The sequence below is a fragment of the Panthera tigris genome, chromosome D2 (genome assembly GCF_018350195.1).
Source record: "Panthera tigris isolate Pti1 chromosome D2, P.tigris_Pti1_mat1.1, whole genome shotgun sequence".
Lineage (NCBI taxonomy): Eukaryota > Metazoa > Chordata > Mammalia > Carnivora > Felidae > Panthera > Panthera tigris.
In genome coordinates, this window is record NC_056670.1 from 17,315,740 (window position 1) to 17,451,948 (window position 136,209).

At 48.8% G+C, this 136,209-nt stretch overlaps 3 protein-coding genes and 1 pseudogene across 6 annotated transcripts; 3 read left to right on the forward strand and 1 right to left on the reverse strand.

Moving 5' to 3' along the window:
* Positions 1-28,163: 28,163 nt before the first annotated feature.
* AGT (angiotensinogen) lies at positions 28,164-35,671 on the forward strand. The gene is made up of 4 exons (XM_042960141.1): positions 28,164-28,995; positions 32,542-32,809; positions 34,411-34,555; positions 35,310-35,671. The coding sequence occupies exons 1-4, from the start codon at positions 28,164-28,166 to the stop codon at positions 35,499-35,501; spliced, it is 1,437 nt and encodes a 478-aa protein (XP_042816075.1). The 3' UTR covers positions 35,502-35,671.
* Positions 35,672-35,794: 123 nt separating this feature from the next.
* On the reverse strand, positions 35,795-90,522 carry COG2 (component of oligomeric golgi complex 2). 4 transcript variants are annotated; one of them, XM_042960137.1, is made up of 18 exons: positions 90,330-90,522; positions 77,577-77,738; positions 76,390-76,455; positions 74,058-74,138; positions 72,030-72,133; positions 69,390-69,498; positions 68,663-68,842; positions 66,873-66,997; positions 62,245-62,371; positions 60,211-60,350; positions 55,694-55,755; positions 54,100-54,251; positions 51,290-51,487; positions 50,399-50,471; positions 49,957-50,096; positions 48,033-48,172; positions 46,559-46,739; positions 35,795-36,100 (listed from the first exon to the last, which is right to left on the reverse strand). In XM_042960137.1, the coding sequence occupies exons 1-18, from the start codon at positions 90,399-90,401 to the stop codon at positions 35,936-35,938; spliced, it is 2,277 nt and encodes a 758-aa protein (XP_042816071.1). In that variant the 5' UTR covers positions 90,402-90,522; the 3' UTR covers positions 35,795-35,935. The 4 variants fall into 4 exon arrangements, with proteins under 4 accessions (XP_042816071.1, XP_042816070.1, XP_042816074.1 ...); XM_042960136.1 differs by having other exon boundaries at positions 49,957-50,099; XM_042960140.1 differs by lacking the exon at positions 35,795-36,100 and adding an exon at positions 44,396-45,108.
* On the forward strand, positions 81,682-86,222 carry LOC102967700 (annotated as a pseudogene).
* A 22,462-nt stretch (positions 90,523-112,984) lies between the features above and the next one.
* On the forward strand, positions 112,985-113,470 carry LOC102967413 (60S ribosomal protein L21-like). Its single transcript, XM_042961041.1, has one exon. The coding sequence runs from the start codon at positions 112,988-112,990 to the stop codon at positions 113,468-113,470; it is 483 nt and encodes a 160-aa protein (XP_042816975.1). The 5' UTR covers positions 112,985-112,987.
* Positions 113,471-136,209: the final 22,739 nt, after the last annotated feature.

A 136,209-nucleotide genomic window follows, 5' to 3' on the forward strand; every position in this document is an offset into this window, starting at 1 on the left:
GTTTCTTGTAATAAGTTCTGCCTGCTGGTCTCCAGCCCAGAGACACGGGTGGCTCTGAGCCCCGTAGGCCTCACAGGGCCCGTTCGTCATTTTAGCTGTATTTCCTTCCCCTTGGCAGAACAATCTGCTGAAGTGAATTCTAAATTAATTGATCCTTAGCGGGGCCTCGGGGGGCCTTCCAGTCCTTCCCTCCGCACACGTGGCCTGCAACGAATACGTTTTGCTCTCCTTTCTCCAGAGCAAGCCCGGGTGTTCGTGCATGGGACAGAGGGATGCAAGGATCATATCGGGGGGGGGGGGGGTGTCTGTGACGCCTCTGGGCAAAACTCAAGAACCAATGGTCTGAACCCTCACCCGGGTGCAGCCACTTGGTCCTCGGACTCCAGTGGGCTCGGACATTACCGCAGGGCAAACTCGTCACAAGTGCACAAAACAGATTTGATCCTGTACCGGGGGTTGTCCTGTTTTCCGCGCCTGGCTCAGCAGGCGATGGGTGCCGGTCAGGGCCGGCCACCTGCTGTGTGGGGAAGGGTGGAGGAAGACACCAGACGGCAGGTGAGCCGGGGTGCATGCCCAGTGTGCAGGTGGGAGGGGCGTGGCTTGCGCCAGCCAGGGGCGGTGGGAGGGACTGGTGGGAAGGGACAGGTTCTTTTCGGAGGGTTAGTAGTGTCAGGCCTTCCTCGTGGGGTGCTGGGACCCCGACCCGAATACAAGAACGGATGAGGGGTAGACCTAGACGTTCAAAACTTTGGATGCGATGGGAGGAAAATGCCCTCCTTGTTGCTGGTGGGAGTGCAGGGCGTAAACTGTTATAAGCACTTTGACTGTGGCTTATTAAACTCCATCAAAGGGGGCGCCTGGGTGGCTCAGTCGGTTGAGCGGCCGACTTCCGATCACGTCATGATCTCCCGGTTCCCGAGTTCGAGCCCCGCGTCGGGCTCTGTGCTGACAGCTCTGAGCCTGGAGCCCCGTTCAGGTCGTGTGTGTGTGTCTCTCTCTCTCTGCCCCCCACCCCCTGCTCGTGCTCTGTCTCTCTCTCTCTCTCTCTCTCTCGAAAATAAATAAAGATTTAAAAAATTAAAAAAAAAATTACAAACGCCCAGACCCCCTGAGCCAGCCATTTCCTCCTAGCAACTTCTCCAGCAGATAGACCCACACCCATGCAAAGGGAAAGACGGTGCCCGCTTATTCATTTCACCGCCACGCTGTTGACTTTAGAGACCGGCAGGTTCCACGATGTCAGCACGGAACCGTCTGCGGGGCTCGAACCCTGGCCGGTCTCTCGGCTCTGCCGCCTCCACCCCTGGTCAGGGCAACGCCTCGGTGGCAAAGGTGACCCTTCCTTCTCAGCCGTGGAAACGGTCATGGCCGGGCTGTCCAGCGTCATTGGAACCCCCTTCTGGCAACTAGGGAGTTTCCCCTCTTAGAAACCCTATTTCCTGGACCTGATTCCCAGGTCTTCCTCGCTGCCCAAGGCTACGTAACTCAAGCTCAGATGCACCTCAGATGCGCCCCCGCCCCCCACCCCGGGAGAGACTGGTTCCGAGCGACAGGTGGAGAAGCAGGAGAGAAGGAATTTGTTTTATGGGTGTTGTCGGTGCGAGGCGCTGGTGGAGGCATTCTGGGCCTGATGGCCTGTGTGCGGCAAGCTTTCGGTATCCTGTGTCAGCCTCCAGCGTGTCGGCCTGCGACACCAGGTCTCTGCCGGCCAGTGACATTTCTATAAAGAAGCCTCATGATGGCGCTGGCCATCGCATCCGGCTTTGTTCTGGGCCTCTGGCTTCCCTGTACCCTTTCACCAACGTTCTTTTGCTTTTTGTTTCCTTTAAAAACTTTTAAAAAATGTTTATTTTTGAGAGAAAGAGACAGAGTGTCCGCAAGAGAGGGGCAGAGAGAGAGGGAGGCACAGAGTCCCACGCAGGCTCCAGGCGCCGGGCCGTCGGCACAGCGCCCGACGCGGGGCTCGAACTCCCGGACCGCGAGATCATGACCTGAGCCGAAGTCGGATGCTTAACCGTCCGAGCCCACCAGGAGCCCCACTTTTGCCGCTGTGGCTTGCAACTAGGAATCCTGGGGCCGGTGGAAACCCTTGGCTTATCTGCACGTGGTATCCGGGTCCCGGAACCTGGGTGGGCTCGCAGGCTCCCCTCTGCCTGAACAGCCTCGGTGCCCCTTCTTGTCTGGTACCCACACAGGCCCCCTGTGAAGCTGTCTGCTCCCACAGAAGCAAACGGCACCCGGCGCAGAGAGCACTGTTGGCAGAGTCCCCTACAAACGTTTGGGGTTTTCTACTGCTCTCCGTCTGCAGGTTGAACCGAGAGGAGGGTTGGGTGGGTGGAGGCAATGACTTCAGAGGTGGAACTCATTCTCACCTTTGACTTCTCCCCACCGCCCCCCCCCACCCCCCACCCCACCCCATTGCCAGGAACATTTCCCACTTCCTCTCCGTGCCCTGTGGGAACTTTTCTTATGCCCTTACACTCCTTCTCTTGGACTTTTTGACTTAGAGAGGGGGCTCGATGACCTTAATATGCCAGGTTTGGTTCTGGGTAAGTAAGGTAGCTCGGGAAGTTTAGAGAAAATGCTTTCTCAACTGACTAAATGTGCTTAGCTTCAGACTGTTTCCTCACTGTGGACTTAATCTCTGTCTGGGAGCTCAGGGCTGGGCCCTTGGCTGGCTTCTGTCCTTGTCAGGTGATTGTCAGTGTGGCCACGGAGGTTTTGCAGCCGCTCTGGTAAGAGGAGGGTCTGTGTTCCCAGCCTGAGTCCGGGCCCGGCCTGCGAGCTAGTCTGCACCGGGACACGGTTGCAGATGCACTGACGTGTGAGTCCCCTGGCCCCTGGACACCCTGGGACTTCTGCCCGGTCCTGAGAACCCTTGTGGCACCGTGTCCACAAGCCCTGGCCAGTGTGCTGCTGCGCGAGGGGCCGCGGGGAGAGAGGGTCCAGCCATCTCGGCTGTCCAGAGCCATCCCAGCTCCGTCGTGCCCTTCCGAGCCAGCTCTGGTGGAGATAGCAGAGCCCGCCCAGAGCAGGAAGCCCGGCTGAGCCCGATGTGAAACACCAACCACGGACTCATGAAGGACCATGTGCTGTTTAAAGCCCTTCAGCTGGAGGTGGGTTGTTATGCAGCGAAAGCTAACTGATACACCTCCCAGGAAACAATAAATATGGGGGCCGTCATCCTGAGGTAGCCAGGAGCTCAGCATGACTGGGGGGGGTAAACACCCACTGGTTTGGGATTTAGCGTTGAAAAAAAGATCCCTGGGGGCGCCTGGGTGGCTTAGTGGATTGAGCATCGGACTCTTGATTTTGGCTCAGGTCACGATCCCAAGGCGCGTGGGATCGAGCCCCGCGTCTCTCTCGTCCTCTGCCCCGCCCCCTGACTCATGCGCTTTCTCTAGCTAAAGAAAAAAAACAAGTAAATAAATAATTTTGAAAAATCCCTGTTACGCATCATTTTCTAAATCGGATAAATTTGGTCTGGGGAGCCTGGGTGGCTCAGCCGGTTAAGCGTCCGACTTCAGCTCTGGTCATGATCTCACGTGAGTTCGAGCCCCGCAGCGGGCTGTGGTGCTGACAGCTCGGAGCCTGGAGCCTGCTTCGGATTCTGTGTCTCCCTCTCTCTCTGCCCCTCCCCTGCTCACTCTCTCTCTCTCAAAAATAAACATTATATAAATAAATAAATTTGGTCTGAGCTCCCAGTCTGCAGAACTGATGAGAAAGGTCAGCTCAGTTCGTTTTGGGGAGGGCTCTGCTGAGGGTTGTACAAGGTCTCCACAGGTCGACCCAGGAGGGCTGGGGGTCTCTCAGGGCAGTCACCGCCAGAGCTAGAGAAACTCTCCCCTGTGGCATTGATCCCCTTGGCTCTGTGAGGGTGTAAATTGTCCTGACCCTAATTCCTCTGCATAAGATCCCTTATCTCAGATGTTAATCCCCGCCCCCCCGGAAACCTGGATTGGGGTGAGTCTGGAAGATTCCTTCCTTCGTTTCCAGAGATACTATGGGGGATTTGCTCTGCAAGGATCTGAAGGATCCTTCTATCCTAAGTCCAAGCACCACATCAGGCACCCTCTGATGCACCAGAGGAATTATCCCAGAACATCCAGGCAGAACACTCAACTGTCCTCGATCGTCCCAAATCCAGGACGCCTCACCATTACTTACACAGCCTGTCCCAGGGTCCTGGGATGCATCCAGCTTAGCTTTGAGGAGCCCTTGGATTTACTGGAACATCAGACATCATGAACCTTGATTTTATTTTGAGCTCACTTTTAGGGAGATTGGAATTAGGGAGGCCCGAAGCCCCAGGGGACTTTGAGAACAAGTCACATGGCTCTGGGCATGAATAATGCGGAGTCGGGAATGTCCTAAAGCATCTCCCATCGTGTAGGAGGAAGGACAGTCACCCGTAGCCACCACCGGAGGCGATTTTCGTGCCTGTCCTACAGGTTCCTGTCACCTGGGACTTTTTTCTGCCCAGTCAGCAGAGTCCAAAGACATCTGTTGTGTGAGAATCTACAGCTAAGATTCTCTGGTTGTCATTCGCAACCCTGCCGGCTAGGCTGGCCCAGGGACGCCAAACCGGAAACCCCGAAATAATCTATGGTCCCTGCTCATTTTTCTAGGTAGAAAATCCACAGTTTTCACCGGATTCCCCAATGAGCTTGTTTCCCTGGAGTTAAAAACCACTCATCTCCAATGTGGCATCCACATCTACTGCTGTTGTGATTTTTGAGATTCAGTAACACAAAACGATAATCAGAACCAAAAAGATACTTTCGCCTCACACCTATCTTAGTATTATCAACGATATCATATGACTGGGCATTTATTGTTTTACAGGGAACACTGATGAAATCATGGCTCGAAGCAGGAGCATAGTGACCACAGCATCATTCTTGTGAATTACTGCTGACAAACAAGGTCCTTTGCTACCAGAGGTCAAAGCTCGTGTAGCTTTTCTGTAGCTGAAAGGGAAGGAATAAAAAAAAGAAAAATCCTCTCATCGTAGGCATTTGCACATTTTCCACAATGCTGCCGCGTTTATTAAAATAATTAACTTAATTGAAAAGACCCCCATTTGCGTCCTCTCTTACATCACACACCCAGCTGCATCTTTAGTGATTGGCACGGATTTGATTTAATTCCCGTCTCTTTCCGTGGTAGAGGTTTATCTTCCTGCGTCTCATCTTTCGTCACTTTTCGTTTCGTCTTTTGACACATCGTGTTCAGATTCTCGTTAGTTGTCTTCCCCCACGTTGGGAAGGGCGCCATGAGGCAGCAAACACATGCCACGTTTGCGCAGGATGAATGGCTCAGGAGAAGAACTATTTGTCTCCTCTGAGCTAACGGCCCTTCATAAAATCTCAGAGCGATCCTTGTGCTCCAACTTGCAAAGGGGATTTATTAGCTCAGGCTCCCCTGGAAAGATAATTTATAAAGTCGCTGACTGTCAGTCCTAGCTATAAGGACAGAAAAGAATATAATAATCGCTTCGTTTTGATGGGGCTCTTGTCATCAGAGTACTGTGGTAGGAGCTGCCACGGTAACAAGTTCGATTACGATGTCTGATTTATAAATAGAGGTTCCTGCTTAACTTAGGGAATTAAAAAATGCGTGAGCTTCTGGGGACGTAAAACTTCGGAAAATGGTCCAGCAGTTCCACAAACGGTTAAACACAGTTACCGTGGGACCTAGCCACCCCACGCCTAGGCATCTTCCCCCCCCCCCCAAAATGAAAATATATGTCCACACGAAACCTTGTTCATGAGTGGGTATAGCCGTATTATTCACAATAGCCCAAAGGTAGAAACAATCCATATCAACTGCTGAATGGATAAACAAAATGTGGTATAGCCACACAGTAGAATATGAGCAGGTCATAAGAAAGAATGAAGTGAGGACACTTCATGCTCAACTGCAGAAACCGTGGAAATGTTGTGCCAACTGAAAGAAGCCAGTCACAAAAATCCACATATTATATACTATAGACCGAACGTCTGCGTGTCCCCCGCCCCCCCACTGCCAAATTCATGTGTTGAAACCTAACCCCCGATGCGATGGTATTTGGTGGTGGAGCCTTTGGGGATGGTTAGGTCATGAGGGTGGAACCCTCATGAATGGGATCACTGCCCTCTGCAAGAGGTTCCAGAAAGCTCCTTCGTTCCCTTTACCATTGGGGGCACAGTGAAAAGACGGTCATCTGCGAACCAAGAAATGGGTTCTCATCAGACACCCGATCTGGCGGTGCTTTGAACTTGGGACTTTCTCAGTTTCCAGATCTGTGACAAAGAAACGTTTGCTGTTCAAGCCACACAGTCTGCGGCATTTTTGTTACCAGCCCAAGTGGACCAAGATATTCTAGGATTCCGTTCACGTGGATGACCAGAATAGGAAAATCTGTAGAGACAGCAAATAGGTTAGCGGGTGCCTGGGGCTAGGGGAGAGCAGGGGGTGGGGGTGATAACTATAGGATCCGGGGTTTCTCTGCTGTGATGAGAATGTACTGAAACCGGCTGTGGTGATGGTTGCACATACCTAATAAACATTCTTGAATTGTGTCCTTGAAGTAGGTGAATTGTGTAATGTGTGAATTATATCTCAATGAAGCCATTTGTGAAAGATGTGTGTGACTTCTGTGCTTCATTTTGCCCCTGATATTGTTTTATAAAGTTATGTGCTGCAAATGTGATTTAGGTTTTAACAACAGTAAAAGCGGTACAAGCAATAACCAGCACGTAGGATTCCTGGCCATCCCCTGCACGCAGTCCTGTACGTTCTCCTTCAAATTATGCAGATCAATGCATGTAAATCAGGCAGAAAAGCATTTACCCGAAGAGCTCGGGAAGCCCAGAAAATGGACAATGGCTGGCAAAACTAAGAACGGAACACAGAGGTGAGCAGGAGGTGGGGTAGATCCAAGAGCAGGAAACAGGAACATTCTCGAAGCAGGGTTGGAAGCCAGGGTGAATGGGACCCAGCTGTCCCCACCGTTCACACCCCTGTGCTTTGGATTCAGGCTTCAGATGACTGCCCGTTAGCCTAAGGAGGGCAGAGTTTCCAACTAAAGACCCTTCCAGATGCTACCAAAGAACCACAGGGGTCCGGGTGCCGAAAAGAGACCGGAGCACACTGCAGTCTCCAGGGACATTTTTGGTTCGGTCCAGGGCGAAACTTGCGGCTCCATCAGGAAATAGAGCTTCCAGAGTTTGCAATTTGGCCCCAAAGTACTGCTCGCAGAATCCCATTAGATAGTGTAGAGGCATGTGGCTGAGTTAGGAAAAATAAATCTGGAGCAGAGAAAACATTTAATTAAACCCTGAATATGCGAGTAACATACTCCCTCCTTGCTCAGCCCCTGTTTGTATTTCGGACCAGTGTTCATGCTCCAGATGTGGTGAAAATCCTGGAGAAACAGAAATGTTTGAAATAATTTTTCTGATCGAGACCAAAACAATGAGAAATCAATCAAGTTAAACAACAACAACAACAACAACTTTGCGTTAAACTTTACATATAAAGAATGTGTTTCAGAGTTCGGAGGCAGAAAACTATTTTAGGGGCTGAATATTGCTAAACACACATGTTTTCTCAGCTGCATCAATAGATGAAAGATACGCAAAACCTTTGGATTTAGGGTATCGTCTTTCTTTGAATTTTGATACCCTTTTCCAAACTCCCCTACACGTACATGAGGCATTTTTATTTCATTTTTATTTTTATTTTTTTAATGTTTATTTAGTTTTGAGAGAGACCGAGCACGAGCAGGGGAGGGGCAGAGACAGAGGGAGACACAGAACCCGGAGCAGGCCCCAGGCTCCGAGCTGTCAGCACAGAGCCCGACGCGGGGCTCGAACCCACGAACCGTGAGATCATGACCTGAGCCGAAGTGGGATGCTCAACTGACTTGAGCCACTCAGACGCCCCGTGGCATTTTTCTTTTAAATGGTAAAGTCAGGGTCCTGGGAAGAAATAGGCAATATACCCAATGGGGCAACTGAGAAGAGTTTAATCAATGAACTATTTACCAAGATGTGGGCAGGGAAAACACAATAGGTTGAGCTGGGGCTCAACCTTGGAGCAGCGGGGGCACCTTTGGAACCTCCACATCTGGGGGGGGGGTTGGTAGGGGGGTAGTTCCAGGATGGGGGTGGTGGGCAGGATAAATAATGATCATCTCCCCTGCTGGCAACGACCAACTGGAAGCCTGGCCAAGGGAGCCCTGTGACACCATCCATGTAGATCAGCCTCCCGGGGGACAGAGCAGGGCGGCGAAGGCTGGAAAGTCCATCTAGAGGGACAACCGGATCAGCCAGCCCAAGACCCAATGGCTCAAAGGGGTTCGGGCCTCCGACAGTGGGGCAGGGCCTGGGTGGGGGGCCGAGCGGGACAAGGGTGGCAATTTCCCCTCACGTAACCTCTGTACTGAGGTTTTCAAAAGGACCGTCGATGAATTCTGACAATGATTTTAAAATAAAAAGTTAAAAATAGTAAACACGGCTTAGAAATCATTTAGTTAGAGGTAAGCAATGACGCCTTGGGTCTGCTCTACGAAGGAGAAACAGCCTAGCCGATTGTTTATAGAATGTACGAGTTACATTCTTCACCGGAGACTCTTTGTGGTAAAATACGTGTAACATAAAAGTTACTGTCTTAACCATTTTTGAGCGTACAGTTCGGTGGCTTTAAAGTACATTCACCAGGGGGCGCCTGCGGGGCTCAGCTGGTTAAGCATCCGACTCTTGGTTTTAGCTCAGAGGGTCGTGATCTCGTGGCTGGTGAGTTCGAGCCCCGCTCGGGCTATGCTGGCAGTGCAGAGCCTGCTTGGGATTCTCTCTCTCTCTCTCTCTCTGCCCCACCCTGCTTGCTCTCTCTGTCTCTCTCTCTCAAAAATAAACAAACAAACTAAAGTACATCCAAAATGCCGTGTTGGCCATCACCCCCATCCACCTCCAGAGCTTTTTCATCGTCCCAAACTGACACTCTGTGCCCATGAAACAACAGCTCCCCATTCCCGATCCCCCAGGCCCTGGCAACCACCATCCCGCTTTCTGTTACTGCGAACTTGACCTCGTATAAGTGGAATCACACTGTATTTGCCCTTTGGTGAATGACAGTATTTCACTCAGCACGATGTCTTCAAGGTCCATCCATGCGTAGCCTATGTCAGAATTTCCTTCCTTTTTGAAAGCAAGCAATCTTCCATTGGCATACATCCCGCTTTGCCTATCCGTCCATCCATCGGTGGAAACCTGGATTGCTTTCGCCTGCTGGCTGTTGTGAACCAAGCACAGGGAATATAAAGGAAACAAACATAATGCAAACACACTCATACACAAAGTCCAGTGTGTGCCTGTGACCCCACCAGGGGTCATCCATACGACGACGAAGGATCATCCGTATGAGAGAAATAGAAAAATCGTGGGCCGCGTGTGTAAGAGACGGGATGAGAAGCTTCGACGGATTTGAGTTCAGCTCCATAGAAGTGGATCCCAGGCTGCTGCCTGAGCCCTGTCTCTCACCTCGCAGGGGAGGGTGGTGTCCCTGAATGCCTGGTAGAATAAGTCTTCAGAAGGTGGACTCCGGATAGACAAGATAGAAGACAGGGCACGGGGGTGACCCAGTGGGAGGCCAGCCAAGATGAAGACTCCAGTCCTCATCATAGTGGCCCTCCAGTGGCCCCACCAAACCAGATGTCATAAGCGGGCAGAGCCTGGGGTGACGCCGTTGTGGAAATCCACGTGATCAGAAGAGTTCACCCCGTCTCGCCTCGTTGCCACGTTTTCCAGAGGAGAAGTCAGTCCTTCAAATGCTTCCTATTTTCACAGAATAGTAAAGGTGCCATTTTGGCATGACCGGGTTTATTACCTTGTAGCAAACAAGACAGCTTTTTGGGGGTGCGGGTGCAAATAAATCTGGTAAGAACAACAGCCTTATGACCAAAGGGGCTCGTGGGGTTTCCTGATGGTACTTTTTCACAGGTACTTGCTTTCACAAGCTTTAGCCTTTAGATCTTTTGTCTGTTTTAAACTGGGTGAGCACATACAGGGCGCCTGGGTGGCTCAGTAGGTTAAGGATCTGACTCCTGGTTTCGGTTCAGGGCATGATCTCACAGTTTGCGAGTTCCAGCCCCACCTCGGGCTCTGTGCTGACAACGCAGGGCCTGCTTGGGATTCTCTCTCTCCCTCTCTCTCTGCCCCAGGCGTGCTCTCACTCTCTCTCTCAAAATAAATAAATAAACTTTAAAAACTAAACTAAACTAGGTGAACGTGTAAAAGTGTGCTTGGAAACAACTAGTAACGACCTGGGTTTAGGAGCTGACAGAAATATCCTATCATTTCAATCAGAAGGAATTTTCACAAAAAAGGGCTGAATTTTAATAGGCCAACTATTTGTTTGAGCCCACCCACGCCCGGGGTGGTTTTAGGTACCTCCCTGCATTCCTTGTGCTCATTCTGTCCACCGAGAAAGCCAGGGCTGATCCCCCTTGGTGAGCACACCGATTTTTAAGACCTCCCTGTGGCCAGACACTGTTCTAGGTGTTGGAGATATTGCAACAAACAAATTCAATGCTCAGCGAGCTCATCATATATAAAGCAATACACAAACAAGATAGTTTCATGTGATGCTTATTGGTACAAAGGAGGGAAAGAGGTGTCGTGGGATAAGGTGGGGAGGGACGTATGGGGCCAGGGTGCTTCTCTGGGGTGCTCACGGAGACCTCATGCTCGATAGCGGGCCATATATGGTTTCCGTGTCCAGGGGTTCAGGAATGAGGTCAGAGTGGTTGGAGCCCAGAGGACAAGGTGGGGCATGTAGTGGGGCTTAGAGAGGAAGGCAGAAGTCAGGTTGTGTGAATGGCTCCGCGTGGCAAGGATTCTGATTTGTCACTAAATGCAAGGGCTGCCATTGGAGAGTCTTGCTCCTCGAGCGAATACGATGTGATTTACACGGAAGAAAGAACTCACTGCGTGCCGTGTGAATAACAGATGGCAGGAAGCAGGGAGTCTAGGAAGGTGGCCGGTGGGACCTCCGGGGGAGCCATGCATGCATTCGACCAGAGGTGATGGGGCACCACTGGGGACATTGAATCAGAAACAGGGTCTGCTCCCAACCCAGAAATTCTCTCCGCAGAGTAGTGGAGAAAGAAAATACTTTGATGAGAGAATAGGCATTAAGCCCGAATGTGATGGGCATCGCAGGGAATCCACGAAAAGATTGCCGAGCAGACACGACCATTTACACACATGTTCTCAAGACAGACGATAACTGGTCCTCAAGTAAGAGGACTTGGCACTGTTGGTCACGCAGAGTTCATCTAACTTTCCCTGGTAACTGGGGTGACCATCTGTGTTAGCTAAGTGGCTTTATCCAAAGGAAAGACACGCTTCTCACGTCTGTATGACGGGAGGTAATTTCATAACGTGGAGCCAGGCGCCACACACGTTAGTCTCCGACTGCACACAGGGCCTGGGAGACCAGGGCTCTGTGGCCCTTAATGTTTGCATTTCAAAAAGAAGAGAAAGTGTTGGCAATGACAAGCTTTCTAGAAAACAGATGGTGGGGAGATCTCTTCTCCCATTCTCAACAGGGAGAATGGGGTCTCTTATTTATAATCTGAATTTGCCCTTACAGGGCCCTCAGTGTGTGGAGCGCAGGGCGGCTGGGCTGCGGACTAGTTGGGCGCCATCAGGCTCTTGCTGGCTATGGACGAAAGTCCAGGGACAGATGGAAAATGGAGGTCAAAGGGCAGTGTGGGAGCCCAGCGAGGTAGATGGTGGGCAAAGTGCACGAGACAGAAGCCCTGTAGGGCTCCGGGTCGGGTAGAGGGTCAGGTTGGCTTTGCGTTTCTGTTTGCAGTCAGCCCAGCCAAGTTAGCTCCTTCTCCAGCCTATTGGCTTAAAAACCACATCCCCAGCTGCCCTTTCACGATTGGTAGCACACTGCGTGCCTAACACTCACATATGTTAACCCATTTCATCCTCATTACGACTCTTGAGATAGGAATTTTTCTACTGGGGACGGCAGAGGATGTAAAAATCAGCCTGCTATGTTCCCTAACCTTAAGTAAAGAGTATATGACACGAGAGCAAGAATAATGCAGGTGCCCAAAGCGCCATAGCACGTATTATATGGTCTATCCTTTTACCAGGTGCCCTATTATGGATCATGGAAATGAACTGGCAGATGTGAAGTCTTAGAAGGGTGACCTGTACATTAAAAGTGCTTAGCAAGCAGCAACATCTTACAGTTGTTGCTATGATTCACGGGTGACATCTTTGTGCATAAATAGGACCTCGCCAGCCTGACATAAGACCCTTGAAGGCTGAAGAACTTCCTGTATCGTGCCTCCCAGTGGCAGGTCAGGACCTCATACAGAATACGTGCTCAATAGTTGTTCACAAAGGATGAGGGTTATTGGTCCCTTAGAAATGGCTAGAACTTGCCATTCCTCGCCCACACCCCCCACACCCCCCCCACCCCCCCCCCACCCCCCCGCCGCCCTGCCAAAGCATGGTGTCTTTCTGGAGGATAAAAGTTCAACAGAACTTTGTATGTCCTCCTCAGTTATTTGCTTAAGGTTTCTCTTACTTCTCGAGCCTGTATTGATTATTTGAATTTTGCTAGAGAATTGTCATTATCACTTAGGTTTTTATGCTTCCGGGCATAAACCCTTATACAGTATTCTCTCTCAATTTCCTAATGTCCTTTGTAACTGCAGTCTGTTTATATGTGTTCAGTCAATATTTACTGACAGTCTGATCGATAGTTTTGGCTTATGATCATGGAAGAACCCAGCAAGCGTAGTTGGGTATTTGTCTCCGGGGGAAGACATCTGGGATTCACAGCTTGGATGCTTGGTGTTATGTGATGGTCTTTCTGCTCTGGCCTGGGAAATCACTGAAACCGGTTCAGGTATGAGAAGCAGTTCTTGGAACAGGAGATCACAAAGACTGGCGCAAGGAGTTGAAGAGAATTGTATTTTTCTCTGGCCTACCATCTTGAGGAAGAGAGATCATCCTCTTTTGGGCATCAGAGTCATACCTGAGCACCACGGTGGGATTTTAGGGCCCTCCAAGGCCTACAGGGGTGCCGATTTCATGCAACTTTGCCGGAAAGTCCGACCGTTCATCAGTCACAATGCCACCTTGACTCCAGAAGGCCGCCATTGTCATGACCATCTAGGAGAAAGGGAGAAGGGAGGACTTCCGGATGCCTGATCCAAATTCCTTATTCCTTACTTGGACAGCCATGGCGTCTTCTGGGAAAACGCCTTGAGATCCAAGGGGATGACATGAGGTGGCAAAACAAGGATGGGGGAGAGACAGTGGCTGAGTTCCCTCAGTAAGGCTCTGTGGAATGGACAGGGGAGGAAACCTGAAGACAAGAGGGAAAATGAGATGGCTGGTCCTGGGGATTGCTTGGAGCTCTGTGATTCCTTCAGTCTGAAGAAGAGACACAGATGACTCTTGACTGAGTTATGGAGCAGGGATGTTTGGAAAGGGTGTGAGAAGAGATTCATGCACCTGTCAGACTCCCTTCTGTTGACTAAGGATACAACAAAGTAACGGAAATGGTCTGCCCAGCGAAATGTTTTTGTTTGTTTGTTTGTAAACATTGTAAGTACAAACCAGATCGAACCCTCTTCTTCTTTGGCTCATCGCATGACATCTTATACCCAGCCCTTATGTCCAGACAGCTTGACCACTTGCCAGGGAGCTATTTTTACAAGGCCACTGGCCCCGCTGTTGGTGAGATGGGCAGAGCAATTGCGGTGGGTACGTCTCTTCCTAAGGAGGTTTAGCTCTCTCCACGACAGCTGGGGGGAGGCCCCAGTGGTGACCCAGGGGTCCCGGCCTCCACTGTAGGGCTGGCTCTGGCCAGCAGCCTTTGCCCACGCTCCTCCAGTGCCTGACTCCCCCGCCACCACCACCCCCCCACGCACACTCTGACTTCTCCCCTCCTTCCTGTCTGCAGCTAGAAGTCGCTCCCTAATCGTTCTCTTCCCAAATTTCTTTGCAAAGTTTTCCATGGCAGAAAAGCTGATCATTAAGCAAATACTATTTCTGGCACTCGGTTTTCGCAAGAGATACGTCTCAGGCCCAGAAGGACAGCATTTCTGTCATCATAGCTCTGGCGCTTTGGTGGGAAAAGGGTGACAACATTTTTCCATTGGACAGCCATTCGTTATCTAAACTTATTAAATGGGGAGCAGTACTGGGTTCTGTAGACTTTTCCCAGCCACACGGATGCCAAAAGAAACACTGGAGTCCGGCCACATTGCTGCAGTAACATAGGCACAAGACGGTCTGCAGGGAGAAAATAGACTTAGAAAGTAATACCATCTGTATGTTCGTTCATGGTACCTCCGTCTACTGATACAGAAACGGAGCGTGTCCAGAACCATCTCCGAAACGCAGAGGAGCCCACAAAACAAACTTAGGACACCCGAGAATGTTCCCTCTTCAATAAGAATACTGTAGTCAAACTGCCGTGACTACTGGCGACTTTTCATTGAGAACATATTTTCTGGAATAAAAGCCATTAATTTTATTCCATTAATCATTTTATTCCATTATTCCATTAATGGCTTTATTCCATTAAGCCATTAATTTTAATTCATTAATCAATTTCTATTATATAGCGTCGTTAAATCATCTTTACTTTTCTTAAGTTAATGAAACATTTTCCATTTTTATTTCTCAAAAGGGATTTTCATCAGGATAAATTCTTTTCCATTTAAAATTTATCGTGAAGAGCGGATTAATCAATTCGCTCTGGTCCTCATCAAATTGTCTTGATTACGGCAGCTGCTACCCAGAGTTCCCTTTTGTTTTTCTCTCCCCTACTCACCCTTTGGTCAAGTCCAATGTCTCAGGCAGATCTGAATTTGCCAATGGTATTTTTTAAAAATTTTCTGTCGATGACAAAGTTTGTAATGGGGAGTTCTAGCCATTGTCTGGATAGGTTATGTAAATCCTTTCTACCTGTCCTTTTCATCATGGGGTGGATAAAATAGGTCATCCAACTTTTTTTGAGTCATTTTGTTCAGAATTTTCTGGATAATCCTCCATTCATGCCGGCATAAAATAATAAAATTATACACAAAATAGGTGCTGTAAGCACAGTAGATGTTTCCAACGCTAATATTCAAAGAAAAGGATGACAGACAAGTATAGATCTATTACCTTTGTCACTGACGATCTGAATTAACGACATAGATTAGGTTCCGCAAACTTTTTCTGCAAAGGGCCAGGTAATAAATATTTTAGGGCCATCCATACGTTCTCTGTTGCAGCCACTCCACTCCGCGGTTGCAGCCTGAAAGCAGCCATAGACTGTATGCAAACTAATGAGCGTGACTGGGCTCAATTAAAACGTTGTTATTTATATCTTTTTTTATGGAAGTGTAATTAACATACACTGTTATGTTGGTTTCAGGTGCCTGACATCGATTCAGCCACTCTCTACATTACTCCGCGCTCACCACCGTAAAGTCACCCGTTTGTTCTCTGTGTTTAAGAGTCTGGTTTTTGTCTTGTTGTATTTTTTCCATTCCTCACGTAAGTGAAATCGCACGGTATTTGTCTGTTTCTGCCGCACTTATTTCACTTCGCGCGATACTGTCCAGATCCATCCATGTTGTCACAAATGGCAAGATCTCATTCTGTGCCTAATACTCCATTGTGTGGATACACCCCATCTTCTTCACGCACTCATCTCATCAATGAACACTCGAGTTGCTTCCATAATTTAGCTATTGTAAACAATGCCGCCGTAAACATAGGGGTGCATGCACCCTTTTGAATTAGAAAGAAGTGTTTTCCTTCTTTTCAGGTACATACCCAGTAGTGGAAACCCTGCCTCAGATGACATCTCTAGGTTTAATTTTTTTTTAATGTTTATTTACTTTGAGAGAGAGAAAGAGCGCGCGCGAGCGAGGGAGGGAGGGAGGGGCAGAGAGAGAGAGGGAGACAGAAGATCCGAAGCAGGCTTTGTGCTGAGGGCGCAGAGCCTGATGCGAGAGGCTCAGATCCACGAACCGTGAAATCATGACCTGAGCCGGTCAGATGCTTAACGAATGAGCCACCCAGGCTCGCCTCTATTTTTAATTTTTTTGAGGAATGTCCGTCCATACTGTTTTCCACAGGGGCCGCGTGAATTGACATTCCCACCGACAGTGCACGAGGGTTCTCTTCTCTCCACATCCGTGCCACCACTTGCTAGATTTTGTATTTTGATTCTAGCCCTTGTGACACTTCACTAGCCTTGTGAAGTGACAGTGCACTGTCCTCCAACAAAACTTTATCTATAGAGCTGCGCTCCAGATTTGGCCCGTGTGCCATTGCCTGCCAATCCCTGGAACAGGTTAATGTTGTTCTGTTACTTACTTTATCAAAGGATCCTTGACTTGCTGGGGTTGACCGTAGACTACGATGGATAGAGAGCTCCTGGAATGCACATTAGAAATGGTTTCTCTTTGCCCAGCCTCTCAGGATCAAAGCCTCGCACACCAGCAATATGTGTATCAGCAGGGTCATACCCAGTTTTCTTAGAGGAGCTCATCACCCTGTGGAATTAAGTCGAGAACCGTAAAACCTCCTGGGGAGGGATAAAGGGAAGATAATCGTATTTCCATCGTACTGAAAATGGAGGCAGGGGCACCCGGCTGGCTCAGTCGGTTAAGTGTCTGACTCTTGATTGCAGCTCAGGTCATGATCTCACAGTTGTGAGATCGAGCCCCGCGTTGCTCGCGGAGCCTGTTTAAGGTTCTCTTTCTCCCTCTCCCTCTGCACCACATCCCCCCCCCCCCTGCAAATGGAGGCAGAATGACCCTCCAGACCTTCATCACAGGGTTAATTACAAATGGAGCATATTGTACGACAAAATAAAAACTAATTGCAAAGCACAGCATGATGCTAGCCTTGTTATTCATCCCAGGCTTAGAGTTTTCATGAACCTCATCTGGGCACAACAGATGAGGTTCTGAATTTAACTGGGAAATTGTTACACTCTAGACTTAGGTTACTCCCTTAAATACAAAAACTCCATGCGCAACGCGGGCCTTGATCATAACCCTGAGATCAAGAGTCGCGAGCTCTACTCAACCGGGCCAGCCAGGTGCCCCGTGTGTCAACTGTACTTAAAAAAAAGAAAGAAAGAAAGAAAGAAAGAGAGAAAGACCAAATATTCAACTCAAACAAATGTGAAAAGGAAACCCCATTACAAAGAGGCTAAAGTTTGATGGGAAATTTACTGCACTCGGCAGAATTAAGTTTTTGGCCTCTCGGTGGGAATGAAGGTTATGTTATTAGGGATCAAGTCCCTATTACTAGCTGAACAACTACACATTGTCATCTACAAACGCTACTATTGTGCTCAAACAAGCAGAGGTCCAGAGACAGACAATTGTTGGCGCTGGCTGGGCAGCTCTGGGCCAATCAAAAGCTCAGGTTTTCTCTAACATTCTTAGTTTGTCGGCCTTTGGTCTCTATGTTTGTTGTGTCGCGGCTGCAAGATGGCCGGCCTGTCCGCAGATGTTACTCAACATTTGAGGGAGGAAGAAGGGGTAAAGTCTGAGCCACCGACTCTGCTTACACAAGGAAAGCAAAAAGACTCCCAGAAGCAAGCCCTCACATTTTTGTTCGTGTCTTACCAGCCAGAACCATCTTACTTGACCACTGATGTAATTAGTGGTTATCGAGGAGGCTACGAAAGTGGCTCATTACTTTTCCCAATTTCCACGCGGATGTGGACAAAGGACAAAGGTGGAAGGGGAGAGGAGAGGTCCACCTCCAACAGCATTTGGCATAAATTTCATTGCTACTTTTTACAACAACCCGGAACTGGATTCATTTGCTGTGTCACTTAATATTGAACCGGGTAGGAATAAATAACCCACTTCTTATGCATACAACAGTCATCGGTGACCAGGAAAAGCTGTTGGGCTGTCATCTCTGAAATACGCTCCAGTCCCAAGATTTCCCAGACTTTTGTTATCTCGAATCCACACCTCCTCCAGCCCGATCTTTGCTGCGTCTAAATCAGCAGCCGCACCCACCATGCAAAGGCTGCGTAGGGAGGTGTGCGGGGCAGGGTCCAGGGCATCCTGTGATGTCTGGGAGACCTAACAAGGAGAGCAGATGCCTCCTGGTGAGGTGGGGGAGGGGGACTATTTTGTTTTATTTACCAGGAGTCGAAAGCCCATGTGAGCTGAGAAACCCGTCTTCGCGTTTGAGTACTCTTTATTGGAAGGAGATGGACTTCTCCCTAATGAGCCCATTTTACAAACTGAGAGCCCAGAGAGCTGGTCTCCTGGAATGGAGGAGCAGCGAGGAGGACTCACAAGTCGTGGAACGTGTCCTTGTCATAAAAAGAAAAACTTGGACACGGGACAGGGCCCGCCTCCCTGCTCCCTCCCTGGTTCCAGTAAATGACGTGCTGTGTAGTCATGTGTCCCAGACCAGGCACATCCGTGGGACAAGAGCTCTGATGCAGGCAGAGGCAAGGCCCCCGTGAAATCATTAGTTTTGTCCGAGAAGCAAAAACAGAAACCCAGTTCCTGTGTTTACCCCACATTCTTTCCTTACTTCGTTCTACCTGGTTCAGAGTCCGATTGCATCACGGACATAAAGAAAGCATCTCCTACTTTCCAGGTTTGGCTTTGTTTTGCTTTAGAGTAGGAGTTTGTGTTTGTCCCTTGGCTAGCTGGTTGGTCAGGAGCGGGGAGAGGGGGAGTTTTAACTCAGACTGATCCTCAGCTCAGTCCTCACCACAGTCTTCACCACAGAGTGGCCTTGACCCCCAGATGTCATCAGCCTGAGTGCATCGCTGCGGCCCAATGCTGCCTGCTATCCATGGTTCCCTTCATGGACCCAGTTCTGAGGGATGGCTTACTCAATTTCATGGCCAGTATTTCCTCTTTGTTCAACAGCTTTCCTGGAGCCACAGATAAACTGTACCTAACTTCCACTGATGGAGTGAACACACGAGAAATTGTACCTGTTATTAAAAGAAAGAAAGAAGAAAGAAAAAGAGAGGGAAAAAGAAGGAAAGGAAGAAAGAAAGAAAGAAAGAAAGAAAGAAAGAAAGAAAGAAAGAAAAGGGAAAGGAAAAAAGAAAGAAAATAAAAGAAAGAAAGAAAGAAAGAAAGAAAGAAAAGGGAAAGGAAAAAAGAAAGAAAATAAAAGAAAGAAAGAAAGAAAGAAAGAGAAAGAAAAAGAAAGAAAAGAAACAGGAAGAAAGAAAGAAAAGAAAGAGAGAAAGAAAGAAAAGGGAAAGGAAAAAAGAAAGAAAATAAAAGAAAGAAAATAAAACAAAGAAAGAAAAAGAAAAAGAAACAAGAGGAAGAAAGAAAGAAAAGAAAGAGAAAGGAAAAAAAGAAGAATAAAAGGAAGAAAGAAAGAAAGAAAGAGAAAGAAAGAAGAAAGAAAAGAAAGAGAAAGGAAGAAAGAAAGAAAAGAAAAGAAAGAAAGAGAAATCGTACTATTAAAAAGAAATTGTTCTAAATCTGAACCAGGTCAAAAGTTGATAGCCTGTTTGAGTGGCTACTTCTTCTGGGAATAATTTACGGTCTGGATAAAATGCTCTAGCAATTTTCTGATTTATTTTAATGAGCTTAAAAGCCCGGCATCGAAAATTCACCCAGCTGATGGTCACCCTTAGGAGCTGATTAATGGCCTTTAACCAATCTCGAAAAAAGTTGACGCAGACATCCTTTACTGTGTCCAACTTAACAATGATTGCTTCCTTATTTTTTTCCCAATAACCTGTCATTACCAAGAGCAAAATTTCTGCTGAGAGACCTCTCTCCACCTTGCAACAAGTCTGAAATGAACTTTGACGTGTGTTGGAACCTCTGAGACACTGCTTTCAAATACACTAAAGCCTGTAATTGTGTGGCAGGGTCTCTCAGGACTGAAGAAATTGCGAGAAGGGGGGAATCGCTCCAAGGGACTCAAGGGCGTGGTTTGCAGAAGCTAGCCGATGGGGGGGGGGGGGGGGGAGGTGGCCCGGGTCTAGGGAGCCTGTGAGCACTCAGAGGCGGGACGCTTTGGATGTTCCCTTGAGGCCAGGCCACCACCGAGCCATGTGGGGCCACGGACAAGTCACTTTTGAGGGGGACTTATCTATACAAGCAAATTAATTTTAAAATTATGTGATAGAATTTCATCCCAGAATTCATGGGCCACCGTGAGAGGTAGTGACTTTTTTTTAATGCAGACTTAGCACGGTGGTTACAGAAGAGGCACTTATGGCTCTATTGTCTAATCAGTGAATGCAAAGGTTCTTCGTGTTCTTTATTGTCAAGTGTGACATTACTGGATAACTTCCTACCCGCCGCAGCACATCGGTAGCGCCTCAAGCCTGTTTGTGTTGAGGCAGCACAGACCTTCCCGCCTCTGTAGTTCCCCGACACCACGTCGTCACTCTGGAAGCTGTGTCCTCAGTGGCACCATCTGGGGATGCTGGCTCCCAACGACTCACCAAGGTTGCCCTGTACTTGGTTGATGATGACAAATGCAAGGGGGCAGTCTGAATTAGAATCCTTTTTCTGGTCATGTGAACTTCACTGCTTGCAATTTCTTTTTTAGTTTATTTATTTTAAGAGAGAGAGAGAGAGAGAGAGCATTCAGGAGGGGCAGGGAGAGAGAGAATCCAGGCAGGCTCCCCACCGTCAGCGTGGAGCCCTCTGCAGGGCTTGAACTCACGACTCACGAGATCATGACCTGGCCTGGTATCGGGAATCAGACGCTGAACCAACTGAGCCTCCCAGGCACCCCAACTGTTTGGGATTTTTATGGCATAAACAGAATAACACGTCTTCTAATCGTGTCCCCTCCTGAGCTCCATGGGCCAGGCAGGAAGGGTGCGTTCCTAGAGCATCATCTCTTCCAGCGTTGACCTGCCTTCTGCACCCAACACCCGCAGGGAAGATGGGTGAAGAGCCATGGTATGAGGGCAAAGGGGGGTCTCATTGTCCCAAGGAATGTCCCTCCCTCGTCTGGCATGGCTGGAGACCACCCTGGAGGGCACAACGCCACTGCACTGATTTGAGGTGCATCGGTCAAATGGATCAGTTAGCAAGCCTGACTGGTCCAGAGCCTGTGGAGCATGTAGGGGGTGCATTCTGAGGGCCAGAGGCAGGGGGTCCACAAGAAGAAGGATGCCCGCAGTCACCCTGAGAAGGATACATGGGACACAGGTGGATGAGAGCAGATACATGGACCCACACATGGCTCAAGCCCAGGGTTTGGCTTGGTAGCTCAGAGCCCTGAAGTCCCATGTGTGATTTGAGAGTTCTCCAAAGAGGAGCATGTCAGTACCATTCTGGCAGCCCAATCTTACGGGACCCTGCCCTTTAATGTCAGTGAAAGAAACTCGTGCCCGTCGGCAAGAGTGAGCTGATTAGCAGACTGCCCTCCGAGACCTGGGATGCTCCATAGGCAGGAGTCTGAGAGCTACTCAAACATCTGGTCACCTCCTGATGCAACGTGGGGGATGAGTAGAAGCGGGGGGGGGTTGCATTAAAGGGGAGAGCCAGGACAGAGACCACACAGGCTGTGGTCCTGTCGCCCTACCAGTCCAGGCACCAGAGGACTTAAGAAGGTTAAAAGAAGGTGCTCTAGGGCATAGTTGGCAGGATCTAAGGGTGGTAGTCTTGGGAGGCCCCTTCCGGTTCTATGGTCCCATGATTCACCTCTTCATGCCTTAATTTACCCACTGTTCGGGGCCATTTTGAAATAATACAGTAAAACGTATTTTATACATATTTTGGGTTCAGGGACCCTTCCCCAGACTTCACGAGTTTAATAAAAATGTGTGCACTATGGTTTGTCTAGACAGCAGATGTCCTCCTGCCCCTTAATACTGTGAAATAGTTGCTGTCCTTTGAAGAGCTGGGCTAAGACTCATGATCAGAAATTGAACTTCAGGGGCGCCTGGGTGGCTCAGTCGGTTAACTGCCCAACTCTTGAATTAGGCTCAGGTCATGATCTCAGGGTCATGAAATCAAGCACGGAGCCTGCTTGGGATTCTCTCTCTCTCTCTCTCTCTCGCTCTCGCTCTCGCTCTCGCTCTCTGCCCCTCCCCCCCCAATAAAAAGAAAATAAATTGAACACAAGAATGACTGTGGTAGGAAAAGAGTAGCCATTGATGTCAGACAGACCTGGATTCACCACCTTCTTTCTGGGTGACATTTCGCAGATGGCTGAACCTCTTGGGGCCTCCGTGTTCTCTCCTTGGATGGTGGGCATGCTAACATTTGTATTGCAGACCTCTAAGAAGATGTATGCACCTGGCATGTAGCAGCATGTTAAAAAGAAAACCACGGGCCCCAAATGGTATCGCTTAGGCTAACTCGGCAAACCAAGACTGAATAGCTAAACTAACCGCAGTTTCAGCCTCCCAAGGATGCAACCTTTCGTTGGTCAACGTGGAGTCTTCTGGTCGACCCTAGGAAATTTACTCATAGACCCTTCCGCTCCCCTTCGGAGGGCAATGTTGTCTAAACAGTGAACTCCTTGCTAATAAATTCCTTTATTAGTTGTCTGTATGCCCTCTCTCTGCCTTCAAGATCTTTTGTTTGGCTCAGTGGGGCTCCCCTCTCTTTGCTGGATGGGATGCTGCCCGGCTCACGAATCATTGGGTCTTCACATTTACTTGGTAGAATTTTGATTTTTAACCAGCTGCTCAATCTAACCTTGTCCTTGTCTTGGTTATTGGTTTCATCATTCTCTCCGGGGCCTGAGCTTGGAACTTTGACTGATACCTGGCACATGGATGCTTGTCGCAGTTAGAGGACATTTGTAAAAGCGGAAGTCTGGGGGCACCTGGGTGACTCAATCGGTTGAGCATCAGACTTGGGCTCAGGTCATGGTCTTGTGGTTGGTGAGTTCAAGCCCCCCATCAGGCTTTCTGCTGTCAGTGCAGAGCCTGCTTCAGATCTTCTGTCCCCCTCTCTGTGCCCCTCCCCTGCTTGTGTTTCTCAAAAATAAATAAAAATTAAAAATAGAAGAAGGAGAAAAAGAAGTCCACGGGTGCCTGGGTGCCTCAGTCGGTTAAGCGTCCAACTTCGGCTCGGGTTATGACCTCGTAGTTCGTGAGTTCGAGCCCTGCATTGGGCTCTGTGCTGACAGCTCAGAGCCTGGAGCCTGCTTTGGATTCTGTGTCTCCCTCTCTCTCTGCCCCTTCCCCACTCGCACTCTGTATCTCTCTGCCTCTCAAAAATAAACAAGCATTAAAAAAAAATTTTTTTTAAAAGTCCGGCTTCATGGCACTCCTCTGCTTAGACATCTTCAGTCCCTCCCTCTTGTGGCATCGACTTTGATCTCTGAGCTGGTGTGCAGGCTCCAACCAGTGTCCTTTCTTTCCACATCACTCGGTCACACGCCCCAGACCTGGGGGTGCATGTGTGTTTCATCTTGGGCAGTTGGCTCCGATCCTGGAGAGTTTGGCCTGAAGCCCTGCATCCGGGGACACCCACGAAAGACTCGGCACCCTCGTGGTCCCTGGGGACAAGCACAGGAAGCAGCGGCAATTTTCTGTCACCCCTGCCCTCCCCTGTAGCACCTTAGGGGTGCAGGCGTCCCCCAAACAGGCTCCACGCTTCCCCACCTCTGTTCCCATCGTATAAACCTCTAAAATCCCTTCCTCAGCTTCTAAGTCCAGCTTATTTACCCTTCAAGGCGTGACTGAAATGACATTTCTGCCTGAAACCTTCCCCAGTTTGAACGGATTGTTCCCTCCCGTGATCTGAAAGCTCTTTGTCGGTGCCTTTCCATCTGGCTGTATCATTGCTGGTGTCTAACCATCTCCCCAGCTAAACCACGAGTCTCTAGACGGTGCTTCGGCTTGGTCGTGTGTTCCTCCCCCTGCCCGTCAGAGGGCCTCTCATGGAGCAGGTGCTAAAGGCTGCCTGAGCTGCTCAAGGCCATGGGGTCAGATGTCACCCCCGGGCTGCCCCTCCTTCCCCTGCCCACGGGGCTTCCGAGAGCACTCTTGGGGCCTCTTTGAAGCACACCCCAAACAGGGCTCCGTCAGAAGGCTTGGGTTAGGGGCGCCTGGGTGGCTCGGTCGGTTGGGTGTCCGACTCTTGGTTTTGGCTCAGGTCACGAGCTCATGGTTTCGTGGGTTCGGTCCCCACTTGGGACTCTGCGGACAATGCGTAGCCTGCTTGGGATTCTTTGTCTCTCCCTCTCTCTCTGCCCTCTCCCACTCGCGCTGTCTCTGTCTCTCTCAAAATAAATGAACTTAAAAAGAAAAAGAGAGAGAGAGAGAGAAGGCTTGGGTGGCTGGCCTGGGGTTGCCACGCCTCAGGGCAGAGACACATCAATCACACCCCTACGTGGGACGCTCCTGTGTTCCGGACCTGCGGCCCCAGTGCAGGAAAACTTCAGTAAATGTGTAACTCGACGGCATTCCAGCTCATCCTGTTCAGCAGTGAAAGTGTGTTATCGATCACCCTGACTTCCTGGAAGGAGCCCCTGCATGAGAGTCGCTCTGGCGCCTGTCCCCCGGCCCGGCCTGGCTGCCTGAGGCCCCCCACCCCCACCGCTGGGCCAAGTGATGTCACCCCCCCTCCTCCCCAGCCTGGGCACAGAACGCTCTGGGAACGGCGCCGTCCCCACCCCTCCCGTATAAATAGGGCCTCCGCGGCCCTGCCAGGGGAAGAGGCTGCCTCTGTTTGGGGGAACTAAAGGCGGAAGGTAAGCTGGGAGGCCCTCTCCTTACACACCCCTCCCTGTCTCTCTCAGGGCAGCTGAGTCATATGCAGGGAGGAGAAGCCGGTGGGGGGCCTCTGTGGGGAAGTGAAAAGAGCTGCTGAGGGCCAGAAGCCAGGGGTCCCTGCAGCACGGGGACATCACCATGGAAGACTCACAGGCGGCCTTTCCTCTCCTGTCACAGCAGACATCCAGACGTGGGGGCTGTCCTCTCCCACAGCACAACCCAGCTCCCATCAGAGGAGCCGTCCCTCCCCAGCAGAAGGGAAGAGAGTGGCCGGGTCCTCCTGCCGCCCATGAGCGGGGCTGGGGCCTCAGGGGCTGGCACAGGAGCAGAGTCATGGTGGCCTGGAGTCCCCTGGGTCCCCTGCCAGCAGAAAGAAGAGCAAACTTGCGGTGCAGGTGGCGGAGCTGGGGGAGGCTGACTCAGTTGGCCCCCGGGGCCGCGTCCCCACGGGGCTCGGATGAGGAGTGGCCAGCGTCTGACTCCCCGCCCCTCCCTCGAGGCAGCGCTGTCTCTGCGTTCAAGGCTGTGTTCTGTGCACTCATCACGCTGTACCCCCGAGCCTCGGGTGGCTCAGCCGTAAAATGGGACAAATGGCAATGCCTGGCCTTCCTTGCTCCTGAACCAGGGTGTATGTAAATCAAAAGAGCTAATCTAACGTGAGAGTGCTTTCTAAACTTTAGGATAAACTAGAAAGACAAAGTCTTATTGTTTTGTTCGAGAGGCACTACAGATCAGTGCTGAAGCATGTGGACTATGGCGTCTGGGGGGGGGGGGGAGGGCCTGGGTTTGAATCCTAGTTCTGTCTCTCTGACAGAACTGCGTGACCTGTGTGGCCTAGAGCAAATCACCGGACCTCCTCTGCAAACCCGCGGTAAGTGCTCCATTGACAATTATGTACCAAGTACCTACGAGGTCCCAGGCGCATTTCTGGGACCGCGGTGTCCATGCATCAGCGAACAAAACCGAGCGAGGACCCCGCTCTCATGGGGTTTGCTTTCATGTGCAAAGGGACAGAACTGAAAACGAAAAAATAAACAGATACATGCTGCAGACGGTTACAGGGTGATCGGCGCTAAGGGAAAAGGAAGTAAAAGCAGGATCGGTGAGCCCAGAGTGTCAGGCGTGGCGGGGGACAGTTGCGGCGTGAAACGCGGGGTCAAGGAAGCCCCAGCAGGATGAGACGAGTCTATGGAAAGCCCTAGAACACCGCCCGGCAATGATAAGCATTGTATTAGGGTCGGTTGCCGATCTCACCATTTCATCAGGCCACGGAACCACGAGGAGTCGGGATACCTGGAGGAGGGGAGGGGAGAGGGAGGCTGAGGGGGAGGGTGGTGGAGGAGGGGAGAATCACAGGCTCCTGCTGCGTGCTGACTTAGGACCAGCCGGGGCAGCAGCAGCTGATCCCAGCTGAGAGCAACGACAGTGATCCATGAAATTGCTCCCCCCCCCCCCCCAGACGGTGCCGAGACGAGGCGGTGCAGGAGGGGTGGAGCAGGGAGGGGGCTGTGCTTACCTGCCTGGCCCCAACCCTGGACGGGGTGCCTGTTACTGCAAGATTTCTCCGGCACTCTGCTTCCACTATCTTTCCTGATAACTCAGTGTGGTCCAGCTTTTCTTTTTTTTTTTTTTAATTTATTTTTTTTGAAGGGGTGGGGAGGGGCAGAGAGAGAGAATCCCAAGCAGATTCCATGTTGTCAGCGTGGAGCCCGACTCGGGGCTCGATCCTACGAGCCGTGAGATGGTGACCTGAGCCGAGACCGAGAGTCGGACGCTTGACTGACTGAGCCGCTGGCAGGCTGACAGCAGAGAGCCCGACGCGGGGCTCGAACTCACGAACCTCGAGATCCCGCCCTGAGCCGATGTGGGACGCTCAACCAACTGAGCCACCCAGGTGCCCCTGTGTGTGCTAGTTTTGTATTCCAAACTGGTTTACCGCCTCCCCTGGGGCCAAGAGGCCTCCAAGAGACCGGCAGTCTGGTCCACGTTTGGTTTTCGAGGGGAAAACTTACAGCCAGGGGCGCGTGAATGTATGAGTTTGCTTAGGGGCCATATCGAAGCCCCACAGACTGGGTCACTTAATAGACATGTTATCTCACGATTCTGGCGGCTACCCACCTGAGATGAAGGTGTCAGCGGGGCTGGCTTCTTCGGAGCCTCTCTCCTTGGCTTCTAGATAGGTGGCCATCCTCAGTCTGTACAGTGTCTTCCCTCTGGATGTGTCTGTGTCTTAATCTCCTCTCTCTTTTTTTTAAAGTTTATTTATTTATTTTTGATGGCGGGGGGAGAGTGCACAAGCAGAGGGTGGGGCATAGAGAGAGACAGAGAGAGTGGGAATCCCAAACAGGCTCCACACTGTCACCATGGAGCCCAATGTGGGGCTCAAACTCACGAACCGTGAGGTCATAACCTGAGACGAGATCAAGAGTCGGACTTAACCGACTGAGCCACCCAGGCGCCCCTGAATCTCCCCTTCTTAGAAGGACACCAGTCAGATTGGAGTAGGTCCCCACCCCGATGACCTCACTTCACCTAAATTACCTCTTTATGTCTCCAGATATAGTACATTTTGAGGGACTGGGATTTCAACAAATAGTTTAAAACATTTTTTGCCTTAATATCATGATACGTTATTGCCGAAAGTGGTCCCTTAAACATCAGCTTGAGTGTTTCCATATTATTCTCTATTAAACATATAATTATTGATGGAAGCAGAAGATCACTGATTAACATAACGTAAAAGTAATATCAGCCACTCATATATCCTTGGAGAGAAGTGCTTCCACTATTTTGTGAAAACATTTGTGAACATTTTTACTTGATTTCACGGACGACTTCCTATTTCTGTTTAAACTCTCCAGAGGTCTTAATCCCAAGACATCCCCACCGCTATAAAAATTAGACAAAACAACCGGGGCACGCCTGGGTGGCTCAGTCGGTCGGGCATCCGACTTTGGCTCGGGTCACGATCTCGCGGCCCGTGAGTTTGAGCCCCGCGTCGGGCTCTGTGCTGACAGCTCGGAGCCTGGAGCCTGCTTCGGATTCTGTGTCTCCCTCTCTCTCTCTCTCTGCCCCTCCCCCGTTCATGCTCTGTCTCTCTCTGTCTCAAAAATAAATAGACGTTAAAAGAAAAATTTAAACATTAGACACAACAAAACACAAAGCCCACCCCAAAATAAGCCCCGTGAGAGCGCGCAGCCCAGCCCACAGCGGCGTTTTGCACCTGCGCGGTGTCTTCCCCAGAGCTTTGAAATCTACCCCTTCTCTTCGACGTGTGTAGACTTCGATAGATTTCTCCTGGACTGAACGATCGCAGGGAATATTGGAACGGCTAAAAGTCTGGCTAGAGGGCCCCTCCACACCGAGTAGAACTCACCCTTGACAAGAGGACATTTTTGCAGGGTCCGCGGAAGTGAGCGCCCCCGTCAGCGATGGCTCCTGGTGGTGCGAGCCTGAGGGCCGCCGTCCTCTGCCTCCTGGCCTGGGCCGGCCTCGCCGCTGCCGACCGGGTGTACATACACCCCTTTCACCTCCTCGTCTACAGCGAGAGCAGCTGTGAGCAGCTGGAGAAGTCCAACGCGGAGGCGCCCAAAGAGCCGACCTTCACACCGGTCCCCATTCAGGCCAAGACAACCCCTGTGGACGAGGAGGCCCTCCGAGAGCAGCTCGTGCTGGCCACCGAGGGGCTGGAGGAGGAAGACAGGCTGAGGGCGGCGAAGGTGGGGATGATGCTCAACTTCTTGGGCTTTCACATGTACAGGATGCTGAGTGAGTCGTGGAGCACGGCCAGCGGGGCGGCCATCCTGTCCCCAACGGCTCTCTTTGGCACCCTGGCCTCTTTCTATTTGGGCGCCCTGGACCCCACGGCCAGCAGACTACAGGCGTTCCTGGGCGTCCCCGGGGAGGATCAGGGCTGCACGTCCCGGCTGGATGGCCACAAGGTCCTCTCTGCCCTGCACACCATCCAGGGCCTTCTGGTCGCCCAGGGTGGGGCCAGCGGCCAGCCCAGACTGCTCCTCTCCACGGTGGTGGGCCTGTTCACAGCCCCCGGCCTGCGCCTGAAGGAGCCATTTGTGCGGGGCCTGGCTCCCTTTGCCCCCATCACCCTCGAGCGCTCTCTGGACTTGTCCACGGACCCAGATCTTGCTGCCGAGAAGATCAACGCGTTCACGCAGGCAGTGACGGGGTGGAAAATGAACAGCCCCCTGTCAGGAGTCGGCCCAGACAGCACCCTACTTTTCAACACCTATGTCCGCTTCCAAGGTAAGACAGACCCTGCGGGTGGGGTGGGCTCTACCCCCGGGCCGGTTCCAAAGGGTGACAGTTCCCTGCGACTGTGGCTGTAATGCCCAACATTTCAGCTCAGCAAGGGCCAGGACTTGGAGAAGGGCAGGGTGGCGCCTGTGAGGGAGCACCCAGGAGTCACTCTCGAGGAGGCGGAACTATCGGCCCACCTACCTGCTGCCCTACTCTGTGCAGCTACTAAAGTACATCCTTCTACTTTTCTCATTCAATCCCCTGGCGGTGTGGTGGAGAGGTGTTGCTGTCCCTAGAGGAAAAAACAACAACGCAGTGGCCTCCTCAAGAAAGCACAGGCACGAGCGGGTGTCCCAGGACCCAAGCCCCCACCTCCTGGCCCTGGGGCCCAGCTCTACGCTCAGGCGGGAGGGGTTCCTGTCTCTTGAGAAGGTCAATGTCCATGCAAACATAGCCCGTTTGTTTGCTTAAATCCCTTTCATGTTGGGAGGGGCCATTACTCCCTCCTCCCCCACAAAAAAATCCCTACGAAGACAGTTCGCTCATTCAATATATAATCACGGAAGAGGTTCGCATGCGAGCTCCCCGAGTTGGGCGTCTCCGGGGGGCCAGGCGGGAAGAACGCACAGGTCCCGACCCCAGGTTGCCTATTCGAGCCTCAGCAGGGCAGCTAGGTCCCACAGGCGAATGCCCAGGGTACAGAGCTGCAGGTAAAAGTCCCCGAGGAAGGGACCTGGGGGGCTGAGCACCCAGAGGAGGGAGGGTCACTGGGGAAGAGGACAGAGGCCTGGGGGCGGCTCGGGGAGCGGGGCTGCAGTGGAGAAGAGCAAACATGTGAGCAAAGGCTAGCGAGTTCGGGGCCAGGAACCAGGGCAAGGGCGGCTCTGTTTGGCCGGAGCTGGGAGTGAGCGAGTGTGGCTGGTGCAAGGCGGGGCCGGAAAGACAGGCCGGGTTCCGACTTGGAATCTGACGTTGGGAAGGCTGGCGGGTGTTGGAGCGGGCAAAGGGTTCTGTTCAGAGGTCGCCCAGGCGGCCTGTGCCATGTGCACTGAAGGCAGGGTGGGGGGGGGAGGGGGACTCCCGGGAAGGCTGCTCAACGGGGCAGGCAAACCCTCCCGGGAGCATATGCTAAGGTAGTGGCTCTGCAAACTGAGGGGCCAGGGAGGGTGCGTTTGCGAGCCAAGCGAGCAAGCAGCCAAACTGGAGCCAGAGAGAGAGAGAGAGAGAGAGAGGTTTAACAGAGCATGGCTGCTTTCTTACTCTGAAAACATTCTGGAAGCCTGTAAACCGCAAGGGGGAAGGACCTCCAGCCTGTTCTGGGTGCAGGAGGAAGATGGCAGACCCAGGAATGCTCAGGTCCCAGCGCTCACAGGTCGTGGGAACAGAGTCCAGCACTGGGGCCATCCAGCTGAGCAGGGGAGGACAGAGGGGACTCGTGGGCTCAGCTCGCCATTCCTAAGAGGAGCCCCAGGAGGAGAGCTCACTGAGGAAGTCGTGCCCCCAAAAGGCGAAGCTAGGGAGCCACAGGTGCCAGAAACGGGGACTCATTCTGGAAAAGCCCCCGTGCACGCGTTCACATGATGGGGCTGGACAAGAGGGGAGCGAGGAAAGCCACGAAGAGAAAAGCAGAACCGCGCTCAGGACTCCGACGCCCTGGACGGTCACCCAGCCCCACCACATCCCCGCTTCTGATCTCCCTCCCTGACCTTTCTGTGCCTCAGTTTCCATCCAACAGAGATGCACCTGTCCGCCGCGGCACGTCCACTTACGTCTTGGGAGCTCTGTGTTCCCCTTTGGCAATGACGTTCTATTACCGTGACCTGAGTGGAGGTCAGGTGCACGTTCCCAACTGGCGAGCACTTGGGGGCTGGGAGCCCGCGAGCTCCAGGGCGTCCTTTGCCCAGGCCCTGCTGTCATCCCAAGCTGGGTGCTGGCCCTGACAGGTTCCACGACGCCAGCTGACTTAACCTTGAGGGATTTACTTAACCTCTGGACGAGGACGGTGTGCTGTGCTTTTCAGATGAGCAGACGGGACCGGGCAGCCGCCTCCAGTGCAGAGTCTCACGTCTTTCTGTCTTGGTGGGAAAAGAGTCAGTCCTTTCTTCCCCTGAACTAACGAGTCCCCTGCCAGGCCTGGGGGAGCGTGGGAGGAAGGACACCACGGCTTGTCGCTCCTGTCTCCCCAAGGCCCGACTACAAAGGGGGAGGGAGAGGCTGGGTCTGGCGGTCCCTTCTTGCCAGACCCAGGCCCTGGGAAGGCACCCTTGTCCTTCCAGCCCCCGCCCCTCCACTTCGGAGACCTCTGTTCCCAGAAAAGGGAGCCGTGGCTTTTGAAGCTGCCTTTACTCAGACCCCCAGCTGCTCTGTGACAGACTCACCCTTACCCTCCCCTCATTCCCCCAGAAACAACCCCGACGTGGGCCACTCATGGTGACCGAGGAGACTGCAGGGGGGAGGGGCTGTGCCAGGGGCTCTGGTCACAGGGAGGCCCCCAGGGACAGGGCCTTCGGCAGGTGTCCGTCCTGTCTCCCAGGACAGCTGAGCCGGGTGGCAGCTCGGTTCTGCCACCACGTGCACAGCCCTGCGGGAGCGAGGGCACCAGAGAGGGTTCACCGCCCGCCGGCGAGGCCCGGTGCCAGCTTGCACGGAGCGCCTCTGCTCAGAGCCACTGGTCGCGCTGGGTCGTAGGGGTGTCCCTGGCAGCACAGGGGCCCGAGACGTGGAGCCTTCGTGACAGGAGGTGTGTGCTCAGCTCCGCGTCCTAGGACTTGAGAAAGGGAGTCTCTGTCACCGCCGGCCCTGCTCGCGGGCTGGAGAGCGAGCATGCACTGGGGGCGTGTCGGGCCGTGACCCTATTCTGGATGACGCGGTGATGGTGGATACAGGTCACTGCATGTCTGTCCAGACCCGGAGAGTGTACGGCCCTGATGTCAACCACGGGTTCTGGGTCATGACGATGTGTCCGTGTCACTTCATCGGCGTCAACGGACGTCCCGCCCTGGTGGGGGTGTCCGTGGGGCGAGAGGCTGTGCATGTCGGGGGAGTGGGGGGGGGGGAACACAGGAAATCTCTATACCTTCCTCTACCTTTTGCTGTGAACCCAACAATTGAATTTGTCAAAAAAAAAACAAAAGAAAAAGAAAAAGAAAGTGAGCACGGCAGCCCACAGGCTTTGGGCCAGGGCAGATCTGGGGTGAGTTAGTCACTCAGTCGTGGTGGAAGGTGCCTAAATTCTCCGCCTTCCTTTGTGGGCCTTAAGGCGACAGGTGTAAAGTCCCAGGGTGGCACCTGGCGGGTGCAATGTCTTCACCGCTGGCGGCTGGCGGCACCGCGGTGATCTTGCAGGAGGAGGACTTGAACGGGCCCCTGGGGCCGTGGGGCTGGTGATGCGCTGGGCGGGGAGAATGCCCCCTGCCCGGGCTGCGCTTCCGGGATCTGCCCTCCAGGCCTCGCCCCGCCCCACCCCTGCTCAGTGGCGCCCTCGCCCGAGCCCACCCGCCTGCCCCTGCCCCAGCTGACCCTTCCCCTCTTGTCTCCCGTCCGGGTCCGCAGGAAAGCTGAAGGGGTTCTCCCTGCTGGAGGGGCTCCAGGAGTTCTGGGTGGACAACACCACGGCAGTGCCCGTCCCCATGCTTTCGGGCACGGGCACCTTCCAGCACTGGAGCGACGCCCAGAACAACCTCTCCATGACCCGCGTGCCCCTGGGCAGGAGCGCCTGCCTGCTGTTGGTGCAGCCGCAATGCATGTCGGGCCTGCAACAGGTGGAAACCCTCAGCTTCCAGCACAACTTCTTGACGTGGCTGAAGAATCTCTCTCCCCGGTATGGCTCCCGGGAAACCGCCGGCACCTCTGGGGCTGCTCCCCCTGGAAGCCGGGGGTGGGGGGAGGAGGTGTGAGGCGGGAGTGGGGGTGAGCAGGGGCAGGCCGGGCGGCCCCTGCTGTTCAGGGCTGGAGGGCCTGGGCATCCCCCCATCACCCCTCCAGCCATCCACTGACATGGCTCTGGGTTTACCGGCTTCTTCTGGGAGCACGAGAGGTAATGGAGCGGGGAGCATGCCTTCCTTGGGCTTGTGCTCACCCGCTGGTTTTGGATGCCCGCGTTTCAATCTGCCCCTTTTGACGCCACCCCCCCCCCAGCCCCATCCCCCCCAACACACACAATCTACTGCAATCCAAGAGCTTGTGGGGGGCCAACTTCCCAGAAGGGTTCGTACCCTTCCGAGAGACCCGGGGGAGGGGCTTTTTCTCGAAGATGACCTTGACCCCACAGGCCCCCTGGTTTGCTCCACTCCTGCGGCGGGGAAGAAAGCAATTCTCGCTGGGGGCGCTACACTTGACCTACCACCCAGGCGCAGGGCAGTGGGGTCCGGAAATCTGCCCCGAGACAGGCACTCGGGGAGGGGGCGGGGCCTAGTGGCCTCCTGAGGTCTCCTTTCTAGATCATTTTTGGTTGTGGTGGGTGGTAAACACCTAACACTTACCACGTGACCCATCTTTTAGGTACACGGCTCAGGGGCACGGAGAACATCCACACTGTTGCGTGGCCCTTACCGCCACCCATCCCCAGGATCTTTCCCTCTTCCCAGACTGGAACTCTGACCCCGTTAAACACTAACTCTCCATTCCCCCTCCCCCCGCCCCTGGCCGCCACCTTTCTACTTCCGGTCTCTGAATGTGTCTATTCTAGGACCTCAGAGGCGTGAAGGCATAGGGTATTTGTCCTTTTGCGACTGGCTTATTTCCCTTAGCATCTTGTCCCCAGGGTTCACCCACGTTGCAGCCTGCGTCAGAATTTCCTTCCTCCTTGAGGCTAACATTCCATTATATGGATGGACCGTGCTCTGTGTATCTTTTCATCCATCAGCGGACACTTGGGCCGCTTCCACCTTTTGGCTATCATGAATAATGCTACTAGGGACATGGGTCCACTGTCACCTCTTGTGAGGGTTTGGTACGTCACTGGAAACATCCATGGGCTCTCAGGGATGCCAAAGGAAGGTCAACTGAGCTGATGTAAGGAACGTGCCCACCGCTGAGAGTGACAGGACATCCCTCCTATCTCTCTCTCTCTCCCCCCACCCCCCCCACGGTGGGGGGTTTCTATGTCAAGGACACCACTGAAAGGTAGCTAGTAAGACAGGATGCATTATTTCAGAGAATAGCATTTTAAAGTTCTCCAGGTGATACACCTTCGGTGCAGCCAACCTAAACCCAGAATGGAAGCATAGACTGTCCACAAACACCCAGAGAGCACCGCTGTTAAATATATGCCCTTCTCACCGTATTCCCAAGGACATGGAAGTTTTTTGTTATGTTTGCTGCTGACAAACTTTCCCCAAGATGGCCTAGCCGGGTGAGGGGGGCCCAGGGCCTCACGGTGGGGGCCACCGGGACCTCCCTAAGTGTGTGTCACCCTCCCAGGACCATCCGCCTGACCATGCCCCAGCTGACACTACAAGGCTCCTATGACCTTCAGGACCTGCTGGCCCAGGCCAGGCTGCCCACCCTGCTGGGTGCAGAGGCGAACCTGGGCAAAATCAGCGACGACCAGCTCAGAGTCGGAAAGGTACTGTGCGGGAGGTGTCTGTCTGTGTCGGAGCGGATTCCGTGGGTTCGCAGAGTGGGAGGCGTGGACAGGAGGGACACAGGGGGAGCTCCCGGGAGGCGGGTGGGGTAGGAGAGGAGAGCATGGCCAGCTAAGTGTGCACGCAGGGTAGGAGAGAAGTGACCAGAGCCTTCTAGGGCTTTCTGGGGACAGGTGGAGAGCAGCGAACCCTTCCCCACCATGTGTTCTATGGCTCTGCCCAGCCTGGCCTAGCCTCAGGGTCCCTCCCAGATCCTACAGCAGGGCCAGGACTTGGGCCATGACAGTGAGTGCCCCTAGGCCCAGTGCCAGCCCTGCCAGAGGGCCACCTGCTTCAGGGAAACGCTTGGTGGTAGGCAGACTGTGGCTCTGCTGCCTGGAATGATGCACCTCTGCAGCGGGGCTGCCTGGACGCTCTGCTGGGGAGAAGAAGGGCTGCGGTTCTGGCCTCGGAGACCACTGTTTGGGGGGCATGAACCCCTGTGCTACGTGAGTGGGATGAACTGAGCACAGGGGCCCGCAGCCGAGGGCCCGGGGTTTTGCCGTGGATGGCAACAGCAAGGTGGGAAGTGGAGGGACTCTGGGGAGGAGCTGTCAGGTGGGTTGGGCCGAGTGGGGGTCGTCTACACCGAGGGGCGGGGCGTGAACGGTCTGGAGAAACGCCCTCCAGCGACAGCACTACATAGCTGGGCCCCGAGGGCCTTCGGGAGCCGTCCCAACACCTGCTGCCTTGCAGGTGCTGAACAGCGTCCTTTTCGAACTAAAAGCAGACGAGGGAGAAGAGCCCACAGAGTCCGCCCAGCAGCCTGACGGGCCCGAGGCCTTGGAGGTGACCCTCAACAGCCCGTTCCTGTTCGCCATTTATGAGCAAGACTCCACCGCCCTCCACTTCCTGGGCCGCGTGGCCAACCCGCTGAGCGCGGCGTGAGGCCTGGGCCGCCACCGAGCCGCGGCTGTCACCGTGAGCGACAGGCACACAGTAACGCCGATTTGTCACCCGTCTTCCACTTTTCCTTCCAGTGAGTCAGTGCGGAATGGGAAGGAAGCTGTTTCTCCCTGGTAAACGTGGCACTGTGTATCATGAGCAGCGGAACCTTTGGGAAGAAGGCCTTCCGGGTTCTTAGGTTTATCTTGGGCCACGTGAAGGGGGGGCGGTGCCAAGAACCAGAGTTTATTAGCACAGGACGACTGTTCAGGACAAAGTGTGAACAGACTTAAAACCGGTTCGTGAAACCAAAAACTGCTTTCCTTTTTATCAGAGAACAGAAATCGGGCTTTAAAATTATACAGTTTTCACGGCCCTGGGTTTATACTCGGTTACGGAATACGAACGCACGACCTGCATACGGTCTCCACGATGCCTTAGTTTTTTGTTGGTTTCTTGGTTGTCTTCCCCAGGATGCTGTGATCTTGGAAAAACACAAGCGTCTGAATTTGTGTTAGAATGTTAATACCACGGCTGGTCATCCCTTGTGTTCTTAATAAACGTCTTGCAACAATACGCAAAAGAGGAAAATTCTTTTCACTCTGCAGCAAAACAAATACATGCCATTTAGCTTAACAGACCGTACAAATGCTAAGTGCATTCAAGGGCTTTGAGCCATATTTTGGATGGCACTTCCCTGGAAGGTGCGGGCCGGTACTTGGCCGTCATTTGGAGAGGTTTTAGATGATGCTTTATTCTGGACGCTTCCATTCCTAAATGGCAGATGGGCATGGGGGGGGGGAGGGGGGGAGAGGCCCCATGCCGCGACAGGCAGCTGCGAAGGAACGGGGCAGGTGGGCACCTCTTCCTTTCTGGGGACACAGGGTCGGATCGCTGCTCCCATCGCCCAGGGACTGGAAGACAGAGAAACGAATCCTTCCATCTGCTGAGTGTCTCTGAGCGGGTTAGACGCCCGCGTTCCTAAGCTCGGGCGGGGACTGGGGAGGAGGTGGGCACCCGGAGGCCCACGCTGTTGCTGGAACAGTGAAGAGTGAAGATGCTTCCTGATGTGCACAAAGCCCCGTCTCCTCCTCCCTCCCACAGCTGCTGAAGTAACCAGGCAGGCTCCGTAATACGGTAACCACTGACGACAGCTGCTGGACAGTCACCGGGGGGTAAGAGTGGGGATGACGATTTCAAAGGCGACCCAGTTCTTGCCGGTATGCGCTTTCAGAGGCGTAAGCAGAAGCATCCCGTGTTCTGCTTGAGCGGTGACTGCACTGCCCACTGGTGCCCAGGCCTTGCCCACCCCCCTTCCTGGGCTTCGTAGCCACAGCCCAGGGCACCGTAGCCACAGTCCGGGGTGCTGGGGCCAACTGAGCACGTGCTATGAGACGCAGGCCTGCTCCTCTGATTGAGGCTCGGACCGAACAGGAACACAGAACAGGAACGATGCCCTCCACGCCCCAGTGTCCCCCTCATGTTCCCAAGCGCCCTGCCAGACTGGAACGCAGCTCCCTGCTCTGACGTCAAGGTCAAGGGGACAGCTGGTCCCCCCCCAACACCCTCCGCCCTTCTGTGGCAGTGGCAGGCACATGAGAGGCAGCATTGGTGGGTGCTCGGGAACGTGGGTGCCAGAGATGGGCGGGCTGAGCAGGAAGCCCAGATCCAACACGTGCTGGGAGCCGGAGCAGGGGACATCACCCCTCTGGGCCGCCCTGCCCTTCTGTGTAAAGTGGGAAATACCCGAACGAATAAAAGAATAACAGCAACCATGTCAACGGCAGTCAGTCCACAGTGAAGTCAGGACCTCTACCCTGTCTGAAGTCCTGTTCCATAAACGTACAGCAGGCAAAGCGTCCTCCCCTAGAGCCTCCGGAGGGAGCACTGCCTGGCCAATACCTTGATTTCGGCCAGTGACAACCATCGTTGACTTCTGGCCTTAGAGCGGTCAGGGAATAAACTGGTGGCAATGTGCTATGGCGGGGAAAGGAAACACTCAGGCACGTCTCCTATCCGGCACTGCTGGGGGACCCTCAAGGCTCTCCCCCCACATTCCAACCCCTTCAAGAGCTGATGGTCCCCCCATCCATTAAAGAGGATCACTGGCCATACAGGGACCAGCTGGGACCTGGGGGGCGGAGGAGGTGAAATGTCCCAGGGGAAGCTTCTGGGAGGGGCCTCGAGTTCGCAAACCCCTCCCTGCCTTTGAAGCTACGGGTGAAGATCTCAGTGCCTGGAGACCTGCCTCCCCTTCCCCAGATCAGCCTCTGCTCCCTGACCACACAGGGGCCCCCGCCGCATGGCACACAGCTATGGATGGCTGCTTTGAGGCTCTAACGCGCAGCGAATGAGCCCGGGCAAGAGTTTCCCCGCAAACATCAGTACCTCACCTGGTGTCAGGCCGAGCGACAAGGGCCCCGGCGGGACAGGCACAGCAACAGGACCTGTGCTTTGTTTGGTCGCTTTGAATAGGCAGCAGTCCAGGAGCCCTGTCGAACTGTGGGTGTCGCTGGGGGTCCCCCTGTTCACTGCTGGCAGGGACTCTGTCCCCCCAGCCCCCCGGCCCAGCCCCGCTTTCACCTGGGTTTACCTCCCATCACGCTCTGCCCTCCCTGGGTCTCTCTTCTCAGAGGTCCAGCGGGGGGGCAGCAGCTGGCATCCAATTTCTCACTGGTTTGGGCTTTTGGAAACGGCCACTGGATGCCAGGTCTCTGGGGGGGGGAACTGGAAGTTGAGGAAGCAGGAGCGCGTTAGAGAGTCACGACCCAGGGCGCCGGGATGGCTCAGTGGGTTGAGCGTCCCACTCTTGATTTTGACTTGGGCCATGATCCCAGGGTCGTGGGATCGAGCTCCACATTGAGCATGGAGCCTGCTTGGGATCCTCTCCCTCTGCTCCTCTTGCCCACACGCTCTCTCTCTCTCTCTCAAGAAGTAATAAGCACAATCAGAGTCTCATGACTCCGTGTGGCCCTTGGTGCAGAATCTACAGCCCCACCCAGACCCCGTCCTCAGCATCTGCTCCGTCACCGGGAGCCCAGGAACGCACACTAGACTTTCGGGTCAGGGTTGAGGCCGGCCCGGAATCTGCGCTCCCAGCCACAGGCTTCCAGAAGAGCCGGGGCCACAACCGGCAGCGCCCCCTCTTGGAGTCCCGCTCTCAGGGGGATGCCACGTCTTCGATCTGAACCGGAGCCGTGGCGGTTCGCCCCGTGAGTCCTAACCCAACCGCAAACGAGAAACGGTCCATCTGTGTGCGCGCCATGGGTTCAGAGCCGTTCCTCCGACCCCGTCCCAGCACCTCCCTCTCCGCGCGGACACACACTTGTGAGGTGCCCAGGGCCAGCACGGAGCCCCAGGCGCCACCACCGACGTCCTCCGGATTCGTGCACCGTGGTTTTGAAGTCGTCCCCAGTGACCTGAGGCAGCACCGTCCCACTGCGGCTGGGGGAACAGAACACGGTGCGATCCTAACTTTGTTTTAGAAAGCGACTGGCCGGGGCGAGCACATTTCTCCCATTTCTCCCACCGAGCAGGCTGCTGGGGCTGGAGCAGTTGCTAGGAGTACCCAGTACCCGGTTGCCAACGACCCCCTGCTGTTCTTTGTCCTCGGCTCTTTTATAAACTGGGAAGTGGGTCAGGATGTTACCAGGATACAAAACACCACCGTTTGGCAGATTACTTGACGCCAATATGTTAATTATGGGGGGCGGGGGGGGGGGTCTGTTTCTCCGAAATCTTTCGTCACTAAGTTCCAAGTCGTCCTGGGCTTGCAAAGCGCTTCCCCGGAAGGCCGGGGAATGATTCGGCAGCTCCCGTCCCCTCCGGCCTCAGGTTTCTGCTCAGGACCTAGAGCTTCCCACGGCCCACCCACCCAGGACGCTCACCAGATCCCGAGCCTGTACTGAGTTCAGGACCTGAACACGAGTTTTGCCGGATCCGTGCGGCGACCCCCAACCCGAACAGACACGAGGCTGCCGAAGACAATCCCGCTTCAGAAGCTCCGAGTGTGAAGCGTCCTCTCCTTGCTGCAGAGACACCGACGTGGGTGACCCCCAGGTGCTGTTCCGGAGCCCGCTGGGACGCCACATGGCACGCAGGATGCAAACCACTTTGCCTTTCTAAAATCTGAAAAATTCTAGGCACCGAAACACGTACTGAAGGTCTGGGACAGGTTTTGGACTTGAGGACCATCCCGTGTGGGTTGGTTTGTCTGTTTGGTTCCTGATAGAATTCACTTTTTTTAGCGCAGTTTTAGGCTCCCGGCAAAACCGAGCACACGGTAGTTCCCATATGCTAATGATAGGTTAGACGTCCGGTGTCCTAAAAATCCTGTGTGTCCCACCTGTTCATCCCCCACAACTCCTGCCACCACTCGTCTTTCTCGGTCTCCGTAATTTTGCCTCTTCCAGAAGGCCGTAGAGCTAGGATCTACGAGCAGCCTTTTTGGATTGGCCTCTCGCTTAGCAATATGCGTTTAAGATTCCACCAGATGTTTTCATTTCTTCTCAGGACGGAACGACATCCCATTGTCCGGATGGACCGTTTATTTATCCGTCCATGAAAGACAAGTTGGTTGTTTCCAATTTTGGGCAGGGGAGGGGGGCAGTGATCCGTGTGCAGGTTTTTGTGTGGACACAGGCTCGCCATGTGGTTTTTAAAGCTGCAGGACGAGCAGACGTTCTGCGTGCCTCTGAGAGGCTCTCACAAACACCGCGGGTGGTGAATGTCAGTGACTCGCAACACTTCGGGGGGGGGGGGGGCGGGTCCCACAGCCCACCTCCCTACATTCCATGTTACTCTACGCTTCCGTGGAGTTACCTGCAAAGTTACCCTCTGAGGCTCGCTGCGAAGCTTTGTTAAGTGGGTCCAGACCAGCCTTTGGTTTAGGCCAATCTGGTGCCGCTCCTGAGGCCGATCCTTCTGAGGGCGCCGCTTGTGGCCACTGTCAGAGCCTTTCCATCCTGCCAGCGGGAACACGCCGGGGTCCCCTGAGCCTGGAGGATGATTCTAGCCGCTCCTTTCTAGGACCGCTTTCCTTGCCTTGATAGCCTCCTGCCCCACCAGCGGCTAACCAGCACCCGGCTATACAAAGTGAGCCACCTTCCTCTCCATACTCTGCCCCCCAAGGTCTAGACTCCTTCCCCCCCCTTCCACCCCCCCCCGCCGCCTCCCCACTCCAGACTCTCTCACATCAGAGTCACCGGCTCCGGGTCCCCCTGTGCCTGGGCCTGGACCCTGCGCTGTCCACACACAGCCCACCTGGTTTCCCTTCTCTCTGGGATCCTACACTGCTCTTGTCCAGCGTCCGCACGGTGCCGTTTCAGACGTTTGCCTTGGCGTTCAGTTGTTTAAGGCGGGACAGAGATTCAGGTCCTCGTTACTGGGTTACTTCACAATCAAAACGCCACCCCAAAGATCAAGAACACGTTTCAGTCCAACATTGACGAGAGCGAGGGAAAGAGGAGAGGACAATCTGGACTGTTCTGGGACTCCGTGTGACAGGGGCGATGGGGCGGGTGGCGCGTGGAGGCATTTCTCAAAGTCACGGGAAGGTGTGACTTCCCGTGGTCCAGACCGGCCTTTGCCGCCATCCGACAGGACGCCCGGCGGCTCTTCAAGAGGGGTGGGCAGTGCCGGCGAAGGCTCGCCCGGGGCCAAAGACAGCGTCTCCTTCACAGCTGCCTAACCTGAGGTGGTGGGAGGACGACCAGGGGAGGCCGGCGTCCTCTCAGATGGTGGAGGCTCCACCTGGGATGTCTGGTGGCTGACGAGGAGAGGTCTCTCTCACGGGTGAGGATGCCACGCGCTGACAACGTGAACGGTGCCTTCAGGTAAGAACCCCCAACAGGCCTTGCTTCAGAATCCCCCGTTCGCTTGGGGCGCCTGGGTGGCTCCGTCGGTTGAGCGTCCGACTTCCGCTCAGGTCACGATCTCACGGTTCGCGGGCTCGAGCCCCGCGTCGGGCTCTGTGCTGACAGCTCGGAGCCCGGGGCCCGCTTCGGATTCTGTGTCTCCCTCTCTCTCTGTGCCTCCCCTGTTCCTGCTCTCTCAAAATAAATAAAAACATTAAAAAAAAAAAAAAAAAAAAAACTCTACCGTTAGCTCGACATCTGAAGTTCGGCACCATTCTCCGGTTCTGAAACATGAACTTGAGCGGGAAGGTCAACGGGAGGGTCACGTGGACGCCCATTATCGCACCGCCAGGGCGGCTGCTGTCCTTAAAGCTCGACGCTGGCCTCCTCCATGCCGGAGGTCCGGGGCTGCCCTGCTTTAGCCCGCGAGGCATGCGGACCCAGGGGCCCCCTTTTCCACAGGCAGGTTCGTGGCTGAGTGGCTCTCACAGGGCAACTCCACAGAGTAGTTCCAGGGAGCTGCAAAGAAATACTGGCAAAGACCCCCAACAGGACACCGGGGTGTGTAACTGAAGAAGCTCTAAAATTTGCTTTTTTTCTCTTCTTCCTGGACACACAGCTAGACCCATTTCCAGCCCCTGGACCGTGCGGAGCTCTCCCCGCCAGGGCCGCAGCCCACCCCCCCTGCCCCCGGGTGGCCCTCATGTGCTTTTCCTTTCCTGGTTGGCTGCAGCAGAGGCCAAAATGGTGGGCCCCCAAAAAGGTCCGCACACATGCTGGCCCCTGGAATCTGTGCATGTGACCTTACTGGGCAAAAGGACCTTTGCAAATGCGATTAAGTTGGGGATCTCACGACGAGAGCCTCCCGGATTACGCAGGTGGGTCCTAAATCCAACGGCACAGCTCCTGTAGGAGACAGAGGAGGAGACACAGAGAAGAGCAGGAGGCTGCGTGAAGGCCGAGGCCGAGGCCGAGTTGTGCCATCATGAGCCGAGGGACACCTCGAGCCACGAGAAGTGGGACGGGCAAGGGGGAGAGGAAGTGTGGCCCAGCCGACACCTGATTTGGACTCCACCTCCAGAACCAGGAGGGAAGAGAATTCTGTTGTTTTCAGCCATCCCGTTTGCAGTAATTTGTTACAACAGCCACAGGGAACTAACAGGAAGTGACCCCCGGTGGGGGGGGGGGGGGAACACGGAAGCCACAGGATGGAGGTGGTGCCTTGCAGGCAGCCTGGGTCCCTGAGGACTGTGTGGAGCACCCCCACCCACTCATCCCCTGCCTCCCTGGTACCACATGACCAGTTGGCCAGAAAGACTCCTCTGCTTGAGACTTTTAGATTCTGTAGGATATAAAGTAAAACACTATTATAGTTTTACTGTAAAAATGTATCATTCATCTTTATAAACTTTGTTCCATTATGACTCTTCAAGCCAAAGCTCAGAAAACACACATTAAATGAAGGAGACGTTCTGGGGAGCCAGGGATAAGTGTTCTGGAACGTTCTGCTTTTTACTAAAGGTTCTTGTTTCTTCAGCCTAGACACAGGAGTGGGACAACACGGGCGTCGCCCAGAACGAGCCCAGAAATGTGGTTATTACTGAACCCAGGCCGAGCCTGGGGCTTGACAGGTGTCCGGGAAATGGACGCCTTGGGCCCCAACCCTGCCCGATCAGCCCCTCTGTTCCGATGCTCATATCAAGGGGGGAGAATTACCCGCTGCTGAGCAACCTGGACTCTGGAACCATCTTCCCTGGATTTAAATTCCATTTAACTATTTTAACTCCTTAATTTGTTTCCTTGCCTCCATAATGGGGATAAGCCGGCTGGAGTTGGAGGGGCTAATACACTGTATCCTTGTCAACCACGTTTTGAAACAAACGAGAAAGAGCAGTCAAGGAGAAAGGAAACACTGGGGCTACTGTTGACCAGCGTCGGACTGGAGGGAGGCGCTCAGCCATGTGGCTAACCCGGGGGACCACCGGCAGGTAGGCAGGTCTCGTCACCCTGGCAGGGCTGGGTCTCCACTCCGAGCTCCCAGAGCTCCCCACTGGGCAAGGTGGGAGGTCTGCCTTGCCCACAAGGGCATGTCTGCACTCAGAAGCTCCCGCAGGCCCAGCCACCGGGTGGCTCACACGGCTCCCGGCACGACGCGCGGGCCCTGCTGGACCTCCCTCAAATCCTGGGCCGGGCGCGCGAGCTCAACTTCTGCAGGCCCATCGCTGAACTTGGGGGACGCGGGTGGGGGCGGCAAGAGACAAACGTGGGTGCCAATCTATCCCCACTGGCTCCAGGTCGGCCTTGCCCTCTCTCACTTCACGTCCAGCTTCCTTCCCAGCTGCCCCCTGCCCCTTGCTGCCTACGAGCCCAGCACCGCGAGGTCCAAGCCTGATGCCAAATCCCTTCTGCTCTCGCACCCACGGGCCGGGGTCTGACTGGACTCCCAGTACCGACCCGTCAGTCCCGCTCCAGCCGGGGCAGGGCTCAGTGCTGAGGCTGGGGCACCGGCTCTCCAGGGGAGCACAGGCAGGCCCAGCGTGCAAGCCCCGAACACTCGCGGGGCCGCACGGCCGCAGAGGCGGGGAGGACACGCACCCGAAGCCGCTGCTCTCACCACTTTTACGGGGGTTCCTCTCACGCTCCCTATTTCCCCGCGCTGCCTCATCACTGCGCTCACACACATACAGACAAAATCTCTGCTAGCGCCCGGATCTGCTTTCTTGATTGCCGATCGCTTACTTTTCCTTGCTCTCCCTGGAGCTGACCTCCGGGCCAGGAGACGGAGATGCAATGAAACGCAGGCTAGAGGGAGAAGCGCCCCTGCCTCGGCGGCCCGTCTCGGGGGCCTACCTCTTCCCAACATCCCTGCGGCCTCTCCCTCCCGAGACGAGGGCCGCGGCCTTGTCGCCTCCCACACCTGCAGGAGGAGGACCCGCTGAGGAGAGCGAGAGGCAGGTGCCCTCGAGGAAACGTGCCCGACACGCCACCCCCCCGGCCAGAGCACTCAACCCGCACCGGATTCACAAACACGAGCCCACGTGCTTCTGGCAGACACTTCTTTTATTCAGGAAATGCATCTTCCTACAGGTTCCAGCTCCTGCCGGGACAGCGTGACCAGGAGCACTCTCGCTGAGCACCCAGGGGGAGAACGGAGGGGGCGCCCCTTGCCGCCTCTCTCAGGGCGTCACGAGGCGTCACCGCGCGCACCGGCTTTCCCGGCGGAGGAGGGGGAGCCATCCGACACGGTCGCCCCCCACCCCCGGCGGGCGGGCGCTTCCGACAGCGGGGTCGGGGCCCGGGCCCAGCTTTCCAGAGTCCTATGTATATATTCACTTTAGTCGTATTTTAGAAATCAGCTCTTCCGCGCTAAGATTTACAATAAAAATAAAATAATTTGCTCTGTAAACTAGAGTAGAAAGTTTCAAGTGTCTTAAAAACTATCTTCCATACAACGGAAAAAGGCTTCTGTGTTCTGTCCTGGGCGAAAGGAGACCCCAGTGTGCGGAGAGAAGCTGCCCTGGCGTGTTGCTCGAGACGCCGGGCGCCGTGGAAGCACTTCTTGGCCGCGGAGACTGGGCCCGAGGACAGAGCCACTGTCTTCCCCTCGGGCTCCATGTCCAGCTTTCCCCTCCCCGCGGGCTCTTCCAAGATGCTCACAGCTGCTCTGCCGTTGCCTGGTCCTTGGTGGCGGCAACCAGCTCGGCGAGGGCCGGGAAGCTCTTTATGTCCTTTGTCGCCAGGCCCATCTTTTGTATCTGCAAAGGCCACGAGAGCGGATAAAGGCACCGCGGTGTGAGCTGAGCGCGAACAAAAGAGCCTCATAAAGAACACACGGGATGTCACCCCGATCCTCTCTGGAATCTGAAAAGGGCAGCTCCCCAAAGGCTGGCAGAGCCTTCTCCCTTCACAGGAAGGATCTGCTTATTGCAGAGCTTCGCTTTTGGGGGTTAAACACTGCACCTTCAAAGACGCCAGTATGTTCATTTATCTCAGTCCATCAGATCAGGCTCTTGCCAGGGGAAGAGCCTCTTTTGTGGACTGCAAAGGAGGCGCACGAAAAGAAATCACCAAGCGAACTATTTTTTAAGTGGAGAGTTTTCACAAAGTGCCTGAGCACTTAATGTCTTCACGGGTCATCGACAGATTTTCTTAGAATCTGAGGGACTGTGGTTGCTGTGGCAGAGCAACTACCGTGGATTGCCGTGGTAACCGAATGGTGACAAACCACGTGCCCGCTTTTGTTAACGGCAACACACACGCGCACACACGCACAGGAAAATCTGGAAAAACCCACACCAAGCATTTAGCATCTGTCGGCGTGCTGCCGTTCATTCTGGGGGCTGGCGACCAAGGAGTGCCGTCTCTTTTCCTGCACCCCCACCCCCCCTCTTTCTCTGGCTTCTTTGTTCCTCATATTTCTTTACCAGATTGTCTGGTTTGTAAAAGGACTGCAAGTTTCTCTTATGAGAGAGAGAAATAGGGCAACGGACTTCCGCCGGGATAGATCTCTAAATTCACATCAAAACAGCAGAATTTAGATCTCCAGGGAGGACCCTGACGTGCAAGAGTCCTCAGTCAGCTAGAAAAGCAAGCACTTCTGGATGGAAATTCTCCTCCAGCTGCAAGATCTTCCTGGAGGGTGTGTGCTATATGGGGACCCTAAACAGTTTAGAAAGCCAGCTTCTCAAGAACAAGAGAACTTTCCTGATCCTTGAATGAGTCACCTGTGTGAAGAGAGGCCTGGCACGCAACCCACGTCTGCCTCCTAAGTGACACCACGTCCAGCAATGCTCCTGCGCCTGCTGGGACTCCAAAACCTGTGCTTTATGGGAACAGAGGAGACTCGGCCAGGGAAGCAAAGAGGTCAGGCTTAGACGACCTCTCAGGGGCCACACTGAGAGATCCACGGGCTAATGCTTCTCTACTTATTCTAACCGCCTGACTACGTGTCAGGCACTTCCCTGGCGGTGGACAGAAAGGACGCCGCCTCCGTCTGGGAGCTGCCCCTCCAGTGGGCTCCATGAGCCAAGCGGACGCCAACTGCACCAAAGACCAGTTGGTCAATTTCCGGTATTCGTTACGCACATCCCTTCCCCTCAAGTATTCTGGGGCCCTGACCCCTCCCTCCAGCCCCGGGAGGACACGCTCGCCCTCGGCAGCACGTCCGGGCTCACGTGAGGCACCAGACGACGGCTCGGCGGTTACCTGCTCTCCCAAGTACTCAACGTCCAAGGCCAGCTGCAGCCTGATTTTGTCGTCGTCACTCATGCCGCCACCGGGACCGATGGGGTTGGCGGGAGTGGTTTTCCTGGCTTGTTTCAGCCGCTTCAGGCTCTCCTCCATTTTCTTCACCGAGTTCAGAACGTCGGACACAGTTTCGTAGTACCTTGGGCACAAGACACGCTTACTGGTGAGACCGAGGGGCTAGCGTGCATCCCCAGACCGACTGGCTTGGTGGGCCAACACAAGAGATTCGTAAGACCAACACTCATTTCCAATAAAAGAAATCGGCCATGGGGAACTGACCAATGTTTCTTAAGACTGAAAAAAAGGAGCCTTGACACCCTAGCATCACAATCCCTCAGAACTTATGAAATACATACGTGAACTCTGTTTACAATTTTCATCCCGGATACCAACAAGAGAACATCGAAGGCCAAATGATCTTTCCTACTCGAAGGGGGCAACAGCTGGAGCTCATTCCCCAAGTGCAAGTAACAGATTCATTTACGGTCAGTTCTAGGAACAGTTCATCTTAAGAACGGAAAGCTTTCAAATTTTTAAATAACACTAATTACCTTCACAGTGCTCTCAATATAATTTGCAAATTATAAAGGAGTTGTATTTCAAAACTTTGTTTACAAGCTGGCTACTTGGCGCTTAGTATATACTTGCCCACAAAAACAAGACTCTAATTCACTGTTATGTTCTAAATTAAGCCACAAATGTTCCTGAACTCAGAAGTAATTGAAATAAATCAAGTACCATCAGAAAATAATTAAACAAAATCCAATAGCAAAATTGAGTAAGATGCTTTTGACATAACTCAATGCCGGCATTTGGGGAAAAGTCTATTAAATGAGAAACGAAGAGGCATTCGACCAAAGGGATCCCGAAGACCTCCTGAGATTTTCACGGGTTGCAGGGTCTTGGATACTGAACGTTTATCAGTTACAATCAGGCTTCAGAACGTGTGTTTTCTCTTCCTTGGCCGCAGTGGTCTCGCCAGTCTGCGCTTTCGATTATCTGGCGCGAGCAGAGCCACTGTGGACACAGGAGAGAGCGGATCTTACGGGAAAACGTGTGCCTGGCCTTGCAGAAAGAGGGCCGCGTGAAACGCACCCTGCACACCAAAAGCTGGGCGTGCCGGGGGAGTGGGATGTGCCTGCGCCTCCAAGAAGTCCTTGACCCAGGAGGTGCGGGGCCAGGGGAACCCTGGGCGGCTGGGGGGCAGGTGGCCCATCGCACTCCAGGTGCGGGGGGGGGGGGGGGTGGGGGGGGGTGGGGCCAGAGCAGCTCAGCCACCAACTCAGGTGTGAGCACCTGCACCCGACCCGTCCAGCGACGCGGCCATCTGACGTCGTCAACAAGCCACGTGCCACCCTCCGATGGCCTCCGCGGTCTCTGACTCGGGGCTTCCCTAAGCAAGTCCGGGATGGCCTACTTCTAAGGTACTTACTTATGAGTGCTCTCAGAGAGGGCGCCTTCTAACCACTGTCGGATTACTGCCTGTCTCAGCTTATCCTTGTGCCCACTCTGAAGCTGGCGAAATGGCTTCAGGGCACTGTCCACGTAAGAGGAGGCTGTGGTTGGCACTTCCTGGAGTAATGATGGTAGGGGTTGAAAAAAAATGTATAGGAAAAAAAAAAAAAAGAGTTATTCAAACTTCGGAAGGATGTTACTAATGTGCCAGTTTGGAGACATGAACGAACCCCATCCCTCCCCAATAGTGACACTAAGGTTGTCTCCCGAAAGATATCTGAGAACAGGAGGGGTCAGGAAGAGTACAGCAAGGGAAAATAATGTTTAGAGCCAGAGAGAGAGAGGGAGAGAGAGAGAAAAGGACAGAGAGAACAAGTTCTGCAGTGCGCGGTTACGGGGGCCGGGAGAGCAGTGTTTGAGGCCGTGCATTTCTAAAGGGCTCCCGCCAGGTCATGCTAATGCTGCTGGTCAACAGAGTGAGACGCAAGGATCTAGGGCGAGTAATTGGTTCTGTTTCAGCTTCTTCGTCTGCAAACAAGGACACTGGTGCCTACTCTGGAGAAGAGCAAACGACAGCATCTGACCGCCAGCACACCGGATCTGACCCGCAAGCACTTGGTCAATACCCCAGACGGGAAAGCTGGTAGCTTCCGCAAAGAAAATGAAATGTATCTAGGAATACAGAGGAGGTCTCTCTCTCCCGCTCTGAAGTGGGAGCTTCAGGGCAGACCAGACAGGGAAAATCAGGTGGCAAAGTCCTCTTGCTGGAAGCGGTAATCCTACTGCACGCCCCAGATTTTGGGAAAAGGAAAAGAAGAGCCACAAGGGAGACTCTGTCCACCTCCGCTGAGCACTCACTGCCTCCAGAGCACCGAGTCACGCAGGCGGGGGGGGGGGGGCGGGGGGGGGGGCGGTCAAGATGCCCGTGCTCGGCACACAGAGACCGCCCCAAACCAGGGACGCATAGGAACTCCGGGGACGCTCCAAAACAACAGGTCCCAAAAATCACTTTGGTGCTAAACTGCCTGACACCCAATTCTACAACTGGAGAAAAAAGAAAATTTGATGGAAAATTAAGCGAGATGTAGCAAGAAGGAAAGGTGCGTATAATGCACAGAAAGAAGAGCTCAGGAACGGAAACGACAGCTCTGGTCGAAACGAATTCCCCAAGGCGCCTTTCTGCCAAATGAGACAACGGGGGAATTCGATTTTAAACCCCAGTGTGCCCGCACCCTTTTCATCTCAGAGATGCTTTTCATATTCCTGATGCAGCTTTTTGAATCTTTTCGAGTTACAGAACAGCAGAAAGCAGGTACTTGCTAGAACGATATGAAGGGAGCAAGGTCGATTCATTTTTTTCCAGATACAAGAATCAAAGTATAGGAGTTAAAAATATTTTGTTAAGGGGTCCCTGGGTGGCTCAGTCGGCTGAGTGTCCAAGTTCGGCTCAGGTCACGATCTCTTGGTTTGTGAGTTCGAGCCCCGTGTCGGGCTCTGTGCTGACAGCTCGGAGCCTGGAGCCTGCTTCGGATTCTGTGTCTCCCTCTCTCTCTCTGCCCCTCCCCTGCTCACGCTCTCTCTCTCTCTCAGAAATAAATAAAAAACATTAAAAATATATATCTGTTAAAAAGCTTTCTTTTCAAATTACTACCATCTTTCCTTAAGGCCAAGGGAATCCGGGAAGAGGCCGTGCTGTGTGAGTCCAATTACCAAGCAGCTGACCATCCACCTGCAGAGTCCCCTTCTCACAAATAAGGCTTCTCGGGAGGAGGCCGGGCAGGCCTGCCTTGGGCTACCCCTGTGCACTCATTTCTGGGTCTTGCTCAACAACCCCCTGCCTCTGTGGCTTTCCTGTCATGTATTTCCCCACCTCAAAAGGCTTTCCAGGGAACAGTGCTGACCTTATTGGTTCTTCGGTAGAGCCTGGGGACCTCTAGGGCACTCTTCAGGTAGCCGAAGCAAGACTCACTTAAGTCTTGGATGATCCTGTCACTCAAGGCAGGAGCACAGGCGGACAGAGACGTCTGGGAGTCCTCCAGGGCTGCTGTCCAGACACAGAGACTGAGTTTAGCCACTTACTGAAGCCCGGGTGCGAATTTTATTTTAGACACTGTCACAGTACTTAGAGAGTGTACAACAATAAGCCGAATCAAATCAACTTATTAGAATTAAACAAAATATCTCATCTGGAGAAGTTATCATCACAGAACAGAATATAGAAACAACCAAGGATTGACAACTAGAAAAGAAAATGGTAGTTTAAATATATGCTACAGGCTCTAAAGTTTTATTTTAAACTATTTCTTATTCAGAGATGTGCTGAGTCTAAAGATTCATTTTTACCTGAGATAGAAGAAAAATTCTTAAAGCCAATCATTTCAAGTTTTGGCTTGATTGTTTCCAAGAGTTCTGGAAGCTGAAATAAATACATGCACTTTATATATTCGGTTACTTTTTTATAAATCAAAGGAAGAGGCAATTCAACTTGCACCTATAAACTCTAAAATACTATTAATGAAAAATGAAACTAAACTCAAGACTTCCTACAATTTTCATCAGAAGAAAGCAAAATTCTTAACGCTTTCACTAAAACAGAATCCAGCAACACGGGAAACAGCAGTCCCCGGCTATTAACAGGCCCAGGGAAGAAGCAAAACCATTTTCTATTCTGTGGCTTTCACCGATACCAAACAAAGACCAGCAGAAAACAGACTCAACGTATCAGAGCACTCAAACACAAATTTGGCCCACAAAGCCCTGTTAATGATAAAGGCCCCAAACGTGGACATCCCCAGAGAAAACAGGGGGAGCAGTTTTCACAGTTCACTTTCAAAGTACACGCGAAGGTTAACTGTTGCCAGGAAATACGTGGTCAAGTGCGGGTACAACCCGTTAAAATCCAACCCGCCAGCGATCATGCCAAAACGCGGAGCTAGTGAACAGTGGGGCATGGCTCACTCGTCACTTGTGTCGGGAACACTGAACAGGCAGCAGAGACCCCCCAGTTTCACAAAATATGAGACTAGACTGACAAGCAAGGAGGCAGAGAGCCCCCCCTGCGGGGGAAAGCTGGAGAGACCGCTCGGAGCGCGGGTGAACCTGTGCTCTCCGGGAGGCCCTGGGCCCCACGATTCCAAGCCCCATGAGGCCAGATGGGGTCAGACCCTCGCACATGTCACTTTCTACGAAAACACCGAACCGAGCCCCCGGACTTGTCCTGGGACACAGGCCTACCTGCTCCTGAAGCTTGTCCAGGTCGGCGACCACGTATATAAGCTGCGTACTGGAAATGGAAGCCACGGGCCTTGTTTCCGCGGGGCCGCTTGCTTGGTCTTCACTGTTTCCCTGGGTAACTGAAGGCTCTTTGCCACCAGTTACCAAAGGTTTTTTAATATCCTTGGCACTTTCATTAGAGATGGGCCTGAGTAAAAGCTGAGAAACCGTTTCAACGATCAACTACTTTTCCACCTGCCACATACCTGAGCATTAAGTTTTGTGGCCCACCATCTGCAAAGTATTCAGTAAAAGTTTACCAACGAAAGAACAACAAGGAGAAACAAAGCCAAACTACAACCCCACGGACATTTGTCCTCCTTAAGCTCGCGTCTACTTTCTGGTGATGAAAAGTAACAGGCAAAAAACAAAACAGGTCCCTGAACGAAACGAAAATTAATTTCTGGAATATCACAGTTAAAGAAAAATTCGTTAGCTCAACTAGGTAAATCATTTACCAGGTTTGCTCGGTAAATTTACCTAATGTCAATTATAATTAATTAATAAGGATAAAAAAAGCACAATCCAAACCTCACCATGTTTCAAATAGTATCAACAAAAGTGTTACTTGCATAATGATTTGTTACAAGGGAAAAATCAAAGAGAAGTACCCCCGGCATAAGGAAAAAACGGAATAATGAACATGGGAGGCAAAATAATTTATTGGAGACCTGAGAATTACTGGCTGGTAAGAATGCAGGACCCAGCCTACTCAGGCCTAACCGAAGAATCACATCAACCCCGCTGCCTCCCCGGAATCAACTGCACAGGGGTCTTCAGAAACCGCTTGGTGGACAGGGGGGTCTGTTAAGAACCCTTCTGCTCTCAAAGTAAATAAACTTAAAAAATTTAAAAAAAAAAGGGGGGGGCGGCTGGGTGGCTCAGTCGGTTGAGTGTCCGACTCTCAGTTTCAGCTCAGGTCATGACCTCACATTTCGTTGAGTTTCAGCCCCACATTGGGCTCTAAGCTGACACCACGGAGCCTGCTTGGGTTTCTCTCTCGCTCGCTCTCTGCCTCGCTTCCTCCCCCACTTGTGCTGTCTCTGTCTCTCTCAAAATAAGTAAATAAACTTAAAAAAATTAAAAAAAAAAAAAAAAAAGAACCCTTCTGAGCAGAGGAAGGCGGAAGGGAAAAAGAGAACTAGCTTCCACCGAGCTCCCAGAATCTGCCAGGCACTTCCGTCAACAATCTGGTCAACAGATCCCTTTTTACTCCTCACGGATGGAAACCGTTTTGCCATTTCACAGGTGAAGAATCCGGGACCCCTAGAGCTAAGTCCCCCAAGGCCACAAAATTTCAAAGTGGCAGAACCTGGGGGCGCCTGGGTGGCTCAGGAGGTTAGGTGGCCACCTCTATTTCAGCTCAGGTCCTGATCTCACGGTTCATGAGTTCGAGCCCCGTGTCGGTGCAGAGCCTGCTTGGGATTCTCTCTCTCTCTCTACCCCTCCCTTACTTGTGTTCTTTCTCAGAATAAACTTAAAAAAAACAACAAAAAAAAAGTGGCAGAACCTCAGTCTGTCTGCCGTGAAAGCCTGTGCTCCTTCCGTTAGAAGACCCTGCAAGACAAGCCGGGCTCTCCTCTCCAACTCAAGACTGCATTCCTTCTGATAGCTGAGGCTTTGTCACGCCGTCCTTCCTGACAACTTCCGCACGCCTAGGCCCATTTTCATACTCATCACGCACAGTGAACAGGCTGCACGTCTGTCTGTCCCCTGCGACTGTCCAGGAGGGGCCAGGGCCTCTCTGAGCACGAGACGCTGGCGCGGGGCCTGCCTGGGTGCTCAGGGCTGACCCGTACGATCACCGCTACGGCTGTGTGCGCGACACCTAATCCATCTTCACAGGGATGCGGATACTTAAGAGAGTCAACTACTCGACAAGGAGAAAAGGAGGGTATTCTGAAATGAAGGGAAGGTTAATTAATTTTATTACCTTTTAGTCCAGATGATCATACGATTTTTTAAAACTTCCAAATATGATTAAAATGCGTATGTTTTTATTTCTACTCATTTTCATTAAAATGAGCATCTCTGTCTTAATTTCGAGGCATCTCGAAGATTCTGGCTTTGAGATGGGAAAATGAGCTTGTCGGGACAGTGCTTTTCCACAAGAGGAAGCACGGACAATGGGATAATAGACACCCATACAGGCAACGGTGGCAAGAAAAAGGAAACAAATACTGGATACAGACTTGAGAAATGAGTCGATTTTTGTCCTCCAAATGACCTCTCATGACAGCCTGGCCTTTAAGAGTCTTAGCGTATTTAGCTTAAGGGATCTTTAATTTTTTTTTTTTAATATTTATTTTTGAGAGAAAGTGTGCACATGAGCGAGGGCAGGCAGAGAGAGGGAGAGAGAATCTCAAGCAGGCTCTGTGCCATCAGAGCAGAGCCTGACTGACGGGGCTTGAACCCACCAACTGTGAGATCATGACCTGAGCCGAAATCAAGGGTCAGATGCTTACCTAACTGAGCCACCCATGTGTCCCTCTTTAATTCTTTTTTAATATTTTTTAACAATGTTTATTTATTTTTAAAAGGGAGACAGAGTGCAAGGGGGGGAGGGGCAGAGAGAGAGAGAATCTGAAGCAGGTTTCAGGCTCCGAGCTGTCAGCATGGAGCCCGACGCGGGGCTCGGACCCACAAACCGCGAGATCGTGACCTGAGCCAGAGTCGGGACGCTCCACCGAATGAGCCACCGAGATGCCCCCCCCCCCCCCCCCAATTCCCAACGGTCGTGATTCTGGACGAGCTACGCGGCCAGCCCTCACCTCGCTGACAAACACGGAGTAGCGAGCCAAAATCTGCAGTGTGAGCCTCCACAGACGATGCGCCAGCACCGGCAAGAACATCTCGTCCGACCAGCACCTCTGAAGGCTGCTCCATGTTCTGTGAGAAGCCAAAAGGCAAAACGAACTGCCAGCTAGAGAAACAGACAGACACGTAAAGAATCTCAGGCAATTCCCAGCTAAATTCTAATAGTTCCGATGCATAATTCAAGAGTGAAGAACGCGGCCATAATCCATGCTGTGTCATCTTTTGAGGCAGTGCGTTTTTCTAATTTTACACAATTCCCCCTCCTGGATGTTTGAGACTGAACATCTATGGCATTCGGCAATCACTTGTCAACAGGTATTTTGTACCAAGTCCACAAACCCAAGCTGGAGTGGTCCCCTGCAGGCGTCTCAACTACAATTCTGAGTTTGTCCAGTTTCGTTTGTCTGCTCTTCTGTTCCTCTATCGGAACTCGCTACATACAGGAAGTCGATCACTAGGACCATGTTTTGCAAAGACAGACGAAAAACCACCTTGGAGCCTAAAATGGTGCAGTCAGGCTGACTTAGCTACATAGAAGGGAGCAGAAACTTAAGTGGGAGTGGCCTAGAGACCTGTGTGGCTATCGAAACAGCCGTGCGTTTACGAGAGCGGCCACTGGGAGTGACTACAAGACACAAGATCAATGAGGCTGTTAAGGAAACCAAACCTGTCTGCAACCCACCACCCACTGTCACCTGCCCAGTGTCCCAGGACTGGGGCCGAGGGCTCAGGAGGCCTGAGGCAGGAGCCCCAGTTGTAAATCATCCCCCATGAGGTAAAGGCCATCCTGACGCTTTACCTTAGCCTGGGAGGAAAACAGATGGAATCCAGTTTTCTATAAAAAGCGCTGATCACCAGGGGCTAATCCCCCGTGACAGGTTATATTCAGAGACAAAACTGAGGTCTGCTTCTTACGTTCTTAAAGCATTTATTTTCAATCTTATTTTAATTCCAGTGGAGTCAACATACAGTGTTGTCCTAGTCTCAGGTGTACAACATAGTGATTCAACGCTTCCATACATCGCTCGGTGCTCGAGATACGTGTGCTCTTTGTCTCCATCCCCTACTTCACCCCTGCTCCGCCCCACCCCCCTCCCCTCCGGTGACCACCAGTTTGTTCTGAGAGTCTGTGTTTTTTGGTTTGTTTCGTTTTTTTCTTTGTCCATTTGTCTCGTTTCTAAAATTCCACCCTATGAGTGAAATTACATTGTATTTCTCTTTGTCCAAGTGCCTTATTTCACTTAGGATTACGCTCTCTAGCTCCCTCCGTGTCGCTGCAAACGGCAAGATTTTGTTCTTTTTTTTATGGCTGCGTAATAGTCCGTTCTTTTGATCCTCTCTATAAGGAAAGAAGCTCTATGGACCAAAAAATATACTTTTAGCCTTTTAGGAAAAAAAAAAAAAAAGAGGTTGAGCCGTGTTTTTAAGCTACGTTTTCACCTACTGTGTGACAGAAGGTGAAAGTACCCTCAGAAAACGAAGGCTTAGGTAAGCGCTGAGCTTAACCCCTTGCGTGACATCCGCCATTGATCGCTTTACGGAAATTACCTGGAGCGTCCTCCAACCCAGCTGTAAGTGCTGCTTCTAAGGATCCTGCGATCTCTCTAAATCTGAGAGAAAAACAAGAGCACAGAATAGGGTTTATGCTGCTGCTGCATGCCTTTACCTACCCGTTCTCCCTTCCTCCTGAGCCACAGGAACTTCCTCCGCTGGCTTGTCTCGAAGAGCGTCCCAAAGACACCCTTACAGATGCCCGGCCGGCCCCAGGAGGCCCATTCTCCCACTGTTTTCAACTGAGCAAGGAATAAATTTCTCCCGATTAAGCCACCGTCAGGCAGGGCTTCTCTGTTATCTGCGGCTGATTGGAATCACAACCAACCCCGTGTTTTTCGAACTAAACAAACCACCCGGTTAGACCGCCTTCAAGGAGCCCATGTCAGGCCAGGCCCACGTGGCTGTACTCGGTGTCGTCGCCTCGCGGCCACAAGACAGCGGGATCTCCGATCCACCTTGACTCACGCTGCCGTAGGGAAAAAAGGAAACGTCTCTAAAGTAAGGAATGGGAAGGCTGGACTCCGGATCTGTTTGCAGTTTGAGAAAAGTCACCGCGAGCAGCCGGTGAACAGTACAAAAGCCCGCTGCGTGTGCTGTTCACACTGCTGCCCAGCCTCCCGTGCTGTCCGGCCCCCGCCTCCCGGGTCAGTCCTCCTGGGTTGTCAGCTGGCCCACCAGGCAGCGCCTTCTCCCGTCACAGAATTCCATTTTAGTAACTGCGTGGGCACGTTTTCAGGGCTGTGTGACATTAAAACGCTGTGTTTTGGAAACAAGCTGTGCACGTGGCATCGGGTCCCAACTACGGAACCTCCGCCGTCGGACCTTCCCCAGCACACCCGTCACCTGCTAGTTCCCTTGCTGGCAACACATGCTGACACCCGCTCAAGATTAATTTCCCTGAGCCTTTTGGGTTTTTTATAGTACACATTTTTTTCAAAGCAGTTCAGAGCCTGAGCTTAAGGAATCTGTCTGGAGGGTGAAAGGAACAGCACATCAGACCAAGAGCAGCGGCCGTGCCCTCCATGAACGTGCAACACGGCCCAGAGCCCCAGGCCCCCGGCCGCCCCAAATCGCGAGAGCTGGCTGCTTTCCCCTGGGAAAGGAAGCCCCCTCCTACTGCCCAGGGGAACCTGCCAGTGAGAGGCACGGGTGCTATGTCGCGGCCTCGACACAGCCATCTGACCGTGCAACCACGCTGAAAGACCCATGGAAGTAAAACTGCCCAGGTCACTTGGCAGAGCTGTGCCTCCCCAGCCGGGAGCCCAGCAGCAGCCCCTCGCGCAGCTCTGCTGGGCAGTTAACTTCCAGGACTGAGGTGAGGTACTGTCGTTCTTGGAAAACGGCAAAAAGGGAGAGGCCACCTTGGGGACCCTTGAGAAGCCGCGCTGGAGTTGGTCCACGCGCGTGTGATGCCCACGGCGCTTGCTAGGGTATCTGTAACAGAGGCGACCCCAGACAGGACGTTTCTACATTCTGAAATCTGGGTTTGGGAGAGGCCTCTAGACCTATCCCTCCACGCATGCCACAGGTATGCAATCATCGCAAAGCGCTTCCGTAAAAATAAAAGCGGCGAAGGTAACACTGCCGGGCGTTGCAATCTCTGCCCCGTAGTATCCAAAGCGTCGCGGGGCACACGTCTACTCCACACACACGCGTACTCGGGGCAAAGGGAAAGCGCGTCGATGCTGCAGAAAGCCCACGTTGCTAGGAGGAGATATATTATGTTCAGCATGTACTGAATGCAATACATCTACGGTGAATGTCCCGGGAGTATACAATATTCTAGAAAGACTTCAATTAAAGATGGCGGAGAACTTAGCCTACGGCATTTCAGGGACTGAGCCTAGTCTCTGCGGAGCCACCGGCTCACTGCACTGGAGACCACTGGGTCATATTTGCATTTACTTTCTTCCTGTGAGAAACTGAATCGTAAACCTTTTTCTTGTTTTTGGAGTTTGTTCATTCATTCTGAGAGCGAGCGTGAGCAGAGGAGGGGCAGAGAGAGAGGAAGAGAGAGAATCCCAAGCAGGTTCCGTGCTGTCATCTCATGAACGGCGAGATCATGACCTGAGCTTAAATCAATAGTGGGACGCTTAACCGACTGAGCCCCCCCCCCCCAAGGCGCCCCTAAACCTGCTTTCTACTACACCTACGGGAACAAGTGACATGAAGGCCAGGCAGGGCATCGGGAACAGCGAGGGGTTCAAGTGCACCCCCGGATGGCGCTGGCTGGAAGGGCCACCTCGGTTCCTAGGATGACGGGATACAGGTTTACCGTCAGACCAGTGGCGTAAGCCTGTTCCCAAGAGAGCAATGTTCACGTTCCTCCCTACGAACATGTCAAAGTATACCACCCCATGGGTCTTGGGCCTCCTTTAAATGGCCCTGAAGTGAATCCCCTCACAATGTAACTCTGACCCTAGTCATGTTTGTGAAACTTCTGGTCGTCACTCAGAGTAAACAACGTGACGCCTGGTAAAAATCAATAGGGCAGTCCTACAAAGTATTATTTGAACTTATTTTTTTTTTAATGGAAAAACAAACATAAGTGAATACAAGTTCCACACTTCGCAACTCAGATGCGATGTTTTACAAATTTCACAAATTTTAAGTAAAATGGTTTACAGAGAAAGGCTCACCGATCCTTTTGATTGCTTACTGTTAAAATCTGGTGGACGTACAAAATCATTCAGGGAACTGGCTGACTTTAAACCCAGCTCGGCTGCCGGCCCCGTGAGAGGCGGCTGAGGGGAGGCTGTGCTGTCGCTGTGGCGTCCGGCCTGGCGAGCCCAGAGCACGCCCCGTAACAGCCACCAGAGCTCCAGGGGGGGCAAGTCCGGAGGGGGGAGGGGCGGGGAGGGGGACGACAGTGCAGGATCTCCAAGGGTGGGGTCACGGGATCTGGGGAAATGACTAGGAAGAGGAGTTTGGAGGCAGCAGGCAGGACTATGTGATGTCACAGTATTGGACGTCTAAAGCAATCTAACTTCAAACCCGGACCACAGAAGAAATGCTAGACATTTCTTCTCCACTGCGGTCATATATACACACACACGTACATACATACATATATACATACGTGTTAGTCCCCAATTTTATTTTTTTTATTTTTATTTTTAGAGAGAAAGGGCACAAGCAGGGGAGAAGGGCAGAGAGGCAGAGAGAGTGAGAGAGAGTGAGTGAGAGAGTGAGAGAGAGAGAGAGAGAGAGAGAGAGAGAGAGAATCTTAAGCCAGCTCCATGCTCACCACTGAGCCTGATGAGGGGCTCGATCCCATGACCCTGGAATCACGACCTAATCTGGTATTAAGAGTTGGGCCTGAACCGACTGAGCCACGCAGGCGCCCCTCTATTGCAGTCTTATACTGTGAAAGAATACTTCACTGTTTTAAATTCAGCTCCTGCATCAAAAGGGCTTCCTGCCCTGGGCTGATCTTCATTACCCTGCAACAACCACTCCCAGTGCAGTCCATGAATACCTTAGAAGAACAAATCCTTCATATCCTACTGAGAGACAAGCTACGTGGTGATGTCACGCTGGCAAAATTAAGCATAAAATACAGTGTGGTATGAGCAAGGGCGCCTCACTAACATTCTGGTAGCTGTGATTTCATTATCAGAAGATGATTACATACATTCTCAATCACGGCAAGCAATTACAATCAAGGGACCTAATCCTTAACGTATTTCCCCCTCTGTAATTTCCCCCCAGAACTCTAGGGAAAAGGACTGCATCCTAATGAATGAAAGCACTCAGCGATTTCAACAAAAAGCTTGCAACTCTTTCCAGACCTTCCTAACTAAAACGCTCCAGTTAATGTCATTCGATGAAGGAACTTACCATGACCTCGTTCAAGACACTCTGCAAAAATGGCTGCTTTCGTCTGTTTTTCTAACAGAACATATGTTGCTAAGAGTTATCCTAAATGTCCCCAGTTTATGAAAGCACTTATTTACGTACGTGGTATCGTCACGACATCTGTTAGAAGTGTCACCATTTTCCAGAACAGAGAGAACAAATGTCACAGATGTCAAAGACATCCAAAAGATGTCAGAGACGGCCAAAATAATAACTAGGATTCTCATAAACCGACTGACGGAACCAGCTGCGAAGAATATGCTTCTCCCCACTCTCAGGGAAAAACCAGCACAGAGAAGCCAACAACAGACCCACGTGGGCCGGGCCTGCTGCCTGACGAAGGCGGGTGGGGAGAAGGGCAAAACGGACAGGCTGCCGCGGACGGAGCGCAGGAGGACGGAGCTGGGCGCGGGGCCCACCTCGGTCCGAGGCCGGGGTCCTCAGCCCTTTAATTACCAAATGGTTTTTCTGTCATGCCAACCGGAACGCCGGCAATGACGACACTTCTTGCACGTTCCCACTTTCGATCTTGTTTCCCAAGGAACGGCACGATCATCTCCGAGGACTGTTTCCTGGAGGCAACACCCTGACCTGGTATTCTAGTCCCATTTCAGAAGGCTGGAGGGGGGGGGGGGGAGGAATAAATCACTGACCTTATTTGAAAATAAACAGGCAAGTTCCACTTATTACTGAAGCTGTGATAGGCGGGATGTGCTCTTAATCTCCTCACGCTGGCCTGTGTTCCACACTGCTGTTCAAATGCTCTTACAAAATCCATGCTTACGGTGTATTTCTAAAATAAGAACAGGCGGAATTTTCACTGTGAGCAAACTAACCAGGAACGAGCACATACAGGGAAAACTGTAATCAAGATAAAGAAGGAGAACACTCTGACTCGTAGCTTCCGGAACTGACAGAGACCTGAAAGGGGTCGCCCGTCCGAGGTCCTGACTTGAAAATTCGGTACTGCCCAAAGCGGGTCGGTGACACGCTCGAGGTTTTACGCAGCAAGCCTCCCTGGAAACCCAGTGCTCTGCAAACGACAGCTCTCGTATTCTCGGCACCCCTAACCTCGTCCACTGGAACTGGCAGAGCCAGTAAATTAAGTGGTATAATTGTCACTGCCACTCCAGAGGAAGGAGTAGAACATTTTTAAAAGGAAAGAACCAAAGCAGGTGAGCCATCACATGATCTCCATAGACCAGACAGCACAAAAACGGACGGGGAGCTACCAACACCATGAAGAGCCGTGGCTGAAACTTACTTAACGTTCATCACCCGCGCGCTGTGCCTAAAACTGTATTCTTTAACGTGACCCACAAAAGTACCCTCCCAGGTTAACTACTGTTATTATCATTTGAAGGATGACGCTTCCTCTTCTATTCAGGCTCACAGAGAATTTACCCAAAGACAAAGCTGAGAAATAGAGCAAACAGCACCCTGGTTGGTCAGCAGAGAACCGCAGCTGTTGGAAATGCGCATTCCTCCGTGGGTCCCCTGGTCCCCCCCCACCCCCCCCCCCAGGGCCCAGGCTCTATGGGGAACATGTGGGGACACTCCATATCCTTCTGGGTCACCCAACCATTCACCGAAACTTCCTCACGTCTGCGCTTGGGCAGGAATTTTAGTTCACTCCACACTACAGGCTTTTCATTTCTTTCAACTGGTTGGGCGAGGTGTTGAGGAGTTGAGACCAAGGTATTATTCATCCTTTGGGGATAAAACTAGACAGACCTCTGCACACGACGAGATGCTAAAGGAACACGAGATATTTCTCTCCTCACGAGAAGCACGTCACAGCCAGACTGAAAGCTGAAAGCATTTTGTGAAAGGAACTGACCGACGCTGTGCTCACTGGAAACAGACCCAGCCACGTTAAGGACTGGCTTAGAATTCCAAAGTCAAAGTTCTGCGAGAAAGTTTCCTTTCTGAGCTGAAACATCTCCTGAGCATAACGTGATCAGCACAACTCCAGAGGACAGCAAAACGTAAAGGGTCTTAAATGGTGAATGCTTAAGACCGCTGTATCATTCTGCTTCTGGGGTCTATTTTTAAAAGCCCTACTGTTTTCAAATAATAAAAATCACTGTCACACGATTCACTGAAAACGATACCACGTGATCACATGATTCAGCATACTGTCACGTCGCACAATTAGTCGGAACAGGGAAGTGGTATTTCTGTGACACTATGGCTCCAAATGTGTCTTCTCGTCTGTTTTGAAGGCCAGCAGGCCCCAGGCTCACCACACCTTACCGTCTGCCTCTATACACTACAAATTAATGAGGATTTTAAAATCCAATCAATACCTTGTTTTCCTTTAAAATTATACCGTACACATTTGCAAACCTAATTTTCCATAGAAAACCACTGCAAAGGGACTGGCTTTTAATGGTCTCGAGGATCTTTTTGAAAAACTGAGAAAATGATGTGCATACATACACATCTTGTCACATTGGTACCTAGGCTGAACCTTACTCTGCATTTTAAAATTATAGTATATAGTCCCAACAGTATCAGAGACTACTACTTGGATGAAACATTTTGTGTATTTTAAGGAAATGCTCACTCACAAACTCAGATTTTTATTTTTAACAAAGCACAGTACGAAGTCTGTGCAGAAAGCATGATTTTTCTCAAGCCTCTGATTAATATCTTTGAGAATCAGGATGATGGAGGAAAAGTACCTCGTGAAATGCATCAGGATTTCCAGGATTAAAAAGCGAAGGCAGTTTTTCTTCTAATCCTCGTACAATTTCTGGCCAGACAGAATTCACCAAAAAATCATATCCAGGAACACTGTTGCCTTTTTCACTGTAAGAAACAGCAACACTTCAGTCAGATACACTGCAACCTCCTATTTACAAAGGGCAAAATTCTACAGTGGTATTTTAACTCAAAGTTCCTCAGCCTAAAACTTACTTCCACCTTTTTAAAAAACTGTACGTCAGTTAGCTTGTTTATAGCCTTCAACTTCCATTTTACTCCTTGATCCCAGTCTCACCTTGAACCTGAACGCCCTCTGTATTCTGACTCCTGTATTTATCACATAGGAGAGCAAGCTAGTGTCAAGGATAAGGCAAAATTACTACATCGAATTGCCTTGGCAGGATTTCTCCCTGGAAGCAGGCTATCGTATTTACACTCTATCTTGGAAAAGAAGTAGTCTAATAACACAAGAAAAGCGATCTTCGCGTGCAGTCTTTTTTTAATGTTTACTCATCTTTTTTTTTTGAGAGAAACAGAGACAGAACATGAGTGGGGGGGCGCAGAGAGAGAGAGAGGGAGACACGGAATCCAAAGCAGGCTCCAGGCTCTGAGCTGTCAGCACAGAGCCTGACATGGGCTTGGACCCACAAAGTACGAGATCATGACCTGTGCTGAAGTCAGACACTTAACTGAGCCACCCAGGCGCCCCTCTTTGCATTGAATCTTAATACCACTAAGCTCTAAAGCCCTGGAAATCATGCTAATTTGCCAGTTACTAACAGCTTCGTTGAAGATTAAGCTATCTCTAAGATTACCTTCAGTTCTCAAATTCTATGACTATTCCATGTAAAATCTTGATTCCAAATCCTGATGCAAAAAAACTTGTCACAGTCGTGTTTTTTTGTGTATCCATGCTTTATTTTGCCTTTTTTTTTTTTTTTAAGCAAAAGTCTAGACTCTGGATTTCTAATTCAGACTCAGATGAGAGGTAACACTGAGATGAAAGCATTCACTCAGGAGCCAGAGTACCTGGGTTCAAATGGTGGGCCTTTTACCCTGTTTTGTTTTCTTCATCTTTAAATTGAGATGACAGGATGGAGATCATAGCATCTTCAAATGGGTTAATATTTGTAAAGCATTTAGGCTTGTGCCTAGCATACAGGAAGTGCTGTGATAGTAGGGCTTAAATATATAAGTAAATAAATAAGTAAGGCAGATTGCTCAAGTTTTCTCTTGCACTTAAAGACACAAAAATAACTTCTAGGTAAATACCATCTCACTGAATGCTCAGTTTTAAGATAACTTTCTTTAACAATGGCCAGCAATTCAATATATGGTCTTTTTTTAAGTCTTTATTTAGGTAATCTTCACAACCAACGAGGGGCTCAAACTCATGACCCCGAGACCAAGAGTCGCACGCTCCTCTGACTGAGCCAGCCAGGTGCCCTAATATACGATCTTATTTCGGCAAAACTGGGAGTTTTGTAGCTAAGTTGCAATATGAAATTGGGTATTGAAAATAAAGAAAAAAGGGGCGCCTGGGCGGCTCCGTCACTTAAGCGTCCGATTTCGGCTCAGGTCATGATCTTGCGGTTTGTGAGTTCGAGCCCTGCATCGGGCGCTGTGCTGACAGCTCAGAGCCTGGAGCCTGCTTCAGATTCTGTGCCTCCCACTCTCTCAAAAATAAACAAACACTTAAAAAATTAAAAAAAAAAAAAAAAAAAAGAAAACAGAGATAAAAGCTTTCCTAATTTTCCTCCTTAGCAAAAATTGCCAGGAAAGATAGGTTATCCAGGAAGCCATGCCTTACTGGCCAGCAAGGGCTACCAAACAATCTTACTATAGTTAAGTACTGGTAAGAAATCACTGGCCGGTTGGAGGAGGGCTGGGGAGGGCCAACAACATGTCTATTTCCCACATACCCAATTCCACACCTCGCAGTCTCTACTTTCAGCCACGCTAAGAACGAGCTCTATTAAGGTACCTGGAGAAGAGAAGAATAAAACTGGGAATTTTAAAACTACAGATGCACAGAATATAAGCAATATCAAATGACAAGATCCCCTCATCCCCAAAGCAAATTATCTACTTAAAGCCCCAAAGAGAAAACTTACATCTACAAGATTAACAGCTGAAACAGATGGCTAATGAGAAAAACGAATCCACATTCTCTGGAAGACAGATCCTGCATGCTGCTGGCACTACAGATATAAAAGGCATATACAGAGGGCGACACGAGGGAAAAAGAACAGAACGTGCGAGGGAAGCACCGAGAGTGGGGAATCCTGGAGGCCGGAGCCGAGCGAGGGCAGGTCAGGGCCAGCAGGACAAAGGTGCCTGAAGCAAATGACGACCTACCAACGCACAGATTAGATTCCCCAACCCTCCGAGGCTTCGACGTGAATTCTGCCACGCTGAAAACTATGGAAAGGCCTTCGCAAAGCTTTGAAACTCGGCATTTTCGGGACCAAGGCTGCCCTTGTCAAATCTAATGACTGTTTTGTTTCACAATTGCGGCTTCCTTAGTTTTACATCACGACTTCTACTGAATTCTCACCCCAAATCCAAATCCAACTAAATCTTCACGATGACTAAACACAAGCGGCAAAACCAGGCCGAAATCATGCGGTGGGAATAGAGAGGGTACTTCAAAGGTCAGGTGGCATATAGTTTTTCTTTTTCTTGTCTTTCCAAAGAACAAAAATTCAAGACCAAATGCACTGATCGCCTACTTCATAAAGATCTGAGACCTCCTCTGCCTTTCTGACGATGAAAATGGACCAAGTCTTTCATTTTGCAAACACGGGGAAGTCGCTAACTTCAAGACACGGTGACAGGTGAGGAAGGTGTGGGCAGCGTGGAAGGAGAGCACACCTTCAGCCTCTGGGAATGACCCCTCCACAGAGGTTAAGAGCCAACATGTACTGGAACCGAGGACATGGTGAATGCTGAACACCAGGGGAAAGCGGTCTCTTGAAGGAAGTGGTATCTGAGCGGGAGCTCAGATGGAGGTGACAGGTTAACCAAAAGCCACAGGCAACGGGAAGCGCAGGAGACAACGAGGAAAACCACAGAAGCCCCCAGTACAGATCTTCCTTGACTTACGACGGAGTTACATCCCAATAAACCCCACGTAAGTTAAAAATATCATGAGCTGAAAATGAAAATACACCCAACCTACTGAACATCAGAGCTCGGCACACCCTACCTAAAATGTGCTCAGAACGCTCACAGCAGCCTGCAGGCGGGCAACATCACCTAACACAAAGCCTATTTTACAACACAGTGTTGGCTACCTCACGTAACTTGCTGAAGCCTATACTCAAAGTGAGAATCCGGATGGTTTCAGTGTGTCGGTTGCGGACCCTCGTGATGGCGTGGGTGCCTGGGAGCTGTGCTCGCTGCCACTGCGCGGCATCACAAGAGGGGATCCTACTGCGTATTGCTAGCCCGGGAAAAGATCCAGATTCGAAGTCTGCGATATGGTTTCCGCTGAATGCGTATCGCTTTTGCACCATCGTAAAGTCAAAAAGTCCTAAGTTGAACCGCTGTGAAGTCAGGGATCTTCTGTACAAGTTGTGTTAGGGAAGGTCAAGTGCTATAGTTTGGCCAGGGACCATAGTGGTACGGGGTGGGGTTGCGGGGGCGGGGGTGGGGGGTGGAGTTCCACAGTAGAAAGGTCTACAGTGTCGAGAACCACCAGGACCAGAGCATCAAGGACCTCACGGGCTGTGCCAAGAAGACTGGATGTTCCTCTATAAGCAACGAGAAGCCATTAAAGACTTACGAAGGTGGCAGAGCTCTGGGCGGATATGACAACCAAGGGCTGCAATGAAGGGGGACAGGTGGAGCCAGGGAGGCCAGGAGGGGAGAGCCTGTTATTCCAGAAAACATGACAAAGGCCCGGACCAGGGCGATGGTGAAGTGGAATGGGATATTTATGAAGCAGAACTGGAAAGTCATGGAAATTAAGTAAAAGGAGGGGAAACTGAAGACAACCTTAATCACTACTAATATAAAACTTATTGAATCAAGCTGAGGGGCGCCTGGGTGGTTCAGTCAGTTAAGCGTCAGACTCTCGGTTTCAGCTCACGTCATGATCTCGCAATTCCTGAGTTCAAGCCCCGCATGGGGCTTGCTCTGACAGAGCACAGAGCGGAGCCTGCTTGGGATTCTCTCTCTCTCTGCCTCTGCTCATGCTCGCTCGCTCGCTCGTTCTCCCCCTCTCTCCTTCCCTTAAAATAAACTTAAAAAAAAAAAAAAAAAACCCAACTTGTTGACTTAAAGCTGAATTGATATTTATAGACATCAGAATAATGGAAGGAAACCAATTTTGATTTCAAACCCGATTAAGGAAGAAGTATAGAGAAGGTAAAAGGGGTTTTGGATTCAGAGAAATGCAACCTTCAAGATTAGCTCCTACTATTAGTTCCATTACCTAGAAACCGAGGCTAACAACACCCGCCTCATGGCATTGGTAACAATTAAATAGGAAAGCGCACGCGTTCCCAGTTCAGACAAGACAGCCAGTAAGCAGTACCCACTGGGAGCCACCAAATGCAATCGCCGAGCTGAGCTGACCGGGAAGCTCAGCAGTTTCAGTTACCTGGAGATGGCCCCTCCCGTGACTTCTCGAAGAAGGCGGCAATGGTGAGGAACAAACTCCAGGAGCTTATCATACATGATCTGAAGGCCGTTCGGATCAGACTCAACAATCTGCTCTACAATCACCTATCAAAAGGAGCATCATTTGTTTTAAAGCACCTAAAAGAGAAGTATGAACTATATACTACAGAGGAAAGAACAGAGAAAACCTTAAAAACACAATTCCTCTCTGCCCACCCTCCTCCCCAGCTGACATGCCTTCGAAACAGAAGGTAAAGCACACCTTCACTCAACATCGGCTCCTAGGGTTAGGGGACACAGCTCTGACCCAAGGGAGACACAGGCTGGGTGACAGAGACTGGCCTAGAGCCGAAACACCACACACACTCATCTGCTTCCCGTCTTGGGCTTGAAAGCAAAATACTGTGTGTCCCGACAACAGCTCTGTACTGCCTTGACCTCGGCCTAGCCGACCACCACCAGATTAGGGAAAGGGTTGGGACAGAGAATGATGGGAGAAAACACATTTTATTTTACTTTATTATTTTATTTTCTGTGGGAAGGTTGAGAGTCAAGAGGTAAAGAAAGGACAAGCACACAAACTTAAAATACAAACGTGGCCATCGTCCCTTTAATATGCCATTGAAACTTAAAATATTTTCTTAATTTGGCACATTAGATGCGGCTCAATGAAAAAAGCATACATTAGGAACTACCCTACTTTCACTTACGGATAAAGCATAACGTAGTTAATCGGTCTTTTTCATCCCCACAGAAATAGCCATGAAATATAACAGGATACACACAGGGAACTGGCAGATCATTTATTTTTAGTGATCCTAATGAAGTTGAGAGGCTTACTGAAATTAAGCCTTAAATTTCACTTTTACCAACAGGATTCACTGTCCCATTTTAAAAATGGAAGGCTTTCATCCTGAAGTCACAGGGCTTGGAAGCTTTGTACTTACTGGGACAGGAAGAACATTCACACTGACAGGTGACTGCAAGAGGGTCTTCAAACACTGAGGACTGGCTTTATGGCTTCTATCGGTTTGAACCAGACGAAACTGCCATTTTCTAAGCCGGAAATTGTTGAATGTTGGCAACCTTGTATGATACGACCTATATTCTGGCTCCTCAAAGGCAGGATATACTCCCTGCCTGTAACTTAACTATACCCCGATAGGTGAAGGGTCCTGGACAACCAAGTTCGGGTTTAAGGTACTAATCTGCCAACAAAAGCCCTTCATCTTTGAACATTCCCTCCTTCCCACTTCCTGGCCTGGCAGACTCCCCCGTGGTTTTCAACACTTAGGTCCAATCTATTCTGGGAAGACACCTCCCTCGCGGACTTTCCAAGCTCACGGGGCTGTCCACACACTCCGCCACCAGGCACGTGCTGCGGAGCGGTCATCGGCCTAACTGTTCTACTCCTCTACCCTGGCAGTGCAAAAATGCTTTTTCACAACCTCACTGACGTAGAATTGACACAACTTAAAACTGACCTGCAAATGTTTGGATCCGGACCTTCTCCCTAGGCAAGACCCTCACCCCTATGGTATTAGGATGATCCCTGGGTTATGACATCACTAGAGAATACTGGAGAGCATGCTCGGTTCCTGGCACTCTGACTGTAAACAACGGGGGGACCGAGCTTTTCCTACAACTGAGAGTGCGGTAACTATGAGACTGTACAGAAAGATCTCTGATCTATCCCCCCACAGCCAGTGAAGAATCCAAGTCCGAGTAGATGCTCTAGGAGCGTCTGAACGAAGACACGAGTGCACACACCTCATCCACGTAAGGTTTCACTAGAACTTGACCGACTAAGGCCTCGGCATCCCGTGTCTTGTCAATTGTGGCATAGGTCCGTAGGCAGTGCCGTATTATATCAACGTTGGAAGTCTGGAGACCTTCTAAGAGCAGGCCTTCCAGTGACTGCTGTAACATGGCTGTAATGCCGGCTATCCGCTGCAAGCAAAAACAGCTGTAAGGAAAGTTCCAGGTAGACCAATTGCTAAAAATTCAAATATGTATATAACAGACCTCCTATTCTACTAGAATATACGTAAGATTAAAAGATTAACATTTTCTGGAGAGTTAACAGTGAAATCTCTTCTCCCACGATTTCTTTACAAGTAAATCTTTGCTTCATCTAAGAAATGACAAAGTTATTTTCTTCTTAAGCTACAGAGTAAATCCGACAAATGTGTTTAAACCCAGTCAAGGGCTTTGGGTAAATTAATTCTGACTACCTCGTACAATGTGTCGAGTTACATGAAATTCAGAATTCATTTTACTCGTGTAATTTGGAGAATATGCTTGTGACTTTACGCAAAATCTCTCCAACATGACATGAGAGAAGCAGGGTCCCCAGAAACCAAAACTGAAAGAAAAAATTCAACGTTGGTTTCAAAGTCCTCTACAGCAACAATTATCAGGGGCAATACGAGATTAAACTAAAATCATCCAGCAAATTCCCAAACAGCAAACTGTGAAAATCTAAACCAACACTTACCGGTCTTACTTTGTCCAAAAGAGGCATGCCTTTGCTTTGAACAGCATGAAACTGTAGCTGGTTAAATTCTGTGGCAATTCTCTCCAAAATCTGTCCAGTCAAAAGCGGGCTAGTAGAGACAGTTACAGAAATTTAGTTCCCAGAGTTATTTAATTTCCAAGAGACGATATCACCCAATTAGCAACAGTGAGGCTTTAGCCACCCACGGTGTCGTAACTTTTCTTCAGGGTGTTTTCTCCCACAGACGCCTTGTCACAAGGTGAAAGCTAACATACCTTCCGTGCTGTGGATTTTCACTACGAGCCATAAGCATAGCATGTTCTAGGTGTGGTGGGGAGGTCGTCACGTATAAGCAAGCCACTGACAATGCCTGGCCCCAGCCACAGGGCCCACACGAGCAGCAGGAGCTGGACCGGGGGAGTGTGGGTGCAACTGCGTGTTTCCACCACGTTCCTCAGGCTCTCCCATTCACGAGTCTTCATCTCTAACCCCCTTCTCTCTCTTGCCCTATCCCATCATTCATAGCCGAATCCTCCTCTTCTCTACCTGCCTCATTCTCCCTCCTTCCAAAAGACCTCTAATACGTCTCAGGCACCAAATCCTGTTGTCCCTTCAATAAACTCAAACTGGCCCTCTAGCAGCAATAAATGCAACACCTCAAAGCAGCTTCCTTTAAATTTGCGTCTACCAAAGAGCAGAAAGAGCAATCTACATGCTCCGGGTCCTACCGAGAAAACATGCATTTGTATCGGCTACCACGTGTAATAAACGTACTCCCCCTCCCTCCAAACACATTATAAAGCATCAACATCACTTAAGAGGAAGCTGAATAGTGAAAGATGAAAACCATAAAGGCACTGAAAGTACCTGCTGGGCTTTTCTAAGGCATCCCACATCTCTCGAGGCACAAGCAGGCAGTGAGGGGAAAACCCACACCATCAGGAAATACAAAACACTATATGCAGACCAGCAGTGATCCACCCGGCCCTGTTTCCACAGCATCCAAACCAGCGTAGAGGGAGAGTGCCCAGCGTGACCAACCCCAAAGCTGAACCTCTAACTTGAATAACCTAGCGTGGACGTGTTGTTTACCAATTATCTCAACGTCTCCTGGCCTAGGAAGCATGATCTATTTACTATTCACCAACGTGGCTCTAGCTTTCCTTTGTCTACAGCTCAAAGCTGCTGTTCAAAAGGAAAGGAAAAAGCCTCAAAGGTGATTCTGAGCAAGAAAGAGCATAATAGCTATTACATTAAAGGCAGAATTGCCAAAGGAACAGTATTACAGAAACAGAAACCACTGAGGGATTTCTATCAAAGGAACACAGCAGGAACGAGCAAAAACAAAGAAAACTGGAAGGCGTGCATCGGAGCGAGAGAGAGGCCGGATGAGGATGCGGCTAGAGGGACCGTCAGCAGAGAGCAGAGCAGCTGAAGACGAGCCGGTTCCACCAGACGGATGGGAACGGACGTTCCCGGGGTCTCTGATAAGTGACGAAGGGGTCAGGGGCACAAGGGCAGTGGGCCGAAGAAACACACCCGGCGGGCAGCGAGTACCCATTTCCACGTCTGGATTATGAAAGGAGGCAGAAACGGAGGACCCGAGAACCCCCTTCCTTTGGGATGTCTCCTTTCTTTACTCCATAATGAGAGATGTGGAGCGTGGGGTCTCTGGGGACCCTTCCGAATCTAAAACATCAGTTCCTAAAACTAAGAAATCCCCATGCCTTCTTGGTGGGACCAAGCCTTTGAACTCTAGGTATAGTCAGTTTGGCTGTGGGTGGTGCTGCCTCAATGATCCAGTATTCCTCGTGGAAAAACGCTATAGCTATCAGGGTGATTTCAAAAAGACAGCTCACGTTCAACCCAGATTTCCTAAGGGGGAGGGCCTGTGTATGCCAGGTATGGCTGACAGTCCTTCATTGGTTGAGACAACCTCGCACGTGGGGTTGCTGTCAGCCTTACACTCCAGGGGACACAGGGCAGCGAAGGACCTGGACTCGGGCTCCCCAAGCCTGTGTTCTTCCCACTGTTCCACAGCGCGTCCCGCTGGTGCCGCCGTGCTCCGGCAACTCATTTTCCGAGTCCCTCATCTACCCGGCTGATTGAAAATTCACACTAAGGCGGCGGTAAGTCGCGGCGTAACACAGAGAGCGGTCATCTTTTTCTGATTTCAGAAGCTTTTTCTTCCTCGTTCGTGCATTTCACCTAGACGTGCCCTATACTGTTTCCGTTAACGATATAATGCTGGTGCAAAACACATCAATGGTTAATACTCTGGGCAGGTCTAGAGAAAATCTGAGAAAGATGAAGGCTATACCTTGAAGATCAACAAGGATTTTGCTAGCTCTTTAGGGAAGGGGATTCCAAGTGTAAAAACTTTCCACGGGAGGCACACTGCCTCTGACCCCCAGTGTTGGAACTACATGGCCTAGGACCACAAAGGGTTTAAAATGACGTATAATAAACTTTACCATCTCGTGCGCTCTACTCTCTGGAGCTACGTTCGAAAACGCTAAGCTACAGACTTGGGTTTTCTCCTTATTCAGAAATGAATTCTAACTAAAACGAAACCAAACAATATTTAAACTGGATGTGAGGTATTAATTTACGTGCTGTTTAGTAAAAAAAAATACTTACCTGCTTGCTTCTAGTACAGATGTTTCTTTAGAACTTTGAGAATTTAAGATTTTTTCAATTTTTTCAACTGATCGAATAACTTGTATAAGCCTCAACACGCACATCTATAAAGATAAAAATTAAGCAAACAAAAAAAGTTATTATAATGTTTAACCTTAATCATCTTGTTTTCCATGCTAAGTGCCAGAAAATATAAAACCAGAAAGAAGTCAAGTTTGAATATATAGAGCATCCTACATTTTGAATATTTCTATAAAACACTGAATTGCCAAGAATGGAAATCTTAATTTTGGCTTTCTGGAACAAGCATATTTCAATATTCTACTGCAAATTAATAGTAAAAAAAAAAAAAAAAACACAAACAAAAAACCCCTAGACTTTTGCTTTCTCATGCTCTGTACTCTTATTTCTTCTTTTTTCCATCCTGAATCTCTCTATGGGCAGTCCATTTATTTTCTTATGGCCCTTTCTTCACCTTTTCAGTTTCTGATCGTACTTATCCTCTCGGTTTACATGTGCATGATGTACACCTATATGCCCTAGTGTCAATTCATTGAAGGTATTTTATGCTACAAATATTGCCAAGAGGTTGCGGGATGTTATAAAAACTCTTATCCTGGGGCGCCTGGGTGGCGCAGTCGGTTAAGCGTCCGACTTCAGCCAGGTCACGATCTCGCGGTCCGTGAGTTCGAGCCCCGCGTCAGGCTCTGGGCTGATGGCTCGGAGCCTGGAGCCTGTTTCCGATTCTGTGTCTCCCTCTCTCTCTGCCCCTCCCCCGTTCATGCTCTGTCTCTCTCTGTCCCAAAAATAAATAAAAAACGTTGGAAAAAAACAAACAAAAAAAAAAACAACAAAAACCTCTTATCCTTAAAAGAACGAAAAATACAAAGTCATCCGTTAAACAAACAGTACCTGAGAACCCCTCCTGGGAGCTAGACATTCTTCCAGAGAGTGGGGACAGCAGTGAATAAAACTAGAAAAATGTCTGCTTTCATGAAGCTTACAGTCTTGTCTAGAAACACACCACATGAATTCTTCGGACAAAAGCTGGGAGAAGATGTAAAGGAGAAATAGTCTCTAAAATAAGCTTCTTTCTCCCCCGTGAGATTTAAGAAAACATGCTAATAAGGGGGCACCTGGGTGGCTCAGTCAGTTAAGCATCTCACCGTTTGTGAGTTCGAGCCCCACATTGGGTGAGCACGAGCCCCGCTTTGGGTAAGCTCGAGACCCACTTCGGGTAAGCCCCATTTCTCTCTCTCTCCCCCTCACTTGCTCCCTCTCTCTCTCAAAAAATACTAAAAATAATAATAATAAAATATGCTAATAAATACACGTACAAAACACTGGATAGTCAGAAGTCTGGAATCCCAATTCCAACTCTGCCCTGACATCCTTATGATCACGAATACAACGAGGGCTGTGTGGAACAGGTGTCGAGGATGAAGGCGTGCCCTTGCTGTGATGAGCACCGGCTGACCTAGGGAAGCGCTGAATGACTACACTGTACACCTGAAACTAATATAACCCTGTATGTTGACTAACTGGGATTCAAAAACTAAGAAGAAGAGCTAAAACCAGAGCATAAACAAAAAAATCAGGAAATAAAATTAAAATCCAGGGGCACTAAACAGTAAAGGCAGTGCACGCAGACGTGTATTTAAACAAGGGAAACGAAAAAAGAAACAAACATGGCCGAGCATGAGACAGCAATACTCCGCCTTTTCTAGAACAACTAACCTGCAGTAGAATACAGGGGTGGAGAACATTTACATGGCTGTTAAACCACCAAGTGCTCCACTGACATATTATTTCTTGTTCTGGAAAAAGTGAGGGACCTTGAGACCATGTGGGTACCTCCAGAATCCCGTCTTACTATTTCAAGTAGATAACGTGACATTATAATGCGAAATATGCACATGCAAAAGAGCTTTGAAAACAAAGCTGCATAGTACTGACTGACAAGCATGAGGGGACACGAGGAGGGGACACATAACCGGCACGTAACGTGGGAAATCTACTGAGGGATACCTTTTTCTTCCTGATGTCCTCTTGCTTACACATCCGTTCATCCACTGCCCGAATGCCTTCACTGACAGATGACCTGAGGCTCTTTAAAAGCATAAACAAAGTATGTTGCAGAAACTGTTCTGTAACATGATCAGGTTTATACATTTAATTCAACCTCACAGAACTTAATACCTGCAGACCAGTATTATGCAGACACTGACAATAACACGAAATATCAGACACAAATGTTGTTGAGGGTACTCACGATTTAGGGGCAAAATGACATAAAGCCAGGGTCGCACTGTATTAACGGCCAGAAGAATAATAATACATATACAGTGAATGTCATGGGTGGTCAGAGTGGAGAACAGGTAGTCTGAAGCAAAGTACAGAAGAGTCTGGAAAAGGGGTGGGACTCAAACCCGGCTCTGAAGCCGTGCATGGGCGGAGAGAGGATCTTCAGAAGACAAGAGGTAAGAAGGTGTAGACGCGTCCACACTCAGGGTCACAGCCACGCACCCGGGTGCGCTGTCGGCTTCGTTTTGGAGAGAAGTAGAAATAAGGGAGGGGTCAACTCAGGAGGACTTCACTCAGATAAGGGCTTTAGACGGGATTCCACACATTCTGGAGAACTAGAGAATGTTGACGCACTGACCTATCGTAGGTCCTAATATTTTGGAAATATTAGGAATCAAGGAGTAAGAACAGAATGGCCAGGAAAAGGGAGAGCTCACAGGTGGAGAAAGAGGGCCGGAAGCTGAGGAACGAAACCAGGTAGAAGACAGGAATTAGAGCCAAAACAAAGGTTCACGGAAACAGCTGGGATAAACTGGACACATCACAAAAATTCTACAGAAAGGTGAATTATTTCACTCAGAAAACATCATGAAATACCTACTAGATGTCAGCTGTCGTGACAGCACATGAGGATACAACAACGAAGACAGAAACAGTCTTATCCGTTAAAGATCTTAGAATCTCTTAGAATCTTAGATCTGGTCTCTGAGTCGGGACCAGAAAAGAAGGTCAGGTCTGTGGCTCATTAGGACAAAAGCAGCTATAAAGACGGCTGTGGAAAAGGAAGGGGACACGGTGCTCACGGGGACGAGGCAGGACGGGAACCTGTGTGCGAGGCGAGAGCAGGAGTCAGCGGAGCAAATCTACCTTTGGGGAGAGGGGTTTCAGAGAAGAGCGGAAGGCCAAACGAAGGCTAGGCTCAGGGGACACCACGGCTATGGGGCTGGGGGAGGAAGGGGCACACCAAGGAGGAGGCAGGAGAGACACGCGGCAGCAGGCGTGGAATCCAATAGTGGACCACAAAAATCGCTCTTCCCTTCCGGGGGAAAGCACCTCAATAAGATTTTGTAACATTCAAACGGGACATAAACAAGGAAGAGTATTAGCTAGCTCGAGGCACGGCTCCAAATTTCCCTCTTCTATGAATTCTTTCCTGCCTACCCCTCCTCTGGGCTTCTCAGCACGGACATTGCTGGGACTCCACGTTTTTTCCAGCTCTGTCCATGCACCGGGCCTTCCCTTGGATCATCTTCCATTTCTAGTATCTCCTCAGGTTCCAGGCATCGTCTTATGGGCTGATGCACGAGGCCACTCAAGCTAGGGGTGACATACCCAGGACAGGACGGTGCAGAGCACCAAGTTCACAACGGTGCATCCAAACGGAGGGGTCGGGGGAGTGGGGGGGAGGGGGGACAAGTCAGGGCATCGACACAGACTGGGGGGTGGGGGAGGACAGACGGCACGGTTTTCTGTTGGAAGTGATGCCCTAAGTTCCCCTCCGCTGTTCACCAGGTGGAGTTCCCATTCCCAACGTCTGGGAGTGGGGAGTTCTATTCCCACAGCAGGGATTTTCTCAGAGAAACATTATTAGATATTACATCTATATCATCTTTTGGTTACATGAAGGATTTCATAGCTTTTGTGGACCAGTCTGGGAACCTGACCGCATATACATTACTGTCTGGGCGGGGAGGGGATACTTACAAATTAGGAACTGTTCAAATGAGCCATTCAGAAGCTGGAAACCACTTACATGGGAGTAAGGTGGCATTAATAAGTTGAATTTGGAAATATTCTTCCTCTCCCCTGACATTTTAAGGCTGTCTACTCTGAGAATCTGTGTTCTTCAGATCGAACATGTTTTTTAGGTCATAATACCACATGCAAAAATAGAAAATCATTTACAACTTTTCTGAAGGCAAATACAATAATCATGAAACCATGAGAAAACAACCACCGCACCACGAGCTGACAGATGAAAGGAATTCTTCTTGGAGAAGGCAAACGAGGACCACATGCTTTCCAGCAGCTTGTTTTATACTATGTAGGGACTTACCAAAACTTCTTCTCGTAACTGTCCCAAAGGCACAGAAAGCTGATTGAGGGCCTTGTCCATGCCAACCTAAAGGCAAAATCACGTTGGCACACACACATCACAATCAGGAATAACAGTGAAGTATCTTTTAATGATCAAAGCAGTACTAGACTTAAGTTATTTTTTTGGTATGACTGTATTTTGCTGAGTAGTTAAATAACGGAAATGTTACTGTGCCATCAATGTTGTTCACAGAATACGAAAAAAATCTGTTGGTATACATGAAACTATACAAACAAGGGAAGTCCTAATAAATGAAACCTTCAAACAATTTGCCTTTAGATGCCATTTTAAATGAATGTGAAAAATTGTAACGGAAGGGGCACAGCTATCTGTCCGTAATTTATGATACCCAGCCAGTTGATGTGAAAGGCCAACGGGCTATGTGTCTCCTAAACATCATTATAACCCTTGAGAAAAATCCAAATTAAACAGAACAGAAATCAAATTTTCTGGGTTTCTAATCCCACTGGAACATTTATGTTAGGGGTATATTTCCCAAAAGCAAATATGCCTCATTATTTTAATGCTTCTTGAAATCCCCACGGAGCTGCCGACTTTCGGCAGATTTAAAACAAAATGAAGTAAGAACAAGGGGACTTTTCTGCAAATATTATAACCCAAGCATTTCTAAACAGCTTTCACAAACACTTGACATGCTCACTACAAATCATTCTTATGTTTTTATAAAACCACGCTTTCTAAATATCAATACTGGCCCACGTCCCCTCAACCTAGCTCTGCCTAACGCATCCACCTGAAAGTAAGTTCAACACTTCCTTCAGAATAGTTGGTATCTGCTCTTGCAAATTAGCCTCAACCAAGTTAAGACTTCAGGGTAATCACTTAGCAACTACCAAAAAACGACGACTCCGATGTTCTTATCCTCTGCTGTTGACTTATTTACTAACGATTTCAAAAAAATAATCAAGCTAGAGCGGCCTGAAATGAATTTAAACACTAAAACCAAACAAATGCACACCAAACAGTTTAGTTATTTTACTCGTGAGCTTAGTAATCTCTTTAGGTTTTTTTTTGGGGGGGGGGGGCGGCGCAGGGGGAATCGACTGAAAGCTTCCTTTTAGAAATCTACACTCCACTCTGAAGAATAAATATGGATGAGAGGGCCTTGCGGATTTCCGGCTTACCAAGTTTGTGGACAGGTTGACAAAATCCGCGTAGTCTTTGTTGATGAGCTCCACCATGGCTGTTTTGAGGAGTCGGTAATAGAGTTCCAGGTCACCTCTCAGTTCCTCCAGCTGCACGCGCTTCCGGCAGTCGGACACGAAGTGATCCACGTCGAAATCTTCCTGAAACATCAAACCGCAAAGAAAAAATGATCGCCAGTGATATCACATTCTACGTATAAAAATCAAATCGGAGACAGAGAGAGAAACGCCATTCTACTCATTTAGAAGGGGCTCTGCGGCTGCGCGGGGCGGGGGGGGGGGGGAGTGTCTAGGGACACACAGTGACACCAGGGCGCCTGCTCACGTCACAGAGGTGTGGGAAAGGGGGCCCCACCAAGAGCATTCTCTCCTGCTGCCTAAGTTCCACAAGGGATTTTTGTTTTTTAATTATACATTTCAGAGGCTCATCTCAAAACAGGAACAGCCTTTGCTTCTTTATTTTAAATGTGACAAATGCTCATGGCAAACTTTCAACCAATAAGGAAATAATTATATTAAAGAGTGTAAAAAATCATCTGCTCTCTGAAGCTCTACGGATAAGCACTGTTCACGTCGCCCGCCCACCTACTATTTAACATTGTGATTCACATCCTCCCAGACTTGTTGTATTTTGGTCTTTTCTCTTTAAAATGTTAAGTTACTTTTTCAAAAGTTGAGATACAACGGACACATAATCTTTCAGGTGTCCAAGATAATGATTTCATGGTTTCATCTACTGTGAAATGATCACCCCAAGACTAGTTAACATCCACCACCACACACACATTTTTTCTTGTGATAAGAACATTTCGGAGTTACTCTTAGCAACCTTCAAATGTACCATATGGTATTTCCTAGAAGTACATGCTGTATATCACATCCCCAAAACTTATCTTACTAACTGGAAGTTTGTACCATTTGACCCCTTCACACACCCCTCCCCACCACCTCTGGCAACCACCAATCGGTTCTCTAGGACTTCATTTTTTGTTTTTGTTTATAGATTCCACACATAAGGGAGATGATACGATATGTGTTTTTCTCTGACTTGTTTCACTTAGCATAATATCCTCAAGGTCCATCCATGTTGTCGCAAATGGCAAGACTTCCTTCTTTTTATGGCTGATACTATTCCACTGTCTATACACACATTTTCTTCATCCGTTCACTCGCTGATGGACACTTAAGTTGTTTCCAAGTCTTGGCTGTTGTAAATACTGCAATAAACATGAGGGGCCTGTGAGCGTAAGCCTTGCCGGTCACTGGAGCCACATGACCTAGAGGAATCCCTTAGGTGGCGACTGCAAAACATGGACACCAGATGAGCATTCAAGCTCCTTTTCCGGAGATACCAGTGAGCAGGGGTGAGGCAGAGAGACGGCACAAAGGTAACACCTGCCAGTTCCGTCTTTGCAGACTACAGAGTGGGCCCCAGATGAGTGTTAAATTAGATGCCGGCCCCTCAGTGCTCTATGATAAGCAAATGGGCCTCTTTTACAGAAAGTCTGAACCTTTTTCAATCGGCTACTTCTGTGCTGAGTCCTGGAGTTGGGGGACTCCACTCACGTGACTGCTTTAAGAGCTGTTTCTCTGTTCCCCACAGCCTTGTGGGTCTCACGGATGCAAGCCTTGTTGGCTTTCAAAGCTAGATGTTCTGGGGGCTTGTCTCTGAAGTGCAGATCTTAAAAGTTGGGGTGCTGGATGTGGGGTTCAAACCATTCATTGCTCCTAGGGGTGAAGTCTGGATTGTGAGCTCCCTCCCAATTGTGGGTCACTGTGCCAGGGGTGGGATTTATGGCAGGACTGCATCTCACTTCAGTGTAGGTTGTTTCCTTATTCACCTAATGTGTAGGAGTCACTCAGCTAGTTTTGGGTATTTTCAGAGGAAACTGTTCCATATGTAGCTGTAGGTTCAGGGTATCCATGGGAAGAGAGGAGTTCAAGATCCTCCTACACCGCCATCTAGAACTGAAACCCAGACCTTCTTAATGTGTCTACACACACACACACACACACACACACACACACACACACGGCAGCTTAATATTCATGTTCTTCTCAATTGTTATTTCCCATTTAAAAATGTAACTTCAATGTCTTTTCATAAAACGTATACATTTGTATTAATATTTTACATGGATGTTAAGTGTTCCATTGAACAGATGTTCAGAACCTTTCATAATCAATTTCCAAGTACTGGTCTCACAGATTAGTTACACGCTTGTTTCCCCTTTACTACATTTTGGTGCCCCTGGCATAAATGTTAACATAAATGCTAAGAACCATATGCACCATTCCTTAAGAGTACTTGTTTCAACTGACTTTCTTAATCAGCCAAACACCCACCCTGATAGTGTCAAAGAAGAGGAATTCATACCAAACCATAATTTCACAGCCATCTACTGAAAAACCACCTGCTTCTTAAACTGGGGCCAGAATTAGCCTGGACTTTTGCCTCTTGAGACCACCTCAGACAACACCTTACGTTCATGGCTATGAAGTACATCAGAGAAGGAATGCAGAGGCACAACTCAGCTCAGAATCCTGGCCGTGCTACTAACCAGCTGTATGCCTTTAGGTAGATCATTTTTCCTGCCTCATTACGTATTCTCTGAAGTTCTGAACTTGACGATGGCATTCTAAATCATGTAACTCAGACCCTTGAACAAATGCTACCAGGTAGCATCAGTTCTCAACCTGCCATTTATGTATTTGTTCTCAGATAAACAAATGTTGCTCAACACAAGACTAAATCACTTCCCAGTAATCTGTGAATACTGAATTAGGCAGCTTTTGCTGTGACAACAAGCCCAAACTCACAGCAGCATCGAGCAACAGACACATTTCACTTACCAGGAATGGTTTTACTCTATAGTGTAAATCTGCTAAACATTTAAAAGGAAGACTTTGCAACCCATAGACTTATGGTCAATTGATTTTTCAAAGGATGCCAAGACCAATGACTGGGGGAAGAAACAGTCTTTTCAAGTGCCCACCACAGGGACAATATCTACACACAAAAGAATGAATTTGGAACACCAACCTCACACATGCACAAAAAAGTAACTCAAAGTGGATCAAAAGCTTAAATAAAAAAGCAAAGACTATAACACTCTTAGAGAAAACAGAGGTGAAAATCTGTGTGACTCTGAATTACATAATGCTTTCTTAGACATGACACAAAAAGCATAAAAAATAATCAGTAAACTGAACTTGATCAAAATAAAAACTTTTGTGTGTCGAAGGATACTACTGAGAGAGTAAAAAAGACGACCCACAGAATGGGAGAAAATATCTGCAAATCGTATATCTGACAAGGATCTAATGACCTGAATATGCAAAAGCCCTTATAGCTCAACAATAAAAAGAGAAATAATCTAATTTAAAAACAAGGAACAGACTTCAAACTGATATTTTCCCAAAGAAGACGCACAGATGGCCAAGAGCACATGTAAAGATGTTCAACATCATTAGTCTTTAGGGAAAATGCAAATCAAAACCACACTGACCTACCACTTCCCACCCACCAGGATCCAATAAAATAAGAAACAAAAACAAAAACAAAAATAAAAACAAAAAAAAAAAAAAACCCAGAAGACAAGCGTTGGCAAGAAGGCAAAGGAACTGGAACCTCCTGTATTGCTGGCGAGAATGGAAAATGGTGCAGCTAATGTGGAAAACAGCTCAGCAATTCCTCAAAAAGTGAAACATACAACTACCCAGTGATTCTACATCTAGGCATATACCTGATAGAACTGACAACAGATGCTCACACACAAAAAACACTCACAGCATCATTCATAACCGCCAAAAAGTATCAACAACCCAATGTCCATCCATTGATGAGGATACTTTAAAGGTGGCAAAGCCTATCACGCAGCCAAAAAAAAAAAAGGGGGGGGGGAATAAAGTACTGTTACGTGCTGCAACATCGATGAACCCTGAAAACATTCTACTCTACGGTTAAAGGAAGCCAGATACAAAAGGTTGCATATCATATGATTCCATTTATAGGAGATGTTCTAGAACAGGCAAATCCATAAAAACAGAAAGTAGATTAGTGGTTGCCAAGGAACGGGGGGAGGGGAGAATCAGAGCTGATAGGTTTCTTTTTTGGGGGAAGGACATGTTGTAGAATGAGACAGTGGTGACAGATGCACCGTGGAGTAACGTACTAAAAACCAGTGAAGAACACAGTTTAAAACGGTAAATTTTATATCACGTGAATTACATCTCAAGGAAAAATGAAACAACTTAAGCATCAACAAGTCAAATGTGCAGATACTTTAAAAAATCTAAAGTAACGCTAGTTTAGGGGCGCCTGGGTGGCTCAGTTGGTTGAGCATCTGACTTCGACTCAGGTCATGATCTCATGATTCATGAGTTCTAGCCCCACATCAGGCACTGTGCTGACAGCTCAGAGCCTGGAGCCTGCTTCGGATTCTGTGTCTCCCTCTCTCTTTGTCCCTCCCCAGCTTATGCTCGCGCTCACGCTCTCTCTCTCAAAAGTAAATAAACATTAAAACCTCCCATGTCTGAAAAGCTGGAAGGAGTCAAGACTTGTGGTCTGTAAGCCCTGAAATAAGAAGAAAAATAGTTTCTCTTTATACTCAGCGGTATTTCCTACTTGAACCCAGGTAAAGTACAAATGCCCCAAAAGGCCAGAAGTTGTGAAATCACAAGACGTGCTAGAACACAGGATATTAAATCAGCAAAACAGACCAGTTGCAGACAATTTAAGAACCATTAACCACTAGAGTAGCGGTGACATCACTCAAATTTAAAACCAAATAGAGTTTAAAAGTTGAGCTACTTTAATGCCTTTGCATTCCGGGACGGCAAACAAAGACGAATACAAAATAACCAGGGAATTAAGCATTTAAAACTTACCAAAGACCCAAATATTAGTATCCTTAACACGGGGATAACTGCGCAAAACTGTGGAAAGGTCAAAATGCTCTAAGCTGCCAAGCAGTATAACGTTCCCCCAAATACATGGAAATGTAAAGTCACTACCTACCACATCCACAACAGAACCAGAGACACCCCCCCGCCCCCCCCCCCCCCCCCCCCGCCCCAGGCACTATCATTCTGAATCTACAAATTATGGGAGGTATGAAGAAGGCACACAAAATTTATGATCTCTTCCCTGAAACAGATTCCGTTTCATCGAGACACAAATACAAAATAAATGCTAACCCACACATTACATAAAATACAGCTCAAAAGACCTAAGAAATTAGTGTGAGCCCATGTGTGTGTTACCAACCTTCTTGAAGACCAGAGGACAACAGAGACGAATAAAAGTCCTTGTATATCCCCAAAATATTACTTAAATATTGGCCACGCAACTCGAGCTCTGCTCTAAAACCTGGGGACACAGCCATGAGAAGGTCTCCGCTCTTAAGGAACATATATTCTAATGCAGAAATGAGAAAACAAACATGTAAACAAATAAATGTGATACTAATGAATAGTGATCAAAGTCACAAAGAAAATGGGACACTGTGAAGGTGAGTGATGAGACAGGGAGGTACCTGAACTTGCATGACCAGGAAAGACACAGAACAAAGACATCTGAGTTGAGATCCAAATGACATGATGGAGCTGGCCTGGGGAAAGTGTGGGAACAGTGTTCCTGCCCGAGGGAACAGCATGTATGCAATAAGGTCCCTGGAGCTCTTCCCTCGCGTCCCTGTCCTCTAATCTCTCACTGTGGCAGGGTGACGGGCACATGACATGGCCTACTAGGACTTGTGTCTCCCAAACACAACTTTATTTGGTTACTAAGCTATTCAAGCTTGAGAAGTTTAAAAACATACGCTAACGAATTCTTTCCACCATCTATAGACAGATCATCTTAAAAGTATCATGAAATAGTAACACTTAAATTCTAAGCAACATCTGTTCTAACATTTTGTTGCTGTTGTTCCAACATTATTTTAATCAATTTTATATCTAACTCCTTCATTCCATATATATATATATATATATATATATATATATACACACACACCCGTTTGACATACTTATGAGAAGGCAAAGGAAACCTATATTCTGTAAATTTATTCACCCATCTAACAAGTATTTGAGCACCTAATTATGCTGTTCCAGCTGATTTCTTCTCTTTCTCTCTCCTTTTCCCCTCAATTTAACACTAATCATAATCTATGTTGGGTTTTAGTTTACTTTTTCAACTTAATTTCTTGAGCTACTTAGTGGAATTATCTGGTTCCAGCGTTCTCAACATCGGTCGTACGTTAGAATTGCTTGAGGAACTTAAAAAAAAAAAAAAAAAAAAGCCCAAGCCCAAGGAGCACCTGGCTGGCTCAGTCGGTACAGCGTATGACTCTTGGTCTCAGGGGCGTGAGTTCGAGTCTCACGTTGGGTGTAGAGACTCCTTAAAAACAAAATTTAAAAAAAAAAGAAAAAAAAGAGCCCACGTCCCAGTTTGTGATTAATCTGTTTAAATGTTTTAAGAAATTTGATGCTAAACGCTATCAAACTAGTTAAATAACAAAAAGATCTTCTTGCTCTCAAAATTTGAGTATTACTAATAATCAATAACTCGGTAGGCTAGAAGTGCAACATTTTATTCAAATGAGAAATTTTTTAACAGGATTACAAAGAGTGGATTCGAAAATCAAAAGCAAGGAAAATCAAGACTGCAGCGTGAACACGGGGAAGCAAAAGCAAGCAAGAAAGTACGTGACCATGAAGCGAATGCTCAGTCTCTGAGATCAGAGGCTTGAAGAGAAGGATTAAAACCTAAAAAGAAAGAAAAGAAAGATCTCAGTGCACTCAAGGAGAAGTCCCCCAACACCCTTCCTGCTTATTCTTGTGATGCAACCACATCCTGGCTGATGCCAACTTCACCAAGTCTTCCACGAAAGCCAAACTTGGCTTAGTACAATCGGTGATGGACCGTGTGTATGCCAAGTGTATCCCCTGTAGAACGGACTGTGCAATGGCTGAAACTGAGGAATTAGGGCAGAACGGGTGGCTCTAAGGACTGCCAAGGATCCAAGATGTGAACGACGACCACGCACACACAAAGGGACCCATGCAGAGGACTGCTTCGTCCAGGGAGTAATTCAGTACAAGTTTGACACTGTGGCCTCAGTGGACCCAGACCTTAAAGGAAGGATCTGGAAGATCCCTGGAGTTCCCATCACGTACATTTCTAACCACAGGTACAGTGTTGAGCGGATGCCCGATGATTATGGAGCCCCTCAGTTCTATTTCTTAAAAGAGAGGGTTCCTGAGCCTTCCTTTACCAACTTTTTGTTTCCATTTTGTACAGCAATATGCCACAGCATGAATTATCCTACTTACCCATTTGCTCTGTTATGAGCGGAGTACGGTTAAATACACTCACTTTCTGATGTTGTTTTGAAACTGACGTTTTGTATCATTTTAAATTTTGTTGGATCTTTTTATAAATCAGAGGACTGCTCACATAAAAAAAAAAAAGATGAAAATCAAAAGCAAGGACAACCAAAAAACCACTTTTTTGCAAGAACCTCGTCTTGCAAAAGTGCCAATCAAATAAACTTTGTCCAATGTCACTTACCTATCATCCAAAGTAGTTCACATCAGTAAACTTTTCTATGAAAATGAAATGTAACCTAAGTTCTAGATGGGGCTAATCCAAATTTTTTTGTGGCAGTCAGTCTCAAAAATATTATGATGTCTCAAGCTGATGCGGAAGAGAAAGGAATCTTTTCATCGAGACGTGGCATCAAACTAAGAACCTACAAGGTTGAGCGCTCAGCTCCTGTGAGATGAAGGCACTCCCCGGGGTGGAGGTCACTGGGCATCGGCCGCGGACCCGCTTTCAGACTGTCTGCGTTTCGCCACTTTCCTCTCTTCCTTCTCTGTCAGTCGCTCTGTCAGTTTCTAGGTGCCGTCAACGAAGTCCACCTCGAACAGGCCACCTTTTCCCTCTCGTCTCCTCTACTGTACCTAAGCTACAGGCCAAGAGTCCAGATCACCAGCCTTGTCAGGATTTCTTCTAAAATAGGAGGCAGCCCTCGGTCTCTTCCGTACTGGTGGAATGCACGCATTCAGACTCTGTGCCATCTTCTGGGCCGTTCTCAATATTCCGATTATCCCACTTCCCAAAGTTCCCACCTGTGGCCTCTGGAAAGGAACAGGTTATACAGTATTATTTCCCAAGACTGAAGCATGGGGGTCAGGAGATAAGGCCCGCGATGTGCCCCCAAATAACTGTGCGACTTTAGGGGAAGTCACGACACCCCAGGCCTCAGTTTCCTTGTCTTCGAACCAGAAAAAGTGACTACCGTCCTTCTTTCACAGAAGCATGAAATGTCAAGGGCTGGAAGAGGCTGCAGAGATTATGCAGATACTGCGGAAACCGAAGCCCAGAGGCAAGTGATCGGTCCCAAGTCACAGGCCAACGGACAGCAGGGCTGAAAGTGAGACCCACGTCTCCAGGTCACAGTCACTCAACCAGCAAAATACAAGATCTGAGCAGCTGGTCATTTTTCCCTTTTCTATTTCCCCATTAGAATACACGCTCCTTGAAAACAGGAACGCCCTTGACATACTTCCTGCTTCAATATCCCCAATTCACCCAATTACAATAAGGGAGGAGCCTCAGTGACTCACCCCCTAGATCTGTATTCTCTTATAGATGCTTACAGTCACCATAAAGAGGGTTCCTGATGGCGCTTCTCATTAAAAAGGTATTGTGTGCCTACCCAGGGTGCCAACAAAGCCACTATGCGCTGGGGGTGCAGGAAAGGAACTGATACAGTTCAGAAGAAGCAGACTGGCTCAGCATAGAAACGCACTACACTGCCTGCCAATCAAAACTATCCCGCAGGGGAACGAGCCTCTTTGACATAGGTTCAAATGTTTCAGAAAATGTTTCCTCATGAGCCTGTGGACTAACCAACCACCTGTTACACGAGACCAGATACATGTTTCGAAAAGAGCGCTCTGCCTGTAGTGTAGATGAGGGACTAGAAACAGGCGAGGACGGGTGCAAGGAGACCGGGTAAGAGGCCTTGATGGTGTGATGGCCAGATAGCACCGTGAAGGTACGCGAAAAGATGGAGAGTAGATGGATTCAAGAGGTATTCAGGAAGTGAAATCCATGGGACTTGGTAACAGACTGGATTTTGGAAAGGCGACGGAGGGAGGAAGGGACTTCCGGTTTGCGGACTTACAACTCGATGCATGGTGGAGCATGTACTGAGACGGGCAATAGGACAAGAAAGCTGGCTTTCAGGGGAGGAGGTGCTCACCAATTCAGTTTCGAACATGGTAAGTTTGAGGGACCACAGAGACATCCAAGAAGAGACAACAAATGCAGTACATAGGTTTGGAGCTCAGGGGACATCTGGGCCAGAAAGAGGCATCTGCCTCCCCTGCCTACAGCTGGTCACTAAAGCTGCATGAAGGGCCATCTGGGGCAAGGAGAGGACACGTGACTGAGCCCATAACCAGCCATTCATCAGCTATAGGAGACAGGAGACGGACCAGAGAGAGAGGAAGAAAGACAGAAAACAATGCAGAGCATTTGGTCTGCCGGGAGGGCAAGTAAGGAGCCAGAAAAAAAGGCCAGCGGGATTGACTTACATCCGGTTAACTTCGTAAGAACTCTTTAGTGGGATGAGGGTCCCCTAAGAGTGACAAGTGGGAAAGTAAAGACGACCCCTGAGCACCGGCTGTGATGTGCTCCAGTGTCAGGGCGACCCCTCGAGGCGGGAGGGCCAAGTGGAAGAGGCTAAAAGGGGAGCAGGGGTGCAAACCAACAGGAAGGAGTGCAGGAGAGGGTACGAACAGGGTGCTGAGGAAGCAAGAGGGCACGGGCTCCAGGCGTGGGTGAAAAGCTACCTGGAGGAGGGAGGAGAGCCCCTCCACAGACCAGGGAAGGAGGGGAAGGAAGGGAACAAACACAAGGATGGGCTTGTTATCAGCAAGACGGAGGAGTTCCCATTTGATGGCCGCTATTTTTTCTGTCAAACTGGAGATGAGGTCATACATCGGGATGGAAGGAGAGGGCCATGACGTCAACAGCACACCCACGCAAGGTCTAACTTACCTTGGTCGGCATTGCCACTTTCTCTCCCTACTGCCAACACCTTACGTCCTATTCGTCTATGAGTTGGCTGTCAGGCCTAAGGATCTTGGTATTTTTAAGGTCACAAAGAATGATGTTGCCACCCCCTCGGCCCCAAGTGGCCCTTCCGGATCTGCCGCTCCTGTGTGTTGACCACCTACGTCTTTCACAAACCTTTCCCCTCCTCTGTGTTTCTCCTTAGGTCTCATAAAAACCACTGAAATAACTTTGTAAGTAGTCTCCTGCCGCCACTCAGCTCCAACGCAACAGGCGGGACCATGAAACTTCCCGCTTTAAACCTGACCGTAACTCCACGATGGGTACTGTCTCCACTTAGACCCCTGGCTGCAGCCTTCAAGGTACAACTTGCAGCCCCACCCCATGCACCTGGCCTCCTTGCTGGTCTCATTCCTGGCCACTCTTCCAGGCCCCGGCCTCTCTGGACTAAGGGTGGATTCTGGGCACACACGTTCGTCCTACCACCACGCTCAAGAGCCAATGCCGTGTATTCCCTGGCTTTGTACCACCACGTCCAAATTGCTGGCTGGCACCCAGCAGGTGATCAGTGAGTGTCTGCTGACCGATGAGCAACTGCTACCACTGCCCAAGGAGGTCCACCTCGCGTGTGACCGACTGAGGGCCCATTTCTAGTCAACAGACCGGATTGCAAGTTACCTCCGCTCCCCCAGTGAAAATACGATTTTCTCTCCCTCTCCCTCGGGCACAAAACCTCTCCAGTTACAAAACATGTAGAAACAGAACCCCGACGGCAAGCTCTCCACCCATCCTTTCTGCCACGGAACTGTAACTTCTAAAAAGTCCCTCTGAAGGAAACCCACGCTGCAGGTAACCTTTATCTCCAGGTCCCACCCAGAAAATCAATAGCAAAATACACAGAACAGCTGTTCCGTGTATTTTCCTTCTACCAACGAAGTGGTCACGTTAATTAGCCCTACAGATTGTGTGGCATGTTCGGAAGTTTCAGAGCCGTGAAAGAACACGGAGCCGCTGGGATTCCAGCCACTTGGCCAGTGTGCTCTCTCCCTACCTCGAAGCGCTACTTTAGGACTTCTATTCTGAGAGTTCTATTTTCTGAACCTGCTTTGACCAAAAGCATTTTGTCAGCTCACAGTGAGAAACATGGCGGGGCTAGGGAAGTCTGAGAAAATGCTCCTGTGATCTCTCCTCATCATGTATCCTTAGTTAGCAAAGGGCTTCCGGATCAGTGAATTCACTTTGTACTCTCTTTTAGACGTTCCATTCGAGGGGCACCTGGGTGGCTCAGTCGGTTAAGCGTCCGACTTTGGCTCAGGTCATGATCTCACAGTTCGTGGGTTCAAGCCCTGCATCAGGCTCTGTGCTGACAGTTCAGGGTCTGGAGCCAGCTTCAGATTCTGTGTCTCCCTCTGTCTCTGCCCCTCCTCTGTTCATGCTCTATCTCCTTCTCTCTCTCTCTTAAAAATAAATAAACATCAAAAAAAAGTTTAGACATTCCATTCGAGTTACACCTTTTATTACAGTGGTTTAGAAACACCACTGTACAAGAACAAGAGTACCTTCTTCCTCGGTCTAGACAGCCCTACGTATTAAAAACAACAATGGCCACAATACAGAGGATCCAGATAGAAATGCTTTTTAAGGCCAGAGTTTGGGAGATATGATCTGAATGCAAATATCAAAAGCCGGTTAACCTTGAAAAGGAAAAAAAAAAACATATTGGGAGTTGAAGCCACCAAAAAATAAGACACTTAAATTCACTCTTTCAAAATTTTAGGTGCCTACAGAACCAAAACTTTTAACTTTTTAACACCGAAGCCAGCTACTAAGTGGTGTCAAAAATCCCAGTCCTTAAACAGTACACATATTTTTTTTTTGATAGTTTAAGTACAGACCCAGAGGGATACACAAACTGGGTATGCAAAGTTCCTCCTGGCTCTGATTCAAATCTTGGACATTTTCAAGGCTGTGCTTTGATGAACCTTTATCGTCAGTAAAACGTTCTCAGTTTAGATCTCTAATCAGTACGTTTATGTCCTTCAATTATCCGCAGACAAGTTTCAAGTTCACCTTAGGAAGAGAAATAGGGCAACTTTAGAAAAGGACAATGGTCCGCTCTGTAGCCCTGAAACAGAAGTAAGGACAGTACAGTCTTTATATCTCTCATTCCAGGAGCTGTAGACGAATGTCAGGCAAAAACTTTAGATTAAGGGCCTTTTTTACCCGACCCGATCCCTGGGTGAGCACGTACGCTTAGAGACGTTTTCAAGACACGCTCACCGAGCTTCTAGGGGCAAGGCACTGGCAACAAGCTGCTGTCAGACAAGGGGGCCGGCAATCTGACCGCACCCCGCGCGGTAACAGAGTCGGGTCCTAACAGGGGCGTTTACGTTTAGCTCAAAACTTTCAGGCCTTTTCACTCCATATGCGCGATTTCACAGAAGTGCTGTCTCCACGCTGCACCTACCAAACCCGAGGCCAAGAGACTCACTGCGAAGCGCAGCGAGGTCCCCGCGCCGAGGGCCCGTCCGCGGCGGGCGCGGCCCGGGAAGCGCGCAGGAGAGGCCCGAGGAGAGGCCCCGGAGGGCAAAGGAGGGCAGACCACCCACGGCCCTGCTCCAGGGAGCGGAGCCCCCGGCGCGCACCTTCATGAACTCGTCCTTGTCGAAGCAGAGCGTGTCCGGCCCCTTGGGCAGGTTCATCCTACTTTTCTCCATCCCGCCGGCCGCCGCCTCTCGGCGCCGAGACTCGAGCGAGGAGAAGCAGGAGGCTGCGCGCTCGGACGCTGCGGCCGCAGCCACGGCCAGTTTCCAAGGCACAGAGGCACCGCTTCCGCCAACATGGCAGCGCCCGCGCCGTGGCCAATGAGCGAGGACGCCGCGGGTCCGCCTCCGCCTGCGGCCGCCAAGAGCGGCGCGCGGACGGCCGCCGCTGCTTCGGCGGGTGGTGCTGCCCCCTTGCGTCGGAGGGCGGCACTGCGGCCCCGCGCACGCTTCCTCCGGGTAGCCCAGCTCCGGGCCAGGCGGGGTGAGCCCGGGAGGGGACCGGCGGGAAGGGTCAGGGGCGCTCCCTCCCCACCCCACCCTTTCCACTGGAAAATCGGCTCGCAGCCCGTGTCTTCTCCCTGAGATTGTTCCGCGGAGAGCATAGCCGTGGCCGGATGCTGGCCCCTTGGTTCTGAGGCCGGTCTCCCAGAGTTGGGCACATCGCCATGTCACTCCTCCGGTCCCCGTGCGCCGCCGCCGCCGCCGCCGCCGCCTGGGCGCTGAGGCCTCGGTGGGAGACTGGGCCACCGCCCTTAGCCCCGGCAGTCGCAGGCGAGCGTAGCTTCTCCTCCCGTGGGCTCCGATCCTGGGAACTGCCGGGAGGAAGGTGGGCAGCTGGGCACAGCCTTAGGTCCTCTGGGCAGCAACCTGCTCCACTTCGGGCTCAGGTCCAGGGTGGGCAGCTTCGGAGAACAACTTTGGGTCGTCAAGGTTCTTAAAACCTCGAGATTTTGTCGCTACCTGCTGACAAAACACAGCCGACAAGTAGTGCATGCGTATTTTTTTCTAATCTAAGCCAGGAATTGGCAAATGTGTGTGTTTGTGGCCAGTATTGGTGCAATCGCCGCACCTCCCCGCAGTTTCTGAGACTTTCTCTCTCCTCCTCCCCGCCACCCATCCCCAAAATTTCTTTTGAGGTTTTCTTTCTTCTTCCTTTGTGCTTTCTCCCACTGCTGCCCCCCCCCCCACCCTTTCGTGTGAATGCCATGGTCAAATGATGCTTCATTTTTCTTTTTTTTCTCCTTGAATCTGTGACAACTCAAACCACAAATCACGCTTCACACTCTTCACCCTGCAAGTCTTTGCTTCCTGCAGCCTTGCTTTAAGAAACCAGGCCTCGGCTGCTGTTGGAGATGCCATTAACCCTTAATAGTCCTAAAAAGGGGGTGGAACAGTGGAAGACAATGCCTTACAGAGACAGTCTTGTGTTCAAGTCACTCCAGACAGGAAACTGGCCACGTTTTAAACATGTGGGTATGGAATCTGCAACAATCTATTCCCTACCATCGGGCCTGGCAAGGCTTCGCGAAGGAAATACTTCCTGCCAATACTCAGAGAATGTGACAGAGGATGAGAGCTGGAGTCAGTCCAGAAAATCAGAATAAATTGCCAGAGGAGCAATTATGAGGAGTGCACTCTGTGGCCCTATTATGTTTCTGTGGCTGTAGGGAATGAAAACCTCATCATTTGGTTTTCGTTCGTTTACTCTTACTATGAAATTTTGCAAACATGCAGAAAAAGGGTGGAGAGCACAAGCCTTCCCGAGCCTGTCCACGAACAAGGGGAGGGGGGAGTGTCTAAAATACATATTTTAAGTTTATTTACTTATTTTGAGAGAGAGAGCAAGCAGGGAGGGGCAGAGAGAGAGGGAGACAGAATCTCAAGTAGATTCGGCACCGTCAGTGCAGAGCCCCATGTGGGGCTTGAGCTCACGAACCGCGAGATCGTGAGGTGAGCTGAGATCAAGAGTCAGACGCTTCACCGATTGAGCCACCCAGGCGCTCCTGGAATATATTTTAAAGCAAATCCCAGGCACCACATCATTCCTGGCTCCCAAATACCTTGGTTTATAGTTCAAAGAAAGCTGAGGAACTCTAGCTGAGCCAGGAGTTGAACCGCTCCTTATCTCCATTATAATTCCCTTCTGCAAGTATTGCCAGGCCTTTGGTAAAGAAATGAACCTGAACGTGTGCCTCCTGGGGTGCTGATGTTGGGGATGCTGAAGGGGTTAGGTGGCAAAGAAGGATAAAGACCCCGCTACCTGCTCTCCTCCCAAGAGTCAATAGGGAACAGCCAAGACCCCACAGAGTGGGCTTGGAATCATAGGCTGTGGTAATGATGCATCCTATCAAAGCCAGGAGCTGCAGGAAAGACCCCAGATGCTAATGGAGAGCATCTCACTTCGGCTCAGGTCATGATCTCACAGCTCGTGAGTTCGAGCCCTGTATTGGGCTCTGTGCTGACAGCTCAGAGCCTGGGGCCTGCTTCCGATTCTGTGTCTCCCTCTCTCTCTGCCCCTTCCCCCACTTACAATCTGTCTCTCTCTCTCTCAAAAATAAATAAACATTAAAAAAAGAAAGAAGGTACGTAGCCTAATCAGTAAAGACATGATCGGCAGTCAGTCTATCCTAGTTTCTCCTGTCTTCTCCGATCTGTACTTTCCTCACGAGAGAGACTTGAAATTGACATTTTTTTTTTAATCTATTCCCTAATTTGTCTTTCTTGCCTTAATCTCATTCTAAAGCTTGTGCCTGCGAGTTCATTTCTAAGTAAATGTTAACCCCCTGTGACTTTGCATCTCTGGAAAATTCTCAGTTCCCTATTTTCTCTGCCAATGTGACAGGTCCCCATTTCTCCTTCCCACTCTTCTCTATTTATACTTTTCATATTTTTGGCAGCTTTGCTGCGGAACACTCAAAAATCGCAAAGAGAAATATTGTGCTCTGGGAACTCACACGAGCGTTTTCTCCAATATCATCCATCTGCCCCTTCTGATCCTTTCCTGAACTGTTGGACTGAAGCAGCCAAATCCTCCAACGGCAACCAGAGTTATCTTTGTTCACTACTGCAGGAGAGGAGGGTTTCCATTTTTTTTAAAAAAAGTTAATTTTTTTTTTAATTTTTGACAGAGAGAGAGAGAGAGAGAGAGAGAGAATGGGTTGGAGCAGAGAGAGGGAGACACAGAATCCGAAGCAGGCTCCGGGCTCCGAGCCGTCAGCCCAGAGCCCGATGCCAGACTCGAACTCACCAACCGTGAGATCGTGACCTGAGCTGAAGTCGGATGCTTAACCGACTGAGCCACCCAGGCGCCCCGAGGAGGGTTTCCATTTTGAACTGGAACTGAATGTATAGTCTGGCAGCCCCAAATTCCCAGGAAAGCAAGCGTGAGGTGGGGTGTGGAGGACAGACATCGTGGCAGAGGGCTCCATTCAACTTGAAAATCTCACAATGAGCCAAGAAGACCATTTCAACATCTTCTGTATTTGAATTATACCCTCTTTCGTTCCAGAGTGGATTGGAGGTCATTTGGTTTGATTCTTAAATATTTCCCATTCCAACTAGAAAACAGATTAATCCTAAGGGATCCCAAATTCTGCCTCTTCCCCCCCAATCAGTTAGTACCCAAATGGGGTACGACAGTACCGGAATATTCTCCCATGTGAATTTTATAACAGACTAACATTTTATCGGTCTTATTCAAAGAATAGAAATGATAGCGATAACTTTTTAAAAGCATTATGGGGAAAATCATGAAAGACTATGAAATGAACCTGAAAGATTGTAGTGTTTTCAGAGGGAAGTTAGGTGTTGTCTCACGTACCCTTCTGGGCTATCTGATTCTGTGGGATATTCTGTGCCTTTCTTGTGTTTGAGCTATTTTGCAACTCTGTAAATCGTACGTAATTGTGGTGGTAACATCTTAGTGGTTCCCTTGTTAATTAATGAATTAAGTAAAATCCTTACAAGCGTTCATCTTATGTTTGCATAAAGGTCATTATTTTATCTTTTTGAGAAAATTATTGGGGCGTCTGGGTGGCTCAGTTGGTTAAGTGTCTGACTTTGGCTCACGTCATGATCTCACCATTTGTGAGTTCGAGCCCCGCGTCGGGCTCTGTGCTGACAGCTCGGAGCCTGGCGCCTACTTCGGATTCTGTGTCTCCCTCTCTCTCTGCCCCTCGTGTTCTGTCTCTCTGTCTCTCAAAAATGAGTAAACATTAAAAAAAATTAAAAAAAAGAAATACGTATTTAAAAAAAGGAAATTATATACAAGCAGCATTTCAATTAATAAACTATGGTAGGATTCTAGTAAATGAAAGTGCAGACAAATCAAATCAGAGTGAATTTTAGAATCACCTTCTGTGCCCCAGTCCTATACCCAAGGGAAAGAATGGATGAAGTTCAAGACCAGGCATTGGCCCTGAGGCCAGAATCTGTGTAGACACTGTCATGCATGACAAATGTATAGGACTCTTTCCCATCAGTGTTCCTCAGGGTTCGGTTAACCTTTCTCTTCCCAGCTCCCCTCTCCTGTAGTGAGATCAACTGTGCCCTTGGTTTCAGCTCCCGTTCACGAGCTAATACCTCTCTAATTGCTTAACCACCATCGGCTTCTCTCCTCCCCACCAGACCCGTGTAACTGACCACCTCCTTATACTGTTTCACTTTCATATCCCACCGGTGCCTCAAAACTCGGCATGTTGCAAAGATCATCCAAACGATGATACATCATCTTTTCGGAAAGGCTTGCTTCTCCTTCATTTTGTTTCTTTACAAATGGCCTCCGCCAATGCCAACTGCATGTACCAGAAAGCCAGGAATCAATCATAGAACTGAGCCAACCTGTTGTACTTTGAAACACTTGACCACAAACCTGCGATGGGTATTCAACACTGACTACAAACTCCCTTGTCTCTCCAGGGGGTTTGCTACCCCTCTAATGGATGACCATCTTCAAGACTTGCCTCAACAACCCCCCCCCACCTCTTCTGAACAATGTCTCCTACTCTAAGCTCATGCCTACTGTCACACTTCAAGGAAGTAAAAACGAATTATGGAGGAATTCCTCTTGTCACCATCAAATCAAACCTATACCTGCATCTGTATCCATTTTTGTTCATTTCTAAGCATTTATTCCACAAATATTTAGTAAGTACCTGCTATGCGCTCCTCACTGCCCTGAGTGTTTGCAAATCTGTGGGGAACACTACAGAAAAGTCCCCGTCACTATGGAATTTACATTGCAATTGGGGAAATGTACAAGAAACAAAGACAATGTTAGCTGAAGGTAGCTCAGGGTTATCGAGAAGAGCAGTGAGAGACTATTAAAGGGGAGGACGTGCCCCAGCTCTAACCTACCCAGCTGGGTGCCCTTTCTTGTGCTTGAGATTCTTCCCTCGGCATTGCCAGGGACATCAAGGTCTCCTTTCCAATGGATTGTTGCCATCAGCATACAATTGACCTTCTGTCTTCAAAACAAAACAAAACAAAACAAAATGGACTTCCTTTGACCTTACATCTTCCTACAGCAACCTCTTTATTTCTTTCCCCACTTCATTCACAGTATAACTTGTAAAATATTTGTCTATACCTGTGGGCACCTAATTAGGGTACCGTGTCCCCAAAGATACCTGAAAACTCTCTAAAGAATCCTTGAAAAGGGGCACCTGGGTGGCTCAGTCAGTTAAGCGTCCAACTCTTGGTTTCAGCTCAGGTTGTGATCTCATGGTTAATGAATTCAAGCCCCATGTCGGAGCTAATAGCGTGGAACCTGCTTGGGACTCTCTCTCTCTCTCTCTCTCTCTCTCTCTCTCTCTCTCTGCCCCTCCCCTGCGCACACGTGCGTGCGCTCTCTCTTTCAAAATAAATAAACTTAAAAAAATGCCTTGTGCCCAGATCATTTTAAGGGAGTCCATTTCCAGATCCATACTCCATATATCCTCTGTAATATAATTCTATGTCCAAGAATGGGTCTGATATCATGATACTCCCCTCACACCCTGGGACAGCAACATACACCTCCCAAATCTTATTAGAGTATATGACTTGGGCCGATACCAAAGTTGAAACACTGCCTTTGTTTTAAGTAATGCCCTTCAGTGAGTAATCTTGAGGCTCCGCATTTAGTGCTTCCTCTCCTTATTAAGGTTGAAGATTAGCATTGGAGAGAAGGTATTTGGGCTGATGTTGACATGCTGTGAAATCAGAAGGACAATCAGTTTGGGTTCGTGACACGGATGCCTTTATATTTAAATTAAACTATATATATATATATATATATATATATATATATATATATATATCCTTTAGGGACACGATAGGAAAAAAAAAACACAAGTAAGCATTGTAATGATTTCTTTCCATTCCAGTGTGGTTCGGTAAGTAATATAATAGAAAACTAGCTTGTTCTTCTTTTCAAAAAATGAAATGGTATCAGGAACATGTTATTCCAGCGAAGTCAATCCTTTCCTATGTTATTTTTTTAAATATTGTCGATGTCTAGTTAATAAACTATACATGAGCTTGTGATGCAAAGTCTCTAATTACAAATTTCGGACGCCAGCTTAAAAATGTTCGAGGCGTGGGGCGCCTGGGTGTTTCAGCTGGTTAAGCATCTGACTCTGGCTCAGGTCATGAACTCACGACTCGTGAGTTCGAGCCCCGCTGCATCAGGCTCTGGGCTGACAGCTCGGAGCCTGGAGCCTGCTTCAGATTCTGTGCCTCCCTTGCTCTCTGCCCCTTCCCGCACCTGTGTGCGCGCTCTCTCTCTCTCTCTCTTTCTCTCATAAATAAATAAATAAATAAATAAATAAATAAATAAATAAAACATTAAAAACAATGTTCAAAACACCAAAAGTGTCCCCAGCTATTGTTCAATCTGCCCTGGGAGCAAAACCCCCGGCCTCCCAACCCCCGTTTGAGAATCACTGCTCTAGATGATTCCATCTGGCATTATTGATTTCAGTACTTTGTACAGACTGAAGGCTCTGAAGTTAGTGTCTCCAATCCTGACCTGCCCTTGGAGCCCAGACTCACATGTCCAACTGCCTACAGCATTTCTCCATATGAATATGTAACAGAAGTCGTATTGTTTTAAGTTTATTTATTTTGAGAGACAGAAGGAAAGAGAGCAAGCATGCGCGGGGGGAGGGGCAGAGGGACAGAGGGAGAGAGAGAATCCCAAGCAGGTTCCATGCTAACAACACAAAGCCTGACTCAGTGTTCGATCTCGAAATCCACAGGATCATGACCTGAGCCAAATTGAGGAGTCAGATGCTCAACCTACTGAGCCACCTAGGTGCCCCATGAGAGTCATATTTTCAACACGATTTCTTTTTTTTTAATTTTTTAACATTTTTATTTATTTTTGAGAGACAGAGACAGAGAGAGCGTGAGCGGGGATGGGTCAGAGAGAGAGGGAGACACAGAATCCGAAGCAGGCTCCAGGCTTCGAGCTGTCAGCACAGAGCCCAATGTGGGGCTCAAATTCACGGACCACGAGATCATGACCTGAGCCAAAGTCAGAAGCTTAACCGACTGAGCCACCCAGGCGTCCCTCAGCATGATTTCTAACCTGCTTTCTCCTCAACCAGCTCATTTCCCAGTCTCCTCATATTAGTAAATGGCATCCCCATCTACCTAGTGGCTAAAGCCTCAGCCCCTGAGATGACTCCTTCCTTTCCCTTATCTCGTATCTAATCCATCAACAAAACCTGCTGATTTTACCCCCAAACGTGAAGTCAGACTTGATCACTGCTCTTCATATCCACAGCTCCCATTTGAATCCAAAACCTGAAATTTTTTTTGCACTTCAGATACTGCAGACAGGCTCTGGTCCCGCGACTACACCTGTACAGGTGCATCACAAGACCGTTAGGAACTACCACCTGGCCGAATCCGATGATTAATTCCCAGATCTCAAATGACTCAACCCGTCCGTCCTAAATGACGCACAAGTCCTTTCACTTTGCTTGGAATGTTACACTTTATTCATCTAGATTCTGACTCTTCCTTCGTTTTCCACCCTTGTCACTGATGGCTGCTTTCTGTCGACTTGGCTGGGTTCTCCTGAACTTCCTGATCTTTAAACGTCGGTGGGCTCCAGGACCCAGACCTTCGGTCTGAGTTTCCTGTTGCGTTAAAAACCAAAATTCAACTGAGTAAGTTTTAAAGAACTTACTGGCTTTCTTTAATGATTCATGAAATGGGAAGCATCCCATCTAACAGATCAAAAGGAGCTCTGAGGAGCTGTATAAAATGAAAGGCTTGTTCGGCACAGTGCAGGAGGAGCATAGAAGTGACACCAGGCAAAAACAAAAACAACAACAACAACAACAAAAAACAGGTTGGTTATGGCCAGGTGACTTTCCTTCAGGGGATGGCAGGGGTCTATCATGCAGATGATCTGGTGGCTCCTGATTGACTCGTTTGAGAGGGGGGAGCCCATGCTGTAATTAAGTCTCAGTTTGGTGACATGGGCTTAGCGTAAGTGACGCCATTTTGGGCCTGTTGCCTTGTTTTTAATGGTTACTTCATAACAAATAACAGCAAGTTTAGTAGCTTTAAACAACCCAGTTTATTATCTCATCATTTGTCACCAGGAGTCCAGGCACAGCCTTATGGGGTCCTCCCCTCAAGCTCTCACTCCAAGCAGAAGTGAGGCTGTCAACCAGGCTGTTCTCACCGACGGGCTCACCTGGGGAAGAATCCGCTTCCAAACTCACTCAGGCTGTTGGCAGAACTCACTTCCTCGCATCTGTACGGTTTGGTGGGAGGTGGGGAGGAGATTCCGGCTGTGAACCAGACATTATCCTCAGCTCCCAGGGGCCAGCTGCAGTTCCCTGCCATAGGTGGCTTGAAACATGGCTCTTTGCTCCTTCAAGGCCAGCAGGAGACCTTCCTACTATAGTGCGAAACCAGAGCCTGATTTAATGTGATGTAATCATAAGAGTGATAACCTCTTACCTTGCCAAGTTCTACTAGGTTAAGAGCAAGTCCTAGGTCCCGTCCACACTCAAAGGACATAACACAAAGGGACAGATACCACGGGGCTGTTGAACAGCCTCTGTCCGTACTCACTGCGTAGATAAGCCCACTCCTTCTCACGTCCTGAAATATCACCTCTATCCTAATGATGCTCGTGTTTGTGTCTCCAGCCTGGACCTCATCCCTGGACTCCGAACGCGTGTACTCAGCTGCCTGCTTGGCATTCCTGTTTGGGTTCAACCGCCATCTCAAATGTAATATTTCCTAAGCCAACCACCCCTGTTTCCCAGGAAACCTGCCTCTCCTGTAGTCTTTCCCATCTTAGCAAATGGCACCTTGGCTGTTCCAGTGCCTCGGGCCAAAGAATCGTAGAATCATCCCAATTCTTACACCCTTTCCATACACTCTGCACTTAATTTATCTACAAATCCTGCGAGTTTGCCCTTCAAAATACACCCAGAATCTCACCACTTCTCCCCATTCTCACATCTACCACTCCGGTCCCTCCACCACTCTACTCACCTAGGTCGGTGGCCCTCGACCAGGAGGGTTTTGTCCACCGAGGGGACTTTGACAATCTTGGAGACCATATTAGTTGTCACAACTGGGGGAAAGGGTGCTGCTGGCATCTAGTGGTCAGAGGCCAGGAGTCCTGCTAAAGAAACATCCCGCGGTGCACAGAATAGCCCCCACGACAAAAAAATCTATGTGGCCCAAAATGTCAACAGTACAGAGGTCATGAAATCTCCATCTACGTTAATGCAAATAACCTCCTAACTGGTTTCCCTGCCTCCACCCTTGCTCCCCACCCCACAAGTCTATTGTGCACACAGTAGCCTGCATAATTCTTTTCTAATCTAAGTCAAGTCAAGCCTCTTCAAAGCCATCCAACAGCTTCTCATCTGGCACAAAGTTAAAGACAAATCCTTCTCAGAGCCTTTGAGACTGAACACGACCCCACTGCCTCCCTTACCTGCCTCTTACCACTTGCCCTCTTGCTCTTTTTCTTTGTCCAGCATTATTGGTCTCTGTTCCATTCTTTAAACGCACTGGATGTGCTCCTACCTTGTGTCTACTGTTTGCTTTGTTTGGAATGTTCTTGTCCAGACGGCACAATTGCTCGTTCCTCAATTTCCTCCAGGTCTTTGCTCAAACGAGAGTCTTCTCTGACACACTCCTCCATAAAATACCAATAAAAAATAAATACAAATCTGCTCCCTTAAGCCCCCAGCCTCCGTGTCCCCTTACCCAGCTTTACTTTTCTTCCTAGTCCTTGTCAACATCTCATATGTGTGTGTGTTTATTTGCTTATTTTCCGACTCAGCCACTAAAATGGAAGCTCCATGGGGGCAGCAAATTTATTTTTTCTATTGTTAACTATTCTTCTCTCTCTCTCTCTTTTCTTTTTTAGTGTTTATTTATTTTTGAGAGAGAGAGACAGAGCACGAGCAGGGGCAGAGACACAGGGAAACACAGAATCCAAAGCAGGCCTCATCTGTTCTCTACACAGCAGCCAAAGTGAACTTCTAAAAATGCAAAAGGAGGGGCGCCTGGGTGGCTCAGTCAGTTAAGCGTCCGACTTCGGCTCAGGTCATGATCTCACAGTCTGTGAGTTTGAGCCCCGTGTCAGGCTCTGTGCTGACAGCTCGGAGCTCGGAGCTTGGAGCCTGGAGCCTGTTTCAGATTCTTTGCCTCCCTCTCTCTCTGACCCTCCCCCAATCATGCTCTGTCTCCCTCTGTCTCAACAATAAATTAAAAAAAGAAAACCGTTAAAAATGTAAAAGGAGGGCACCTGGGTGGCTCAGTCAGTTGAGCATGTGACTCTTGATTTCGGCTCAGGTCATGATCTCATGGTTCCTGGGATCGAGCCCTGTGTCTCTCTTTTTCTCTCTCTCTTTCTTTCTCTCTCTCAAAATAAATAAATAAACTTAAAAAAAATTCAAAAATAATCCCATCACCACCTTCCACTCACCAGGGTAAAACCCTTCAGTCACTTTCCATTTCACTCAAGCCCCAGTTGACAGTCTACAGACCAGGGCAGATCAAGATTTCAGAGTTCTTTTTTTTTTTTTTTTATGTTTTGTTGTTTATTTTTGACAGAGAGAGAGGCAGAGCACAAACAGGGAGGGGCAGAGAGATACAGACACACACACCCACACACACACACACACAGAATCTGAAACAGGCTCCAGGCTCCTAGCTGTCAACACAGAGCCCGACGCGGGGCTCGAACTCACAAACCGCGAGATCGTGACCTGAGCCGAAGTCAGACACTCAACCGACTGAGCCACCTAGGCGCCCCAAGATTTCAGAGTTCTTAATCACGGAAAAGATTATGGTGTCATTGCCACCAGAGATAATTTAAAAAAGTTTAAATATTAGATCCCAAAGTAAGTGCGTTAAAAGCCTAACAATTTCGGATTTCACAAAATCGCATTAATCTTCCCACCCTGTGTGTGTTTAATCTTTCCACTGCCCCTTCTTCCCTTCTGCTTCCGGCACTCCCCGCACCCTGCCAGAACTACCGTAACTAGCCTTCCAAGCTGTCTTCCCATCTCCAGCCATACGCCTTTCTTCCTTCCCTCCCCACACCAATCTATCCTCTACACTTCTTCCAAAATGATCACTCTAAAACACACATCTCATTATGTCCATCTCCTATTGAAAATAGAACCTCCTAAGGCTGTCCAAGTTTCCCTAGTGTAGGACTTTTGCAAGACTCTTTGATGGCAAGTGACAGCAATCCAAAGCGAAGTGGATGGAACGAAAGGGAAAAACAAACAAACAAACCAAACAAAACAAAGGGATTTCCAGGTTCGCATAGGGAAGGATACTGTGGTTCATCAAATCAAAAGAGCTGAAGAGTTGGAATTTCAGAGTCAAGAACTAGGAACTGGAAATCAGCAGAACACATGTTCTTTCTATCCATGTCTCATGTTTACTTGTCTTCATGTGGCTGCTTTCTTCTTTGGTCAGAGTCTCTTCGAGTGTTAGGGAGGATGGCCGTTGCCAAGTCCTGAATCCCCACCAGCAAGGCGGGTAAGGTCACTAAAAAGATAACCTCTCCTTCCTTCCATTTACATATCAATCCCCGGGAGATTCTGATTGGTCCCTCTTTGAGTCAGGTGGACCCACCACTGTGTGTGTTTATGTGTGTGGTCCCCAGACCCCGTAAAGCATGGAAGAAATTACCCAGAGTCAATGCAATGCTGTCCCCAGAAAAAGGAAGGTGAGAAAGCACAGTGGTCAGATGCAACATAATGGCCACTAGCTTCCACTGCTTACCAAACATGGCACATAACGACCTTACAGATCTGGTGCCTAACGATCTCTCCAACTTCACTTTATCCACTCCTCCCTCATGTTCCATGTTCTTTTTTTTTAGTGTTTATTTTTGAGAGACAGAATGTGAGCGGGGGAGGAGCAGAGAGAGAGGGAGACACAGAATCCAAAGCAGGCTCCATCCAGGCTCCGAGCTGTCAGCACAGAGCCCAAAGCGGGGCTCGAACTCACGATCCGTGAGATCATGACCTGAGCCGAAGTCGGACGCTTAACCGGCTGAGCCACCCAGGTCCCCTTGGGTTCCGTATTCTAACCACAGTGAACTGCTGTGAATTCTTGGATGCCTTTGGCTATCTCTTACCTCCAGGAGGTCACACCTACTGCTCCCTGTACCTAAAACACTTTTTGCCGACTTGTTTTACAAATATAATCCTTCCATAGCGTGCCTGGGTGACTCAGTCAGTTGAGCATTCCGACTTCAGTTCAGGTTGTGATCTCATGGGTCGTGGGTTTGAGCCCCACGTAGGGCTCTATGCTGACAGCTCAGAGCCTAGAGCCTGTTTCAGATTCTGTGTCTCCTTCTCTCTCTGTCCCTTGCCTGCTCCCTCTCCTCTCTCTCTCTCTCTCTTTCTCTCAAAAAAAGACATTAAAATCTTAAAAAAAAAATACTCCCTGACATTCTTCAGTACTCTCCTCATACATCACCTCCTCCAGGAAGTCGGTTTTGATTTATGGATTTTTTATTATTTAGGGATAGTAAGGCCAACAGATCAGGAGATAACTTTCATTGAAAAGACCCTTGGTTACTAACAGACCCCATAAGGAGGGAGCATGCCAAGTCACCAGGGAGGGATGGGACAGGACACAGGACAGCAGCAGCATCTGTCAGGATGGGGCTGGGGATAGAGCCTTTATTGTGGTTTCTGCAGGTAGAATGGGGGAATCAGGGGCAGCAGGTTAGGACCGGCTGGTTTCAATACTTTCAGCAGGTGCTGGGGCATAGGGGCTGTCCCTGCTGCTACCTGGCTCTGGTATGATCTGGTCCCTGAATGTGCGAGCTCCATAGGAGAGGCGGTTAGGGATCAGACTCTGGATTCATTGCTTTGCGTTTAAAAAGCACCCCCCACCCCAGGTGAGTTGTTGACTCTGTCCGGGAATTGACCAACCCTGGGAGGGGCAGTCCTTCCGGGGTCAGCAAGGCCCCAGATTGTCAAAGCATCAGAAAACAGAAAATAAAAGACTTGGTCACTAGTCTGCCCTGACATTTTTTTCAGCCTCTTCCCCTAAATCAGATTTATGCAGCTCTTCTCTGCGATCCTATAATCACTTGTACAAAACTCTGTCACAGCAAGGTGGAGGTGCCAGCAAACAGCTCCAGCAAACTTTGACCCTCGAATTCCTTCTAGGGAAGTGGCTGAGAAGTTTAAGCTGCTTGAATTTAGATTTAATGGCTATGTGAGCTCACTTTATGCTGATAGCCTATAAGACTGCACATTGAGTCGTCACTCACGCGTCTTTAAAATATTTTTTCATCATGTATTTTATTAAAGTGATGAAAACAACACTCTCGATGTGCTATAGCCTGAATTTCGACACAGTACCGGCCACCCCCACATTGACTCATGCGGCCACCGTTCATTCATACGTACAGAAGCTGTCTCTTTTCTGTGCATTGTGGTGCGTATATTTGACCTTCACAATACGCAGTTCATTAGCAATATTTAAACTCTGAGATGCCCTTTTAAACCGTTCAGGCCTGTGGATATCTGTGCATATAAAACCTGTAAAATCTTACGCCAGGATGCGACGTGTGTACTTGGTTTGTGCCAGTGGGCATAGCTCGATTCGTGCTCGTCCCTGAGGTCTTCGTGCTTTCAGTGGGACGCGATAGCCAGCTATACGATAGCAAGTGAGGGACTAACACATCACGGTGTACATGTCAGCTACTCTCCGTTTAGGGACGTGAACATGCATTTGGCATTCTTAGGGATTCAGCTTTGAAGCGAAGATTTCTATCATTCTTTTCTTCAAGCTTTTGGGTCACTTGAATTAAGGAGTGCCCCGAGATTGTCATGAGTCAACATTTATCTGCAATTACTTATCTCTATAATCAAAATTTTCTGAAGAAACACAAGTAAACACAAAAGAAAGCACAGATATAGTTTGGATTCTGGCTCAAACTGTCGACCACAACTCCCGAGTCCACGTTTTATCACCTCAGGGTTCTCGTTCGTTGACTATTTTAAGTAAATACGTTTTATACATTTGCAGTTATAAAATGAATTTATAGTAATAAAATGCACTTTTATGGCTTTTCTATTAATGGATTTTGGTTAATTCCCCCCCCCCACACTTTTAAAAATAGAATTTATTTAGGTTCGGCTATGGACTGAATGTTTGCATCCTCCCTTCAAAATTCATATGCTGGAACCCTAATCTCCAGTGCAATGATATTTAAAGATAGAGCCCTTGGGAGGTAATTAGGTCACAAGGGTGTGGCCTTAATAATGGGACTAGTGCCCTTGTGAGAAGAGACAAGAGAGAGCCAAATTCCTCTTTCTCTGATCCCTACTATTAGTGTTGAATTATATTCTATTGTATGGATGCGCCATAGTTTATCTATCCATTTCCCTACTGAAGGACATCTTGGGTAGTTCCAAGTTTTGGCAATTATGAATAAAGCTGCTAGAAATATTTCTGTGTAGGTTTTTGCGTGGACATATGTTTTCAGCTCATTTGGGCAAATACCGAGAAGCACGATTGCTGAATCTGATGATAAGAATATGTTTAGTTTTGTAAGAAACTGCAAAATCGTCTTTCGAAGTGGTTGTACCATTTTGTATTCCCACCGGCAATGAATGAAGGCCCCTATTGTTACACATTCTTGCCAGAATTTGACGTTGTCAGTGTTTTGATTTTTTGCCACTCTGACAGGTGTGCAATGGTGCTGTAGTTTAAATTTGCACTTCTTAATGACACGTGATGTGGAGCATCTTTTCATTTGCTATTTGCCATCTGTAGATCTTCTGTGGTGACGTGTCTGTTCAGGTCTTTTGCCCATTTTCTAATAAGGTTGTCGTTTTCTTATTGTTGAGTTTTAAGAGTTCTTTGTATATGTTGGATATCAACTCTTTTATCAGATATGTCTTTTGGAAACATATTCTCCCATTCTGTGGCTTATCTTCTCATTCTCTCGATCAATTGGTATTTTTGCTCAAAAAAAAAAAAAAGGGGATGCCATTGATTTCAAAAGTCAAAAAGTGCTGTTTTGGTAGTTTTCCAGACTACAGGTGAATCTCCTTGTTTCATTGATAAAGTTTCATTAGAAGTTAAGTGTTCACATGGGGTGCCTGGGTGGCATCTGACTCTTGATCTCAGCTCAGGTCTTGATCTCAGGGTAGTGAGTTCAAGCCCTGCATTGGGCTACATTCTGAGAGTAAAAAAAAAGAAAAGAAAAAAGTGTTCACAAAAGACATACAGCAAATAGTCAAAACCGTGACTAGAACATATGTCCCTAACTACCATGTGATGATTCTTTCTTCTATTTTCTTCTATGAAACACTTTCTTGGTTCTTTTTTCTTACAAGATGATGAGACACAATCATGAGTGCCAGGATTCGCCCCTAAATTAATCTACGGCCTTCCTTTTGCATAATCCTCTAGCTGTTGGGATTTCTGCTCAATAGATTTTCAAGGTGACAGAGAGACTCAAGCAGACTTAGGGCTTCTGTCCCTTTTTTTTTTTTTTTTTACATTTATTTATTTTTGAGAGACAGAGCACAAGTGGAGGAGGGGCAGAGAGAGAGGGAGACACAGAATCCGAAGCAGGCTCCAGGCGCTGAACTGTCTACACAGAGCCTGACACGGGGCTTGAACTCACAAACCGTGAGATCACGACCTGAGCCGAAGTCGGATGCTTTACCGACTGAGCCTCCCAGGAGCCCCTTCTGTCACTTTAATAAAAACTTTTTAGGGGCGCCTGGTCTGGCTCAGTCGGTTGAGCGTCCGACTTCAGCTCAGGTCACAATCTCACGGTCCGTGAGTTCGAGCCCCGCGTCGGGCTCTGGGCTGATAGCTTGGAGCCTGGAGCCTACTTCCGATTCTGTGTCTCCTTCTCTCTCTGCCCCTCCCCCGTTCATGCTCTGTCTCTCTCTGTCTCAAAAATAAATAAACGTAAAAAAAAAAAATGTAAAAAAAAAAAACTTTTTAGAAAGTATTTCCTTGAGTTAACATTGGCATTGTCAGACAGATGTGTGAGTCTGAAGCTATTGTTTCTGAACCCTCACTTATTTCACCGATATTTATTGGAGTCTGCTTCAATAAATATTTAATACTCAATATGAATATCAGTTATTATATAACAAAATATTACTATATGTATTAATATGTAATAACATAATGCAGAATTATAAAATAATATATAATATTAATATAAATATGACACACTAAATATAATATGTGAAATATAATCATCATATTATATTATCATATCAATAACTAAATGCAACAAATAAATAGGTAGGCAAGTACTATACAAGACACAAGAGACAAACAGTAGCAAAGAGGAAGTTCTCCCGGCCCTTCTGACGTTATATATTTTTTCCTATGATATTAAAGACAGTTATTTTGTGAATTGGTGGGCTAAAATAACTGATTTGTGCGTAAGCCCCTCCTAAAAGTGTTCCCAATCTGTCATTTACTTTGAATACTGTACATTTGACTCAAAATCATGGAAAATGGGAAGAACAGCTCTAGTCTGGCGTGAGCTAGACACAAAATAAAGTGAAATGGCGTGACTTACAGAAATCGCTTACAGAAATTTATTGGGAGGCTGGGTCCTTGAGAGAACGCAGGTGCAAACCGAAGGCACTGAGGATATTTGTGGGTGTTTCGGAAGGAGTGTCCGTTCAAGGACTTTGGTTTGCGTATTACTGTGCCTTCCAGACTTTCAAAAAGCAGAGACCGGGAGTGAACTGGGCCGTGTGAAAGGATTGTGGACTTCATCAGCGATTCAGGATGCGGGGCCAGGACGTGAGGGTGATCTGGCTGCGACGTCCGTCACCCCATTGATCGCCAGGGCTGATTTGGCTGATCTGGCTGGCTAGGCAGGTGTCCCCTTCCTCCCTCACCCCTCCGTGCGTGTCCCTCCGGAAGCTGCGCGCTAGGTCGAACCGGACGACCTTCCCTGATAGAGGAGGACAGTTCTTCGGTCAAGGGTATATGAGTTAGAACCTCCAAGGGTATACGAGTTAGAACATCCAACCTCCTGGATACAGGGCCAGAGGTGCGGACGTCGTCAGTGAGGCAAGGAGCTGGGGAAGGTGGCTAAGTGTTACGTATCCCGGATAAGCCATTTGGGGGTTGCTGGCAAGTTTCGGTTTCTGAAGATGGAAACATCAACTTACATTTTAAGTCCTTAAAAAGACGCTAAAAAGCTAAGCGAGTATCCATCCGTCATTTGACAGCGAGAGTATAAGCAGGTGTTTTCACCTAAGTAGAGCTCCCCCTACCCCACATCCGCCCTTCCCTATGGTCACTGAGGTTTGCTGGGATTGCATGTGGAGATACGCAGAAACAGAGCAGAGTGTCCCAAAGGGAAGGGGACAGCAACTCTCCGTGTTCTTTTTTTATTTTTATTTTTGAATCTTCGTTTATGTATTTATTTACTTTGAGGGGGAGGGGAGGGGAGAGAGAGGGAGAGAGAGAATCCCAAGCAGGGATCGACACGGGGCTCGATCTCACAACCGTGAGCTCATGACCTGAGCTGAAATCAAGCGTCAGACTCCACTGGCTGAACCACCCAAGTGCCCCAGCTCTGCTTGTTCTAAGACTGACATCAAGTAATGGAGACCATCTTTTTCAAAAAGGAAGTCAACGTAATCCCACTTGGGCCTGAGGTGACATTCCCACGGGGACTTCCGTCCCTATAGCCGGGCCGTAAGTCTCAGGGAAGACCACAGGTACCACCGAAATCGAAGAAGTGGTTCACCATCTGAGTCGCAGTGTCGAGATTTTTTTTTTCTTTTTTTTTGAATCCACAGTTAGAAAAAGTCTCTTCCTTTTAATCTTCTAGAAGCCAGGCCTAGGAGGAGCCAGTCCCTAGGAGGGACTCCAGAGGGGTGCTTCTTCCCTAGTGTGGGGGGAACGTTCTTCTTGTCATGAAAGTTGGGTCAAGACACTTAGTGTCTGGGTGGAGGAAGGTACGGGGGGTGCGGAGTTGGCTGGACAGAAGAGGCCGAGGCAGGCTCCTGGCTCCATACGGCCCTGTGTGTGGCATACAGATGACCCAGCGTTCCTCCAGCTTCTTGCGAGGAGCGGGACAAAACCAAGAGGAGCAGGGCTGGGTTGAGGGGCCACAGGATGCAGGGACTTGATGATAGGAGCCAGTGTCCAGCAGGGGGAGCCCACGAGACCCGCCCCAGGGCCATCCGCAAGCCAGCACTGTGAGGAAAGACCCCCAGTGCCACAGGATACAGCGGGAAACCAAAGGCTTTGGGCCCCACTGCCTCCAGTCCCAACCCACCCTACACCCAGACCCACGATGGGGAGGAGGATGAGGTGTCTAACCCCACCTAGGGAGGGAGCTGCTCTTGGAATGGTCTGCAACATTCTACTTAAACGAGAAGGTGCTGAGATGCGGGAAGTTTCCCAACTCACTCTCCCTACAAGGCAGGGCGCCACAAGGAAGAATGGGCGAGACAATGGAGAAGCCATGTTCTCTTTTTCCCACTGATGGCAGCATGCACCCTCTCCCTCCACCGAGTGGGGGCAAACACAGACACGTGCCAGAGTCACTCTGATAATCAAGCCCCCGAATCTGCGTGGGGCAATGAGGCCGTGAGAGAAAAATCGCCGTGGGAAGGCAAGGAAGCAGACTTCGTTCCGGGTCGTGTGGCAGCTGACACAGAATCGCTCTGTCCGCCATCCCGGCAGGCTGTGGTAAAACGAATTGAGAGACCCATGTCAGAAAGAGCGGCCTAAGTGTCCGTCTCCAGATGAACGGATGCGCAAAATGTGGTAAAGCCGTACAATGGGATATTATTCAGCCGGACAGAGGAAGGAGCATGGCTAATGTGTCTCACGGTTCATGCTGGTTCTCGGCCGGGACCTCAGCCAGGGCGAGCCTGAAACCCTGCACAGGCCCACCAATGTGGTGTTTCCTACTGTCTGCCCTCCCAAAGGACAAGTGTCCAATGTCAGAGCACGGGGGACAGGAGTGGTCTGAGTTAGCTCTTGTCCTAAGAGTAGCTTCGGAAACTTCTGAAGACCCATCTCGTCATCCTGGTAAGACTCCCTGCCATGTGGCCATAAAGAAACACCTATGACATTTATCCCGTGACCCACGTATTACTTTCTAGAATGCTGAACGTTCAGCAGAGCTAGTGAGTGGTCGACTTATTGGCGAGTTTGGGTTGATGCTTCTTGCCTTTAAAAGCCAACTACTGTAATTGTTCCCGTAGATGGGTACAGCCTTTTACAACTTTCAAAGCACTTTTAGTTCTCCCCCTATCATTTTATTATTTAGCTTCTGAAAATAACGCGTATCCGTCAACGTTCTAACTAGTTTGGGCAGGAAAGGACTTTATTAAAACATTATCAGGGGCCTCGAGGAGCCTGCAGGGGGCCGAGGCCAAGTTTGGGGGCTGTACCACCCCGGGACTGCCCAGGGGAGATACCGCAGTGACACCCCAACAGTGCACCCTGGATGGAGCCCCGACGACAGCTGCTCAGAAAACTCCTTTGCCTTTGCCTCCTTTGCCTCCATTCTTGGAAGCAGATCCCATTGGTGCTTCTTGTTCTCCCACCAAAGCCTCACGCGGGTACGTCTGATCGGCGGGGCTCAGGTCGCTAAGCTTGCATCGGGGACAAGGTAGAGTGAGAAAGTGCTTTTCTGGCTTCTCTTCTGGGGACAAAAGGTACAGTGGGAAAATTCCTCAGATGTAGGAAGAGTGTCCAAGGGATGCTGGCAGTCACAGATGATGGCAAACACGATGAAGTGTCACCAGACCAGCGGAGGCGGGGTTTTAAGGCCTTGAAACGGTTATTGTTGAGTTCTTGATGATTACAGACAATCATTTACTGTAGAGTCACAAGAGGTCTGATAAAAGAGCACCAGTTTAGATTTCTGTAACCAGTAACGTCCGTGTACTGACCCTGTGAGAGTTCTTTGAAAGACCTGGCCAGCTTTGGTTGCCACAGTTTCCCGGTTGATTCTTTCAAACCCCATTTGAAGCAGAGCTCAAAGCTCTGTGCTCACTGGGTGGCTGCATAATTGCTTTAATTCGTTTATGAAACACAATTCTCTCTCCTCGCTTCTGCCCTGCTCCTTTGATACATGCTCTGCAGCCGGGTCCCGAACGGATAGGATTAGTGCTTCCCACCGCGTGCGGCGTGGGAGGGATGGGGTGTTACATCGCTAAGCCGGGGACACGTCTCCAGTTTAGGTGGCAGGGACTCAGGCTGTTTCTTCCGACACGCGGGGCGAAGTCAGCGAGAGAATTCTTTAATAGTTTCATGCGAGCGCATTCTGCTCGTCACACGCCAAAGGGGAGCTGGAGACCAGGGAGGAAGATAGAGGGCACAGAACAGGTGAGGCGCCTTGTGTCAAATGACCGTCCCCTCACCGCCCCCACCACCAGCCCAGGAATTTAACTGTGTGCATTTGAACACACACATCCCAAGACAGATCGAAGACAGGTCCTTGGCAACGTGTCAGAACATAGAGAGACGAGGGAAGGTGCCAACGAATCATCCTTCTGGGTTCTAACCCAGATGATAGATACAGCTGAATGCAATCAAATGTGATAGGCGTTTAGGGCGAGATGGGTCAACATGGCTTAGGCTTAAGACTGAAACAGGACTCCTCGCTTCCTGCACCCTGGATTGAAAAGTGATTACCAGGGAGTAGTCTACCCAGCCCAATGCACCTTTGCTTGCCCCAGTGATATGAAGATTTTTGTCCCGTGTTTTCTTTTGGGGGTCTTCTGGTTTCAGCCTTTATGTTTAAGCCCATGATTCATTTCTAGTTAATTTTTGGATATGGTGTGAGGTAACGGCGATGATTTGTCTTCCCATGCATCCAGTCAATGAGAGAAATGCTTTCCAGCCAGTCCCCGAGAAGAACAAGTCTGGATCTTTCCCAGTGTATTCCTGGCAGTGGTCCAGCATAGCTTCTCCTCTGAGCAGGCCAGTGGTAACCGATCGAGTAACTGGAAGAAAATCCTCAAATTTAATAATATCCCCTACTGGGTTGCTAATCAGTTTCAATGGTGGTTCATGCGTTTGATCCATTTCCCCTTTTCAAACTGATTCCTGTAGACCACGTCAATTCACCTGTTTAAATCAAGCCTGAGAAAATTATAAGGCAACAAGTTAAAGTACACACAAGAGTCATATTGGGGCGCCTGGGTGGCTCAGTGGGTTAAGCGTCTGACTTCGGCTCAGGTCATGATCTTACGGTTCGTGGGTTCGAGCCCCACATCTGGCTCTGTGCTGACAGCTCAGAGCCTGGAGCCTGCTTCAGATTCCGTGTCTCCTTCTCTCTCTGCCCCTCCCCTACTCGCACTCTGTCTCTGTCTCTCAAAAATACATAAACATTCAAAAAATCAAAAAGAGGGGCGCCTGGGTGGCTCAGTCGGTTGAGCGTCCGACTTCAGCTCAGGTCACGATCTCGCGGTCCGTGAGTTCGAGCCCCGCGTCGGGCTCTGTGCTGACAGCTCAGTGCCTGGAGCCTGTTTCAGATTCTGTGTCTCCCTCTCTCTCTGTCCCAACCCACTCACATTCTGTCTCTGTCTCTCTCAAAAATAAATAAACATTAAAAAAATTTTTAAAAAAATCAAAAAGCATCTCATTAAGTACTGAACTTTTATTCTTAACCCCATGGCTGGACAAAAGCCCTATTTTTTTTTTTTTTTTTTTTTTTTTTTTTTTTTTTTTTTAGCAGAAATAGAGCAGGCACTGGTGACTTGGTTGGTTGAGCCTCTGACTCTTGATTCTGGCTCAGGTCATGATCCCAGGGTCGTGGGATCGAGCCCCAGATTGGGCTCCCCACTGAGTGTGGAGCCTGCTTAAGATCCTCTCTCTTTCTCCCTCTGCCCCTCTCTCCATTCATGGTCTCTCTCTCTCTCCAAAACAATAAATGAAAAAAAGAAAAAGAAATAGAGCAGGCACCCTTTTCCCATCCTGTGCAATGGTGTGCGTAGAAGCCATGTCCAAATAAATCCTAGAACCTAGATGTCATAGAGAAGAGAACAGCCATCAGTTTGATGAACCACTGGAAATGGGGATCTTTGCAGCTTTGGCTTATAACACTTGACTGGTACATTCTTGGATAGAAGTTCATTATTGGTGTGTATAAGATTACTTAGTTTCCCCTGAGGAGCAGAGGTGTGTTGTAGCTGTTTTAGGAAGAGTCTAGAAATTCCGCTCTTAAAAACACCAGGTCTCTAGCCTTCCTTTCGGCCGGAACTGCCATCTTCCAGTAATTCACCAAAATGACCCACACAAAGGGAAAGAGGAGAGGTACCCGCTGGATGTTCTCTCGGCCTTTCAGAAAACACGGAGCTGTTCCTTTGGCAACATACATGCGAATCTACAAGAAAGGTGATATTGCGGACATCCAGGGAATGGGCACTGCTCACAAAGGAACGCCCCACAAATGTTCCCATGGCAAAACTGGAAGAGTCTCCGACGTTGCCCAGCGTGCCGTTGGCATTGCCGTAAAGAAACAGGTTGAGGGCAAGAGTCTTGCTAAGAGAATTAATGCACGTGCTGAGCCCGTCAAGCACTCAAAGAGCCGCGACAGCTTCCTGAAGCGTGTGAAGGAAAGCGATCAGAGAAAGAAGGAAGCCAAGGAGAAAGACACTTGGGTGCAACAGAAGCGCCAGCCGGCCCCACCCAGCGAAGCACACTTCGTGAGAACCGACAGACAGGAGCCTGAGCTGCTGGAACCCATGCCCTATGAATTCACGGCATGAGAAATGTAAAATAAATAAATAAATAAAAGACTTCGAGACTGTAAGAAACCAACAAGAAAACCCACCCGGCATAGGAGTATCGAGGAGAGGCTATGATGCTTTTGAGTGGTCAGGGAGAGCTCCTGGAGGATTCGGTGCCTGATGCGATCATTGAGTCCCGAAGAGGGCACGACAGAAGGGACGGCGCAGGGAGCAAGGGCACAGAAGGAGAGTGGCGTGCCTGCGGCGGGTGGCGATTAGACTGGCGGGTGGGGCATGGAGAAACTGTGGTCCCGGCAAGCAGCCCGGAGACAGGCAGCTTCCCTAAATCCTGCAGGTACACACACCCTGTTTCCCTGACTAGGATATCACGATTATGAGATGCGTGAGTATTTTGTATGGTACGGAATGGGAATTTTGCCTGTCAAACCGTGATATAGCTTTCATGGTAAGACGCGTCCCAATTTCAAAGATGTTAAAGGGTGTGGTAAAAGCGTCGTCAGTCAGTGTGGGAGCCAGCCTCTGGGGTGACCGCAAAGATTTCCACGTCCTGGTATCAGCACCCTGGGCTGTACCCTCCCACATTCGGCGGGACGGACCAGACTTTCTTATGCCGGAGGCAGCTGCAACGATTTGGGGGCATGAGAGCTAGGTGATAATAACAAGGTTTGGGAAGACGGAAACCGATCAGGGCTTGCAATAGGAATTTGAGCTGGAGAGGTTATGAACCCCGTGGCTTATTTCCAGCAGGAGGACGTCAGTTTCGACTTAGCAGAATCCTCATTTTCTTGTCCTTCAGGCCACCTGCTGGGCTCAGCATCGAGGCGAGCCCGGCTTCTCCATTCCCAGTGCCTTGCTATCAGCTCACTCCAGTTAGAAATTTCTCTTCCCATTGCCACGCCTTCCCTCATAACAGTCCTTCCATGGAACCATTCCAGCAGCTGAAGTCCGTCTGGGGCAAGTATGCTGAGAGCCCAGGGCCAAAGCGGGACCAGGCTCTGGGAGAGGATACGGTGCGTGCTAAGTCCCTGCAGAGGGAGGACAGGACAAGAGGAGGTCATGAAGGAGGAGTCAAACAGCTGACTCTAGATGAAAGTCTACAAGAACAAAAGCTCCCTACAAATAAATTGCACATAATCTGATTCGGCTCATACTTTCGCTAATAAGGCACGGAGCCTCGGCTTAAACACGCGATCCGTGGAAGGGTCTCGACTTCTGGTCCCCAGTCCCCCAGGCCAGCCTAGTAGCACCTGCAGACCACCTCTGCCTCCATAAGAAGAAAACTCAGTGTCCACCCGCACTGAAGTGGAACATCCATGGAGGGGGGGAGACAGCACCTGGTTCCTTAGAAAGCAGACTCCCACTGGGGTGTTTTGCTCACTTTTTTGATGAGTTAAAATAGGAGAGCTCGGCACGAGAACTTGGAGGAGAGCTCCCGCATTCACCTGGACAAAAATCGTTTTTATACGTTGGCGAAGGAGAAAAGGATTCAAGTCTGGTTTACTTTCTGTGACTATACTCAGGGGGAAGTTAGCAGGTGAACTCTACGTATTTTTATAAGTCTGATTTAAGAGTGTCAGAAGACTAATGTTATTGGTTCAAGACTATTTGTGTAATTAGCGAGCGCTGGCACAGATTCCTTCACCTTGCCTTAGGAATTGTCACAATCCTAAACAAGGGGAAGAAATCCACTCGCTTGCATTTTGTAATCTATTTCCTTCTACGCACACCTTTTCTCCCTTCCTTAGGAAGTCACACGGTTGACTGTGGTACATCCCACCACCCAGGAAGAAAGCAAAACTCACTTTGTGTGTTAGTCACACAACCTGATTGAAATACCTGTTTACAAAATTAATAGCAGAGTTTTATTTAGCAACCTGCACATTTTATTAAGCGTCATTTTCTTCACTCTGCGTTTCACACAGACCAGCTCTGCGGGGTTCTCTTTCTGGCAATATGGCAATCTAATTACCCAAATCACCCTTCTGGCTAAAAATAACTATAAAAGGGTTGAAAATCAAAGTCTTCTTCAAAGTGCTGATGAGCTGGCAAGACATCAAGACACGGACAGTGTTGCATCCACACGACTCCTGACACAGAATGCTACGGGCGCCAGTGACAGTCACAACAAAGTTTATTGCAATGAGAGGCAAGGCCGACCGATCGGGACCAACACTCTTGATAAGAGTGCGGCCTCGAACAGCCGGGGTGCAGAGTTTTTATGGCCGATCACATCCTTTTATCATCACCTGGGAACGGAACAGAGAAACAGTTCCCAGACGAGTTAGAAACAGTTGCCGGATGAGGTGATTATTTTAGACTTTCTGCCGCTAAGTTGCAACCAGTGGATCTCCTTGACCCTGCCTCTGATGCTCTTTTCTTTGAGCTTTTGTTTCCTTCATTGGTGAAGCCCGATTTACAAGAGTAGGGCGCGTAATTTACAAGAGGAAAGCAAGGCTGTTATCTCTTGACCTTCAATGTCAGAACAAAGCTGTTATTTTTCAAGCTACAGTGTTGGCCCTACGCTACAATTTAACCCTTCCAGGCAGGACAAAATCCAAGGGAACACGGAAACAGGGAGAAGCAGCAAGAGTCACCTCTCGGCCTGGGGTGTTTGCCAACCTTGGGGACGCTGAGCTCCAGTTTACACTGCTTCGCGGAGCCAAGGGGACAGCGACAGAGCGTGGGACAAAGGAGCATATCCCAGAAGACCCCTTCCCACAAAGCTGGGACCCCAGAGAACCGCACCTTCCGTGCAAGCTTGACCTGGAAATATACCCAGCTCTCCCTGCCACCACACCGCAGCACCACAGGGAAAATCACCCAGTTCCTTGGTGCGCAGCAGCAGACGGGGAGACCACACCCGCGGGAGGTTGTATCGACAGACCAGACCTTGCACACATTTGCAGCAGCGTCACACGGCCCGGGGAAAACAACCCTCGAGGTAAAATGCAGCGCGCAGAGATACCCCGCTGAGTCTCCTGGGCATCTGACAAAGTACGTGAAAATCTGCTTGAATTCCAGAAGAATTAGGAGCTCTTAACTCTCAAAGAACTTCCTATTTCCAAGGAAAACAAGCAGCTCACAGAAGGATATCACAGATGTTCAAGGAAACACGGTAGCATGAGCGACAGCCATCAGAAGCAAACAGTAGAAACGGACCTGCAAAGATCTCAGATCCTGGAATTACCAGACGCAGAATTAAAATGACCATGTTTCCGATGTTAAAAAATAAACAGGGGCGCCTGGGTGGCTCAGTCGGTTAAGCGTCCCACTTCGGCTCAGGTCGCAATCTCGAGGTCGGTGAGTTCGAGCCCCGCATCAGGCTCTGTGCTGCCAGCTCAGAGCCCGGAGCCTGCTTCGGATTCTGTGTCTCCCTCTCTCTCTCTCTGCCCCTCCCCTGCTCATGTTCTGTCTCTCTCTGTCTCAAAAATAAATTAAAAATCATTAAAAAAATTTTAGAAAATAAAATAAACTTTAATAGTTTGAAAAAGAACGAAGTTGCATGTCTAGAAAGAAACGTAGTAATCGCAGTAAAGAGCTGAACGCACGAATTCAACCCCACATTAGACATGACTGAAGAGAGAATTGGTGAAGAGGAAAGCAGATCTTAAGGAGTTACTAAATGTCCCACAGAAAGAGGAAGAAATGGGGTATTTGAAAGCAAAGTTATGAAGCCGCAACGTGACGGGGGTGTAACAAAAACATCAGAAGGGAAGGAAAGAGATAAGACAGAAGAGATGAAGCATTTTTAGGCTAATAAAAACTGAGCTTGCCACCAGCAGACCCTGGAGAATTTAGGGAAATTTTAAAGCGTGTTCTTTAAGTAGGAGGAAGGTGATACTAGATGCAGGGAATAAAGGGCAAAGAGAATGATAATTATAGGGACACCTGGGTGGCTCAGTTGGTTGAGCATCTGACTCTTGATTTCAGCTCAGATCACCATCTCACAGCTCATGAGATCGAGCCCCGAATACGGCTCGGTGCTAACAGCAGGGAGCCTGCTTGGGATTCTCTCTCTCTCCCTCTCCGCCCCTTCCCCACTCGTGCTCCCACGTTCTCTCTCTCAAAAATAAACAAAAAAACAAAAAAGAGAAAATGATAATTATATGGGTAAATTTTTTTTTAATTTTTTATGTTTATTTATTTGAAAGAGAGAGAGAGCAGGGAAGGGGCAGAGCGAGAGGGAGACACAGAATCCGAAGCAGGCTCCAGGCTCTGAGCTGTCAGCACAGAGCCTGACGCGGGGCTCAAACCCACGAACTGTGAGATCATGACCTGAACTGAAGTCGGACGCTTAACCTACTGAGCCACCTGGGCACCCCATGGATAAATATTTATAAGGGGTGCTTAACAGTGATGTTTTGCGGGTCTAAATATGATGTAAAATTAAAATACATAAAAACAATAGCATGAAATTCGGCATGTGACAAATGGAGTTTAAGTATTCTGAAATCCTTGAAATGACTGGAAGGAGATAAAAATATTTATTAACTCTAGGCTTTGATATATTAAATAAGCATTAAGGAAAGAGCAGAAGAATAAAAAGAATGTATTACTTCTACAAAGGAAAACTTAGAGGAAAAATCATATTAGAAAAAAAAGGGAGGATTCCTGGCTGGCTCAGTCAGTAAAGCATATAGCTCTTGATCTCTGTAAAACATTTTGAAAGTGATATAGAAAAATATCTTTATTTGGGGCGCCTGGGTGGCTGAGTCGGTTGAACGGCCAACTTCGGCTCAGGTCATGATCTCGCGGTCCGTGAGTTCGAGCCCTGCGTCGGGCTCTGTGTTGACCGCTCAGAGCCTGGAACCTGTTTCAGATTCTGTGTCTCCCTCTCTCTGACCCTCCCCTGTTCATGCTCTGTCTCTCCCTGTCTCAAAAATAAATAAAAACGTTTAAAAAAAATTAAAAAGAAAAAGAAAAATTAAAAAAAAAAAGAAAAATATCTTTATGACTTGAGGAAAGACAAGAATTTGGATGTAAATTATAAATTAAAAAAATTAAATTAAAAAAAGAATTTATTAAAGAAAAAGCAGAAACCATAACTTAAACAAACTCAACAATTTGAAAATTACATTTTCTTTCAAATCAAAGACTCAGACTAAAGAGACAGACAACCTTTGAGAATATATTTGCTACACATCTAGTCAGTGAATGATTAGTGTATGGAAAAAAGATATATATTATTGAACATTTTCATATCTTTGGGAAAATGTCTATTCAAGTCCTTTGCCCATTTTTATTTTATTTATTTTTTTTTTAATTTTTTTTTTCAATGTTTTTTATTTATTTTTGGGACAGAGAGAGACAGAGCATGAACGGGGGAGGGGCAGAGAGAGAGGGAGACACAGAATCGGAAACAGGCTCCAGGCTCCGAGCCATCAGCCCAGAGCCCGACGCGGGGCTCGAACTCACGGACCGCGAGATCGTGACCTGGCTGAAGTCGGACGCTTAACCGACTGCGCCACCCAGGCGCCCCTGCCCATTTTTAAATTGGGGTGTTTGTGTTACTGTTCTTATTGAACTGAAGAAGTTTCTTACATATTCTGAATATTAATCCCTTATCAGACATACGACTTACCAATACTTGACAGGTTTTTGTTTTTGTTTTTGTTTTTGTTTTTTTTGCAGGAAACAAAACCCAAAATGCTCTGAAAATGTATTACCATTCAACTAAACTCCTATACTCAAACTGAAAGAAATGATGCGTGAAAGAAAGGAAGAAAGACCAGATACCAAAAAACTGGATTTCCCTGCTTCCATTTACCTCTTTTCTTAGAGCAGCTTTTCTAGATTTTCCTCCCTCATTTTATCAGAAATGGTTCACACATGAGCAAAGGTCTCTGTTCCATAACCTAACTGATCTTCCTGACCTATGATGCTGGAAGCAGAGAAACTGATGATAAGAAAAATAATATGGCAGTAGGACTATTTATGGAACCAGTTGACGGAACACATATGATTTGTCCGTGTACCAGGGTTAGGCACCACGCCTATAAGGCACAGGTATTATTATCCCCATTTCACAGGCAAGGAGAATGGGACTCAGAAATGATAAGCCTTTTGCCCAAGGTCACGGGGCTGTAGGCAGAGAAGTCAGAATTCCATCTCGATTCCAAAGCCTGCGTTCTCAAGTACTGAGTGGTACTATCATCCTGGTGCCCAAAGAGAGGAAAATCCTACTGAACATTGGCTGTCCACCCATTAAGAAGGTCTCTCTGTTGGTCTACCTACTGGGGAAGGCATGCACTTTGACCTTGCCCTGCTGTCCCACAGCCAGTAATAATGACCAACACTAATGAGATAGAGTGCTATACGCTTTACGTCTATTATCTCATTCAATCTTCCAAAGGAGCTTATGAGGGAGTTGCTAATACTATTTCCTTTCATTGAAGAGGAAGCTAAGGTTTCGTTACGTTAGATCATTAGCTGACAAGTGCAAGGGAGAAGTATACCCAAGCTGCCTGATGCCCAAGTCCACGCTGAGAGCCAGGGGACGGAGCCGGTGAAGACGGGTGGGGGCTGGGTCTCGCCATTGGCCCCCTTCAGCAGAGCAAGAGATAACAGACCCGTCCACCTGGCCCTTCTGCAGTTTTGCCTGCAGCTGCGAAGCAGGAAGGAGAGCACATATCCAGTCATTAGGATCTAATACTGATGTAGCCAGGGCCCCATGTTACATTTCCCCCAGGCTTTGGGTTCTGTGCCAATCCTGGGACAGGCCTCTCCAGGAACAGACGGTGGGATTCTTAGATGCTTCCACTTGAGCTGTGATAGGCACATCAACATGGAGGCCAGATGCAGACCCTGAGTTGGGCTAATTTATTGCCAAGACATGGAGCTAATTGGCACAGATGGTCAGCTCTTGTTTCAAGAGGGGAAGGTCATCCCTTCTCAGAATGCCTGGCGGTAGCATAAGGGTAGGGTCAGCCTGGGGGAGCTTGGAGGGACAACATGGCTGCCTTTCATCCCATTTCTCTTGCGACTTCCTGCAAATCCCTGGGATGCGTGTTGGAAAGCACTAGAAAACTAAAGCCCACCAGGAGAGATTCAAGGATGAAAGAATAGGATCGTGGTGATCGTGGTGGAGAATGCTTAGTCACTCTCTTGAATTCTTGACCTCTACATGTTACCTTTAAAACTCTTTGTTTCAATATCTTTAATATTAGCTTCCAGTAGCCACGCTGTTTATTTGGACATTTATTTCCCATTGTCTGCCCTCTGCATTCTAAGGTAAGAGAGTCCAGATGGAATTGTCATTTTTCAAACCCTGGGAGCCAGGGACCAGCCGGAGAGCGCTGGGCAGGTCACTTCTGCTCCGTTCACTCCAGTCCATCACCCCCCACCCACATTCTTCCCCCAAACTATAACATGCAATAGCTAATGCCTTCGAAACACAGATGCTTTGAAGATTATGATGCTGCATTGGAGAAAAATACGAAACCCATGATCTCCCTATGACTGAAAGTTGTTAATGTCTTAGAGAGATTTAGGAGTCTAAAGTAAACGTTGAGGGATGCACCCAAATCACTCTTAGCTCTCTCTCTAACCCACAAATCCTCGGTTCACGGAAAGAGTCCTCCCACAAAATCACTGGAAATGCCATTCTGGCGTTGCTGCCGAAGCTCCCCGTGTCACACGGATCAGAAGCGGGTTAAGCTGTATTTAAAGAATCAGATGTGTGATGCTGAGAATCAGCTTATGACAGTTCATGTTAAGAGGTGAAGTATTCTCACCTTCTTTCATTTGCAGACTTAATGATCTCAGGGTCAAATTTGAAGCATTTGTAATTCCATGCAAGTGCAGTTTATAAAACTCTTGCACATTCTTAGGCAAAGGCAGGCCATAAATAACATTCTAGAAAACCTAGGTAAAGAATGCCTTACAAAGGCAAACTTGTATAGTTTGCACAAGATCGAAATGGTGCAGGTGGGTGGCTTTGTAAGGAAAAGGCGCCATGATGCATCAGGGTGCTTGGGGAAAGTTCTAACGCAGCAACATTGCAGGGGTCCGAACAAGCTCTGTCTGCCAGCAACCTTCTCAATCCTGGTACCCCTGGTGCCTTGATGTGGACACCCAGCCTGTCCCTTTCTCTCTCTCAATGTTACCTTCGGGAATTCTGACAACATTCTCCCTATATTTAAACAGACGTTTTGAAGCCAAGCGATCCTAGTTTCTAATTTCATCAATAATTAAAATCCTTGAGAATACTTAGGGGGCTCTTTTATAAAAAAAAATGGTGTGATAGAAACATATGATATCCATTTTAACAGCTGTTGTATTATTATTTGCTGAAAGGCTGGTTAATCAGAACAAGAGCCTTTTAATCCGAATGTGAGTGAATCTAAGAAACAAAAGAGATGAACGTAGGGGAAGGGGAGAAAAGGAAGAGAGAGAGAGAGGCAGACAAGTCATAAAAGAGTCCTAACTATAGAGAACAAACTGAGGGCTGCTGGAGGGAGTTGGGAGGGCACGTGTTGGGATAAGCTCCAGACGTTGTATGTAAGCGATGAATCACTAAATTCTACTCCTGAAACCAATGTTACTCTATGTGTTAACTAGAATCTAAACAAAAACTTGAAACAAACAAACAAAAAGACCGAACAACAACAACAACAACAACCCCGAATATGAGTTAGAAAGGGGAAACACCTACCTGGATAGAACTATTATGGAAAAAAGGCAGTTATAGCAAGGAAATGGGTACCTGGTGATTCACATGAGAAAACACTAAGGAAGAGAGCTGGATGTAAGACTTAACGACCGCGGATGTTTATTACATAGAATTTGCAGAGTAAATAAAGTGCACTGAGTTATAACAGTGAGTCGTAAATCTGATGATCCTGGAAGATTTGGACGATACTGTTTACCATGGAACCCAGGACGCAGGGGCTTGTTCTTGGCAGAAGAAGCTGTTGAACAACAGCATGGATTTCTACTGTGTGTCTAGAAATCTGGACCTGGAAATAGGGTCTCGGCGGGGCATAGAGGTAAGGATTGGAGAAAAGAAATGACAAAAGCAATACCCCAGGGGCATATTCTGCCGGCCACCTGATCAGGCAGAGGAAATGGGTAGTAAAGTTCTAACGCAGGGGCGCCTGGCTGGCTGGTTCAGTTGATAGAACGTGCAACTCTTGATCTTGGGGGCGTGAGTTCGAGCCCCACATGTGGGGAGCCTACTTTAAAAAAAAAAAAAGTTCTAATGCAGTATGTTACAGCCAGTGTAGCCGAAACTGCAAAATCCACAAAGCTCTGAAAAGCTCAGTTGGTAGCAAAACCTGGCTCGACGTGAAGCTTTTCACATTCTTTTGGTGGTGGTGGTGGTGCTCATTTCAGTAACTTTTAGTTAAGCAAAATACACACACATCAGAGAAGAAATTAGGAAAAACAAGTTAAGAGTAGAAAACGAAAATCATCCACTTATTAAAATTATCAAGGTTTTGGGGTGTCTCCTGCCAGACTTTTCGTTTTCTAGCTAACTACGTATCTATGTTTCCACCTGCTGCCTAGCATCCATTTATCTTTTAAACCTAAACATGTCACTCTAGCTGTATAAACATAACTCTTTCTACAAAGACTAAATTATACTATACGTATTATTCCGTTCAGTAGTAGATCACACACAACTTTTTGTAGAATTAACTCTACACTTCCCATTGTATTAAAGTGGCTACACTTGTAGGAATGTACCTGATTTATTAATCAGTCCCAATTTTATAACATTTAATTTTTTCAGAAAGGTCACTCTCGAAAGCAACCCTGTGATAAACATGCTAATAACTAGATCTATGCAAATAATTTAAATTATTTCTTTAGTGGAAGCTTCCAAATGCGAATACGTCAAGAATACTTGGATAAATTTGCCAAATAACTCTTTTAAAAAATTGTGTCAATATAATCACCCCACCAAGATGTTGGTGCACTAAATATTTAATATGTTGGTAATATGTAGTATACCAACATATTAAAATGCTCATTTTCCCCACGATCTCTCAACACCGAGTAACAAAGTTAAAAAATTTGCCAATTTTTAGGTAGAAATGGTGTTCACTCATTTTGATTTTAATATCTTTGATTCCTAGCTGTGATGGTTAATTTTTTGTGTTAACCTTACCGGCCACAGGGTGCACAGATTAAACATTATTTCTGCGTGTCTGGGGGGTATTTCTGGATGAGATAGCATTTGATCTGGTGGATTCAGTAAAGCAGTTTGCCCTCCCCAGTGTGGGTGGGCACCAGTCAGTCTGTTGAAAGCCTGAACAGAACAAAAGGTGCAGGAAGAAGGAAATTCACCCATTTTATTTCCTGCCTCACTGCTTGTGCTGGGACTTCTCAACTCACCTTCTCCAGCTCCTGGCCTGGGACTCACCATCGGCTCTGCTGGTTCTCAGGCCAAATCTCTGTGATAATTAGACTGGCTCCCTGGGTCTCCAGCTTGCAGACGGCAGATGGTGGGACTATTCAACCTCTCGTGAGCCAGTGTGCGTGTGTGTGTGTGTGTGTGTGTGTGTGTGTACAAATACATATTATACATATTTGTATGCATACATATTTGGTTTGTTTCTCTGGAGAACCCTAATGCACTTTCCCATGGATTAATCTGCCGATTGTACACGTAAGTAAACTTCTTTTGTTGAGGCAGAAACACGTGTAAAAAGTGTACAAGTCATCAGCACAGCTCAAGTGAATTATCTCAAAGTGAACACAGGCGTGTAAACCAGAACAGAGGTCAAGAAATAGAATTACTAACTCCCCAAACACTTCCTTTGTGTCACTTTCTGGTCCTTGTCCTCACCTGCCTCCCCAAAGGAGAGGGTACAATTTCTGAACCAGTTAGCTATTGTCACAAAAATGCAAAGAACAAACCATTCCAAAATACAGTGGGAGTATTCACATCATGAAAATTAGCAAATGCTATAAATTAGGGCTTCATTGTAGTGTTCTGTTGATTGTTTGGACTTAAGAAAGGGATGGAGAAAACGCTGATTAAGAGAGCAGGTTAAACATAGAGGCGCCTGGGTGGCTCATTTGGTTAAGCATCTGACTCTTGATTTCAGCTCAGGTCATGATCTCTCACAGTTGTGAGATCGCGCCCCACCTCGGACTCTGCACTGGGTGTGGAGCCTGCTTGAGATTCTCTCTCTCCTCCTTTTGCCCCTCTTACCACACTTGCTCATGCTCACGTTCTGTCTCTCTCTCAAAAAGAGAGAGAAAGAGAGAGAGAGAGCAGTTTGAACATAAAAGTATGTTGTGTCTATAGCCATTACATTGTGAAAAACACACAAAAAAACCTGAGGAAATATTCTTCCGGTATTCAAAACTATTATCCAGTTCAGTATAGAGGATGGTCAGTCATTGACAAGTGAGAGAAGTCTTGACAAAAATTTTTGTTTCCTTTTGTCTCGTTTTTTAATGTCAGTAAAACGATCAACTAACATTCATGATGAACTGATTTGTTCATCAGTTGGATCCACAGGCCGGCCACAGACACAAGGGTTCAGCCGAAAATCAACAAAATTGACCGAGAATCGATCGGAAATACAGAATTTCCAATAAGCATTATAGATTTTATTATTTGTGGATTGTGTCCTATATATCCTTTGTAATAGTAAAATTTATAATTAGTATAGAAATATGTAGATTTTTTCCCCAGAAAGATAGTTGTTAGACATTTACCAGTATGCCTCCGAATTCATCTACATGACATATTTTGCAAGGAGCAGTTCATTTATTTCCACTTGCTGCATGGTATTATACTGCCTGATTATTCTGCCCTGTTTTTATCCATTCTACTGTTGATTAATGTTTGGATGATTTCTGGTTTTAGATTTAACAAATAATGCTCTTGAAACATTCTTGTTTCAAGTAGACATCTGTACTCATTTCTATTATGTATTATATTAACTGCTTGTTGCTTGTACTATAAATTAGCACAAATTTAGTGCCTTAAAACAACAAAAGTTTATTATGTTACAATTCGGGAGATCAGAAGCCCAAAATGGGTTTCATTGGGCTAAAATCAAGGTTTGGGCAGGAATGCATTGCTTCTGGAGAGTCCAGGGGACAATCTGTCAGCCTCTTGCAGCTTCTAGATACCTCCCATGTTTCCTTGACCTATGGCCCCTTTCAGCCAGCAATCCAATCCCTGCTTCAATTGTCACAGCTCTTCCTCCAAATCTGACCCCCTGCTCCCTCCTGTAAGGACCCATGTATTAGACTGAGCCCATGTGGATAATCCAGGATAATCCCCCCATCTCACGATCCTCAATTTACTCACAGCTGCAAAGTCCCTGTTGCCATGTAAGGTAACCTAATCACCAGTATCGGAGATTAGGACTTGCACATCTTTGGAGGGGTGGCGAGGGGGGGGGGGTTCTTTATTCTGCTTGACACAGACCTATTCTAAAAGTGAAATTGCTATGTTAACTAACTAAAATTTAAATTAAAGGAAAGTAAATAAAAGTGAATTTGCTGCCCCGTAAAATATGCCTATATTCAGCCTTAGCTAATACTGCCCCGTCGTTTCCCCAAGTGGTCCCAATTTACCTTCTGGAAAAATAGCAGAGTATTTCAGTTACACTGCATTTTTGCTTGATAGGGTCAGTCTTCTTCATTTGGGTCATTCCAGTGGATTAGTATCAGAACCTTACTGTAGTTTTAACTTAGCATTTTCCTTATGACTAAAGCAGATTTTCATAGGCTTATCGACTCTTCGAATGTCCTCTACTGTGAAGTTCTTGGTTGAGTCCACTCTGCCCATTTTGATATTGGTTTGACATTGGGTTGTTTGATCTTTTATTTTCTTTTGCCGTCATCTCAAATACTTTTTATATGAAAATGGAACTCATTTAGTTCATCACTCTGTTCTCATTTCTTTTTTTTAACGCGAGTATAACTAACATAGAGTGTTGGGGCGCCTGGGTGGCTCAGTCGGTTGAGCGTCCGACTTCGGCTCAGGTCATGAGCTCATGGTTTGTGAGTTTGGGCCCCGCGTCCGGCGCTGTGCCGACAGCTTGGACCCTGGAGCCTGCTTCGGATTCTGTGTCTCCCTCTCTCTCTGCCCCTCCCCCACAATGCTCTGTCTCTCTCTGCCTCTCAAAAATAAAGAAAACTAATAAAAAATTTTTAAAAGTAATTAACATATAGTGTTATATTAGTTTTAGATATACAGCACAATGATGCAACACTCCTACACATCACCCAGTGCCCATCACGATGTGTGTTCTTAATCCCCTTCGCCTGTTTCACCCATCCCCCTACTCGCCTTTTCTTTTTGATGTATTGGAATTTTTAGAAAGTGTGTATTCTGGAATCGAGACTTTTCTCCTTATGATTATTACAAACATTTTCTCCCACTCTGTGTCTTTCTTTTTTTATTCCCTTTACCATGTTATTTGAAGAACAGAAGTTCCAATTTTAATGTGATATACTTTATCTCTTTGTTCATGGGTAATGTTTTTTGGGTTCTGTTTAAGAAATTCTTTTGCCTAGGGGCGCCTGGGTGGCTCAGTCGGTTAAGGAGCCGACTTCGGCTCAGGTCATGATCTCATGGTCCGTGATTTTGAGCCCCGCGTCGGGCTCTGTGCTGACAGCTCAGAGCCTGAAGCCTGTTTCAGATTCTGTGTCTCCCTCTCTCTGACCCTCCCCTGTTCATGCTCTGTCTCTCTCTGTCTCAAAAATAAATAAACGTTAGGGGCGCCTGGGTGGCGCAGTCGGTTAAGCGTCCGACTTCAGCCAGGTCACGATCTCGCGGTCCATGAGTTCGAGCCCCGCGTCAGGCTCTGGGCTGATGGCTCGGAGCCTGGAGCCTGTTTCCGATTCTGTGTCTCCCTCTCTCTCTGCCCCTCCCCCGTTCATGCTCTGTCTCTCTCTGTCCCAAAAATAAAAAAAAAATAAAAAAAAATAAGTTGAAAAAAAAATAAATAAACGTTAAAAAAAAATTTTAAAAAGAAATTCTTTTGCCTACTTTGCCCACTCAGCGTCTTGAAGTTGTTTTCCCACATTATCTTCTAGAAGCCTTATATTTGGTGTGTGGTGTGAGTACCCCCCCCCCCCTTTGGATATGCAATTGATTCAGCATCATTTATTGACAACAGCATTCCTGGGGCACCTGGGTGGCTCAGTTGGTTAAGCGTCTGACTTCGGCTCAGGTCATGATCTTGTGGTTCTTGAGTTTGAGCCCCGCATCGGGCTGTCTGCTGTTACAGAGCCCCCTTCGCGTCCTCTGTCTCCCTCTCTCTGCCCCTCCCCTGCTCTCCCTCTCTTTCAAAAATAAACAAACATTAAAAGAAAAAAGATAAAAAGCATTCTTTCCCTTCATCTTTGCATTATTGTGAGTGTGTTTATTTTTAACTGAGTACTGGACTTTGAGCATAAAAATTCTGAGGGATAATTTGAGGCTTTGAATGATTTAATCTTTTTCCAGGAAGGATTAGTTTTTATGCTGCAGACAGATCAGGGCAGATTATCCCAATCCAATCAAGGGTGGAGCTGATTGGAAGCGAGACCTTCACTCTTGGGAAAGCAGGTATATTTCCAGGTTTCCCTTCCTTCTGTGGTATAGCCTCTGGGGTCCCAAATGCATCCCCTGGTGGTGTACCAGGGACTCTCCTTTTTGGTGGGTCATAATATTTGTCTCTCCGGCCCCATGGAAGCACTGGAAACTTTGCTCAGTTTCTCAGCCTTTTCGCTGCTTTTTCCTTTAGCCTCCCAGCCTCCTAGCTGTGAGTTTAGAACTAACAAAGGACTCCAGAAGAAAAGATGGGTCAAGGTCAACTCGCTCAAAATGACACGGTAGCCCTCCAGCCAAAACAGAGGTTTATGGTGGTCAGGTGATGATTGGAGCCTAACTGTGAGCCCATTCTGTGCCTACTTCTCCAGTTCCTGAATACTTGGCAACAAGGGACATTGTAGTAGGAAATGCTAAGCAGAAATCCCTGGAATTTCCCCTCCTTACCACAATAGTAAGCTAGAAGCAATACTGTACTCCTGGTGGATTACAGAGATTACTACCACCGTCGAAGGCTTGAAAGGGGAGCGATCGCTATCACACTTAACTCACCAATCTGGCCTGTGTAGAAGCCACGTGGACCCTCGAGAAGGACTGGGGATCATCCTAAACTAAATGAAGTGGTAAGACTCCACATGGAGCTGCCGAGCCCAGGGTGACATCATTACTGGAGCACATCAGCGTAACTCCGGGCACTTGGTCTGCCATTATTGGGCCAATGGTGTGACGTCACAGTGTTGTCTCGGGGCCACATCGGTTGCCCTGCTTTCTGCCATAATGTAGTCTGCGGGGATCCTCATCATCTTGACATTCCACAAAACATCACACAGGCCCACCACACTGATGACAGTATGCTGATTGGCTGAAGCGATCGATCCCAATTAGCTGGGTAAATTGGGCTGCTGCTATACAACAGAGGCACACAGGACTCTGTCTGGGAGCCAGGGGGCTTCACTGAATCTTCTCTTAGTACTACGTGGCCAACAGTAAAGATTAATGGAAAAGTACATAGCAACAACTACAACAACAACAACAAAAAGGCAAGACAACTGGGGCCCTTTAAGAATGAAGATCTGGGTCACTATACCAGGTAAAGGATCCTGAGAAGCTGAGGTGTTAGCAGGGCGGGCAAGAAAGACATGAAGTGGGCAGTGGAAGAAGATAGCCGAAGATAGCACAACCATGTGACCACTTCTAGAAATGAATTCTGTGGAAGCTTTGCGTATTTTTTCTGCGCTTGTTGTGTGCCTATGTTTTTTGGCATCTACCAGCCCTCTTCTTCTCTTGTATCCTTCCCATTTTAACTTTTTATACAAGCTGTTGGAAGTCAGCTTTATCATTTAGTCTTTAGGTAACAGAACGTTCCATGGGACGATGACTACATTTGAAGATTTAGCCAGCGATGGATACAAGAACTCTAGGGAGTCTGTGTCTTCTCTTGAGGGAAAGGTGAGAACTTCTCTTATAAGGAGGAATACCATATCTTCCTACCGAGAAACACTGAGTTGTTTTGGTTTTGTATGAAAGTCACGCGTGTGCAAAAGAGTGCACGAGGAAGCCAGGTAGTCCCAAGGCTGAGGCGGCCGGGTATCCACTTCTAGCCTCTCAGCTCCACATTCACCCTTCAGTACCTGCTCGGCAGTAATGGACACAGCTCTTGAAGCTTTCCTCTTTTTACGGTGGCTGTGATGTTAAGCTTTGTCGGTAGAGGGCACTGGAAGAAAGCCTTTCTCCTTAGTTCCAGTTGCTGGGTGTTGCTTTTGCGTGTTCCTCCCCCACTGCCCACCAAGGTGTTCGTGTGGAAACATCAGTGGCGCTCTGCCCCAGCCACATGCCCCGAGCATGAGCCCCTTGGAGACTTTGCTATTCTGGTTGGGTCCCAGGGACCATCTTTGTGTCCTTCCTGACACAGACACTGCACGACAGGCCTGGAGACTGCTATGGGGCCTCAATTCCCTCTGTGTGCTCACCTCCAGCCTTGGCTCACTTGCGCCCAGAGACCTGTTTTCTTCTTACCTGGGGACTGTGGGCTGGCTCCGGCCCAGGAGCCCAGCCGACTTCTCTGTCATCCGGGGACTGCAACCACACCTTCTCCAATGGGGAGGCCCCCTTCCATGTCTGCCTCTCCAAGGGGACTCTCCCTCAGCTCCTGGGGGACCCGCTTCCATTTTCTTCACATCATTGTAGTTACTTTCCTGGAATAGTTTAATAATCCTTTATATTAAATGCCCTGATTTTACATTTTATTCATTTTTGAGAGACCAAGAGAGGCGGAGCACAAGTGGGGGAGGGGCAGAGAGAGAAGGAGACACAGAATCCGAAGCAGGCTCCGGGCTCCGAGCTGTCAGCACAGAGCCCGACGCGGGGCTCAAAGTCACAGACCGCGAGATCATGACCTGAGCCGAAGTCGGACACTTAACCGACTGAGCCACCCAGATGCCCTTAAACGTCCTGATTTTAAATTACTAGGTGGTTTCTGTCTTGGTGATTGGACCCAAACCGGGTGATAATGAAGGGAAGCCCCAAAATATTAGCAGGCAGGTGGCCAACCAATCAATTAGTTCAGACTGGAACAGGAAGCCAGAGGCCTGTGGAAGGGATGTGGCTAGAACGGATAGATTTTCTCATCACACAGATAATGTAATTGAAAGGCTGTGGAGGGCATGGGAAAAATTGTCTACCCATACATAGAATCATAAGAATATTAAAATTTATTTGATGAGGTGGAAAATTTTTCCGTGAGGTTGTGGGAAAAGTGAGAACCTGAGCTACAGGTACCTCAAAGCCTAAGCGAAAATGAAAATCATGCAACTGTTTAACCCAGAATTAACAATTAATTATACAGGAGAGGAGGGGCCCCCGGGGGGGCTCAGCTGGTCCAGTGTCCAACTCGATCTCCACTTGGGTCATGATCTCATGGTTCATGAGACTGAGCCCTGTGTTGGGCTCTGCGATGACACTGTGGAGCCTGCTTGGGATTCTCTCTCTCTCTCTCTCTCTCTCTCTCTCTCCCCCTCTCTCTCTCCCTCTCTGCCCCTCCCCCGCTTGCTCTCTGTCTCAAAATAAATAAATAAACCTAAAAACATTATAGAGGAGAGGAAATACAGGCATAATATGCTACCTGGATGTGGAGTTAACAATATTTATGAAGTAGGGGGCGCGTGGGTGGCTCAGTCAGTTAAGCGTCCAACTTCGGCTCAGGTCATGATCTCGCGGTCTGTGAGTTCGAGCCCCGTGTTGGGCTCTGTGCCGACAGCTCGGAGCCTGGAGCCTGCTTCAGATTCTGTGTCTTCCTCTCTCTCTGCCCCACTCCTGCTCATGCTCTGTCGCTCCGTCTCTCAAAAATAAATAAACATTAAAAAAATTTTTTTTTTAAAAACCAGTATTTATGAAGTAATAATTACAATGATTCGATCCACACTGTGTTAAACCTGTGGTCGAAAGGGAGGGGGAAGGAAGCACAGGTGTCGATAAAGCTATATAAGAAGCTAAGTCTTCGGTCTAATATAAAAAACAGATTATACTTATAATTGATAAAAGAAATTTCGGTCTAAGCATAAAAAAACAGAAACATAAAGTTAAGCATCTTAACTTAAGCATAAAACAAATAAGAGCGGGTGCTCATCGTAGGCAGAGACTACCCCTAATCCTTTTCTGTTACAAACGATTCAGCGTTATTTGACATTTTAACGATGTGCGCATCTTACGCAAATTTATTTCAGAGGAAATATTGATTTGGGAGAACAGATGAGAACGTTCTTGGGTCACGAGACGGTAAAGAGGAGGCAATCTTACAGGTTTGAAAGGTCCCCCGATAGAATTCTAACAATGCATTTGCGATTGATCTTGGAAGAAAAGCGGGTGGTACCTAGCGAATAAACCCCCACCTGCAGAGAGCATAGCACTGAGCCAACAGTTCTGAAGACAGCATGCAAACAATGGAAACATGGCCGGTGCCACGCACAAAGGGAAAAGAACAGTCCAGACACGTGGGAGTAACAGCAGGAAGCAGGTCTCAGCGCGAGAGGGTTTGTTCAAGAGAATAAAATAGCTGAGGCAAACCCAAGGGACCTTTAAAGCTTGTTTCGTTGTATTTAATAACGTGGGCGTTGTAAGATCAATTCTTCAATAAGAGCTGCCATTCAAGAGGACATATGCCGAGAGATCACAGGAAACGTGAACTGGTGACAAGGACACAGAACACGACTCTCACCCCCCCCCCCCCCCCCCCCCCCCCCCCCCCCCCCCCCCGCTGTCGGTAAGAACCGGGCAAAGGGGCCCTTCCGTTTTGGAAAGGTTAAGTCTATGCGTCTGAAACTTTAACGGGCAGATCACCCGAGGTCCTGTTGACATGTGGATGTGTCTTCGGAAAGTCTGGGATGGAGTTGGAGATTCTGAATTTCTAACGCGTTCCCCGATGGTGCCACTCTCTTAATATCAAGAGTCTAAGCCACTCCGGGTCAGCCCTGCAACCAATCACTTAAAAAAAAACAAGCATGAGGCATTGACTGGGAAGGTCCAGAGCCTGGGAAACACACATGTAGGCGTCACACAGCGCTGGTTCCCGCCAAGTGCGGTGGGGAAGCTCCGACCGGATGTGCCCCGCCTCTCAAGAACCCAGTCTTGTCAGAAGAGGAGAGAAAGTTGAGACACTCCACCAAGAGTCTTTACAAACTCCTTCCCATCGAGGAAGACTACACAGATGAGAAAATCACCATCCCCCGCAGTGCTGTCAATGGTGATGGCTGCACGGGGTCAGCGAGAACCAGTCACTTAGAAGATTTTTCTTCTCCCTCGATGGCCTTGCTCGACAGGTAGGTCCGGAAAGGGCACCAGGAATTTGACGATTTCTCACGACATGCTTATGGGCTGTGCAAAGAAATATGGATTATATGCTGTTTATAATTAAGTGGAGAAGTCACTGGTTTAATAACCATACCCGAGTGTATTGATTCATTGACGGATGTCCGCTTCAAGGGAGGTTTTAAAGGAGCTGTGGGCACAGCTCTTTCATGTTCAACAGCATCCGTCACGATCGGTGTGAAACGGGATGTAAAAGGTGTACAGAGGGACTCCCCTGCAAAGTCACAGAAAGACCGACCCACACAGACTTAGGCAAAAAAGGAATGTCGTTAATTTTCTCAGTTTTTTTTTTATTATGGTGAGATGCACGTAATGAAGAACTTACTATCTTAACCATTTCTAAGTGTACCCCTTCCACGGTATTTCATACGTTCGTAAGGTTGTGCTGCCGTCGCACCGTCTCCAGAACTCTTTGCATCTGGTAAGACTGAAACTCCATGCTCCTGAAACACTAATTCCCCATTCCTTCCTCTCCCCGAAGACCCTGGAAAGCACCACTTTCTGTTCTATCTTTATGATTTTGACTACTCTAAGGATAAGTGGAATCACACAATATTTGGTTTTTCGTGACTGGCTTATTTCCCTCAGCATAATGTCCTCAAGGTTCATCCATGTTTGTTTGTTTGTTTTTTAAGTTTATTTATTTATTTTGAGAGAGAAGAGGGAGACAGAGAGAGCACGCACAAGCAGGGGACGGGTGGAGAGAGAGAGAGAGGGAGAGAGAGAATCCCAAGCAGGCTCTGCACTGTCGGTGCGGAGCCCGATACGGGGCTTGAAATCACAAACCCGTGAGATCGTGACCTGAGCCAAAACCAAGAGTCGGATGCTTAACCGACGAAGGCACCCAGGCGCCCCGAGATTCATCCATGTTGTTAGCCTGTGTCCGAATTTCCTTCCTTCTCAAGGCTGAACAAGATTCCGTTAGGCGTAATAGACCACATTTCGCTTGTCCGTTCACCCATCAGTGGACACTTGGATTGCTTCTGGTAGAGCGGGCAGTTCGACGTGAACTGGAGAGAATGGCGGTGATAAATATGTGACACATGAGGAGCCTGAGGGCACAGCATCCTGACTTTGTGGCTTTTAAGCATCTTGGCCTTATGGCTTCCCACACCCCGGGGCTAACAGACCAAGAGCCACAGAGGCGGAACACAGATGTGCCCTCCTCTTCAACCGCTACCTCAGGGTAACCTATAGCTTCATTAGAATGTAGTTTCATTGTGGTTTCAACCTCCCCTTCCCCACCTCTGCAGCACTGGGTAAGATGGGGTTCCAGCAAGAACCTTGTGGGGCCAAGCTCCCCACCTCCCAACCAGTAGGAGGTGTCCCTTTGATGACCAGAAACAACCTCAGTGGGAGACCGCCCTAGCTATGACCCATAACCTATGTGAACATGAAAAGAAAAGACATCCGTGGGGTGCCTGGGTGGCTCAATCGGTTAAGCATCCGACTTCGGCTCAGGTCATGATCTCGCGGTTCGTGGGTTCGAGCCCCACGTCGGGCTCTGTGCTGCCAGCTGGGAGCCTGGAGCCTGATTCGGATTCTGTGTCTCCCTCTCTCTCTGCCCCTCCCCTGCTCATGCTCTGTCTCTCTCTGTCTCAAAAATAAATAAATTAATTTTAAAAACATTAAAAAAAAAAAAAAGAAAAGTAAGACATCCCTAAACCCGGTGCAGTGGCCACTTCTGAACCTGCCCACTCTCCCACCTTGGGAGTGTACCGTCCTTAATAAACTGCTTTGTGCTCACTACCTTCCTCCTGGTCATCTTTGCTCCAGCACAGATCCTCATGGAACTCTCTCGAGGGGAATCCAAGGACAGAGGCCGCCATCAGCACAACACAGCCTCTCCTACCGGTAACACCTCCACCTTTGGCTCTTGTGATTCATGCCGCTACGAACACGGGTGTACAAATACCTCTTTGAGACCCTGCTTTCAATTCTTTTGCGCGTCTACCCAGAATCGTAATTGCTAGATCGCATGGTGTTTCTAATTTTAATTTTGGGGGGGTAAATACCACTCTGTATGGCCATGGTATACCCAGTGACTACACCCAGTGGAACCTAATAACGTGGTTAACTGTGGAAATCAGATTCTCTCCCTCCCCCGGGGCCTTCTGGCTTTTCTTATCGATTTTACTTCCTGCTTTTGATTTTTCTTTTCTTGTTGTAGGCTGTCTCTGTGCTGAGGACCAGCCTGAAATGTAAACTTCGGGTCTTCTCAGAGATCATTTCCAAGCCTTTCCCTGGGCAAGTACAATCACTTTCTGATTTTCCCCGTGTATGTAGTTGCTTCTGAATGTTCCAGTCTTTAACATCTGGCTCCCAAAAGGAGAAATAGAGAAAAATGAAGGGAAGGGTAGTAACAGCACTAGCTTTTTAAATCTCCAAGAAGTCACTTGAGCCAGATAGGGTCCCAGGGGGATCACTTGCCGTAGTGAGGACAGGTACAAAGCAATGACTGCCTGCTTCTTTGTCTGCACATCTGTGATCAGAAGCAGCAACCAGCAACCTGATATTTGGAGTACTGGGTCCTTTTTGTCGCCCCCCCCCCCCCCGGCTCCCACAGGCTCTGGACAGGTGGCTCCAGAAACACACACGTGACTGCCTTCCGCAGGGTGGAGGTGGGGGATGGGTAACGCTCCGGTGAAATTAACTGCAATTTACCATTCACGGCTTCCGCGGGAAGTTGCGATCTTTCAGTAGTCTGCAGAGTTCCAAAAGAGGTATAATCTGGCAAATTCTGCCAGTGCAATTGTCTTGACGGGAAGACAGATGTCTGGTGCTTTTTACTCCGACACCTTCCCAGACTCCACCCTATTTGGCTTATTACTAATGATTATTATTATTTCCAACGTGATAAGTGTGCTCTTTAATCCCCATCACCTATTTTACCCATCCCTCCCCCCCCCCACCCCCATAATCATCAGTTTGTGCTCTGTAGTTAAGAGTCTGTTTCTTGGTTTCTCTGTCTCTCTCTCTTTTCCCCCTTCGGTCATTTGTTTGTTTCTTAAATTCCACACATGAGTGAAATCATATGATATTTGTCTTCCTCTGACTGACTTATTTAGCTCAGCCTTATGCTCTCTAGCTACATCCCTGTTGCTGCACATGCCAAGATTACATTCTCTTTTATGGCTGAGTAACATTCCATTGTATATGTGTGAGTGTGTATATATAAGTAAATACACACACATACTTGATGAAGTTTGGAAGTATCGGGTTCGAGAGCAAACGGCTAAGAAAGAATTCTCGAGATGTTTTTGCTGCAAAAAGGTGATTTTATTACAGCACGGGGACCGAACCCGTGGGCAGAAAGAGCTGCCCTGGAATTGTGAGGAATGACTGACTATTCTTTTAAGTTTGTGGAGGGAGTGGGGACAGAGGGTAA

Excerpts from the sequence above, each read along its gene's own strand:
- COG2 (XM_042960136.1), bottom strand. The coding sequence starts at position 90,401 with ATGGAGAAAAGTAGGATGAACCTGCCCAAGGGGCCGGACACGCTCTGC. Across the intron at positions 60,351-62,244 it reads ATCCTGATGCATTTCACGAG|AAATACACCGTAAGCATGGA; the intron begins GTACTTTTCCTC and ends TTCTTATTTTAG. Across the intron at positions 50,472-51,289 it reads TGGACAAGCTTCAGGAGCAG|CTTCCAGAACTCTTGGAAAC; the intron begins GTAGGCCTGTGT and ends TATTTATTTCAG.
- LOC102967413 (XM_042961041.1), top strand. The coding sequence starts at position 112,988 with ATGACCCACACAAAGGGAAAGAGGAGAGGTACCCGCTGGATGTTCTCT.
- AGT (XM_042960141.1), top strand. The coding sequence starts at position 28,164 with ATGGCTCCTGGTGGTGCGAGCCTGAGGGCCGCCGTCCTCTGCCTCCTG. Across the intron at positions 28,996-32,541 it reads CACCTATGTCCGCTTCCAAG|GAAAGCTGAAGGGGTTCTCC; the intron begins GTAAGACAGACC and ends CCGGGTCCGCAG. Across the intron at positions 34,556-35,309 it reads ACCAGCTCAGAGTCGGAAAG|GTGCTGAACAGCGTCCTTTT; the intron begins GTACTGTGCGGG and ends GCTGCCTTGCAG.